The 113639-nt window shown below is 47.7% G+C and overlaps 3 protein-coding genes across 9 annotated transcripts in view; 2 read left to right on the plus strand and 1 right to left on the minus strand.

Annotated features, from left to right (window-relative positions):
- Positions 1-12142, minus strand: part of LIMA1 (LIM domain and actin binding 1) — a 20179-nt gene extending 8037 nt beyond the window's left edge. The window contains exons 1-7 of the mRNA XM_066337635.1: positions 11999-12142; positions 10062-10107; positions 7744-8136; positions 3749-3757; positions 3484-3586; positions 2321-2481; positions 1-82 (exon numbers count right to left, since the gene is read on the minus strand). The exon at positions 1-82 is cut by the window's left edge and continues 23 nt beyond it. Of these exons, the coding sequence (XP_066193732.1) occupies positions 1-82; positions 2321-2481; positions 3484-3586; positions 3749-3757; positions 7744-8136; positions 10062-10107; positions 11999-12117 (913 nt within the window). The 5' untranslated portion in view covers positions 12118-12142. The remainder of the gene's footprint in view (positions 83-2320; positions 2482-3483; positions 3587-3748; positions 3758-7743; positions 8137-10061; positions 10108-11998) is intronic.
- Positions 12143-24678: 12536 nt separating this feature from the next.
- LARP4 (La ribonucleoprotein 4) lies at positions 24679-45832 on the plus strand. Of its 5 annotated transcripts, none has more exons than XM_066337697.1 (17): positions 24683-24785; positions 29371-29545; positions 29770-29917; positions 31037-31195; positions 31515-31590; positions 32094-32230; positions 32470-32573; positions 33536-33646; positions 34022-34075; positions 34668-34877; positions 35315-35418; positions 39153-39377; positions 39697-39745; positions 39911-40069; positions 40596-40717; positions 41536-41704; positions 41872-45832. In XM_066337697.1, the coding sequence occupies exons 2-17, from the start codon at positions 29495-29497 to the stop codon at positions 42235-42237; spliced, it is 2244 nt and encodes a 747-aa protein (XP_066193794.1). In that variant the 5' UTR covers positions 24683-24785; positions 29371-29494; the 3' UTR covers positions 42238-45832. The 5 variants fall into 5 exon arrangements, with proteins under 5 accessions (XP_066193796.1, XP_066193797.1, XP_066193798.1 ...); XM_066337698.1 differs by having other exon boundaries at positions 29773-29917; XM_066337699.1 differs by lacking the exon at positions 29371-29545 and having other exon boundaries at positions 24679-24785.
- A 3198-nt stretch (positions 45833-49030) lies between these two features.
- On the plus strand, positions 49031-109902 carry DIP2B (disco interacting protein 2 homolog B). 3 transcript variants are annotated; one of them, XM_066337694.1, is made up of 38 exons: positions 49031-49161; positions 74673-74744; positions 78882-79025; positions 80715-80840; positions 82375-82587; positions 84897-85040; positions 85340-85459; positions 86094-86291; positions 86497-86588; positions 88020-88130; positions 89283-89406; positions 89876-89985; positions 90715-90817; positions 91792-91856; positions 92348-92441; positions 93142-93261; positions 94418-94532; positions 95077-95216; positions 95422-95558; positions 95862-95942; positions 96045-96172; positions 96888-97002; positions 98709-98910; positions 99242-99351; positions 99459-99539; positions 100093-100216; positions 100557-100678; positions 101465-101576; positions 102005-102114; positions 102832-102962; positions 103502-103670; positions 104589-104759; positions 105209-105270; positions 105428-105485; positions 106045-106119; positions 107026-107203; positions 108902-109025; positions 109563-109902. In XM_066337694.1, the coding sequence occupies exons 1-38, from the start codon at positions 49080-49082 to the stop codon at positions 109813-109815; spliced, it is 4716 nt and encodes a 1571-aa protein (XP_066193791.1). In that variant the 5' UTR covers positions 49031-49079; the 3' UTR covers positions 109816-109902. The 3 variants fall into 3 exon arrangements, with proteins under 3 accessions (XP_066193791.1, XP_066193792.1, XP_066193793.1); XM_066337695.1 differs by having other exon boundaries at positions 88020-88112; XM_066337696.1 differs by lacking the exon at positions 82375-82587.
- The last annotated feature ends 3737 nt before the right edge of the window (positions 109903-113639 follow it).

Genomic DNA, 113639 nt, shown 5'->3' on the forward strand with positions numbered 1-113639 from the left:
TGGAGTCCTCAATTGGTGCCATATTCTCCTTCTGCCCAGATTTGTAATTCTGGAGTTCACTCTCACTGGCTTGAATCTCACTCTATAGGACAAAGCACTGGAAAGTTGACAGGTTCTTTTCCCCTAAGAAAATGCTTGCTATTTTTCTTAAAACCTTTTTTAAAAACTGGGTTTTTTCCAGTATGTGGAGTGGTAATTGAAGGAAGGGCCATAAGAATGTGCAGACACTTGTTAAGTGACATATTCTAATGAGGGAACAGGATTGGGCTGTAGAATTTTACTGTGCTCTAAGGAGATAACACCAGTGTTTTCTGAGCAGCCCTTTTCTTCCAAACTCCTGTTTTAAATCCAAACTCCTAAATATTCCCTGCTCAATCCACATCTTCCTTTTCAAGGAAGGTTAACTTTTCACTTGGAATGACAAATATTTCCAGACAAGCACTGCCTAAAGTACAGTGTAACTGCTAAAAAACAAATTGACATAAAAGCAAATCCCATATTTGCTTCAATTCTAGTCAAAACCCTGACTGTTCCCCTGAGGTTTTTGTTTGTGATAGACTGACTTCAGACTGTCACAGAAGGATCTTTCAGACTTTAAAGCCAATAAAAACCCAGCAAAACCTCGTGTTTCACTGCCACAGGACACAAGATCATTGGAAGCCTCGTGCTTTTCACGAGGCATCTTCTCTGTGACATGAAAGAAGAGGAGCCACATTCCAGCACCAGCCTCTTCCTGCACTTGGAACCAAATCTCCACAAAAACCAACCACATCCAAGAGGTTTGTACTGAATGTTGGAATTTTAATGCTTAGATCCCAATGTCTGCTGTTCAGCACCTTTCCAACACACAGAACTGATTGTTCCTCACCCCTACTCAAACCAAGTGTCCAGCAGGTTTAACCCAGGCCTAATGACACCACAATGCCCTAAAAACAGTTGTTCCCAAGAGAGATTCTGCCTTTCCTTTGCAGCCCAGGTGTGAGAAAGGCAGCACAAACTTCCATAGCAAAAAAAAAAAAAAAGCCCTGGATGCTTTGGCAGCAGGGAAGGAGAAGAAGATCCCAAGGGTAGGGCTGCTGTTGAAACAGAGGCCTCAGGAATCCCTATGTGCTCCATCTCACACATGCCAGGTCAAAATGGGAAGAGATTGTGCCCAAATGGGGTATCCTGAGGGCATCAGGATGGACTGACACCAAACCAGGAGCAGTGGAGGGGTGCTGCAAACAGGAGCCTCTGGAGAAACGGCAAATCTCTTGCCATCAGGACAGAATTTAGTCAATCAGCCACCCCTCTGAGCCCCAAACTGGAAAAGGCATCAGGAAATGAGCCCAGGAAAGGCACAGGAGGCAGAAATGGGCAATTAGGTTAATCAGATTTGTTGCAGTGGCTGCAAGGACTTTCCATTCATGCAGGAAAGGTTTTACTGTCCCTCCTCCCACAGCTGGAGAATCTGACCCACGTGCAGATGAAATTCAGGAATCATTTGAGCTAGAAAGAAGCCTTTGGATCTCCACAGAGAGCCCTGGGAAGCAGACTCCCCTCTGAGGGAGAGCCAGCACTTGGGGCTCTCATTTCCATTTCAGTTTCCCAACTTCAAAAGGCCTTTCCTCTTCAAATCTATTACTCTGGTTAATAAAAGTAATACTTGAGCAATACAAGTTCCCATCATTCAGCAGAAGTATCAGAAACTTCCAGCAAATGTACCTAAGCAGTTTTTAACAAAAGCTGAGATTCCTGAAACCTCCTCAGCTGTAACACTTCATTAACTGTTCAATTCCTGGTCAAATATTTGCAAAACAGGCAGAGGTTCGTGCACTGCAAGAATCTAATTGGATTCAGAGAGTGGTGAGAAATCCTGAAGGGAGGTGAAAAGAAAAGTCAGGAAAACTGCCTGGAAATCCCAAAGCTGCAGGCCAAGAGATCCAAGTTCTGAGCACTGTGTGACACGAAGTCACTTCATCTCCCTGTGCCTCAGTTTCCCACAGCTTGGAGCTGATGAACAACATGGAATTGAGTTTTCTTTTTTAAACAAAAACAACAAACATGTAGAGAGCTACAGACACTCAGAAAGAAAAAGAATGTCAACTTTGCTTCAGAAGGATCTCGGTCAGGGTGCCAGCAATTAATTCCTCGGAAAACTTTAAACATTATTCCAGGAAGGTGCAAATATACTTATTTCTTCCTGCAGTATACAGAGGTAACTCTACATCAGAAATTACTCCTCTGGGCACAGTTATTTTCCAAAACCCTCAAGCAGCCATAAAATCTTTCCAGTCTCAGGCTGGGACTGAAATTCACTTCCAGACAAAGCAAGACTTACCACGGGGCTGATGGCTGAGGAAGTGCCCTGCTTGGACACAGCTGCCTGGTACTTGGCCAGCCTGTCCTTTATTGATGTCTCTGATAAACGGGGCATGTCCAGGTTCTTCCTGCTCTCTGCCTTCTCTGGGCTGAGTCCTGGACTGGTCTCTACAAGATACCCTGGGTAAAAAAACAGCCAAACATGAGTAACAGATAACTCTCAGGACACTCACCAAGATCCTTCTCAGGGAGACTAAACACATTCTGCCATTCTCACCAGGATCATGCCAGCAAGGACAAAAGGTGTGTCACTGAGACCCAAGGGAACAGCTGCAGCTGTGTCAGGGTGGACACCAGGAAAAAGCTCTTCTCCCTGAGAGGGGTCAGGCACTGGACAGTCTCCCCAGGAATGGGCACAGCCCCAAGGAGCTCCAGAGCTCCAGCAGCACTTGGACAAAGCTCTCAGGCACAGGGTGGGGTTGTTGGGGTGTCTGTGCAGGGCCAGGATGATCCCTGTGGGTCCTTTCCAACTTAGGATGTTGTATGAGTATTTATACCAGTCATTGCTGGAAAGACCAGAAAACTGCAATTGGTTTGCTAGAAAAAGGTCTCCAAACAGATAAAAATATATAATTTTGTTTAAATCAAAGCTCTCAGTAGCTCCCTGTGTCTGGCCAGGACAGGAGGGATGAGAATTGAAGCAAGGAGGCAGAAGGATCATGGACTGTCTGTTCACTGCTCTCTAAATTACCCTGACTATTAAAATTAGTTCTAGGATTGAGATGCAGGAAAGGATTGGTTGCATTCCCTAATTTGTTGGTTATTCCCTGTGCCTTGGTTTCCCATGCTTAAGGGAGGAATGGTTCAAAACCCCCAGCAAGGCTTCACTAATTAAACAGGATGCTGATGAACTTGGCAGCTGGACAGTGGCTGTGCCTCTTTGCATTTTGGAAAGGCAAAATTTATTTCACAGAATCCTTGAGACTGGAAAAACCCTCCAAGAGCAGCGAGTCCCACCTCTGCCTGACCCCCACCTTTTCACCCAGACCAGAGCCCTGAGTGCCACATCCAGCCTTTCCTCAGACACCTCCAGGGAAATTCCTACTGGACTGTACAAAGTCGATTTACATCCCGAACAAAACCCAAACCAAACCCACCCAAAAGCCCTGAGGGTTTCCTGACCTGCTGTGCCGTGGCTCCTCTCTCCTTGGGCGGCATCGCAGTCCTCCAGGGAGAGGCTGTTCTCTGAAATCCTCCTGCCCACGGCCGTCCTGCGTGGCTCCTGCTGGGGACAGACCCTCCCATCAGCTGCCTGGACACACAGGGATTGCTCTGGCTAATCCCTTCAAGAGGCACAGGTGTCACTAGCAAATCTGCTTGACCGGAATAAACAAGTCTAGCGGGTGACATCTTATTTAAAGCAATATCAAGTTTGATCACAGAGTACCTGACCCTGCTGTCACCTGGGGAACACTTTCTTGAAGAGGTCAGTCAGTGCCCCTTTGGAAGTTCTCTTGGTTGAAAAGGACCACAAAAAAAAAAAAAATCAGATTTTTACGTCATTCCCACCACATATACAAAACTACAGTCTAGATTTTTGCATTTCAAGCAATTTCTGTTGAAACCAATAGTCATGGTCGTTGTATGAAGATTGAACATCAGAAAAAGGATGCAGGGAAGCACTTATCAAAAATCTGCATTCATTTTCAGGCACAGAAAAAAGGAATTAATAGTATTGTAATACAAATTATCTAGAGTTATTTGTTTTGATTTGGATGGTTCATGCATTTGGTACCAAATAATTCCCTAACTAGATCTGATAATGCTGAAGCTTAAGCAGGAGAGTGTTAGAGATAAATATTCTCAGATCTCCAGGATAATCACTCTCTGCTGCAGAGCTGGACAGGGTATCCTGCAGCACCACACAGATGCTCTGGCTGCCTCAATCAGATTTTATTCTTATTTGTTGAGACCAACTCCTCAGAATCTAAATCTCAACAAAAGCACAGAAAGAAATTTCTGCAGCTTTGATAAAAGTTAGTGAGCACAGAGTTCAACTGGACTCCCTCAAGGTGGGATGTATTCACAGCCAGAAGTCAGCCTATAAAACCCTAGAAGGTGCTGGACCTTTGTTCCTTCACTAGGAAGAGTTAAATCCCAGTTGGAAATTCAGATTGAGGCTAATGTAGAGAAAAAGGCAGGTTTGGCAAGATGCTCCAACCACATGTTCCCCCCTCAGTTCCAACAAGTTTCTTATTTGCTGGTCACCAAACTGAAGGAAATTCCAAAGTTTTATTTTCACAGAACTGCAGTGTAAGACAATCACTGTGAAAAATCAGGCTGCTTTCCATGCAAACAGCAACTTCACCAGGAAAGGAAAACGCAGCTGGAAAACCTCTTTTTCCATCAGCATGGGAAATAGTTTCTGTTTCTGTGGTTTAAGGACTTTGGTAACTTTTCTTAGTGGAAAAGAGCTTTAGCTCTGACAAGTCTTGCACTGACCAATAGGCTCAGGTCTGGGAGTGCCTGCACACTTGTAAAGACTTGCAGGTCCTTCATTCCATGAAAACTATTCTTAGCTGATTTTTATTCAGTCCATTTTAGTCAATCCCCTTTAACATCCACCCCAAGCTCACAAGTCTGGGGTTCTTACAGCTCAGAAATTTGGGCTCCAAAGGATCCATCAGAAGTTCAATCAGAAGCAGTTAAAGAGTGTTCCACTCCAGAGCCCTGCCACTCCTCCTCCTGCCCTTTGCCACCTCTGCAGGTGATACAACTTCACCTGAAGAGCTTTTCTGTGGGTGAGCTGCAGAGCACAGAGTAAAAATCCCAACCACCAGAATACAAACACTTTAGAGGTCAGGGATATTTTCAGTAAACCTACAAATATGTGTAGGTTTTACATCAACAGTTTTATCTTGGAGAAAAACCAAAAAAAAGCAGAGTAAAAGGAAAAAAGGTGTTCAACAGAGGGAAGATGGGGGACTTTCCCCATCACAACTGATGGGCTGACCAACTGCAGGGAATCAGCTCATGGAAAGTAACTCCTGTTTCATGGTGGAAACCCCCTTAGGGATTTGTCACTCTGTGGCTGGGCCACAATTCCCAGGGCACAGCTTCTGCTGCTTTGGAAAGGAGATGAAACATTCCTCGTGTGTGGAAGTTGTCAGACTTGGGCAAGTGCAGAAGCACCGTGAGCACAGGTAAAGCTTCGCCTGGGGCACAGAGTTGGGCAAAAACCCAGATCAAAGTCACACCTATTTCACTACAAACCACCTGTGTCAGACATGACCCTGCCACAAGGTCGCCTACACACCACAGGCAGGTTTTGCCCTAAAGGGAAAAACACAAACCAGCCTGGAGACAACTTTTTCAGAAATGTTGCAGATCTGATCCTCCTCCTCCTCCCCCCTGGGCGTGCTTTCACTATCACTTACAGGAAGAATCCTTTGAACATCAGGTCTTTTATCAGTTCCAATCTTTGCTTAGTGCTGAACCAATCCAGGCTGCTGTGCCTGCCCCTAATGGGATTAGAGCAGTTTGTTTCCATGAAAATGCAATAAAAGAAGACCTGCCTCCTAGCTGTTGTAGAGGCCAGAGCAAGATCTGAGTGAATAAATGATGAGATTTTACTTATAATCCTGAAAATGAGAGTAGGTTTGTTTAGAGCGGGAGAGGGAATCAGGAAATCCAGGCTCTAACCCAAATCCCTGCCCAGCAACCATGGAAGTTGATTTATGAGCACTGCCACGAGCCTCCAGCCTTGGTGCTGCTCAGTTCACACACAGGTTTTGTCAGCAAAGCTCTGACAGCACCAACACCATCAAGTCTTCAGTAAAGGCCAAGGAAAGCTGCCACCTCTCAGCTGAATTTACAGTTGGACTCAACGATAGAAAGGAATTTTCCACCAAAACGGTTCCATGAAGCCTCACTTAGGAAAAAGCACAGGAAATAAGTGGGAGAGGCAACTGCAGAGCTGCAGTGCTGTCGTGGCTTCCACATCCCTGAGCCACACCTGGGTCCCCAGAGCACCCAGCTCCCTTCTCTGTGCTGACTGACCCAAGCCTCCCATCCACACATCAATTCCCAAAGGAATCCAATCCCAATCTAAACTTCAGAACGCTCCTTTTCCCTTCTGCCGTCACAGATTAACTTGGAACAAGGGTTTGGAACTGAACCCGACCAGTTTTGTGCCTCCTGGATGGTATTTACTGGATTCAGTTGGTTTTCAACAAGGTTCAAATTGCTAAACTTGACAAACTATCAGTTTCAGATTCACTCAGCTCCAAAACAATTTATTCCCCAGGCTGAGATAAGGTTACACGAAGCACATCTGCAGAATTCCTGGGGAATTCTCAGTGATTAATCCTACAGCAAGAGTTCAGGGAAGGTCTCTCATGGGCAGCTCTCATAGCATGACAAAGACTCCAAAAATTCAAGTTGTGAAATGACTTCACACAGACCCAAAATTCCCTTTAACACCCAGTCGCTCCTCTGAGTCCTCAACTGTTACATATCGAAACAACTTTTGTCCAAAACGTGTTTGTTTTAGTCGATACTTCAAGAAAACCACCGGCAGTAAAACAAAGCCAGGAGGAGAGGAAATGATGAGAAAACTGGAAAATCCACCAGCATCGAGGCCTCGGGACTGTGTTGCAAGTCTCCAGCATATGCAACTCATTTTGGAGTTCAGCAATTCCCCGCGGGACACGCCGGCTGCAGTCCACATGTGGGATCAGATTTCATGAGCAGTTGGAAGAAAAATGCGAGCCCTGAACATTTGCAAGTCAAAACTAGTGAGGGCAGGAGCTGCTCTGGCCATCTCGGCTTCGTTTTCCCTCAGCGAGGATTTTTTTTTTTTTTTCCCCCGATAAGAAATATTTTAAGACACAAAGCTGAGGGAAGAGCGAGGAAAGGATTAGATTATCTCAGTGTATGTGTGTGTGTGTCTGAGTCTGGGCGACTCACACTGATACAGACCAAAAACACTCACTCAGCTTCATTTTGACTGCAACAGTTCTCATTGCTGAGCTCACTTCAAACAGTTCCTTAATTTTTCATGTATTTAAAAAAAAAAACCATAAATCCCTAATATATGCATCTTATCCCATTCACATTCGCATAACTCACTGCAATCTGCACACGAGACACAAACAACCCAGCTTACTTTACAAAACTTAATCAATTCCATACTTATTTTCTCCTCTCCCACTGAACCCTACGCGAAAAGCAAATTCACTTTACTCCAATGGACAATCACGAGCTGCCACAACTCCGAGCACCCCGTAACTTGTGCGACTCGAGCGAGTTCCTAACACCACGAAGTTCTGTTTTCACTCAAACAATGAGCACAATATTTGCGGAGTCAACAGTCGGAGCCACTCCCTCCCGGGGATTTTCGCGGCTTTAGTTCCTCCGGGACTCAGAGGGACGGATCCTTACCTTGGGCTGAGCAGCTTCGCCCTTCTCGAACATCATCTTGAGCTTGCTCAGGGGCACGTTGTACTTCTCGATCCTCCCCGGAGACTCCGACCTCTCGCTGGCTTCGGGTTTTTCCATTTCACGGGGTTCTCTCGCACAGTTTTCCACGCTGCCACCGGCCCGGGAGTGGCTTTGAGGCTCCGTGCTGTCACCAGCGGGACTCTGCTGCTGCTGGCCAGAGGCAGCTCCAGCCCCGGGGGATGGAGAAGGGGCGCGGCCGCTCCCGACTTTGTGCCTCACCTCAGCGCGGATCGTTTCCTTCCCAGCCTCCGCTCTCAGCACCGGATTCTCCCACTTCTTCTTCAGCACGCTCAGATTCCCCCTGGTCAAGTGAGCGGGCAGGTTTTCTGGGTTCTGCAAAGGACAAGGAGTTTAATTTCCAGCTCTCCAAAGCACTTCTTTTCCATGCGGGAGGAAGCTCAGCAGCGAGCCCCGCTCCCGGCCAGCTGTGGATCCTTCCAGCTGTGCCACATGGAGAAAGCATCCAGGAGAGGGAAGGAAGGAGGGGGGAGAAAAGTCAGGAGTAAGGCAGGAAGTGAGCAAACAGGAATGGCCTTATAAGGCAAAAGGGACGAAAAATCCCAGGAGTTAAACGGCACACAAAAGACCCGAATCCACATATGAAGGAAACGGGACTCGAATCCACACACGGAGGGTCTCCAGTCCCAGAAGAAGGACACAGGAGCACAAGAAGCCACAGGAGATGGCTGATGTGCCAAATGCTGCAGTGTCTTCAGAAGACGACAGCTATCAGGCCTCCCAAAAGATGCAAATTAGCTCTCAGAAACCACTAAATCCTTGGAGTTACCTGCTTCTCCTCGCAGATAACAGCAACACTTCAGTCCCCAGAGACCTGCCCAGGATTTTACACCACAAAGCTCAAGCCAAGCACCCACAACAAACATCCTTCTGGTCCAGTTTAAAAACAACCAGTAACTCGCTGGGATTTTTTTTTGTTCGATTTCACTCAACCCATTGAAAGCATTTCTAGGGACACACGAACACACAAGTCACTGGTGCTGCCTGAGCCCCAGGGGAACACCCAGAGCAGCATCACCTCACACCCAGCTGCTTCCCAGCACTTCCCTGTCCCCAGAGCAACATCCCACCCCAGTCTGAGCCGTTCCAATCCAATACCTGCCACCATTGCATGATTCCTGTCTCTCCCTTACACAGACCACTCCAAACTCATTGCAAGTGGAGCAGAACTGCCGGGCTTACAGGAATTAACCGGCATTAGTGGCTATATTAGGATTTAAGTCTCTCACCCTATTACTCTTCTGGTCACATTTTGAACGCTGCTTTGCAAATTGACTTGAATCCATTTACACTTCAAAAAATAAAAAAAAAAAATTGTTGCGTTTGCTGACTGTATTGAAAAAAAAGTATTAAAATTATAAGGGAAGTGTTGCAATGGAACAGAAATATTGAAAATTGTGCGGCAGGTTTCTACGGGAACATCTCTGGAATCCCAGCATGCTTCCCAACAGAAAATCCCTCCTGCTTGAGACTTGCCTGTTCCCTGATCACAGGAAGACTGACAGACGCAAGCAACGTAAAAAGTTTAAGACTGAAAAGTAATTTTTAGAATGCTTATTTCATCCCACACAGCAAAGAGTGGCTCCTCAGCCATTAGAGAAATCAAGGCAGCAACTTTCCTATAGATCTGAAAATACTGGCTTTAAAATACAAATTACCCTGAGGACCAGGACAAAGTTCTGCAACCTTCATCAGCCAAGGTTCCCCAACTCCTGAATTCAATGGAGGTTACAGGAAGGAATGTGGGGCTGTCACAGAGCCAAGAAGGTTGGTGCTGCCTCATCCTGGGGCATTTGCAGCCCTGGAAGTCACTTCAGCAAAGATCCCACAGCTCTCAAAGACACGTGCTGGATTTCAGGGAGGCTTGGAGGCTCCTTTTAAGCACTTTTAAATATACTTAAGAAAGGAAAAGGCACCACACACAAGTGCCTGCAGCTAAGAACAGGGGCTGGGTATTCCTGGCTTGTGGTTAACTCATTTTGCCTTTTGCTTAGGAGAGAATTGGTGATTCAACACAGCTTTGGGCAAGAAAATTCATTTCCTTTCCTCCACGCTGGGAAAAAGCATGGAGCATGAAGCGAAAGCAAACCCTGTGTCTAAGCCAGGTTTTCTGCAGGACACACAGCAGCAATTTTGATATTCCAAGAATCAACTGTCACAGGAATATTGGTGCAGGTGATCCATCCTGACTGCAGCTCTCCTTATTCCCAAGGAAACAAACACTTGTACAAAACACTTACACTTCTCTTCTTCTCAGCAGTGGCTTCTTCAGCAGCTTTCTGATACCTTTGAGAGAGTGAAAAAAAACAAACAAAACCTAAGTTTTAACCAGAATACTGAATACTCCTGAAGACAGCTGAGATTTTTCTTCCCCCACCAAGGGTTCTGTGCACCCCCTGGATCAACTAAAACAAGAGTCTGGACAAAGAGCAGCAAATAACACAAAGCCAAGTGACAGACACATTTTCAGTCATCCAGTTTACAATAATAACATCCATTAATACTTTTCATTCCCTAAGCACTCTGATTCCCAAATAGAGACAGTTTACCTTGGAATAGCTGAATTGTTTCCGTCACCCAGCTGTCTGCTGTGCCCCCTTGCAGGAATAACTCAGCTCTTTATACAGCAGCTGCTGAACCAGAACAAATTCCAGCTTGGCACATGCCAAAAATCTCCCTAAGTGCCAGTGGATTTTACTCCCTGGGCTGGGAACTGCCCCCATTCAGCACTTGCCTCCTGAGCAGCTGAGCCATCGCGGCCCTTTGGAGATAAGCCACCCTGGATCATGAATCAAAGTCCTTTAAGGAGCTGTAGGAAACTCTCAGCAGCCTGCACTCCGCTGTGTGTCCCTCCAGTGTCCTCACTGGTCACCACACTGCTCAAGGTGATGGCACATGGCCTTTGAAACGTGAAAATTAGTGACCAATTCTGCCTTTTTAATCAGAGTTCTGCCTTTCAGAGAGGAGGAACTCAGCGTCTGCTTGGGCAAAGGGTGTTTCTGTTCTCCTTATCTGTGGAATTCTGCTTTTGACACAACAGGGAGTGTGTTACAGGCAGTTACTCCTCTTTAACACAATAACCCACATCTCTGCACCATAAAAATTCCAAATTGGAATACAACGTGCTGAGAAAGTGATGCTGGAGGAAGAGGGATCAATACTGGGAAAAGAAACAAAGAGGAACACAGATAAAAGTCAAGCAGCACCTGGAAAACAGACGACTGAGGAGTCTCAGCCCTCACTCTGTGAGTCAGCCCAGCACAGGGCACTTTTTGAATCTCTGCTGTTGCCTTTTGTGTCTCTGACCTGACAAAACTGATTATATGGGATGGAGAGAAAATGTTTTTGCATACAAATATTTAATTAACAGCACTCCTCCCTGCGGGCACCAGGGTGAGCAAAGCCAGAGAGCAGGACTGTGTTTTTCCAAGGCACTGACTCCACCTGTGCAGAGGGACACTACTTGATTAAGGAATAGCAGTTTGGATTACTCCCAGTAAGCCTTTTTCAAGGGATTATCAACATTTAGCAAGATGACCAGGTTCTGTAGTCAAGCTTCAGCGAGGGAATAAATTACCTTAACAAGGTGGTGACAGCAAACAGCTTCTCCCTGGGCCAGAGATCCACAGAGGAGCTGTGGGTGTGTAACTGTCCCTCTCCTGTAAAGTTTGCCCCACGTCCAAGATCCAAATACTCCTAAACTTTGTCACACTATTAATGGAAGAGCCTTGAAGACTCAGTTCCCCAAATCCCACTGAAAACCCCAAATCATACAGAAATAAAAGCGTTCCCAGGGAATGAATTCGTTACTACCACTCAGCTTTCTCAGGGTATACAATATTTATGGCTTGAATGTAACCCTTTATCCATCTCTCAGAGAAAGAGGAAGCTTAAAATTACATTTCTACCTAAGTCAGGAGAAGTTTAGGCTGGATTATCAGGAAAAGGTTCTTCCCCCAAAGAGTGGGCAGGCACTGAAAAGCCTCCTCAAAGAAAGGTCACAATCCCAAGGCTCCCAGAGCTCCAGGAGCATTTGGACAACACTCTCAGGCACAGGGTGAGATTGTTGGGGTGTCTGTGCAGGGCACAGCAACTGTGAGAGCAGCAGTCCCTTCCCAAGGTGCCAGCTGTCACCTTCACACAGCTGGTGCTCCCCAGCCCCACAGACAGCACTTACTTGGAGAACCTCTCTGCCAGGGCCGAGGACTTGTTCTTGTTCACCAGGGAAAGCTCTTTTGCAGTGATTTTCAAAGACTGGGAGGTCCATTGCCTTCTATTGAATGGGGAAGGCTCCATCTTATCTCCCCAAAGCCCTGCTCAGGAGGAAGGAACAGCGTCAGCAATAAGAATTATAAGCAGAAAAGTTCCACAGTGTGATTTGCTCCTCCTGCAGCCCTATTCAGGTGCTCCCAGCATCCCACTGCCACCAATCCTAACCCCTGAGGATCTCGTCCATCAACTCACTCTAAAAAGGCAGCAGATGACAGTTGTAATTTCCTCTGCAGATGCCATTGAGATGGTGCCCTGATAAAGCCACGGGCACAATGGCGAGCTGTGGATACAGAGCTGTGAGCAGAGTGACACTCCTGTGTCACAAACACACACACAGAGGAGCTCCAGGAAGCCCCAAAGTGCCCTCTCTTGTTCCGGTTTCAAACCAAAAGCGCTGGCATTTATGTAACAGGGTTTGAGTTACGAAACTAAGAGGATGTAATTACTACACAAACATTTTTTCATTCACTCTTGTGTTCACTGTCAGCACAGCAGCGTTTCCTCTGTGAGCTCAAACAAGTCTCGTGTTCAGAGAGGCAGCTGTAGCCCTCCTGTTGCAGTTAGTTACCACAATATCAGCTAAATAGTATTAATTACCCAAAGAGCTGCTCCAACGACCCCATCTTGCTGAAAATGGGAAGAGATTCTGTCCAGCTTTTCACCAGAAAAAGCCAACAAGAGTATATATCAGATTTATTTTTACATAGTTTTCTTTTGTGGAGGAGGAAAGGAGGGGACATTAATTTCAAGAGTTCTCCGATAAGACAAAAATAAAGCCTGTAGGGCAACGCCTTTCCTTTTTCTCCTCTTTTCTTTTATCCCTAGTCCCATGTCACACAATGCCTGTGGCAAGGGCATGAACTGCACGACCCTGCAATGCCAACTCCAGGCAGGCTGAGCTCTTCCTTGTATTTTCCATTAATTCCTTTAAAGGATTTGCACAGTCACGGAACTCTGGATCCAGTGTGAGTCCAGGTCTGCCGGACAAATGGTCACACAGAAACAGAAACACCTGCAGACAACGTGGCATAAACAGTCAGTGGAAAGGAGGAAAGACAAGGTTTCTAAAGTCCTCACAGGAATGGAATGCACCTGCTCAGGAATGACAGAGATGTGGGATTCTGCAGCACCTCAGCTCAGGAGAATTCAAGGACACAGGTAGAGTCTGGCAGCTCCCAGGGCTGGAATGGGAGCAGAGAAGCCTCTGCAGTGCTGCTCCCTGCCTGGAGACAGAAAAGGTGGCAGGTGGACACATCTGTGTCCCGGGAGATGCAGTCAGGAAGAATGGGCCTTCCTCTCACATTCCATAATTCCCCTGATGTCCTGGAGAGAACAGCCATCACAGGACGTGTTTTATCAGAGCAGCGATTTAGAAGGAGTTTTCAGACATTCAGGTTGAACTATCGCCACAAACAAGTGATGCTGGTTTTGTGGGGATGTTGAAACACGCTGAAACCACTTATCAATGTTGCCTTTCCAGGTGTAGCTACTTGAAGTCTCAGCCTCTGAGAGGCACATAGAGCAGCAAGAGAAACCCAAACTGGAGTTACTTTCTGAAATTCCTGCCTTTTTGAACATTTCCTGCATCACCAAGTCCCCTGTAAACCCCCAGCCAGGCTGCACTGAGAGTGCTCTGCATTTGACTGGCCTGTGACAACAGCAGCAATCACCACCCACAAAGACAGAGGATCTCATCGCCATCTCTTCCCTTTTAAAAAATCATATTGCATGCACAAATAAACCCAGTATTTCTGTGGCTGCAGGATGCAACCCCCAGGAGCCTCAGAATACACACAGAGAGATTACAGAGAGAATTTACTGCTGGAAAAAAATCCCACAAAAAGAATTCTGTCCATGTTAAAGAGCAACGCTGAATGAGCCGTGTCATGCCACGGTTTGAACTTTGTTTTATGACTAATCTTGAGCCAAAGGGAGCTCACCTGAGGCCCCGCTGCAGTTTAAATGGCCTTTCACAGAGCAGAGTCAGCTGTGGCCAGGAAACAGGAGCAGGGCATTCATCAGAACTCCCCTGGCACAGGGAACAGGTGCTCATTGACACACGGAAGAAATACTTCAATAAAACACCGAGAAACAAAAGTGAATGTAATTGTTCAGAAAAATAACCCTGCTCTGGATGCCTGAGCATCCCACTGCATCTCCAACCAGCCCTGTTCAGGGCTGCAGCTTCTCCCCGTTGAGTTTTTCTGCTTCCCTGCCATTCTCCACCAAAGCCACAGGTACACTGAGTTATCGGGCCTCTTTAGGCAACAGTCTCTCTATAAAATAAAGTCAGTACCTGCTGCTGGGACATTCAGCTGGAAAGAGAAGCAGCCTATCTGGAGTCTCAGTCACTAGAAATGACATGAAACAGAACTCTGGCATGCCTTGAAACTTGCGCTCCCACATTTTTATGCCATTCCACATTCTTAGCCCTTTCTCATTCATTAACACTTTTGGCGTGTTCAAGTATCTCGGAGCTTTCTTTACTGCTCCTTCTGAATGGTTTATTCAGAATAATTTCAGACAAAATATATTAGGAGTTAAACAAGTCTATGAGTGCTCTGCCTGCTGCAATGGAGGCAGGTTCTGTGGAAGCTCCAGAGTCCAGAGGAGATGGAAAGGGAGACAGAGATGCCAGAGGTGCACCAGATGTTAGGGAAGGGAAAGAACTACGAGCCACGAACTAGCACAACGCATCAAATCAACCTCCAATTCTTTACCCAAGAACTGAACAACAGAACAGAAACCCCTCTATGTGGAAAAACCCCTGAAAGAAAAACGCTTTCCCAAGGTGCAAGCGGCGCATTCATTACAAGCGGCCGCAGGAACGAGCCGCCCGCGGGCACCAAGCCGCCGAGAGCCGGAGGCTGCGGGCAGCAGAGGGCGCGGCCCCTCGCCCCTCACTGCCCCGGGAGCCACAGACTCCCGGTTTATCCCATCACCAGCCCCAAGCCGGGCAGAGCTCTACCGCTGACCGCCCACCGCAAAGGCCGAGCCGCGATGTCCCGGGTTCACTCTGCACAACTCGGACTCACCCACGGCGGGTTCGGCTCGGGGTAGCTCCGCTATCAGAGGAGAAATCCCAACAATCTCAACCCCTGCCCCACGCTCTTATCTTCTCCCGGCCGAACCGGGTGGCAGAGGTCCCGCCGCACCTGTCCCGGCCCATCCGGCACATCCTACCGCACCTGGGTGTCGTCTGCCCGCCCCGCCCCACGTACCTGTCTCGGCGGAACCAAGGAGACCCCCCACGGCACCTGACGCAGCTGAAACAACGGGTCTCAACGCACCTGTCCCGGCCGAACCGGCGACTGCACCTCCGCGCCCGCCGCGGCAACGGGCAGCGGCTCGGGCCACGCCCCGGCCACGCCCCCGGCCCCATTGGCCCTGGCCCCGACCGCGAGGCCACGCCCCCGGACACGCCCAGGGGCCGCGGGACACGCCCCTGGCTTGGCCCTGTCCCCCTCGCTTGATTCTGTGATGTCCCTCTCTCTTGGCTTTGTCCCCCTTGGTTCTGTCCTCCTCTTGGTTCTGTCCTCCTTGGCTTGGTTCTGTCCCTGTCTCCCTTGCCTGGCTCTGTCCCCCTCTCTTGGCTCTGTCCCTGTCCCCCTCGCGTGGTTCTGTCCCCCCTCGCTTGGCTCTGTCCCCCTGGCTTGGTTCTGTCCCTGTCCCCCTCTCCTGGCTCTGTCCCCCCTCACTTGGCTCTGTCTCCCTTGCCTGGCTCTGTCCCCCTCGCTTGATTCTGTCCCTGTCCCCCTGTCTTGGCTCTGTCCCTGTCCCCCTCGCTTGGCTCTGTCCCCCTGGCTTGATTCTGTCGATGTCCCTCTCTCTTGGTTTTGTCCCCCTCGCGTGGCTCTGTCCCCCTCACGTGGCTCTGTCCCCCTGGCTTGGTTCTGTCCCTGTCCCCCTCTCTTGGCTCTGTCCCCCTCTCTTGGCTCTGTCCCCGCTCGCCTTTGGCCGCAGGTGCTCCCCAAACCCGGCAAAGTGAGAGTGGAACGAGGGGTCTCAGAGCTGGGGCTCGACCCCCCCGAGGGCTCAGGAGAGGCTGTGCTGGGAGGAGCTGTGCCCGTACCAGGTGTTGGGGTCTCCTGCAGCCTTGATTTGTTTGGAAACAAGAAAAAATTGCCTTCAGCAGCCAAATGAGACACCCGGCATTCCGGAGATTTAGAACATCCCCGTGTTCCTTAGCAGGACACCAGTGCTGCTCCTTGGCCAGCCTTGCAGCTCCTCGAGAGCTAATTAATTGTGTTTCTTTAGGTGTTTCTATTTCTTTCCTCTTTATTTTTTCCTAATGTGCCAAGTACCAAATTCCTGAGTTAAAAAACCCAAACCAAAACAAAAAAACTGTATATATTTGGTGCTCCAGCTCCTTTCCCAGCTGCAGGTCTTGGATGTTGACGTTGCCCCAAATTCTGAGCTGTCCCAAATTCCTTGGAAGCTGCTTGCAGAGCAGTGGCCATTAAGACAGGAAGTGACTAATTAAATTAATATGTTGGTGTTATTTTTATGACAGTCTCAGCACTAACATGTGAAATTTAATCATTCCAGTAAAAAGTCTGAATTACAGCCCAGAAAATCCACACACTATAAATTACAGCTCCCACGGCTGGATCCTGGTGGGATGGGGGCAGGTCCATCCAACCTGGCCTTGGAGCAACCTGGGAGAGTGGAAGGTGTCCCTGCCATGGCAGGGCTGGGATCAGGATGAGGTCCTGGCTTTAAGGACCTTTCCAACCCAAACCATTCCAGGATTCAATGGACCAGTACAGCACAGGAACATTTGCACCTTCTGGATTGGCATCCCCCCTTTTTCTGGTGACAGGAACACCGCAGAGCACCTCAAATGACACCAGATACCAACACTGAGGCACTTTTGGCAAAACCATCCCTGATTTTCCAATGTGCAGCCTCATCCAGAATGCTGCAGTGACGTGCTTTGACTCAGGGTTTTATGGAAAACTTCAGGATTCCAACAGACTTACAGATTTTCAAAAGGAGAAATGGATATGTACAGAGGGAGAATTTTTAGGTTACATAGGATGGAGTAGTCCTTTGAAAATATTGGGAATACAGGATACACTGCAGTAGGGCCTGGAAGTTTAATCACCCAAATATAAAGGAGAAAAGAACGGATCTCGCTGATTGCATCAGAGCAGCCCACGGATTGCTGATTGGAATCAGGGAGGAAGAATAACACAGATAAAAAGTTCGACTGTGCATCAAAGACAGTGTGAAGCCTCAGCCCCTGTGCCAATGCTGGCTCTGGGAGAGCTCCGTGTGCCAGAGGGATCTGCTGAGGGATTAGTGTCCAAATGAGGCCACGCCAGAACATGAGGCACCTCACCGAGCCACGAGGAGGAAGCACTTAGGAGACGCTGCCTTGCCTTAATTAATTGTGTGTGAGGTTTTTAAGGTTTAATTTGAGGCCTTACAAACATCCTCCTGGGTCGGACCACAACATCTCCAGCACAGGGACCCACCTCAGGTGGCAGCAGGAGATGCTGTTTGGGCAAGTGATGAGCAGGGAACTTGTCACAGAGTCATGGAATAATGGAACCTCCTGTGCTGGAAGAGACCCACCAGCCCGCGGCTGCAGAGAACTGGCAGTGACAGTGCTGTGATCTCATTCCTGAGGTGCAGCTGAGGCCTCTGAGCTCTGATCTCATTCCCCAGTTGCAGCTGAGGGCTCTGAGCTCAGCATTGATCTAAAATGGGGTTTCTGGTGCTTTGGTGAGAGGTGGTGAATTGCAGGTTGATGAGTCAATGAGATACAAACACTTCTCCTCCTGGGAAACAACCCCAAGTGCAATTATTGTTCTGTTGGTAATGCCTCTTGCTTTCCAGGGACATCTTTCCTGAGTCCCTCTTGGAGCTGCAGAATGGGACCACTCTGGTAGGTTTATAGCAGCGGGGAGAATCCAAAGGAACATTTTCTGTCTTCACCCTTTCCTTTCTGTTTCCCCTGAGTCTCACTAGGGGCATCGCAGCATTTCCTAAGGAGCTGGAACTGACTCCGAGTGTTTGGGCTCCTGAACTTCCCACAGCCCAGCCCCAGCAGCAGCAGACAGGGTGAGGCAGCAGCTGAAGGAACCCCCAGGAAAGCCTGGGACACCCTCATGGCATTTTTTTGGTTTTGGTTTTGAGGTCCCCACCCAATCCGTAAACTCCGAGTGACCCCTCCCAACAGCACCACCGGTTTGTTTAATCAGTGATTAACCTGGAATTTTATTTCCATTTCCAAACACACTCTGTCAGTTTGTACATTCCCTTTTTGCTTTGTGATAAAACCAAGGTAACAGAAAAACACCATCGTGAAACTCGTGTGGCACAGCTTTGCTTAAGGCAGGGCTGCACACCTTTGGTTCTGATGGGACAGCCTGAGCTCTTCCCTGAGCTCTCCCCTTTCTGCCTGCAGGTAACTTTAGCCAGGAGCTGCTCACTGAGACTCTTTTATTCCTGGACATTCAGAGCCGCTGCTTCTTCTTGGGTTACAGAATCCTTTCTTCCTCAGCCTTGGGGACTGGGAGAGACATTGGATCCACCTGCTGAACGCGACTGATTCCTTCCCTCTCCATGTCAGGTTATTGCAGAGGCCACAGAGGAGCAGGATGGATGGATTCCCTGCAGGATGTGTGTTCCCTGCGGGACAGAGGCAGAACTGCTGTGCCCTTTCCTGGCAGCTCCTACCTGTCATTGGCATCCTGGCTGGAGGAGAATCTGAGTTCCTGGTCCTCAGCAAGGGAGCGTCTCACAGCCACTCCTCCAGTATTTTTGGATCCTCCTAATTAGCCCTCAGATATGACTCTGGCAGCGTTGGGAATTCAGGAAGCACCATTCCTATTTTACAAGGGTGAAGTGAGGAACAGGAATCCAAAATTGCTGTTGAGTAAGCTGAGCTGGGATTACCGTCTGGGGTCCTGCCCTGCCCTCGGGGCACTACGTGCTCCTTTTCAGTCCAGACTGTCACGCTTGGATTTAAATGCCCTTGGGAAGAGGAATGAGAGATAGAGAAGGAAGGGAGAACAGAAAGTCGTGCGGCTTTGCCGAGATCGTTGGTAACAACAAATCACAAACAACTCACGAGCTTTTCCTTATTGATGGTGTGGGAACTGGTGCAGATGGACTCATTAAGGCCATTATCTTTATCCATCTCTTTTCTAGCACTTACTGAACGTTGGGAGGCCCTTTGGACTTTTTTGCCTTTTGACTTACCTACCTTTAAGGCACAAGTGCAGCCCTGAGGGACCGTCCCAGCACAGCTCCTGGCCAAGCAGGATTTCTCTGGTGTCTCCAGGGCCTTTTGCTGAGCCGAAGCCTTCAGAAGGGTTAAACTTTAACTCCTGGCCAGCTCCATCTGTCCAAGGTCCAGGAGGAGCCATGCTGGGTGAGCCTGGCACCTGCTCCTGCCTTTTCCTGGTGATTCTCTCGCTCCTCCTCCCTGCCAGGAAGCCTTTGACCTGGATAGAGCAGGGAGAAGGTGGAACAGGGATACCTGAGCTCTCCTGAATTTACCACTGGAGATGGGCTCCTGATGGCTGGATGCCCTGGAGGGTTTCCTGGCTGGAATACACTGTACCAAGAAGGGAAAATCCTGGGTAACAAAAGACAAATCTGAGCTATAGAGAAATCTCCTCACCCTGTGTAGCAGCACCAGCTCCACCAGCTCCTGGCAGGCAGCTGTGAATCCACACGAGCCTGCTGTTGTCCTCCTGTCCCCTGCATGGATTCTTTTATTTGATCACGTTAAATAAAAAGGTAAAACCCTTTCCTTGAGGCCATTTGAAGAGTGTGGCCCAGCAGCAGGGCAGGAGGCAGATGGGAAAAGCTGGTTTATTTGAAATTATAGCACAGTTTCTACACACTCCAGCCCTGCCAAGGCTTTGGGTGTTGCCAGAGTCTGCCACAGGAGATGGATTGCTCAGGGCTGGCTGCCCCTGGAACTGGAGCTCCGTGGGTTTGACTGGTGTGTTGGGATCAGACCCCGTGATGGCTCTGAGCTGCCCAAGGCACTCCTACCCTGGGGCTCAGTTTTGCCTGAAAAAGCCAATCAGTTACTTCAGCACCGATGGAAGTTTGTGAAAATACAGTGGCACAATCTCTGCTGAGCTCAGAAGTAGAGCCAAGAGTCTCCCTGGCTTTGGATAAAACTTTGCTGTGGTTACGGCATCATGTGATGGCAGCTGATCTCTCCAACCTCCAACGTTCTCACTCCAGGCCTCTTCTGCTGCACAAAAACACTCCGAGTGTTCAAAACATCGTCTCCCTGCTCGGGTAATCATTTATTGATAGCAGAATTATCAGCCAAGTGTTGTTGAAGAAACTGCCACTGCTGCTGTTTCTGATCCTGCCAGGCCTTTTCCCAGCCCTCTTCCCAGCCTGCCAGCCCAGCCACAAAACCTTCAGCACTCTCAGTTAGAACAATTCCCAAACAGACACAGTTTCTCCCTCCAGCCCAAGGACACACTTTGGCTGGCTCAGCACAACATGCCACATCTGTTGATTCTTCAAGTTTGGGTTCTCAGCCCGGGGAATTAAGGGGCAATTAAGTCTAAGCAGGACTCTGAGCCCCTTTGAACCATGCTGATGGAGAAATGCGTGTCTCAAAATGACTTTAAAGGAACTCTAGAGAGAGAGAAGAGCAGGAACATGTCAGCTGGGAGCTGCTGCCCTCTCCAAGATCTCTCCCCTGTGAGGAGCACAGCCCTGGATTTTCTGGGACCTTCTTCCTGCAGGATAATGCAGGGTAAGGACAGGCTCTGCCACAGGGTTGGTCCTCTGGAGAGATGAAAGGGAAGTGGTTTGGTGGCCAAATGAAAGTCGTGGCTTTAAGGAAGAATTAAAGCCAGATGTTTCCAGCAGCTGCTGAGCCCAGCCTTTTGTGTCGGAGGCACCAAGGAGGCCTTGGCAGCATCAGCACAGCTCCGTGGTGGGAACACCCTGTAATCCTGAAGGCTCCACCACAGTGCTGCAGGCTCCCTGCTCGTCTGGGAGGAGGCAACAAGAGCTGAGGCAGAGATAGCGAAGCCATCTCAATATTTATTCCATGTCTAAAAAGATTTATTCCTTGCCGATAGCGGTGATGGCAGCAGAGGTGTGGTGACCAAATTTAGCACCTTTGGACAAAACACTGGGGCAAGAGGTGGTTGAGCCATGCTGGCATCAGCTCTGCAGGCACAGGGCAAGATGTGGGGAACAGGGACAGAACATCCCCCCTGTCTGGGGACTGGCCTTGGAGCCCTCAGACAAGTTGATGCCCAGGTAAGCGACAGATAAATCTGTGCAGGGACCTCGTCACAGTCAGGGACAATAAACAATCCCTGCTTTTCTTGGGTTTGTATTCGGCTGGGACTGAAGCAAGCACCCATTCCAGAGAGGATGCAACGTGGGTGAAATATCAGGAAAAGGGAAGCTAACTCCTTGTTTCAGCACAATTGTGGAGGGAGCAGCACTTTGCACTGCAAGGGAGAGTCCAGACCTCGGGGCTGCCAGTGGGAGGTCCCAGCTCACACCCAGGAGCCATAAATCTTTTCCCAGCACTGCTCCTAGTGCTCCTTCACTGTGTCTCGTGGTTGTAGCATTCACTCCTGGCTTCCTAAGGCCAAATTCCTGGTGCCCTCGGCGCTACCCTGAGGTGGAGTTTCCTCTTGCGAAATCAGAATCCTGTTGGCTCTGAGGGCTGGGAAAGGCTCTGCTCACTGTTCAGGTCTCCGTGTCATGGTCCTCACCTTCCTCCTGCCCCATCCTGAGTGTTGGGCTGCCCCAGCTCTAGAGGAGCAGGGGAGATGCCCTTGAATCCAGCTGGATCCTTTCCGCTGGGAAATGAGGAATAAATCCATAAGGTGCGCCCGAAGCAAGGAAAAGTCAATAGAGCAGAGGGAGGTTGGTGACAGGAAATCCCAGTTTTTACTGGCATCGGCTCACATCAGATAATCTGACTATAACAAGGAAGAACTGGCTCCGTATTCTGATTCCATGGAGCTAGGTGAGGGACTGCTGTAGGAAAGGAGCTTCTTGCCTTGCCCTTTGCTTGTTCTCAGACTGGGATGTCTCATTTGTGCGTCCATCAGTTCACTCTGCTCTGCCCTGGGCAGGAGGAACAACTGTTTGTGCCGTAATTCCAGTGCCAGCTGTTGGGAGAAGCCTTTGGGAGCTCCTGGACTGCCCTGCACGGGGCTCAAGGGGAACTACCCGTGCCTCAGTCACAGCTGGTGACTAACAGGAAAGAACCCTCCCAGGTGTCAACAGAGAACTGGTTGTTTCACCTCCCAACAGGTGACAACGAGACCTGGTCGTGTCCTGGCTCGAGTGGTGTCACTCCTGCACTTCTGCCTTGGGTGACACGGAGTTGTTGTCACCCAGCAGGAATTCTTTGCTCACTCTTTGGTCTTTTTTTCCACCCCAGCCAGCGAGGCTGGGAGTGTTCCCAAGCTGGAAGCGTCCTGGTGACACTGAGCCCTTTGCCAGCCAGGCATTTCCATGGAACGGGCAGAACCAACCACTGGGAAATGCTCTAATCTGAGCATTAGTGGTGATTTACGTCCCACCAAAGCCTGGATTCAGGAGTCCTCAGCTCCGTGGGATCTCAGCAGCTCTGGAAACGGGGCTAAGAACCGTTCCATTGCTTTGGGAGCTCCATTTGGGCACATTCGAAATTAAAAAACAGCTTTGGAGTTCAGGAGGTTTGTGAGCCAGGGTGATGCTTACCCTTCCCGGGGCTGTGAGGATTAAGGAGTTAATGGTTGCAAAGTGCTTTAGAGATGACAAGTGCTCAGTCTGATGGCTTCTTATCAGGGAAGGGGATGAGAAGGAAGAAGTTCTCACTCCCTCAATGGACCTATAAGATCTCACTTCATCACAGAATTATGGAATATCCTGAACTGGAAAGGACCCACAGGGATCATCAGTCTGCCTCCTGGCCCTGCACAGACACCCCAACAATCTCACCTCGTGCCTGAGAGTGTTGTTCAAACGCTCCTGGAGCTCTGGCTGCCTTGGGGCCGTGCCCATTCCTGGGGAGCCTTTTCAGTGCCTGACACCCCTCGAGGGAAGAATGTTTCCCTGATATCCAACCTGACCCTCTCCTGACAGCTCCAGCTGTTCCCTTAGCTCCTGTCCCTGGTCCCAGCCAGCAGAGACCAGTGCCAAACACAAATCTGACAGGGGTTTGCTCCTGTGCTGTCCTTGTGAGCTGAGGTCAAGCAGCTCTTGGCAGTGAGAGGATTCCAAGAATGGGTTCTGCAGCGTGTGAACAGTCCCTTCCCATTTATCCTGCTCCAACTTATTTATTTGACATCTACGCTTTCTGTTTCTTTTTCTTTCACTCCTCCACGTCTTGGAGCCGCTACCCACAGAACACCCAGGGATCTGCCAGCTGGGCCGTGTTTGCTGGGCAGCTTGTGCTCCTTGTCTAATCTCCTCAATGGACCCTGATTATTCCCTGCCTCCGACTTATCCACACGGATCTGCCCAGCCCTAATTGCAGGTGATGGCATTGGTGGGGTCCCTCGCAGGGCACTGATCCAGGGCAGGGCACTTGAGGGCTGGAATCTCCATCCTCCACTCTTACCAGAGCGGTTTAATTCTCTAACCAAAACCAACAAGTTGCCCCTCAATGCGCCGTGATAAATTTTGTGGCATCTTTCTCTAAAGCGAAGTGGTTCCAAGGTGTGTTTTCCTGGCAGGAATCCCCCTGGTGGGAACACCCAAGTTGGGGTGTATGACAGGATTTTGTGCTTTTGATTTTGAGTGAGGCAGTTTGTTCAGCCCTTCTGATGCCTGAGCTCAGGTGTGTCATCCCCGCAGTGGGAACATCACCTCGGCAAGGCACAAAATGGACAATTTAGGCTCCAGTGGACTCAGCCAAACCCTTCCCGAAAAGATGAGCCCGAACCAAGGCCTGACTCCTCCAGGACAGCAGCGGTGGGTTCGTGCCCTGTGTATATCGGTGCCGTCTGGAGGAAATCCTGATCCTGTGACATTCCCACCGGAGCCACGGCTCCTTCCCAGCACTTCCCCACCCGTTCCTGGCCGGGGCGAGCGCTGGCAGCCGCTCCGGTGCCTTCCCCATCTGCGGCCGGGATCCCGGGGAGGATGGACACGGGACTGCCGGGGCAGAATCGGGAAGGACAATCCCTCAGCACCGGTGTCACCGGTGTCACCGGGCACAGGGCAGCGGGGACGGCGACATCGCAGTGCCCCTGCGGGCCCCGCGGGGCTTGGCCCGAAAACTGGGAAAACGGGGGAAAAAAAGGGCGATGGGGTCGGAGCAGTGGCGGTGCGTGCGGCAGTTGGAAGCATAAAGGATTTTGACTTCTGTAATTAGAAAAAACAAAAACAAAAAACCCCTCCAAAACCCCAAATCCGAGAATTTTCCACAGCGCGGCTCTGGCTCCTTCCATTCCCTTGGCGGGGGACGCCGCTTCCCCCGCGCGGGGCGCTGCAGCCACCGCGCCCCCTGGCGGAGGCTGGCGGAGCTGCCGCCCCCCCTCCGCCGGGGAATGGGCCGCGCCGGCCGTGCCCCGGAAGCGCTCGGGGCGCCCGGAAGAGGCGGCGGCGGCGGGCGGGGACCGGGCGGGACGGGCCGGGCCGGGCGGCGCGGCCGGAGGCGGAGCCCGCGTGTCCCGATCGCCGCTCCGGGCACCGGGGAGCGCGGGCCCGCCGGCCGCGGCGGCGCGATGTTGCTGTTCGTGGAGGTGAGGTGACGGCGCCCGTGGCCATGTGGCGGGAGGCGGCGGCGGGAGGCCGCGCACGCCGCGCCGGGGGAGGGGACGGGGCTGACACAGCAGATCCGGGGGCGGCGGCCGCTGGGCGGGTGAAGGGAGGGGGGGGGGGATCGGTGGGCGATCTGGAAGGTTCCGCCGGGGCACGGGGCGGGGGAGGCGCCGCCGTGACCTTCGGGTGCCGCCGCGGCCCGGCCGTGAAGGTGACGCGGGACACGCGGGGCCTCCCCGAGGCCTCCCGGCAGCGGGCCCGGCGCGGCCTCGCCACACGCGGAGCGGCCCCGCGGGGCCGGCCCCGAGCTCGGCGCCTCGTTAATTGCCTTAATGAACCGCTGGGGGTGGTTTAATGCGCGGGAAGGCGATGGTTCTGCCGTTCCCCGGCGGGACGAGGAGCGCGGCCCAGCCCGGCCCTGGAGGTCACCGGGGCGAGCGGGCGCCGTGTCCGCTGGGGCCCGGAACGCGGCTTTCACCCGCTCACGGCGTTTCACGGGTTCGGTGAAGCGGTTTCAGCGTTTGCTGAACGAACCCCGGCTGGCCGCTATAAACTTTGTACCGAGTTTTGTCCCAAAAACGTGCGCGGAGCAAAGAGCTGCCGGGGCCCGGGGGAGTAACGGGGGGAGGAACGGAGGGAAGCGGGCGGGCGCTGGGTTGTGTCTGCCCGGGAGGGTTCGGCTCCGGGGGGTTCTGCCCCGGGGTTTTGTTCGGCTAACGGGTGAGGTGGTGCTGTTGGGCTCACACGCAAAACCACCACCACCACCATGTGCTCCGTGGTTAGGAACCTCTAAATAAAGCAGTTTAGGAAACAACGTTCTCTTTCTTAAGCGAACCACCTCAGCTCCTCGGCTTCGCAGAGAGGAAGAAAAGTTGTCCTGAAGGCGGTGACAGGTCTGGAGAATTCGGGGTTGGAATTAGGCTGGAAGAGGAACTGGTGGGGCTGATGGGTGAGCAACCCGGGCTGAGCGTGGTGAGAGGCCCGAGGCAGGTTCTGGAATGCAGAGATGGGGATGTGGATGGACCTGGAGCTCATCAGCACTTCAGGGGTTTTAAAGGAGTCCTAAAGTACAAACTTGACTCTGATCTTCCTCTTAGAGTGTTGGGAGTTTCTGTGATCTTCGTTTTGGAAGCCTCAATAATATTTAATTTTGAGTTCTTGAGCACCATCTGGACTTTTTGAAGGGTTTTTTTTTCACTGCAGGACAGAGAACTGGAGTTCAGAGCTAGGTGTCCTGCAATGCTGTAGTTGGATGCTTGGGAGCAGACAACAGTAATATCTTTGGAGATCTTTGGGGATGCCTGGAAAATAAGGCACAGGATGGGTAGGAGTCCCGAGGTTTTCTGGAGGATTGACTGAGTTGCTGTAGCTGTCAGTGTAGGTTTTAGACCTTCTTGAGGTGTAAATGTGGTGATTGTGCTGAGCCCTTCACAATGTGTGTGGAGGAATTGGGTTTCCTTCAACATCCTTTAATTCCAAATCTCTGCAGTGATGGCTGTGTCAGGGCTGTACGAGGCTCATGCTGTTTCATACATTTATGTTTGGGGCAGCCTTTTGTTTCTCTCTAAGCCAGAATCTGTGTGCTGTTAACAATTAATAATTAGGTGCATTGGGAATATTAATAAATGCATTGAGAGAAATAGAATTGATGATGGCTGCTGGGCTCCACTCAGATGGTGCTCCTAATTCCATATAGTTGTAAATTTTTTGGGGGGAAATGAGAGTCTGTATTTCAGGTGGGTGAAATGCTGCCCATGATATTTCCTAGTTAAAAACCCAGGACTGGGGGAAGCCCTGAGTGTTGTTTGCCCTCTCAGGCAGGTGAGGCTTCCTGTGAGCCCACACTGCTGCTGTTCACACTCCTCTGACACCTTCAGACAGCACAACCGTGCCTTGGCTTTTCCAAGGGGTGGCAGAGGCTGCTCTGGGCACTGGAGAGCTCCTGTCACTGACAGAAAACCCTGCAGCTCCTGGTGGGAGCAGTGCTTCCATGAAATCCCTGTGAGACACTGAGAGCGCCTGAAAGCTGCCAGCAGCTCTGAAGAAGTTCTGTGTGTTGCTTTTGACACCGACTTCTCCTTATCCAGCCTCTGGGTGAGGTCTGAGACAGTGACTGCCCTCAGAGAAGGTGGTCACACAGTGTCTGAGCCCCTCAGGGTCCCTGCCTGTCCCCCAGCCAGCTTCTCTTGGCTTCTCTTGGCTGCCTCCCGTCGCTTTGCTGACCTTGGGGTTTTTCCATCTGCTTACGTTTCCATTTCTGGAAAAGGGTGAGCTTCTCCCCTCGCAAGTTTGGTTAAATTCTCTTCTGGATTTTTTTTGCTTTGATCGTGTTTCAGAGAGTTTGTCTACTCCAGGAAATCTGTCACAGGCTCTGGGTTAGGGTTTTGGTCGCAGAATAAGTTGAGTTTATACTAAAATTGAATGCTTTAAAACTCTTGACTGCCTGCATTTTTGTTAGCTTAATTGACTCTGGTTAAATGTAATTTAGATGTAATTACAACAAGAAAAACATCCTTTGCCATGCCTCAGAATGAGAATTTTCTTCAACAGCCAATTTTTAAGAGTTGCTGGAGGAGAATCTTTCATCCACATTTGGTAGAAAACTGTGCTGAGGAGGAGAGCTTTGTCAGCTCGTGGATCCCAGCGAGTGTTCCCAACCTTTGTCACTCTGTAAAGCTTTAACCTCGTCATGAAAGTTCCCGATAGCAGCTGGGAGGATCGAGCTGCAGCCAATCCCACGGGCTGGGCGTTTGCAGCCTCAGTTAAATAAGCAAGGATTGATATTTTGGCCTTCTCTTCTGAAGAGCCGCTGGCCAGGACGGAGCGGTTTTGCTCACGGAGCACAGCGTGGATTTCCCAGAAGCTGATGTAAATCAGGGGCTTTTTAGCCTCTCCAGTCAGTCCGTGGGGTTTTGCTGTTCAATGAGTGAGAGCAGGGCTGGGTCCTGCTGGGTTGTTACACCTCTCTGTTTCTAGCACACGCTCTGTTCCAGGTGTGTGTCCCAGCCATTGTGTTCATGAGCCATTCATCACTTCCTCAGAGCTGCTTTTAGTCCCAATCACCTCCAGAAATGCAGTAACCACCCCGAAGTGTTTCAGTTTCACTTCATCACGTTTATTCCTTCAAATCACTTTAGGCCTGAGCTCAGTGCTACTCTCAGGGATGTAGGTAGTGAGGCATAGTTTATTTTTAGAAAAGAATGAATCATCTCTTGGATGTGTCTTGTCACTTTTTGCTTTGTTGAAAAGTAAATTCAAGGGACTGGGACCTGCTGGCTCTGTGAGCAGGAGCCCACGTGGGCAGGTGATGCTGCTCCAGGAGTGACCAGAAGCTGAGCAGAACTTCCCTTGGAACTGCTGAACTGCAGTGACAGAGCCTGTGGGTGCAGCAGGTTACTGGTTTTTGCTTTGCAGGTTGTTTTGTTGGGGAACAACTACTCTGAAATCTGCAAAGAGAAACGCACGTGTGTCCTTTCACCCTGAACTCTTTCCAATTTCCAGCTCTGCTCCTGGGCAAAGATTAACGGGAGGGGAAGACTGTTGCTATGTGGATTAAAATCAGTTGTGCATGGGAGGGGGTTGAAACTCAGAGCTTTGCAAAACCCATGGTCTTTGTTTTGCTTCTCACATGGTTGTCTTGAACCTCTCCAGTGTTTGAAGGCTTCTTGTTACTGAGCTGGAGCTTGTCCTTGCAGCAAACAGCTCTGGCACGAGGTGTGACCTTGGCAGAGGAATTATCTCTAAAGCTATTGCAACTGCTTCCTTATCCTTGTGCTGTGTGTTTGAGGCCTGGTAGTGAGCCACTCCTTAACTTCAGGATCCAGGGGCTTGGCCTCCAACATATCCAACTTGCTTATCTGTGTCTTTTGTGGATATGAGCCTGATGAATGGCTTTCACCTTTTAAAGTCCAGCAAATTGCAGCAGTGAAGTGGAGCATCGTGCAGTGGCTGGAGGAGCTGTTTTAGCTGCCTGAGGGGTGTTGGGATATCTTGGGGGGGGGGGGAGAATTTTTGCAAAAGAGGAGTTTTTTATTCCCTACCCTATAACTACAGTTATTATTTCACTACGTGAAAGGAGCAAAATCCGCGTTTTTCCTCCGTGCTGCTGCTGGATTGTTGAATTCCTCACCCAAATGCAGCTTTGGGAGAGGGGCCTTGAAGGACTGACTGTCTCATGCTGTGGGAATGGGTGTTTCTCTGTCAGGTGCCAGGCTGGAGTCTTGCAGTTCTTGTCTGTCTCATTGGTAACCCTCTCGCTCTAATTATGGTCCTTGTTGCCCAGACCCAAAGTGAGAAGATCCTGTTCCCTCCCCAGCAGGCTGGGACGGTGTGTAAGTTTGTCTTGGCAATTCAAAACCTTTAATCTCCTTGGTTACGAGTTTTAAGAGAATCATTAGTGTCTGTTGATGTGTGTAAGATTCCTGGGGGAATGGGGTAGGACTCGGGTAAGTTCAGGAGGAATCCTGGCACAGCCCAGGTGACGCTTGGTTAGTACAGATGTCACTAATTCCGTTAAGTTATACAGTTTCTTCTCCTTGACATATGTTTTTTTACCTTCCTTTCTAGGAAGGGGTCTGGAGGAGGGAAAATTTCCCTTTCTGGTGAAAGGGGACTGGAGCATTATGACAGTCAAGTCTTTAAAAGCTTATGAGTTCCCAGAGTCCTTGCCGAGTAGCCGCTGCCTCCGCTGATGTTGTCGGATGTCAATAAAGAGAGGTTGAAGGCAACACTTCTAATGGAGGTAGAAACGAAATACTTGGAAAATACCAAGGATTTTCCTGTTTTCATTCATAAAAAAAAAAAAAAAAAATTAAAAAAAAAATCACATAGGTGCTTAATAGCTGGGTAGACACTTGAGATGTGGAACTCTAGAGACAATCACTAAATTCACCTGTATTTTCTGCCTTGAATTCTGAGGCTTCTCTGCGTTGCTCTAACTAAAGCCAAGTGTTCTGATCTCTTCAGCAGGTAACATCCAAAGGTGCTGGCTTGAACCCCAACGCCAAAGTGTGGCAAGAAGTGCCCCAGGGCACTGGGGAGGCCGTGGCCCCCACCAATGGCACAGAGCACACGTGGCAGGAGACAGCAGCAGCCCAGGGGACTCCAGCTGAGGGTGAGATTTTGGGACAGGGGTCGTGATCTGGCCCTTCCTGGGGGGAAGCTCAGCTGTGAGGAGCAACCTCTGGCTCTTGCCTTTGAGGTTGTCAGTGCTGATGGAGCAACATGTACGAAAGGAAGATGGGGAAAGCAGCAGGTGGTTTAGAAGGGTGGTGGGTCTCAGTAGTGGGGTTTGGTTCAGGTAGGTGTCTGAGCTGTGCTGGAACAGGATTCAAGGGGCCTGGTGATGACCTTGTAACGCGCTAAGAGGGCAGCAGGGTGCTCAAGGTGTGGAAATTCATGACTTTGCTGCACTTGAGCATCCGCTGGACCCTGTGAACAGTACAGTGAGATCTGAGGGCCACCTGCAATCCTGGAGCACCGAGGTGCTGCTGAGAGCTGTCAGGAACATTTGTTGTGGAGCGGACCCTGGGCAGTATCCATGGCTCATTCCTTCCCATTCAGGCTGTTCCACTGCATCCCATTCCCATCCTTTTACCCCAAGGGCAGTGTCCAGAGCTGAGGATTCACCTGGTTTCACTTGCTTGGCTCACACTTGATCCGAGGGGTAGCTGAGGTGACCCAAAGCATGGCAGAGGATGCAGAAGATTCCCTGCAAAATGATTTAGTAAAAGTTAGGGATAAAGAAGGGAACATTCAGCTCGTGTGGCCTTGTCAAAGGTTTCTGGTAAGTCAGCAGAAGTTGAGGAGAGAGCGCTGGGTTTGTGCTTTGCCTGACAGAAACTCATTTGTCTCTTCATCACAAAGTGAAGCAATTGAGGCAGTGTAAGCAATTTTCGTGCCTTGTTTTTTAGGAACCTCGCTTAAATATTTTAAATTTCACGTGGAAAGGCTGGCTTTTAGATTCTCTGCTGCTTTGGGGATCGATTTCAGGATCCTTTATTTACCTTTATTTACTTTTCCCTGAGAGCCTAGTGCAAACCAGATCTTCCTGAAAGTGGAGAAGTATAAGTTCTATCCAACACAAAGTCTAAGAAATACAGGCTAAGGTTAGACCCTCTCAGGTACAGCTTTCTTGACTATTTGTTTTAATGTTGGTAGCCAGAATTTTTCCAATGGGAAATATGCTGAGGCTGACAGGAGTTTTCCTGCTGTTGGTGTGTTCCTTTGCCAGGTAACATAGAGATCTCAGAGGACAGCTGCAAGCAGTATGAAGTGATATATTCCCCATCCTGTGAAGCCACAAGGAATGGCACAGGAGTTGATGAGGCCTCAGCAAATGGAATTGTCCTGGCGACGGAAGATCTGGGGTACCAAATTTATGAAGTGTCTGGTGAGTGTTGAAGTTCAGATGCTGCTGTCTGTGTCTGTAACCCCCCTGGAGCTGCTCTGAGTGTGGTGTGACCAAGTTGGAGCTCTGACTTGTCTGTGTGTATCCCAGAAGCTCCACTATGGCCTCAACATGTAGCCAAAAAGTGAGATCAGAGTAACTTTGAGAGGATGTGATCTGGGGGTTTTTAAGCATCTGGGATGAGCTTTTCCTCTTGGTCCTACCCAGAGGGGTTCATTCTTGTATTCTGCAATGAGCTGTGTCCTTGCCTGGTCTTGTTGCCATGAAAGTGAGAGCTGAGGGTGGATGTGATCCCTTTCAGGTGATGGCAGCTCCACTGTGTCCACAGAAGACATCAGAGAATGTTTGAGAAAACAACTCGAATTCTGCTTCTCGCGGTAGGTGCGGTTACCTCACCTTGGTAGAAAACCTTTATTGCTATAAAATCCTTGGCAAATATCCCTCTTCATGGCTTGATATGTGCAATCATCTTGATGAAAACACCAACCAGGATTTGCTGATGTGCTGTAGAAGCCCCGTGGCACCTTCCAGCTGTTTCAGTCCTGTCTGTGCAGCCGTGTCCTTGGATGAGGATGACTTCTGTGCTCCACAGTCATAAGACATTGAGATCATTTACTGTGTGGCACCAGGAGTCTTTTTGGCAGATCCTTTTTGCAGACCGACATGTAGGGCACTGGAATTTCATTCAGTGTGTTAAATTATCTTATTCTGCTTTGTATTGATTTGCTGAGGTTTGTTCCAGGAGAGAAAATCTGAGGGTGTTTTGGTTGTGGATGGTCCTGGTGAATATTTATTTAAGCCTGTAGTTAGCCTCTTGTTTTGAGTTTTCTCTAAGTCAAGTTCAGCATTTTTAATAAATAATAATTTTATGTCTTTTTAGAGAGAATCTTTCAAAGGATCTCTACTTGATGTCTCAGATGGACAGTGATCAGTTTGTTCCAATATGGACAATTGCCAATATGGAAGGGATTAAGAAGCTGACAACGGATATGGACCTTATTCTTGAAGTTTTGAGATGTAAGTCTGTGATTTTGGTGTCTGTATCAGTAGCACAAAGAATCCTTCCATGCTTCAGAGGGATGTTGGAGTCTCTGAGCTGGTTATGGTTTGTTGTTCTAGTAAATTTTGACAGGAACTTTACTGAGTAAGAGGCTCTTCCAATTCTCCTGAATTCTCATTCTTTGTTCTGAGTTCCATGAGAGAGTTTGCTGCTGCTGAGATGTGCACGATGTCCAAATTTTCTCCTTCATTTTCAGCTTCTCCTATGGTACAAGTGGATGAAAGGGGAGAGAAAGTCAGACCAAACCACAAGCGATGTATTATCATTCTCCGTGAGATCCCTGAAACAACACCTATAGAGGTAAACGAAGTAAAAGGAAATAAACAACTCTGTTACTGCTTTTGGAAGGTGTCTTCAAGAGGGCTTCAAACAGCACCAGGAAAAGCTGGTGTTTAATTAGATTAAGCATGGATATTTTCCTCCTAGACCACATCAGTAACTTTTTCCGCCTGGGTGCCTTGTCAAAATAGCCAAAACAAAAACTTACTGCCATTGTCCCTTCACATTATTTACTACTATATTTAAACCTTCTTAAGTAAATATTTTTCCACCAAAGCTGAGCTAGCTTGGCTTTTCTGGAAGGAAGTTTGAACTGGTTTCTTTTCAGATCCAAAAATAAATCAGTCCAGGGCATAGCTCGGAATTTAGGCTGAATTTTTGTCACAGCAATAACTTTACTTGCAGTCAGACGGTTGTTTTGGCAGCAAGAAATGTTACTAAACATTTCTCATTCATTGAGCCCCAGCATGAGCTGAGCTCATTATGCCCAAGGAGGGAGGATAATAAAATTCCTCCTGATACTTGGTGAACAGAATGATTTAGTTCTTTGTTTTTTTTGTTTTTTTTTTTTTAAGTTGTAACACAGGGTGTTTGTCTACCAGCATTTTTAATGAGTTGTTTTAATGCAAACACTGAGCAGCTGCTTGTCCCTCTCTTTGCAATCTGATTATTGCAAAGCTGTCAGGTTGCCTTGACTTAGAAATATTTCATGGAATCATTGTCTCCGTGACTCTGCCGATCTAAAGCCACACTTTTCCTACCTGTTCCATATGAAAATATCCCCAGGTCTGCACACATCTTGATTTTCTTACCAGCTGGGTCTGCTCTCTTTGATCTTGGAAGCCCAGGAGGCTGAAGTAGGATTTGTGGTCAGGGGAATAAAAACACCCCTGGTCACGGGAGAGCAGCAGCTGAGGAGCTGGAGCATAAACTTGAGTCCCTTTAGTATTCACTGTACAAGGGCCCTGAATTTCTCTCCCCAGGAGGTGAAGGCTCTGTTCAAGAACGAGAACTGCCCCAAGGTGATAAGCTGTGAGTTTGCTCACAACAACAACTGGTACGTTACATTCCAGTCCGACACAGACGCGCAACAGGTGAGGCTGCCTTCCTCTGACACCCCAGCTTAAATCCTGCCCCTGCTCAAGGAAAGTGCACATGTGTTTCCTCTAGCTAAAAGAAATATTTACTGATCCCCCTTTTTTGTTGTTTTAAGAGATTACTGGCAGATTCTGGTTAATAAGACCAAAGTTGAGAGATTGTGGGGTTGTAATTCCCCATTCCTGGCTCTTGCCTCAGTGCTCACTGGCCATGGCTGGCACTAGAATCCTGCATTTCAAGTGTTAATGAATTTAGCTGGGCTGACAGGGAAGCACATGACTGCACATTTCTGTTAAATCATGGAACATCCTTTGGGAAGTACAACTTCATCAAGATATTCTAACGTTGATCTTTTTTTTTTGTATCTACAGGCATTCAAATACTTAAGGGAAGAAGTGAAAACCTTTCAGGGCAAGCCAGTAATGGTGAGGCTGCTTTAGCTGCTCTTTCTGTAGGGATTGAATTGTGTTGTTTCTGTTTGGGTGATAGGACTCAGTGATAGGATAGTCCATAACTCTGGCTCTGGAGGCTGGAAACGTGAACGAGGTCATGGGGAGCTCTGACAAATTACAGTTCAGTGGCTGCTGCTGGTTACTCACAGCACTGCTTCCCAGGGGGGGTGAAATACATTCCTGTGCTGACTTCCCTTCTCCACTTGCCCCAGAATCTGGATTTGCAGAGCTTTAGGAGAGGGATTCCTGCCACTGTGAGTCTTGAGTTGACTGCTGCACAAAGCAGCTGGAGCAAAGTGCGTGTACAGTGAGAGGAGCTGTCATGATTGGAGTCTGGACAGTTCCTGCTGTAGAAAGCAGCATTTATCTTTAGTTTTACAGATCACCCAGCTAAAGCAACATGTGTCCTTCCCCTTATCATGCTGTGGTAATACGAGCTGAACTGATTTAATCAGTTTTTATTCATAAGCAGTAATCAACCTTCACATCCCTCCAAGCAGGCAAGAAAGATTCCACACTCCCCTTTTCTCCCAGCTAACTCACAATGTGATTTTCTGTCTTGCAGGCCAGGATAAAAGCCATCAACACGTTCTTTGCTAAGAATGGTTACAGGGTGGTGGATTCCAGTGTGTATCCCCAGCCCGTGCAGACCCAAGCCCAGTTTGCCTCCCCCCTGTTTATGCAGCCTGTATATAGCCCTCAGCAGTACTCCATTTACAGCATCGTGCCTCAGACGTGGTCTCCAAATCCTGCACCTTACTTTGAGACACCACTGGTGAGTAACAGCTGCTGAGAAGGAGAGCAGGAGCTCAGCCCATCAGGGAAAATAATAATAATCACTAGGATGAGTGGGTGTTTTCTAAGTTTCTTGGTCAGATCCTTCTGGTTTATGACGCTTCTGTCGTGGCCCTGGTAAAGCAACGCTTGTCAGAGGAGCTGCCAGTCTCACGTATTTCAAGGAATTTTGGTGTGAAATTCCATTATCCTGCAGCTTGTGTTACTGGAAGAGCCCAAAGCCTTTCCAGGAATGGGGGAACTCTGCTAAAAGCAGATGTGAGCCTGTGGGGATTTGGCTGGAGTAGTGAGTTCACACCACAGTAGAAGCTGTAGCCCAGTGTGAAATTACAGCCATGAGTAACTGCTGAAGCTGATCATTAATCTGCAGACGTTTTCTTTGTAGCTCAGGCACTGAGACTGTTGTGTCTGTTGCAGGCCCCGTTTCCCAATGGTGGATTTGTGAATGGCTTTAATACACCAGGATCATACAAAACAAATGCTGCTTCTCTGAGTATAGGTCGCCCATTCCACAGGAATCGGTAAGAGAATTCTGCCACGTGTTTGCTCCTGCAAAACTGACAGCACTGACATCCTCGAAGTGTTCCTTGCATGTCACATGCAGTGCTTTCTGCTGGGACCACGTTATTTGTTTTGTTTCATCAAATACATGATGTTTTTCAACTTAATTTAAAAAAATGAAATCGAAGGCGGCAGCTTAAGATCCTAAAATAATGGACAGAGTGCTGCAGAGAGGAAAGGTAACTCCTTTCAAAGCCTCAGAGGAATTTTTGCAGACAAATAAATGACTTCCTCCTAAGGTCATACTTGTAATTATGTTTGTTATACACAGATTATAAACTCCTGCAGCACAACATAAGCCTTTCCTGCTGGGATCAGGCTTGTGGAGCTGCTGATTCCTGCAGTGGGAGTTGCTTGTCCTGACTGCTCCATTCTGGGGCTATTCCTGTCATTTATTTGCTTTATCCCCATTTTTCCTGAGAGCTGTAAGGACTTAGCTCAGATCTAAACACTGGGGAGGAGGAAACACTTTGTATTGCTGGAGCAATTGCTCTGTGCATACAATGGAGTGGTAACCCGTGTGTGGGGGTGGGAGTTGTTTGTGTGCAGCACAGGGCTGGGATCATGGGAATTGCTGGTGGTATTGTTGGAGAAATCAGTTGATGACTGCCGGGGCTCTGAGTGGGTTTGTGGTGCAGTTCAGGTCTGGGGCTGTTGGCAAAAAGGGAACTTCAGCCTTTGGTCTGTGGTGACTCAGCAGAGTCTTAACCCAGACGGTGGAACTGAGAGCGTGACTCTGCCTGAAAGATGGAGCAGCTGCTCAGCTCCCTCCTCACATCTTCACAAAGGTGGTTTGGCTTTTTTTTAAACTTTAAATCATGCACAATCTTAAAACCTGTAAAGTTCTCAGGTATATGGACCCTCGTGCAAGTCCAGATGCTGCAACTGTGCAGTTGTATCCGAGTTTGTATCCAAGTACTAGCACCTTGAACTGCCTCCTTGTACATCACATCTGCATAACCCTAAGCTTTTAAAATCCTGGTTATGTAGACTTGAATCTGTGAAACCTGAGGGCTTTAGGGTCAGTCTGTGCAGGTCCTGTGCTGGCCCAGTGATGATCCAGTATCGCGCTAAGAGAGAACAGGTCACAGTTGGAGGCTGGGCAGCCTGTGCTCCCTGCTTATCCTTCCTCCTGCTCTTCTTTCTTTCTGCTCTCACATCATTTCTCCTTCTCTCTGCTCTTTTTTTTTCCCCTCCTTTTATCTTTCTTGTCTTTTCTGCTTTGCTCTTCTGCCCAGCCGAGACTGTGGCCTTCTCGATGACGGGTAAGATTATGAGATCTGAGGGCTGAACAGTGACTTGAGAAAATGCCATTTGGAGAACAGCTCGGAAAAAATGGAAGAATTGAGTTGATTTTGCCCCACCTTCTCCCTATGGTTTTTGCTGATGGGAAACTTAAACTTTATTGGGCCCTTAAAACTGGTTCTTGGTATGTCTTGAAGCTGGGAAGTGTGAATTAATCTCTCTTCAGCAAATCTCTTGAGCTGCAAAACAGCTTGTTTGGAGAGTTCATCCAGCTGCTGCTTTTGGGTTTCTGTCCTGGACTGTTAAACCTGACTTGTTTTGTGGTACAGACAGTTAATAGTTAAGTGCTGGAGTTTTCTCTGTAGCCAAACATTTGTTTAAGCCACTCGTATTTATTTTGTGCTGATTTGTTGCAACATCCCTTGTGGGGAAAGGGAGATGGAGGAATCATACTTTGGCTGGCACTAGGACAGTTTCTCTGATTTCATGGAATGTTAGAATGAAATTGTTTAAAAATAGTGAGTGTGCAAATCCTGCTGCTGTCCTTAAATTATGAGATGTGCAGAGTTTACCAAAGGAGAGAGAATTTAAGGTTCTTATCTTTGATCAGTGCTGCATAGAAAACCAGTGAGGGGCAAAAGTAGAAAATAGTTGAAGACACCTAAATGCTGCTCCAGAAAAGAGTTCCATATTGTGCTGGATCTGAGGTTTTCTGGAGAATTCTGCATTTAAGACCCTGAGCCTGAACTTGCAGCAGCACTGATTGTGCAGAGCTGTACCCAAAGGAGCCCCAGCTTTAACGCTGAATAATCAATAACAGGGTGAAATGTTTGAGGGCTGGGATCTGCAGAGTTGGTGCTGGGGTTTTGGGAATGGGAACAGGCAGGCTGGACATGGTGGGGCTCAACTGCCCTGGCCTGATCTGCCACGTTCAGTTCCTCCTGGCCTCGTGTCTCAGTTCAGTTTGTTTGCCTGTGGCCAGATCAGTCTGTTCCTTGGCCTTGGCTTATTTCTCCAGCTCCATTTCCGATGCCCTGTGCCAGTGCTGCCGACCCAGACAAAGGAAAAACTCTTCTTTGGGTTCTTCTGGCTCTCCCACAACCCCTGGGATTTTTTTTTTTTTTTTTTTTTTAGTTGTTTGACGTTTTGGGGGTGGTTTTTTCCCCTCCTGAGTATCTTTTGGGCAGCGATCTCAAACAGGAGTTGTGGTGCTTGCTGAGCTGCTTTTCTTATCAGCTGGTGGTGGTGGTTCTGGTGTGGTTCCTCAGCAGCTGCTGGTGGTTCTGGTGTGGTTCCTCAGCAGCTGGTGGTGGTTCTGGTGTGGTTCCCCAGCAGCTGGTGGTGGTTCTGCTGTGGTTCCTCAGCAGCTGGTGGTGGTCCTGGTGTGGTTCCTCAGCAGCTGGTGGTTCTGGTGTGGTTCCTCAGCAGCTGCTAGTGGTTCTGGCGTGGTTCCTCAGCAGCTGCTGCTGGTTCTGCTGTGGTTCCTCAGCAGCTGGTGGTGGTGGTTCTGCTGTGGTTCCTCAGCAGCTGGTGGTGGTGGTTCTGGTGTGGTTCCCCAGCAGCTGGTGGTGGTTGTGGTGTGGTTCCTCAGCAGCTGGTGGTGGTTCTGCTGTGGTTCCCCAGCAGCTGCTGGTGGTTCTGCTGTGGTTCCTCAGCAGCTGGTGGTGGTTGTGGTGTGGTTCCCCAGCAGCTGGTGCTGGTGGTTCTGCTGTGGTTCCTCAGCAGCTGGTGGTGGTTGTGCTGTGGTTCCCCAGCAGCTGGTGCTGGTGGTTCTGGTGTGGTTCCTCAGCAGCTGGTGCTGGTGGTTCTGCTGTGGTTCCTCAGCCCTGGTGGTGGTGGTTCTGCTGTGGTTCCCCAGCAGCTGGTGGTTCTGGTGTGGTTCCTCAGCCCTGGTGGTGGTGGTGGTTCTGCTGTGGTTTCTCAGCAGCTGCTGGTGGTGGTTCTGGTGTGGTTCCTCAGCAGCTGGTGGTGGTCCTGGTGTGGTTCCCCAGCAGCTGGTGGTGGTTGTGGTGTGGTTCCTCCTCAGCAGCTGGTGGTGGTCCTGGTGTGGTTCCCCAGCAGCTGGTGGTGGTTCTGCTGTGGTTCCTCAGCAGCTGGTGGTGGTTGTGGTGTGGTTCCTCAGCAGCTGGTGGTGGTTGTGGTGTGGTTCCTCAGCTGGTGGTGGTGGTTCTGCTGTGGTTCCTCAGCAGCTGCTGGTGGTTCTGGTGTGGTTCCTCAGCAGCTGGTGGTGGTTCTGGTGTGGTTCCACAGCAGCTGGTGGTGGTTCTGGTGTGGTTCCTCAGCAGCTGCAGGTGGTTCTGCCGTGGTTCCTCAGCAGCTGGTGCTGGTTCTGGTGTGGTTCCCCAGCAGCTGGTGGTGGTTGTGGTGTGGTTCCTCCTCAGCAGCTGGTGGTGGTTCTGCTGTGGTTCCCCAGCACAGGGGTCCCACAGCTCCTGCTCTGTGTCTGCAGGGTGAAGCCCCATTTCCGCTCGTCCAGCAGCTCTGAGCACCCAGAGGGGCCACCCGGCGCCGGGGCCCTGCCCGTGGGAGACCTGAGCAGAACCAGCTCCAGGAATTTTGTCATGGAGAGACACAACAGCTCTTTAAGTGGGCACCAAGACCAAGGGTATTCCCAGAAGGATTCTCCCGCGGCGCCGCTGGAGCAGAACGGCGATTACGGCGTCGGCAGGGGCAGGTAAAGGGCTGTGTCCTGTCTTTGCTGTCACACAGCAGCTGGGACTTGTGTGAGCCAAAGACAGCAGCCATCAGCAAAAAAATATATTTCTGTAAGGAGCAGCCACAAGAAAACTGAGTGAAAAGAGAAGACTGATGCTTAAGTAAATCAGGAGCAGTAATTGCTGACCTGGGAGTAGGAACGGTTCCAGCTTCACTCTCTAGCTGGTGGTTACTCTGATAAACAGCTGGCAGGAAGACAGTGAGGTGTCTTTAATTTAAAGCAACTGATTTGTCCCCAGAATTAAAACATGCACTGACTGGTATTCTTGTCTTTAAAGGAGGAACGTGTTCAGAGGTCGCAGGAGACGGGAGGACGACCGAGTTTCAGTAAGTTCTGCTTCTCTTTTTGCAGGGGGTCACCCAGAGTGCAGAGTTTTGGCTTCCCAAAGGAGTGGCAGAGTCCTTAAATCCTCAGATTCCATTTGGGTTTACAGTTTTTCTAGGAAGTTGCCTGACACTTCGACTCCAGTAACTTGTGTTTTCCCTCTCCAGAGACCTCAGCCTTCAGCAGAAACAAAGACTCAGACACCAAAGTTTGACTTGCTTGCATCCAATTTCCCACCTTTGCCTGGCAGCACAGCAAAAATTCTGGGAGAGCCTGTGCTGGAGAGCAGGATGTCTGACATTGTTAAAGGAGTCTGCAAAGAGAAGGTGCCTGATCTTGTCTCCATACACACACACGGGTGTATCTGGGTGCTGTGACTCGCTTTTCCCTGTTAAAGGGTTGGTTGGTTAGTGCTTTAATCCCAGACTTCATACTGGTTTGTTCCCAGAATAGTGCACTTTCCCGGGTTTTTTGTGGGAATGCAGTTATGCTGTTGTAAACTCTGATGTTTAGGAATAAAGCAGGCAAAGGAGGAATGGTGGCTGTTGGAGTAGGAACAGTTTGGTGGGGTGTGGGCAAGGGATCTTTCCAGATGAATTTGTTCTTTGAGCTGATGGGACTTAGCCCTGATATTCTGGGTGATCCAAAACCTAATTCTGGTTTTACCCACTGCTTGTTTTGCCTATATAAAGAGTTATTCCTCTAGAGGTGATGGTCCAAAAGAAGTAAAATTCCTGTCAGGACTTCAGCAGCCTTTGGGACTACCCCACTTCTCAGGTGTCTTGCACTGCTGATTGTGGAGCATTTTGAGGATTGTTCTGTATTTTTGCAACTTTTGCTCTGTGTGTGCAGGAAAGCAAAGACTCCCTGTCCCCGGGCTCAGCTCCTGCTCCAGAGGAACAAACACCCAGCGCTGCCCCACCGCCCGTGCCCAGCGTGAGCTCCCCGAGCCAGACTGAGCCTGTGGTGCTGAGGTATGCACACAACACATCCTACCATGGAGTCATGGAGTGTCCTGAGCTGGATGTCCACAGGGATCAGCCAGTTCAACCCCTGGCCCTGCACAGACACCCCAAAAATCCCACCCTGGGAATCTATGGGAGTGGAATCCAAATGCGTCTGGAGCTGTGGCAGCCTCGGGGCTGTGCCCATTCCCTGGGGAGCCTGGGCAGTGCCTGAACCCTCTGGGAGAAGAATCTTTTCCTGATATCCCTCCCCTGACACAGCTCCAGCCATTCCCCCGTGTCCTGTCCCTGTCACAGGGAGCAGAGATTGGAGCTGTCCCTCGGGATGAAGCTGCAGCCGCCACGGAGTCACCCTCAGTGTGTTCTCCATCTGAACACACCCAGAGCCCTCAGCCACTCCTCCAGACCTTCCCTCATCCCCTTGTCCCTGCTTTGGACCCTCTCCAACAGCTTCAGATGTTTTTCATATTGTGGTACACCCAAACTGCCCCTAGGACTGGAGGTGAGGCCACCCCAGTGCCCAAGAGTGGGACAATCCTCTCTGTCACCTCTCTGGCAGTGCTGGACCTGATGTCCCCAGAACCTGGCGACCCTTTGGGCTGCCAAGGTGCTGCTGACTCATTTGCACGTTCTGGCAAAGTCTCTCCCCAGAGTCTGGCACTAATATTGGGTGGTGTCTTCTCCAGAGGCCACCAGATGGAAAGAACAGATTGTGGTGGGAATGGCTGTGCTGTTCTGTTCTGCACTTATGACTTCAAAAAAAAGGAAATAATCTCTGAAACATGAGTGTCGGTAGGTTTTAATTTGAATTATTGTTGGTTTATCAGCATTGTTCAGCCAGAGAGCAAACCAGAAGAAGTGTCTGCTCCAAAGGACGTGGCCAGCCCAGCTTCTCCACCGGCATCCATCAGTCCCGTCAGTGCTGCAAAGCCACCGAGGACAAACACCTCCTCACCTTCTGCTCAAGCCAGTGCAGCTCCTGCCCTGACAACACAGGTAAGGCCCAGAGCAGGGAATGGGAATAACACAGGGAGCTTTCTCCAGGAATAACACCTGGGAGCTTCCCTGGGCTCGCCGTGCGTGTTGTGCCATCACTTCATACCTGGGGTAAGCTGGGAGGCGATCGTGGTGTGTCAACCTGGCTCTTCTCCTTGCTCCCCAAGGAGCCTCGCAAGCTCAGTTACGCTGAAGTTTGCCAGAAACCCCCAAAGGAGCCACCTCCAGCCCCTGTCCAACCTCTGAGGGAGCACCGCGCCAACATCGTTCCCCCTGCCAAAACCGAGGAGAACGCTCCGCCGGAGAAAGCTCCGGACAAGGCTCCGGAGAAGGTTCTGGAGAAAGCTCCTCCTCACGAGAGGCCCGAAGGTCGAATGAAGGATTTCTCCGGGTTCCGTGGCAGCGGAGCTCCCAGGGGAGCTGCTGGCAAAATCAGGGAACAGAGGCGCCAGTTTGGACGCAGATCTTCGCCTCAGGGAGCGCCGCGCCGCCTCGGCAAGGAGCAGTACGTGCCACCCCGCTCACCAAAGTAACGCTGGGCCAGCCAATGATTGAGTCTCTGTTTCACTCGAGCTGTGGACTTAAAGAGCAGCAGAGAGACTGAGGAGGGAAGGATTCGGGGAAAGAGGAGAGATGCTGAACTGGAGCGTGGCTTTTTTGCGTGGAGAGGTTTTGTGGAGGGTCCCTAAAAATTCATCTCGAAAAGTGATTTCACAAATGCTGGAGGATTCCAATCACTATAAATAGAGAGATTATAATTTTTGTATTTTTTTTTGTTTTGTTTTTAATTTGCAGAGGGTTTTTCCTGCTTGAAATCAGCTTTGGGATTGTGAAAGTAGTGTTTTGACAAAGTGAGAGAATACGAGTTGACAAATGAACCTGTCTCTCAGTGTAGGCGAAAAAGGATAAGAGAAGATTATTTTTGGAAAATGAGCGTTTCTGTAAAATTAGAACTTTTTTTAACCTATTTAACGTTTGGCTTGTGGGCTGGTGTGTCTGCCATGGATGGCCTGGCATTGCAGAGGCCTCTGCAGCAGCATGAGCAGAGCGAGTGCAGCCAGAACTGTTGTCATCACTTAGTCACTGATGATGAAAACTGAATGTACTACTGTAGTAACCCATGTGTTTCCAGCTTGAAGTAGAGTCTCTTGACCTTACTAATACTTCATTCAGCAAGCTTTTTAAGGTAGAAGTTTTGCAGGATACTGGATTGTAGCTGAGAGTGCGTGGACAGCAGAAATTGTCTCGTAGACGCAGTGGCAGGAGGCAAAAGGAGCATGTGAGAATTTTTATTATGCCCTTTCTCCTCGCCTCCTTTTGAGGGCAGCTCCTTAGGTTTGGGGTTGGTTTGTTTGCTTTTTTTTTTTTTTTTCCCCTCTCTTGTTACTTTCTCTAATTTCTTTATTACAGGCTTCAGTGCATTTTTCTCGGTGTGTTTTCCTGAGGCAGCCCCAGGGCTGCACAGGTAAAGAGCCTGGAATTCCAGCTGCAGATGTGGAATTCTGCCTTGCAGGTGGGAACTCTGGGCGCTCACTGTCATCTCTGCTGGATGACTGGGCAGCAAACCAGAGCTGTGGCTGGCTTTTCTCTGTGCTGACTCTGGAACAGGCTGTTGGCTGCTGTATTGCCAGAAATCAGGGTTTAGACTCCTGGGAACTCGTTTACAGCTGATGTCATAGCAACTGACTCCTTTTTAACCATTTCAAGTGGAACTAAAGATGCAGAGTTCAAGAAAATCCCCTGGTGTTCAGAGAAGCTACTGGAGTAGTGGCTCCTTGCCAGCTGTGTGCTAACTGAATTAATTTGCAACACTATTGTGCAGTAAGTGGTTAAGTTTCAGGGTGATTAATGAGCGAAATAGGAACATTCAGCGCATTAATCTGCCAAAATCAGCATACCAGGGTTCAAAGTTCTGTATGAAGTGTTAGGGAAAAGTAGCTTCCAGCAGTAACAATCACATCTTTATTTTTTCCTATTTTCTTTTTTTTTTTTTTTTTTTTTTTTTTTTTAGTGAATAGCAAGTGTACAAATTTAAAGTTGTAAGTTGTGAACACTGGAAAAACTCAATTGTGATATATTCCGTAACCATCTTAGTAATATATGCTCGTGTTGCCATAGAATGAATGTAAGTGGCAGTTAAAATAACTGTGAAATTTTTCATCTTCTGATTTCTTAGCCAGATAACCCTGGGCGACTTGGGCCTCAGTAGGAATTCTCTATCAACTGCTTGGAGAACACTCATATCTATTTTTATAAATATATATATAAAGCCAGAGTTGTCATTTCTCTAACTTATTATTCAGCTTGGCAATTGCTTTGAGTTGATTCATGACACAAGACAATGTATTTATGCAGTTAACTGTTCATTTCTACGCATGTCATAAAGAGAGAGAGTCAGAGAATGGGCTGAGTTGGAAGGGAACCCATCAGGATCATGGAGTCCCAACATCCCACCCTGTGCCTAAGAGCATTGTCCAAATGCTTCTTGAAATCAGACAGGCTTGGAGCTGTGAGTCCTTCCCTCTGGGAATGGATCTTTTCCTGATCTCCCACCTCAACCTCCCCCAAACTCAGCTTCCTGCCATTTCCTTGGGTCCTGAAGTATGGAGACATATATATATTTATATATATAAATATATATAGGTATATATATATATATAAAAACCCCAAAATCACTATTCCCTTTGAAACTACCTGTACTGGGTTTGGGAGTTGTTTTTTTTTTTTTTAAATTTAGTAAAAAAAAATCGTTGATCACATCCACAATTTTAGGGATTCTTCCAAACCCTTCTCCGTTGATTTTGAGAACGCTACTCTCGTTGGAATGATAGGGAAATTAAAATATTTCAGTGTCCAAGTCCTGAAATGCAACGAGTGCAAAGTTTTAATTCGTTTTAAAAGGCTCTAAAGAATTCCTGCAGCCCAACTGCAACAAAAGGAGCCTGTAGGATGGTTCATGGGTGTTCAGGGGAGACGTGTTCTGGGGCGTTGAGGAAGCGTCGGGATGCAGACAGCTCTGGGCTGTTTGGAGGAGGAATTGGGAGGGAATTGGGCTGGTGCAGATGCTGCTCAGAATTTTCCCTGATCCAGCCTCAGTGACTTGATTGTGCTGTGAGGACCTGAGTGGTGAAAAGGAGCTTTGTCATGGATCAGATGTGGGAAAACCCAACCAACTGTGGCTCCGTCTTCCTTGTGGGGTGATGGCCAAGGGATGCTCTGTGAGTCCTGGGAGGTGGCCCTTGTGCCCTGGATGGAGGTCAGGCTCTAACTGCTGGCTTTTCCCACCATGTCCAGACTTCTCTCAGCTTAGGGCACTTGGGATGATTTATTTCACACCTTTGTGCGAGGATTTCACAGGAGCATTTCCCTTCCACCGTTTCCACCTGTGGTTTGGGGTTTGGTTTTGTGTGTTTTTTTTTTTTTTTCTTTTTGTCTTTCTATTCTGTGCAGGGGGAAATTCCCAGTTGGACACAGAGGCTGTGGAACTGTCCTGGGGTGGGAGTTCTCCTCAGCACTGGGACCTGGATTTGCCTTTTCCTCCTTGTGCTGAGCTGGGGAAGGATTTTGTGTCTGTCCCCACCAGTTGATCCATTGGGCAGACTGGAGAAACTGGGACAGAGGGATGGTTTGGAGGCAGACCCACGGCTGGGACAGCTGCTGGATTCATGGATTTCTGTGTCAGCTGGAACTGTCCCTGTCCCTGAGCTCCAGGTGACCACAGCTCTGGTGGTTCCCTCTGGGTGTTCCCTCACGGGATAAAAACTCTCCTGCTCTGCTGATATTAAAATACCAGGAGGTGCAAATCACACCTAACTTTCAGTTTTAGGAACTGTGACTTGTTTTCAGAGAAAAAAACACTTCCCAGTTCAGTTCTTTTCCAAATTACTGCGTGTGGAAAAGATTGGGGCACTCTCTCGTGCTTCTGCTGGGGAGTAAAAAAAGAAGAAATTCTTTGCATGTGATAGTGAAATTAAAAGTGCAACAAGTTTTGTTTCTTTTGATTTCTAACATTAAGTTAGTTTTATAGTATCTTACATTCCTGCTCTTGTTTTGTTGGTTTGTTATTTTTTTTTTTTTAAATTAGCCTGGCACAGTATGATGGTGCAGTTTTAGCTGTAGAAAAATAAATTAAAAAAAAAAAAAAAAGAAAAAAAAAAGAAAAAAAAGTAACCCACTATTAACCAGAAGAGAAAGATGATACTGTGGCAGATCAGTAGCAAATAAGTGACTTAATCAATGCTTTACTGTAGTTAAATAGCTATGGCCTTACTACTTTGTCAATATCAGCTTAATTGTCTTGAAAGTGTCTGCGATTTTTACTGTTCCCAGGGGAGTTGACCTGGGCTGAGATATCTGGTATGTACAGATGATATTTTAAATTTGTAAAATGCACCATTGTATTACAGACGATGCAACAGAAATGCACTTCGGGGGGAAAACGGCTTCTGATGAGTTTTTTTGTAAATCCTTGATTACTACAGATATGCAATAGAGGTTTTTTTTTTTTGTTTGTTTGTTTCTAATTTTGATATTTCCTTCTGAAACGTAAGATTGTTGCCATTAATCTGAATGATTTATCATGCTCTTCTTTGCGTGTATATATTCCATATAGTCTGAGCTTCCTTTTAGGATGGTACATAATTTTGGGTTGTTGTAGTTTTTGAGTTGGCTCTTCTCTTTCAGTGCCTTTAGCACAGGCACTTCAAGAGGTTCATTGAGTCTGTTTTTAATGTACAGTTGGGAGGACTTGAAATGGAGTGAAAGCAACTTATTTCTGAAAAAAAAAAAAAAAAATCCATCTGCAAACTAACCTGTAACAACTTTAAAATTTTATATTTAAGAACCAGATGTTTATTTTTATGGAACTTCAGTTATGGATACAGTTTCCAAAAAAAAAAAAAAAAAAGATGCAACTTCAAAATGTAAACAGACTGTGCATAAATGGGTTTTGTTCTAATTTTTATAGAATACAAAATATTCAGATAATATATTGAGCTCGAGTTACTACAGACATCTTGTTCCTCCCGGATGAATCCAGCTTCCCCTTGGCATTGATGATCTCTCTTCAAAGTGGTAGGAAAGGAGAAAAAAAAAAGCGACTTATCTGGCTTTTAGACTGTCTGTTCTGGTTTATTCCTGTTGTCGAAATGTCCAAAACAAAATTTGTGTAAAGTAGGTTCATGCTTTAAGTGTTCAAATGATAATACATGTATTTGTATTTGTTTTTGACATTGCCAAGGTGCTATGGGAAATTGAAATAACAGTTAGAAAAATAAAGCTGATTTAAAAGAGAAAAAATACAAAACACAAAAAAAAAAAAAAAAAAAAAAAAGAAAAAAAAAAGAAAAAGAAAACAAAATAAAAAGAAAAAAAAAAAAGAAAAAAACCCTTTAAACCACAACTCCCTGAGCTCTTATTTGTTTCTTTGGAGGTTGAAATGTTTTTAGTGCAGGGGGCTGAAGGCAGAACCCTGCAGGTCAGGGTTTTGTGCCACAATTCCAGACTGGAGGGCACACGGCGGGTCCCACGGGTGACAATCCCTGCTCCAGCGGTGTCACCCCAGGGCCCGGGACACACGAATGTGTCCGGAATGTGCCGGGGAAGGAGACCTCGGCCCCAGGGCTCAGAGTCCTTCCCGCTGCTGGGGTGGACCCGGCCCGGGTCGCTCCCTGTCCCTCTGTCCCCGTGTCGCTCCCTGTCCCTCGTGTTTGTCCCGGGGTCGGTCCCTGTCCCTCGTGTTTGTCCCCGGGGTCGCTCCCTGTCCCTCGTGTCCCGGGGTTTGTCCCTGTCCCTCGTGTTTGTCCCGGGTCGGTCCCTGTCCCTCGTGTTTGTCCCCAGGTCGCTCCCTGTCCCTCTTGTCCCGGGGTTTGTCCCTGTCCCTCGTGTTTGTCCCCGGGTCGGTCCCGGTCCCTCTGTCCTGTCCCCGGGTCGGTCCCTGTCCCTCGTGTTTGTCCCGGGCTCGTTCCCTGTCCCTCTTGTCCCGGGGTTTGTCCCTGTCCCTTGTGTTTGTCCCCGGGGTCGCTCCCTGTCCCTCGTGTCCCGGGGTTTGTCCCTGTCCCTCGTGTTTGTCCCAGGGTTTGTCCCTGTCCCTCGTGTTTGTCCCGGGTCGGTCCCTGTCCCTCGTGTTTGTCCCGGGGTTTGTCCCTGTCCCTCGTGTTTGTCCCAGGGTTTGTCCCTGTCCCTCGTGTTTGTCCTCGGGTCGGTCCCGGTCCCTCGTGTTTGTCCCGGGCTCGGTCCCTGTCCCTGTCCCCGTGCTGGCCCGGTGCTGGCCCGCTCCGTCCTCTCGGTGCCCGCTGCGGGGATTTGACACTCGGCTCCGGTCCCGTCTCTGCTCTTGGCTCTTTCCCCAGGAGATGCTCCGGGAGCACGGGGACGGGCCCGGGACAGAACCGGGATGGGAACGGGACCCGGGACGGAACCGGGATTGGGAACGGGGCGCGGAAGCAGGGTCGGGAGTGGGACCGGGGACGGGGCCTGGGGACAGAAGCGGGCCAAGGCAGGCGAGAGGAACTTGGACCAGGACCGGGGGATCTGGAGCGGAACCAGGACTGGGGACGGGGATCGGGAGCAGAACCGGGATCAGGAACAGAATCGAGATCGGGACCAGAACCAGGATCAGGAGCAGTACGGGATCAGAAACAGAACCGGGAGCAGTACCGGGCTTAGTCCCGGGCTCAATACCGGGCTCAGGAACAGAACCGGGCTCAGCACCGTGCGCAGTCCCAGCACCGTGCGCAGTCCCGTGCTCAGCCCCAGCCCCGCGCGCAGTCCCGGGCTCAGTCCCGGGCTCAGCAGCAGTACCGGGCTCATTCCCGGGCTCAGGAGCAGTCCCGGGGCTCAGTCCCAGCCCCGTGCGCAGTCCCGGGATCAGAAGCAGCACCGGGCTCATTCCCGGGCTCAGCCCCGTGCTCAGCCCCAGCACCGCGCGCAGTCCCGGGCTCAGGAGCAGCACCGGGCTCAGTCCCGGGCTCAGAAGCAGTCCCGGGCTCAGTCCCGGGCTCAGGAGCAGCACCGGGCTCAGTCCCGGGCTCAGTCCCGGGCTCAGTCCCGGGCTCAGTCCCGGGCTCAGAAGCAGTCCCGGGCTCAGTCCCGGGCTCAGGAGCAGTCCCGGGCTCAGGAGCAGTCCCGGGCTCAGTCCCGTGCTCAGTCCCAGCCCCGTGCGCAGTCCCGGGCTCAGTCACAGCACCGGGCTCAGAAGCAGCACCGGGCTCAGCCCCATGCGCAGTCCCGGGGCGTGGCCGCGCGGGGGCGCGGCGGGGCGCGCTCACGGCGCTGTCACGTGCCCGCGCAGCGCCGGGCTCAGCCATGGCGGAGGCCGCTGCCGTTCCCCCCGCGCCCCGCGGCCGCTGAGCGCAGCCCGCCGCCGCCCGCCGCCATGGCCGAGCCCGCGGCCGTGCCCGCGCTGCCCCGAGAGGTCCGCGAGCAGCTGGCCGAGCTGGAGCTGGAGCTCTCGGAAGGTGAGTCGAGGAGAGAAGCCCCCGGAGGCCGGCCCTGCCCGCGGGGCGCCGCCGAAGCTCCCGTGTGGGAGGCCGGGGGCCGTGGGCTGCCGGAGCGGGGCCGCGGTGAACGGAGCTCCGGGGTTTTTCTGAGGGGACCGCGGGAGGAGGGAAAGGCCCGGGCCCGGCTCGGGTTGGGTCTGAGGGGGAGAAGCGCCGGGAGCATCATCGGTGTGGGGACCCCCCGATGGAGGCCGGGGACATCCCCCCGAGGATTCACCTGGCGGGTGAGGATCACCTTCACCTCCTCTCCTCCCTGGGGAATGTTGGGTTTTTATTCCTCTTTTCCGTGGCTCCCGAGGGTCCGGAGAGACCCCGGCACGCCGCTCTGAGGCGGGGGACTCGCAGGAACTTTGGGCACAACAACGAAGGCAAACCCTGTGTTTTCCCCACTTTCTCAATAAGTTCTTTTGCCATAATCGCTTCAGAGCATGCGCTTTCTGCTGGGTTTGGTGTTGTTTTTTTTTTTTTCTTCTTGTTTTTTTTTTTTTTTTTTTTTTCTTTTTTTTTTTTTTTTATTTTTTTTCCTGGGTTTGTCTTTGTTCCCCAGCGTTTAAAAGGCAGCTTTGTTGTGAATCTCTCTTGTGGAGCCGCAGGGATGAAGCTGAGGAGGAGGAGGAGGAAGGTTGCAGAGCAGGTAGCTCAGATTTGCATCATTTTCATTCTCCTGCCTCCATTCGGGGTACGGAACCTGACGCCGAAATCCGGAGCAGGGTTATTCACTCTCATAGCTGCAATACCCAGAAAATCCGAGTTGTAAGGGACTCTCCAAACCCCATCGATGTCTCTCTTAGCATTAAAAATGAAGAAAAAAACCCAACTTTCAGGCACGTCATTTCTCTCTCTCCTTATCCCAGAGCGCATAAAAGAGACTTATTGACTCTTGGGGGATGAGGAATTCGCTCCCAGGGCTGAGCTGGGGGCTGTCAGCTGCCCACACTGGTCTTTGCCAGCAGAGAAAAGGCCGTGGCACTGCTTTCCTAACACAGGAAAGTTGGTTAAACCCCTGGTGTTGGCTGCTTGGGCCTTTTGTTCGCTCTTTTCCACATAAAACTTTCCTCGGACGTTTAACTAAAGCGATAAAAACTTGATCCGGGGTTTGGTTGTGGGGACTCGGTGACAACAAAGAATGAGGATTGGTGGTTTTGTGGCTCGAAATGTAACGTTAAATAGGCTTTTGAAAGATTTTGTCGAATGTTTTAAGCGTTTTCTTGGGTTTTCTGAAGTTTGTTTCTTGTGGCACTGAAAAAAAGCCCGTTATGACTCGACCCTGTGATGGACTGTGCTGCAAACTTAAAAATAAATGAATTCTGCTGCTGTGACATCCCACTTTAATCTTTACCAAGCTGCTCCAACTTCGGTGCTGCACCATGAAGTTTTGTGGGTTATGTAAGTAATTCTCTGAATATAAAATCCACTGCCCCTTTGGTGGGTTTAATGCTTGGCTTTCTTAATATGCATTTCAAGGATTTGTTTGTGCAAATCACTTTTTTTCTGTCAAAAAAACCCCACGAGTACAGAGAATTTTGGGTGACTGTGTGCCCGGACTCTGGGGAACATATTTCAGGGGATGTTGTTGCTGAGATAAGTGAGCTGTGGGAAGGGGGAGTGAGGTAATGTCATTGTGGAGTTCTTGAAAAACACGCCCTAGTTTGAGGCTTAAGCTGAGGGATTTTGAGGCCTGTGTGTGCATTGTTCAGCCGAATATAACCATGGGCTGTTGACAGTAAACAATATTGAATGGAAGCATTTTATTAAAAATGGCAGCAGGGCTCCATGTGCAACTGCTCACTTGCTGCTCAGATAAGAACACTTGATTTTTTTTTTTTTTTGTTTTGTCCCACCCCCTTGGTACAGCTTTGATTGTTTGGCTGTTGACTGCGTGTGAATATTTCTGTTGGGTTTTTTATTTTTTTTTTTTTGCGTAGGAACGCCTCGTTTTTGGGAGAGGAGAGGAACTGCAGCTGCTGGGGAGTAGCCCAGGGTCCCTGAGAGCTGGAGGTGACTCTGTCTTTGATGGACAAAGTGACACTGGGGCTGGGAGCACAGACATTTATGTGCTGAGCCTTGCATTAAGTTTCATCCAGGCATTTGCTACTATTAACCAGCACAGAGTAGAGAATTTAACAACAAAAAGTGAAATATAGTATTAAAACCTTATCTGACGTTGTGGTTGGGAAAGGTGCTGTGTCAGCAAGCAGGATGCAAAGTGGAGCAGGATTACTTTTAATGCGTGCTGGAAATAGAAATCAAGAGTTTGCAGTGATGAGCCCTGAGAGTTTCTTAAAGGAACAATCTGTGCAGACAGAGCAACAGGACTAATTATACCTCTGGATTATTCCTTTGCTGAGCCTTGTGGTCAGCAGGGAAGGAACAGTCAGGGAAAATGGCTGAGCAAAGGTGCGGGTCTTTCAGGAAACATTAATTGTTCTTTAATCAACAGAAATCGCGTCTCGCTCTGTGTCTTGGGCCTCGGGGATGGGTCTGAGACCAGCTCATTCATTTCTGAGTGTGCAGGGGAGTTTGTTGTCTCCTGGCAATGTGAGGAGCATTTCTAGCTGCAGCTGGACTTGGGGAGCCCTTCCATTCCCTCCCAGGAGGGATCAGTGTTGGTGCCTCTGAGGAGGAATGTTCAAGTAACAAAACATGGATCAGCTGAGAATTGGGTCATGGAGCTGTGGGAGACCTGGAACCTGCTCATTACTCGTGGTTTTCCTTCTTTTCTCACTTTTGGGGTATTTTTCTATCTGGTGCTTTTTCTTCATCTGTCAGTAACACCCACATTATGCATCGCTAATGATGGGAAGGGCTGCTTTTGTATTTACATCTGTTTCTGTTTGATGAGTGAAAGTGCTGGGGATATTAACTTTCAAGAAAGCTTTTCCCCCCTGTTTTCACACGTCTGTGAGTGTGGGAGCTCAGCCTCACCTTGGGGCTGAGCTGCAGCACTCAGTGAAGGTGATTTCAGACCCATCACATCGTGCTGTTCCTCAGAATATTCCCAGCGTGTGCTGAAGGCCGCACAGAACCAGCTGAAAGTCTGAATTCATCCCGTACTCGGTGGAAAAATGTTAATATTAAAGCACTTCACCACTGGGGCTTGGCTGTTTTTACACCTTGGGTGCAACTTTCCAGCAGCTCCTCTCACATCAACCTCATCCCAGCTGTTCATGGAGCTGGGAAACTCTGGAATATCCAGACTCAAAGGCTCTAATTAGGCACGTTCAGAGGATTTGTTTCATCCAGGGCACTGCCTTTTGTGGGGAAATGTGTTCTCCTGGAGGTGAGAGCAGCAGCACAGCCCCACTGCAGGGATTCAACACCCACAGAAAAAGCTGATTTGGCTGCTGGGGTTTGTGTCCCTGCACTCTGCCTGATGTTCCTAACTAGTAAAAGGCCGTCAGTGGAGAGACACCTGAACATCCAGGGGGATGGAGGAGCTCCTGTGAGTAACTCAGACCTTGGACATCATTTCAGCCACTTGTGACAGGGTGAGCACGTCCTCCCTCCTGCCTGGTGGGCAGAAGGAGCTGGTTTCTGTTGACTCTCCTTGGAAAACACACATTTGCCGTCTGGTTTGTGATGCTGGCTGGGTGTTGCTGTGAATGGCTCCCCGTGCACCTGGGTTTGCTCCTTTTCGAGCTGGTTTTTGTCTCAGTGGAGAGCTGAGGCTCTGTCTGCAGGGCAGAGGATTTCCAGGAGCCGAGGAAACAGAAGGATGGTGGCACGCACGGAAAAAGGAGTATCAGCAAAACGGTGGAAAGTCAGGGCTGAAGGCCAGCCAAGTAGGATAGAACCTTACTGGAAGAAAACATGTTGACTCAAGCTAAGTGGGTAGAGCCTTTATTTTGTTTGGCTGGAAAATTCCTGATGGAATCAGGGCAATTTCTGTGATCTTTTAAAAACCGTGTGTTTCAGGTTGCAATCTCTGATTGCCAGGCGCCTGTCAAAGTAGGTGAGGGCCTTTTTTTTTTTTTTATAGATTAAGCAGCTGAAGCACAGAATTGAAATTACAGAGTCAAAGGAAGTAATTGTCTGAGCAGGGACTGGCTGTGTGGATTGTGCTGAGTGAGCAGAAAGGTTTCACTTCAGCTTCTTCCCCCACTCAGAGGGGAACTGTGGGCAAAGCACAGAAAAGCTTGAAGAAGAGCCTTACAAACATAAGCAAGTTGGATCTGATCAGCCTGTAGCTAACAGGACTTACAGGTGGTTTTTGTGCATTTATGCAGCATCTCACCCACAAGTCTTGCATTAGGCAAAACCAGCACTGGGAAAGCTTTAATGTTGCTTCCTTAATTTACCTGCAGGACTGGCAGCAGATGGGTCCCAAATCTGCTGAGAAATCTGTGCAGGGCTTTGACGCAGTCTCAGTGTGCAGCCAGTGCAGGTCGAGTTGGAGAGCTTTGAAATGCCTAAAACCCTCCTCTGGAGCTGCCTGTGCTCAGCCAGGGATCATCCAGCCTTGCTTGGCTCGACAAAGATCCCCGTAAAGATCCCCTCATTTGCTTTCTTTGGGGGTGAAATTATATTTTCTTGAGCTTCACAGCCCAGAAAAAAAAGAAAGAGAGAAAAAAAAAAAGCGATGTGAGCACATGGATTCTGTGCAGTGTGTGTGTGTTACAGGAAAAGGAAATCCAGCTCTGACCAGGAGGAGCAAAGTACCACCTCTGTCACCACTGCAGCAAACAGAAGGGCCACAGGATGATCACAGACTTGTGCTCTGCAGATGGTCAAAGCAGAATGATTGAAGTGATGAATGGTTTGGAGAGAGGGAGTTAAACGCAAATACTGGAAGAAATATTTTGGCTCCTGCGAGTGGGAGTGGGGTTTAGTTGGTACATGATTGAGGCATGTGAAACGTGGGGAAGAGGAGGAAGGTTTTTGGAGCATCCAGACTGGAATAATAATAAAAAAAAAACCCAACCAGGAAGGTTAAAGAATGTGCATATTTTTGTGTTGTCCCTTTTATTCTTAGGAAATGAGCAGCGAGTTTTGGGGCTCTTTTTAAAAGCTGTAGCTCTGACCCTTTTGCCTTGGGGACAGGAGGAAATTAGAGGCTTTAGGAGAGTCCTGCACCTCCTCCCTGGTTGCTTCTGTGAGGCTTTGCTGGAGTTAGAACCAGTTTCCTCAGCTGGGTGGAGGGGACATCTGGCAGCAGAGATTCCCAGTGTGGATTTTTCTGGCTGCTGGTCCTTCCAGGCTGGGTGATATTGGCCATTCCAGCTGGATGCTCAGCCTGGGAATGTTCCCCCAGACCTGTTGGCCCTGGCACAGCTTCCTTTGGAGCTGGCTGTGGTGTCCTACATAACCCATCTCCAGTTTGCTATTTTAAATTCTCCAGCATGAAATATTGAGGAGGGAACGTGATGGGCGGCAGAGGAGCTGCAAGGAGCTGCTCTCTCCCCAGCAGGCAGCAATCCTTGGAGCTCTGCAGGGAAGTGCAAAACAGAGCCCCCCCTCGTGTTTCTGGTTCATCAGTGGCGTTGTGGAAAAGGTGATGGCTCCTTCCTGACTCCCCTCTCTCTGATTAGTGGTTTGTCATGAAGTTTTCTCTTCACTGGATTTATCGTGTTTATTCAGCGGCGAGTTTCAGGAGCCGGAGTGAACTCACTCGTGGTGAGCATTCCCCAGGGATGGGCAGAAGCTGGAGAGTTCCTGTTTGCATTTCTTCCAAATACAATGTGCAGATCGTTTCTTTGGGGTGGTTTTCTTTAAACCATGTGTCTCAGTTATAAAAAGCATTTCCTGAATCTCTCGGTGAGTTGCTCAGTTGCTTTTTTGGACATGAATTCATAGAGAGAGAGAGAGAGGAATCGAAGCATTTCTCTCTGTTGAGGCTGATTCAATCCAAAATTTTTTTTTTTTTTTTGGGAGAGCTTGTGAAATCAGGGCCGAGTCATCAGGCCAGGATGTCTCCTCCTATTAATTAGAATGGAAGAGTCTTGCATTTGCACCACGTCTGAGGAAACAGTGATTTATAGCTAACGGATGCTCTGCAGGCAGCAGCGTTCCATCTGCTACACGAATTTCTCCCATTTTTACATTTCATGAAAAGCCCTGGGAAAAGCCTCACACCTGTATTTCTCATCTCAAATCCCATACTGGCTTGTTGCTCTCTGCTGATATTTGGAGTAAAAGGGCCTGTTTCCATCAGTTTGTGTTCTTTTCAAACTTCAAAGCCGAGAGTTTGTGAAACACCGCTTGAAGTAAACATGAGCAGGACCTAAGTTTAAATTACACTGTTTTAATGCCAAAGAGAGTCGTGTAATAGTAACATAACTTTCCTTGCTGTGAGCAATCACCTCCTTTTATTTAGTGTAACTTAAAGCTGATAAGGAGAAAAAGGAAAGAAAAAAAAAACCAAGTCAAAGTTTTATAGCGCTTCTCTGCCAACATAAACTCTTTTTAATTCTTGTCGACTTGAGAATTGCTGATGCAAACTGGGTCTTCCTGGCCTCTGAATTCCACAGGGATGGGAACCCACAGAGCCTACAGGGCATCCATTAATACATTTTGTGGGCCCAGGATTCCAATTCCTGCCTGAATTGTTCCCCAGCAGTCAGGCAACCTGCTGTCACCAGCTCCATGTCCCTTAGGGAGCAAAAACAACCGGGAGAATTGTATCCCTGCCTGATAAAATTAGGTCTTCTGTAATCTCCCCTCGGAACAGGCGGATGGCTGGCTGCCTTGAAAAACATATGTTTTCATGCAGGAATAATGCAGTCCATTTGGGATGGCTGCAGCCCTGGGAGCTGGGTGACTGAGTGCATGGAGCACTCCCATTTTGCCTCTGGGATCAGGACTAATGTCAAAACAGCAGGTCTAAAGTGCAGCGGTGGAAAAGAAGTGTTTGGGGATGTTTTTCCCTGTCTTTTGCTCTTAGGGAGGGGGGGATGTTGTTCCTGTGGTTTAGGGCTAAAGGGGTTGGACCAGAGAGGCTTTTTCTTGGAGATAAAGCAGAAACTGCAAAGCTGAGTCAGGGTTTGAATTCCTGGATTTTTAGCTTGCTGCATTAAGAAATTTGCTTGGGAATAGAAACTCTGGTGTTCCTCTAATAGAGGTTGATAATTAATTTCTCTGAGAGCAGCACAGGTGACTTTTGGAGGAAGTTTTGCTTTATCCCCTCCTGCACAGAGGGGAGCACCCACCACACACCCAATGCTGCGTGTGAAAGGGAGATTTTTGGAAGCGTGAGGTTTGGAATTGGATGAGCAAAGGAAGTTCTGATGGGACACTTGGCTGGCCAGAAATTGCAAGGATGAGATCAAACCTTGAGTGATACAGCAGAAAAGGTCGAGGGCTGAAAGATTTGAGTTCAGGCCCCGTCTCTGTGTGTGATTCCAGAAAGGACGTGCTCGAAGGAGGTTTTGTGTTTCCTCCCCACACCTTTAAAGCCTCAGCTCTTTATTTTGGGTGCTGTTTAACCAAAAAAGGAGCCATTTCAGTCTGAAGCCCCTTTTCTGGAGGTGCTGTGATTTGGGAGCAGAGCACCCCAAGGATACTCCTGCTTCCTTCGCCTGGTGCTTGCACCTCTATCATCAACTCCCCCTGTAATTGTCAGTGTGCACTTCTCTGGAAACGGTGATCCAGCCAAAAAGAAGCCTCGAGGAGGAGGAGGAGGAGGAAGGCTTTGAAGTTTTGTGCTCCTTTTCTAGGGAGAGGTAAGGGCAGAGTTAACAGTTCCAAGGTCACTGTGGGCGGTGAGGAAGGCGAGTGCTGGTCATCCCTGCTCTGACATTCCTGCTCACAATTGTCACTGAGGTGAGGACAAGGAGAGCTCCTCCAAGTGACAGGGCAGATTCCAGGCTGTGATTATTCACCCTGTGATGGAGACTGGGGTCAGGGAGATGAAAGTCCCCGATCCTGGGCGCTGCTGCTGGAGAATAAACAGATCTGCAGTTATTAAACCCTGCTGCCTTTTTTTTTTTTTCCCCTCCCTTAATTGAATACAAGCGGAAAATGCCTATTAAAGGTGCTCCATTTCTGGCATCCAGGAGATTGCTGTGTGTCCCACGGGGTGTTGGAACAAGGTCCTTGATGGCATTTGCAGGGCCTTGATGAGGAAGGAGAGAAATTTGCTTTTTTTTACAGCTCTGTGGTGCATCTCCAGGCTGGAGGAGAGCAAAATCTTTCTGGCTCTTTAGTTCTTACAGAGAGATGAAGAAGAGGTGGTTTGACCAATCTACCTGAGGAAATCCTTTAAATAAACTTCTACCTGAGGAAATCCTTTAAATAAACTTTAAACAGAGATAGCAGGACGAGGTCTGATGCTGTATGATCCACAGTGAGCACGTTCTCGTGTCTGCTGTGAGAGAAGAATCAACCAGAGCACTGATAGCACCTCTGTGCTGTCTTTTTTTTCCTATTGTGTGTCCTCAGGAGCTGCAGCCCAGGTTTCATAACAAAGCCCTTGGCAGCAGCTTTGGCTCAGGCTCACCTCTTGGCACCTCACTTTTTCCATCTCGGGGAGCTCAGGTGCCACAAAAGCCGTGAACTTTGGCCAAGCAGAGAGGGCACAGGATGAAACTTTGAGGAATCTAAGCTGTCTTCAACCTTCCACTGCGTTTGGGTTCCACCAGCAGTGAAAGAACCAAATGATAAATTATTTTGAGACAGTTTTTTTTGGGCCTTTCGTGTCAAATCCTGACAAAATACTGAACGTGAGACCGAAGCCTCTTGTGCTACAAAAAGGAGATCTCCAAATGGCCAAATGCTCGTGTAAATATTTTTTTTGAGGCTGAGACCTGTGTTTATTCTTAGGGCAGAAACTTTTAAGTGATCCCTTGTGGATTTAAAAAAAAAAAAAAAAAAAAAAAGAACAATTCTTATTGTAACTGGAACGAAACCCTCCATTCTTACGCAATTTGGGGATGGAAGTTGGCGCAGTGAAAAGGGGGAAGTTTTGTTATTTTGAGTTCCCAAGCAGGAAAGAGGGGGAGATGCACAGGGGTGAGGTGAGCAGGACACCAGAGCAGGGGACATCAGACCCTCCTGGTCCAGGGGACGTTTGTCACTCACACTGTGACACGTGCCATCTGATGACCAACGAGTGGAGGTTTGTCTCATTGTGCTGCTTTTCCATGATGGTGATGGTCAGGTTTAGTTGAACATTGTACAAACCCGTTGTATTTGTGGGATTTCTCCTCCCTGCTTTATATTTTCAGGTCCTCCCTGGAAATGTCCTGATTTGAAAAAGTCGTGTGGTGCAGAAAGGAGTCATTTACTGAATCCCAAATAGGGAGAATTGTGGATGAAGGCGAAGCAAATGACTCAGATATAAATAATCCTATTATGTCTTGGCTGCAGCCACACCTAGAAACCTTGAGCAAACATTTCTGTGTAGTTATTCCTGTGTTTGATACACTTTAACTTGTTAAGTCCTGTTTTAAAATTGCAGCATGTAAAAATTTGTGCGGGGCCAGTTGCCATTAGTGCCAAGGACTTGGGAACATTTTTTTAGTATTTTTGACCAGAAGCACAGAGACCTGAGTTAATTTGCTCTCATATTCCTCCAAAATCAGAAAAATCTATAACCCTGGAGCTTGGAGGGCTTTCAAGGCAGTTCTTTTTGCAGTAGGCCTTCAAAAAAACAAAAAAATAAAGAAATCTCTGGCGAGAAGAGCAAACAGGAAGATGTAATTACCCTTTTCCTTTTGTGCATCAAATCCTTCTTCACTGGACAGAGCTTTGGTAAAACACTTTTAGAAGTAGCTGCTTGTAGCATGGAAGCACCAAAGGTGATGTTTTCTCTTTGTCACCTTGCAAATACTTAATTTGATCTTAATTTGCTATTTTAATTTTAATTGATTCAGCGAAGCACAAGGGAGAGAGAGACACAAAATAAAGGGATGATGGTCGTAAAAGTTCTCCAGGATGCCAGAACTTGGCCTCTTCTCCTAGAAAAGTAGTTCCTAGTTGATGTTCTCTTGTTGAAAAGGACAGGAGACCTTCCTGGGAGTGTTTAAAATGACAGACCAAGTGAAGTGATGTGAACACAGGGAAATTCACAGTATTGCAGTGGAATCCTTCACAACCTGAGAGGAGCCTGTCAAACAAGAAAGGGAGGAGGAAAGGAAATAATGAACTGGAGAGACCTGGGAAACGTCAGAGCTGCTTTTTCTCTAGTTCTGCTGTCAGGAGGAGCTATTTCAGAATAATTTTCTGTGGGTGAAGTGTGACAAGAAGTCCCCAAGAGGTGCTGTCACATCGGGGTAAGCTTTGGAATTGTTGGATTGTTCCCACCATTCAAAGAGATTGTTCCCACCGTTCAAAGAGATTATTCGAAGCTGTTTCATGGATTCTTTAGTTGAAAGGTGCATTTCTGCTCCCTTCAGCACATTTCTGCCCCGAGCAGCTGCAGACAGATCCGTGTCTTAACTCACTAAACCAGTTGATGGTGGAGCTCTGAGCACATTGTCTGCTCTCTCCTGTGACATCGCGTTGGGCACGTCAACGAAACTTGTGCTTGGCTCTTCCAGGGAGTTCCCTGAGCGGGGGGAAAAAGCTGACTTGGGTTTCCTGTGCTCTCTCCTTTCCCTCTGATGGTGCAGGGTGTGAATTCAAAGCTGTCTGGAGATGGAGGCACAGCTGAAGAGGAAGAAGGCAGCAAAAAGGCCAGGCAAGGAGCCAATTGCTCCGAGCTTTTGTTAAGAGGCTGAAGGAAATTTGGTCTCTTTAGGCACTGCTGCATCCCCAGGGCCTCTCTGGGAAAGGAGGTGAAGGCACTTTTTGGAAGTGATCACACACCTTTTTCATTAGCTCTCAAGACCCTTGTTGAGGTTTGGGTTTGAAGATTTTGTGTTGAATCATCAGGTTTTTCCTCCAGCAGAGGAGAACACTGACCCTGTCTATTGAAACCAGACCATGGGGAAGGATGTTGTGTGTGGAGCTGGTCCTTTACAGAACATCTGGAGCTCGTGGGTGACTTCCCTCTGCTCCCAGAGCAGGACTTGTCTCTGGTGCTCAGGCTGCCTTAGCTCTGGGGAAGGTTCCTCTGGGCTGGACTGGTTCCTCCATGTGCTAAATTCCCCAATTTTAACTTGGCTGCGTGCAGAAAGAAAAAGGAAAGACAAGCTCAAGTATCAAAACAAACGTCAGTTTTAAACAAGTGCAACCGAGCAGATTAAAAATGGGCAGGTTTTCATGCTCAGATCTTTACTGTTCCTTCTTCCTCTGCATGAAAAGAAGATTTTGGAGTGATTTCTGGCTGTCATGCCAGGCTTCTCAGCACTGTAGGGTACAGCACTGTCTGTCAGATGAGGGGTTGATTTTGACAGGCTGCACTTCTGGGCCAGGGCTTTTTTTTTTAATTTTTTTTTTGTTTTGTTCCTTCTTTTGGAGCTTTTAACATGAAATATTCAATCCTGCCTGTTCTCAGCACAGCTGATTGAGATATCACACTTCAGAGAACCCTGACCACAGGGTTGGTTTGTGAGCACATCCTGCATTTGTGGCTTCTGCCTGGGTGTGTGTTTTCCTGGAGTTGGGGGCCACTCACCTGCGTTTTGTTGTGTCTTCTCCAGCAGAATTAGGGCCAGAGAAAGCAGCTCTCCAGAGTTTTCTGGGGACATCTGAGGTGCTACAGGCTGCAGGAGTTTTTATGGCTGCTCAGACTGGTTGTCACTGCAGGTCAGCGCTGTATCTCAGCTGGAATTCTCCAAGGAATTTATTTTATTCCTGTGGGGTTTTTTTTTATACAATTGTTGTGCCTGTAGAATCCCAATGCTAAGAAGGAATTAATCCTGTTTGTGCAAGAGATGTTGGAGAGAGGTGATTGTTTTATTTCCCAAACATCATCATTTCTCTTGGAAATGTCTCTCATTGAGTTACGTGGCGTGGCATGAATTTTATCCCTGTCAAACACACCGAGTCAGCAGAGGAGTCTTGGAGAACAAATTGGAGGGCAATGATCCAACCCAGAGCTGTGTCCACACTCCTTCTCTTCCAGAGGTTTGGGGTTTTTTTTTTTTTTTTTTTTTTTGCTTAATTGCAGATTTTCTATTTGGATGTTCATCTTTCAGTTTCTTCTTCTTGGCAGAATCTCTCATCTTAAATTATTACTGTCAACACGTCCTTAGCCCTTCCACCCCCTAATTGTGAGTGCTGTCTGTGGAGCTTTGCTCTGCTGTTTGCAGCTGAAAGCAAAACCAGCTCTGAATATATCATATTTTATCCAAAAGACACGAGCAGCTCCCCATTAATATTATTACATCGACACTCTGGTTTTATAAACAGTGGAATGTTCTGTTGGAATGGTTGTTATCCAGTGATTATGGCTCCATTAGGCACAGGAACAGATGGTTCCTGTCCAAGTGCTTTTTGTGTTGTCATTTCTAGCTGGAATAAAAGGGAAATGTTGAATTTTCATCTCTTCAGTGGCGAGGCTGCAAAGGTCACACAGGCTCTGATGGAGGAATTCATATTAAAGTGAGTAGGAAGTGAAATAATCTATAAAATCATGGAATGGTTTGGGTTGGAAGGGGCTTTAAAACTCATCTCACACCACCCTGATGCCATGAACACCTTCCACTGTCCCCTGGCTGCTCCAAGCCTTGCCTTGACCACTTCCAGTGTAGTAGAGTTTTTGAGAGATGGAGGATTTGATTTGTATTTGGAGTGAAGTGTGAGTAGTTTTAGACTGGGTTTTTTGGTTTGCAGAACCTGTAGGACTTTGTGGCACAGCAAAAATACACCTTTCTCCCCCCTAAGGTGTTCCAAGTTCTAACAAGTGTTCATGTGTAGTTTTATAGTGTTAATACAGAAGCCTCCTTAAGGCAACAAATGTGTACATTCTTTAAATGTCTTGTAAAGTTGCAAAAAAAAAAAAAAAAATGGATGTACAAACAATAAACGTCAGAACGGCATAAAACACTGCGTCGGTGTAAATGTCCTAACTCAGCCCAACCTCTCAAAAAAAAAAAAAACCCAACTTTCTCCAGGGATGAGGAATGATGTGGAATGGGTTGGAGCAGGAGATGCTGGCGTGGGCTCTGAGGTCAGGGGCTGCAATTTGGGTGATGCTCCCGTGGGCAAACCACAGCGTGGTGTAGGATTTGCGGGCTGAGGAGAGGTGGAGCTTCTGCAGTGATGGAGAAGGAGTGACCCGGGGAGTCTGTGCCTTCCTTAGCAGCCTGAACAGGGCTGGAATGAGGCCACAGATGTCCAGGAACTCTGCCAGGGTCACTCTGTGCAGCTGCAGCAGCAGCTTTGCCCAGTGTCCATCCCTGACCTCCATCCTGCCTTTTTCATCAGGAGTGATGTGCACCTGAAGACACCTTGGGCTCCCCAAGGTCTTGACAAATTTAATTTCACACCCTCTTGCAATTCTTTGCTTTTTCAAGTCATGCCTTTCTTTTGTCTCTCTTTTTTATTTTATTTTTTTTTTTTGGTAAGTTGGGTTTTTTTTCATGGACATTTTCGAGTTGTGGATTAAATTCTGCTCTGTCCATGCCTGGAGGGAATTTAGGTGGCAGGATTTTTTTTTTTTTTTTCTTGTTGTGAGAACCAGAGAGTTCAAAGTTGGGCTTCTCTTTTCAGTGAGTAAGTTGGAAAATTGACCTGTCTTTTTTGCATAGTAATAAACCCAAGCTAATTCTGTCGAATTAAGTGCTAATGAGAAATAAGGCAATAAAGTTTAGTTTGTTATTGAAAGTAATTCTGCTTCCACCTTGGAGGGACATTGGCTATTGCTGAGAGAAACTGCACAGTCACCCTTGCTTGAAATTGAATGCAGAAAGCAAAATTAAAATATGATCTCACTCCCATTAAAATTAAGTAATTGATGTCATCATTCAATTATGAGACTTTTTTTTTTTTTTAGGAGCTTCCTACAAACCATTTTCAGGTTGTTATTAAAACCTGCCCAATTTCAGAGATCCTGAAAATTGGAGGAAATGGAGGTAGCTCTCTGTAAAGAGGTAAAGGAGCATCTCAGGAAAATCCCCAAGTGGCAAACTCCAGAAGGCAGAACTCCCAGTGTCCTTCTCCTTGGTGGAAATTCCAGCTCAGCATCACCCACTGCAGGAAATCTTTCATCTCTTTGTGGCCTCCACAGAGCTGCAGTGCTGAAGGAAACTCAGGGTTTTGTGCTGGCTTCATCATTCTCAGAGTATGAATATTTAATTTAGGCTTCTTAAGGCTTTTAGCAGATTTAGCAGGCTGCTTCCTGTGGCAGTGTACGTGAGGACAACTGGAAAGAGCATTTGGATTCGCTGTGCAAGTAAAGGTTTATTTGTTTTGATTTATTGCTGAAATACTTCTCAGAAGCTCATCTTGGTCTGTGAGTAACTTGCTTGTGATCTGAACCAGAAAACAAAACCAGCAGCTCTTATTTCTCCAGTGCCAAGCAGTGTTTTGGTGACAGTGTCCAGCTTTTGCTTGGTTAGGGCTGAAATCTGCTCCTGCTGCTGTTGTGTGGTTAGGAGTTTATATAAATATTTCGTCATTTTGGACCCGTTTTTTACAACAAGTTTGATCTTGGAGAGATTGCACCTTCTTGGTGCGTGGAATTGTTGCCTGTTATTAAACATAAAGTTCCTTTTTTCCCCTAATTTCAGACATTCTGCTCAAGTGAACAGTGCAGGACACGAGGGCAGGTCCAGTTGCCTTTCAGCACATGAGAACCCTCTTTTGTTTTCTTTTGGTTTTTGTCGAGTTGCTGACTGTGTGCTCTTAAATAATCCTGCTGATTTCTCCATACTTCCTTCCCTCTGCAAGCAAGACATGTGAGAAACCAGTTTATTTAAATTGGAAGAAGAGATGTTGCACCCTGAGAGAGGCCACGGGAGGAAAATTCTCTGTCAGAAGTAGTTGTGGATTTGGAGACTGGCTGGTGAAAAAGATCTTTTTTACTTTTAGGTCTGTTTATTTTGGTTTCAAGGTCCACTGGTGTCAGGGTGGAAGGGATAAATGTCCTTCCAGTTTTGTGAAAATCCATTTTGATGGTGACACACTGATAGAAGGCAAGAAAATTCCCTGTGTGAGGCTGTTATTGTTATAATATCATTATCATTATTATTATTATTATAATGAATGGAACAACAAAAAATCCTGGGGTGATATCACAATATCCTGCATAACAAGGGCAGTAAATGGACTTTTCCTTCTCTTTAGGGTAAAAGGATTTTTTTTTTTCTATTTAAAAAGCCCACTTGGCACCAAAACCATCATTCTTTTTAAAGAACCATTAATGTGCTTTATTAATTCAGAGGAATGGATGCGCTGGGAGAAAATTCTGTTTTTCTCCCCTGAAGCAGCCGAGTTCAGTGACTTTGGGGTGAGTTTGTAAAATGCAGCTGAGCTTGTTGAGTTCTCCTCTTTGCTGCCGAGTTTGACTCATTATTTTGATCTTCTACTCAGCTTTAAAGGCGTTTTTTTTTTTGTCAGACGAGAAGGATCTTTGCCACATCCTGCTCTGCAGCAGGAACAAAGAGCTGCTGGAGCAGACCTTGACTCTGCCCAAAGAGCCCCTGAACAGAAATTGTTCCTCTCGTGATCCTTCTTGTCAAGAGCCTTGCAGCTGACAGGATAATGGGGTTTCTCAAACCTGCTGGTGACCAGCCAAAACCAGGCTTTTCCTCAGCAGTGCCATTCTTTAAGGAGTTGTGGATGCTGATGTAAACACAACTGAAAGCTTCACACACAGAGAGCACAAGGCTTGGAATCTGCTGTTCCTGCCATGCTGGGCTGGACATTTTTCTTCTGCTCTTGTCTAGTTCAATCTGCTTTCCCAGCCTTTGGAGCTGCCTTGAATGAGTTGTGCTTTTTCCAAAGCAGGAAAGCTTTGGCTTGGTGTCATCTCCTGCTCCGTGTTGCAGCCTCCTCTTCCCAGCATAGAGAAATTTTTTTTTGGAGGGGGATGAGGCTGTGCAGAGCAGGTTTAGTGGTATTGAAGAAGGTGTTTTGGTTCCCAGACTTGGAAGGGAAGGAGTAGGAAAATCCTCTGTGCTGCTCCTGGAGCTGCTGCTGCTGCTTCCTCCGTGGGGAATTGGGTGGGAGTCTCCGCCAGCCAAATTACAGGTGTCGTGCACTAATTGGAGGCTGGTAAAAGTTTAATAATTGTATTGCTTTGCCTTTAAGTAGTGGGATCCTGCTCTGGTGACTAATCCTGTTTAATAGTGGCTGTCCTCGAGTGAGCACCTGGGAGTGCAGTGACTCGGGGTTCTGTTCCAGATTTCAGTGCTTTGGATAAAAAGGAGATATTATGCTCTCTTGAGCAGCCACCACTTTCTCTGCTGCTTTTTCTGCAGAAAATGGGAGTAACATCCTTAGGAATACACTTGGTACTGGCTTCTAAGGAAAAGCAGGGCAGGAAGGGTGTGGGATGTGTGTCTCACCTCTTGCTTTTTGAAAAGATTCATTCTTGCGGTTGATTGATCACTGCCCTCGTTCTGGTTTTTTTTTTTTAGTTGGGTTTTGTTCGAGGAGGAGGGCTCTTCTAAGTATTAATACCTCCAACAAGTTCTCTTTTCTTTGTTTCATCATGCATGATCATTGGCCTCGTGGCTGTGACTTGGAATAGCACTCTCCCATCTGGAAATCCATAATTACTGTGCAGGGTGAGGTGCCAACTGGGTTAGGCTCTGTGCTGTGTTTAAGGGCAGGTCAGAGTTGCTGAACACTTTTGTTTGAGCAGCTGTGTTTGATCACTAGATAGGGCAATAATTGCTCCTAATTTCATTCTTCTCCCCTTCTTGCATCTTACTCAAGATTTGCTTAGAAGAAGTAACAGGTCCAGCAGCACTGAAGGAATCTGTGTGTCCAAACTTTGGCTTTTTGGTCTGGTTGGATGAGGTGTGGAGTCAGGATGGGAGGAGAGTTACCTGCAAGGAATCCCTTTGGCATTTGGTTTATGTTAAAAATTGAAGCCAGGAGAATTATTAGTTATTAAATATTGATACCTGGGAGCCAAGAAAAGGAGCTGTGCACAGGATTAAAACCCACAGTAACTTCTAATCTCTTTGGGTGCCAGCGTGGAGAAATCTTTAATTCCTGGGTTAAAATCAGGCTTGATTTGGAAAATCATCTTGTAGAAAGTGCAGAGTGCCAGAAGAGGCAGAGTCTGTGTGTGATCTCCTGTCCTTGGGCTGGACAGGTAACTCCTGGCTGAGCATTATCAGCGCTCACAGCTCAAATAATTCAGTGTGTACCTGGAGGGTGACAATGCTCTACCTGCCTGAATCAAGTGCTGAATCACAGGGGCTGTCACAGTTTAGTCATTTCCTGGGAAACTTTGTTTTTCAGTCTGCTGGGAGAGCGTGAGGTCTGCACTTGTGCCAGGCACTGAATAATTGGGAATTTCTGCTGCTGTCTGTGAGCAGGAGGTTAGTCAGCAAAAAGGAATTATTCAGAATTATTTAATGCTCTGGGAGTTGTCTTGGGTACTTGTGTGACACTGTTGGTGTCCCCTCCTGCAGATTGTTCTGGTGCAGGGCTGGTGTTAAGACCCTGCCTTTCAACTCACATGGTTCTCACTGACTGTGTGTTAAAAATAGATGAAAAAACATTTCTCCCTGAACAGATTTTTTGTAAAATCCTGCTTGTGACAAAGCCTTGGGTTTGTTGCATTCAGGATGGAAAATGCCTTTTTTTTTCCTTCAATGACAAGTTGTAGCTATTTAAAGGTTTTTACTTTTTATTCCCTAAGATGGGGCTTACATGCAAAAATTTTTTATTTGTATATGGGAATCAACTGTTTATGTGCGTGTGCTGCTCATAAATTTTATGGGTAATGTCAAATTTATACGGCTGCACTTCTCATATAAAATTGATTTTGGTGATTGGATTTTTCAGGTGCTGGTCAGAGGCAGTTGAGCAGAGCCTGTGTTTTGGGTTATCAAGGCCAACACAATTAACTGATGGAATTGAAGGTTTTATCTTCCAGAATCTTTGGAGCCTTTTTAAAAAAGATTTTACCTTTTAGAAAGATAGATGTTAGCTGTGCATTGGCAGCGTGATTTGTGTTGGCTGAGCACAGAATTTTTAAGACTGGAAAATTCAACATGTGACTGATCCCCACCTTGTCATCAGCCCAGAGCACTGAGTGCCACATCCAGTCATTTTTTGGATATTTCCAGGGATGGGGACTCCACCAGCTCCCTTTCAATATTTAACTGCCCTTTCCATGAAGAAATTCCTCCTGATTGAGTGCATTTTGCATCCCTTTGTCCCCTCTGAGGATCTGAAAAGCAAAATCTCTCTGGCTCTTTAGTTCTTACAAAGAGATGAAGAAGAGGTGATTTGACCAATCTACCTGAGGAAATCCTTTAAATAAACTTTAAACAGAGATAGCAGGATGAGGTCTGATGCTGTATGATCCACAGTGAGCACGTTCTCGTGTCTGCTGCGAGAGAAGAATCAACCAGAGCACAGATACACCCACGAGAGACTCTTTGATTCCCACTCCCACCTCCTAAAAACTCATTTTGCTGACCCTGGCAGTGCCATTTTCAGCAGAAATGCTCACGGTAAATCACCAGGCGTGTCTTTGTGTGAAGAGAGGAGGTGAGTTGGTGACACCTCCTTGTCACTGATGTCCCCAGCCCAGGTGTTACATGGAGAGGGGACTGAGCCCTGTCCTTAGCTCACCCACTTGCTGATGCATCACATATGGCCTCAAAGATTACAGCTGGAAATACAGAGCCCAGACGGGTGAATCGAGGACACTGCATCTGCTGCCGCTCAGAAACGCTGCTGCGAGAGAACAGGATTCTTTGGTAGAGTTTCCAGGAGTTGGATTTACTGCTTAAAGTTAAAACAACCCCAAAAAAAACCCTATTTAAGGTTTATGGCAGGCAGTGAGTGACCCAGGGTGAGGAGCACCTTGTGACCTGGGATGACCCAGACCTTGAGCAGCCACGCCACAAAAAAAAAAAAAACAAACCCTCATCTTGAATGGAATTCTTTCTAAATAAATAAACGTGGAGATTAAAATAGTTTTAATTTGGTCAAACAACACTCCTAAGCCTTTTAAGAAGAAGGTTTTGGAGCTGTAGAACAGAGCCCTCACAGTGCCCTGGCCAAGTCAGCTTGTGTTCTGTGTGTGTAAATTAATCTGGAGCTGATCTGTCTGTGCAACTTTGAACGCCGAAGCTGGAGCAGTTTAATGCTTGTGCCCAACAAACAACATCTTTGTGGGTTTTCAGTGCCCTATTCATGCTTCTGGTGGGAGGACAATGGTGCTGTTAAAAGCAAACTGCAGAGCCCAAACCTGTGCTGGGTGGTTGGTGACAAGTACAGCGAGCAAAGTGTTATTTCTCTCAAGAAATCAGAGTTTTTCTAGAAGGCTGTTAGTTCGTGGACGTTGCTGTTATATCCAAGAAGGAAACCTGATATACAGCTTCACCCGAAAGGAGGAGGAGGGAATCTTTGAAGCTGCATCATCATTTGGCCTCAGACAGAAGGAGGCAATTGTCTAAACTTGTTTCAAATGTAGTTTTTGTGCTGCAGTTGTAGCTCAAGAGCGGTGGGAGGAGTTTAAGGCCACTGCACAGTCTATTTGAGCACACAGCTTTAGAGAAAAAAAAAAAAAAGGTTTAAATATTGTGTTTTGGCTTGCTGAAGCCTGGGACTGAGGATGTCTCAGTTTTAACCCTTGGAGAGAATGTGGGATGTCAAGAAGTTGCCATTTCTCCAGGAAAATCCAACCTGGCCTTGGACACTTCAGGGATGGAGCTACCACAGCTCCTTTGGGCAATCCATGCCAAGTCCTCCCCACCCTCACAGGGAGGAATTATTTTTTATTTTACAAAGGTGGGGACCAGCTCTAAGCACATAAACGAGTGGTGACAGCATTTTTTACTAAGTGCTGGCCTGATGTTGTGCCCATTTTTTTGCCCAGGCCACGAGTGCACTCAGTCCTCACTTTGGGTTTCTGAAATGTGCTTTTCTGCCACTCCAGTCACACTTGAAAGGCCTTATCTGGAGGCAGCAAAAGAACATTTTGGGACTTTCAGCAGCACTTCTGATCTTCGTTATCTCGATGTTGGTGCTCCAGACTGGAGCCCTGCAGCCCCAGAATCTGTGTTCTGCTCTTTCAGAGCAGGTTCAGGATGATAAAACCACGGGGAGATGTTGTCTGTCCTGTGCCTGGACATCAGCAAAGGGAGCAGACCAGAAAGGCCAAGTCATCAGGTCGTGTTCAGTGGTGAGAGCTGAAATCCAGATGCATCAGTGATAATAGAACGATTTAATTATTTTTTATTATAAGCTTATTGTCTTGTCTGCTCTCTTTTAGTCTGTGTTTTTTTGGTGGGGGGGCTAATGAAAATACCAGAAGCACCACCAGGATTCCCTGATAGCACAAAATCTGTTGGAAACATCAACAGGTGGTTTTTTTCTTTTTTTTTGGGGTTTTTTTGGGGGGGAGACGGTTGGGTTTTTTTTTTTGTTTGGTTTTTGGTTTTTGGTTTTTTTTTGGGTGGGGGGTTGTTTTTTGGTTTTTTGGGGGGTTTTTTTGGGTGTTTTTTTGTTTTTTTGTGGGTTTTTTTTGGGGTTTTTTGAGCATACAAACTTTTTTTTTTTTTTTTTTACTTTAAAACTCACACAAAACTACTCCCCAACTGGAAACCTTTTCCTTGCTGCAGCCCAGCCTTTAGAAGCTTTGTCGGGGAGATGCTGTGGCCCTACGTGAGCCTTTTCCTTCATTTCTCCCACTGCAGTAATTACGGTTTTGTTGGCCAGTCAATGATTCAGTGTTCTCCAGGGGGGAAGGGGAGCAGGGCTGCTGAAAGAGGAGCATTGTGTGAGGCAGCAGGATGAGCTGGTGTTACCACCTCGCACTGATGGAGCGCCACTGGTTAGAGCACATCATCAGTGCTAATTGCTGAAGAGCTGCCTGGCGTCACTGAGGCTCCTGGGTTTTCTCTGGGGCAGGATTTGAATACAGGTGGGACATCCAGGCTGCTCAGGTGTCCTTCCCTGAGCTTCCCTGAGCTTCTCTGGCATTGCAAGTTCATCCTTTTTTTCTCTTGCACTCCCAATGGCCAAGGACGTTCCAGTTTGGGTTTGCGTGATGAGGATCCCTTCTGTGTCTTCTCTCCGAGAAATTAGGAGAAATTAGGAGAAATTAGGTGCTGGGGAGGCTGTTTTTAATTACACCTGCTCTTTTCCAGGCCACTGCTTACCTGTGCAAGGTGAAGATGTCATTGCACTGGAGTTTTGGCTGCAGGAAGGAAGAAGAGCCTCTTCCTCCAGCCCAGCAGCAGCTCAGCTCATGCTCCTCTCTCCTCTAAAACCCCAAAAAGCTGCTTCCCTTTGAGCAGAACCCCATTTCCTGGGCAGGGCCCCAGCTCACTGCGGATATGGATGAACACAGAGTGAACAGAACAAATGGGTGGTGGCTGGGAGGGAGCCAGCAGAGTCTCACCACTGGTTGTGTTTTCATTTCTTCCTTGGGAATCAACAAAACCCGTTTCAGAGCTCAGTTATCAGCTCTCATTTGCTTTGTTCATATTTCTTTGTGGTGCTCTGTCTTGAGTCTGCCCAGAGAGGGGTTGTGGTTCTCAGGGTGGGTTTTGAGCTCTCTCTTGGGAGAATTGAGCTCCCAAAGTGTCACAGAGTGTTTTATTTATGGCAGGGGGTTAATGATTGACCAGGTTTATGTCAGAGGAGTGAATGGTTCCAGAGTTTGCAGCCCTGGTCGTCCTGGTGCTCTTCCTGTGGCTGTAATTTATGATATTCCACGAGGAAGTCCGTGTTTGTGTCCAGATCTCACCATTTCCAGTTCCTGGAGATCAACAGAAAAGGAAGAGGGGGAAAGAAAATTTCTCCCTTAGCGATTCTTTTGTCCTGTGTCGGTAGATTGGTACCAAATTTTCTGCATGACCAGAAAAGAGGTTTTTATTCAGTCAGTTCATTCCACTTGTGCCACGTGTGCATTTTCTAAGCCTGTGCAGGTGTTGGACACTGTCAATGTATTTGTCAAAATAATAGTGGATCGATTTGTTTTATGTTATAACCACATAAAAATGCAGATATAATTGGAAATTCAGCGCTAGGAGGACAGAGCACTGCCAGGGAAATCTGTCAGCTTTATTATATTTATTGCTTGAATTTTTCTCCTTGGAGCCTTCCCTGCTTTTGCCAAATAGCATTAGGCTTTTGGTTTTTTTTTTATTGGCTTATGGTCAGAAAATCCTTTTTACAACAATAACATCAACAATGTGCACCACATGGCAGTTGAGGTTGTGAGTGGTGTTGTGGCCTGAGTTACCTCCTTGTTTCTCAGTAATATTTCACCTTGGCTTCAGATTTCCTAATGGGAGCCCCAACTGCTTCCATTGCAGTGTGGATGGGTTTGTTTTATTGGTGGGTTATTAGTGTGGAAACAAGTCATTAGAATTCTCTGCTTCCCAGTATGTGAGGCAGAATGAGGTGCTGCTACTACTTAAAATCCTGGTATTTGTTCATAATGTATTTACATTATTTGTGTGTGTTGTATTCCTTAGTAATTCCAGCAATTTTCTGTGGCAAATGTTTCATTATATGTAGTGTGTAACCACCAATGTCAAGAGCACAATTAAATCATGTGGAGAAATTAATCACAGAGTAACAAGCTCTGAGCAAACCTGTGGCTTGGCTTTTTAGGAGAAATTCCCTCCCCTTTCTGCGTTTTGCTGCAGTGTGTCCATCCCCTGGCTCTGTGTGCCTCCCCAATGGACATTGAGTGTTCTGGCAGCCCAAAGGGTCACCTTGTCCTGGCTCCAGTGTCACTGGGCAGGTCACAGGCTGCCAAAACTCCAGAAGCATTTGGATTCTACTCCCAGAGATGCCCCAGGGTGGGATTTTTGGGGTGTCTGTGCAGAGCCAAGGGTTGAACTGGATGATTTTTGTCGGTTCCTTCCAACTCAGGACAACTCCATGATTCCAGTGAGGATGAGTAATCCCAACCAGGAACCCTGGGCAAGCTGCTTGAGGAGCAGAGACACTTAAACCACATTTTACCCCTCTGCAGCTTTGTCTCCCTATCTCTCTCTTTGTTTTTTCAATGCCAATTGAAATGATCCTTGTGGATCTCTTCCAACTCAGGACATTCCACAAATCTCTGCAGAATGCCTCAGAAAGTGGAGGCAGACCTGGGTTGTGAAGCTCCTGCAGTCACTCAGGACATCGTCCTTGGCCACTCAGCAGCTCAGTTTGATGTGAAGCTCCTGCAGTCACTCAGGACATCATCCTTGGCCACTCAGGAGCTCAGTTTGATGTGGCTGGAGGGTTGTGAAGCTCCTGCCAGGAGCTCAGTTTGATGTGAAGCTCCTGCAGTCACTCAGGACATCATCCTTGGCCACTCAGCAGCTCAGTTTGATGTGGCTGGAGGGTTTTGAAGCTCCTGCAGTCACTCAGGACATCGTCCTTGGCCACTCAGCAGCTCAGTTTGAGTGTCCCTCTCCCTGCAGCACGTAGCTGCCCTGCAGTGAGCAGGGTGAGTGCCACCTGAGCTCTGCATTGCAACCAGCCACTGAAATTACTGCTTTGCTCGGCGTTTCAGTGCGTCCTGGACACTCTCCTTTGCAGCTGCTGCCTTTGTCTGGACTTGTTGAGCCCTGACTCAAATGCAGTGTTAGAGGAATGAGATAAAAATTCTGTGTGTGGATGCACACCCTGCCCTGAGCAGCACCAGTCAGACAAGGATGGGATCATGGAATGCTTTGGGTTGGAAGAGACCTTGAACCTTCATCCTGTTCCACTCCTTGCCGTGGGCAGGGGCATCTTCTGTTATCCAAGAATCTATCTGTTATCCTGGTTGCTCCAAGCCCCATCCAGCCTGACCTTGGACACATCCCCAGCTTCTCTGGGTGACCTGTGCCATGGCTTCAGCACCCCCAAAGAGAGGAATTTCTTCTCTTTATCTTACCTAAACCTTTGTCAATCTGAAGTTTGAGTCCCACTCCAGCTCTGAAACTCCTGCTCTCAGAGTGTTTCTCAGTTTTTCAAGTGCCACTGGTATTTGAGTGCCCAGCAGCAAGGAATTCTCTTCCCAGGCATTTCACTAATCACCTTTGGGGCCAAGCTGGGCACTTAGCAGGAATGTTTTAGCAGAAATTCTGGTGGTGTTGGGAGGCTTAGAACCTGAAGCCTGTAATCCCCTTTCGTGGTGTGGCCCCTGGCAGGAGGATCCTGTTCAGAAAAACCCTGCAGCCCAGAGCTGCTTTGGAGCTGAGGCTGTTCCCTCTCAGTTTATGCTCACAGCAAAGAAAAACATCCTGTTTTGTGATCACTCACTTCTAACTGTGGCTTGATTTTCAGCTTGATAGCAAATAATTCTGTTTTCTTAGTGCTGTGTGTCTCATCACTCCCCATCTCCAGGAGATGGGAGGTTGGAAGTGCCAGGCAGGCTACCAAGAGGCTTGAAATGCTGCAGGGCTGTTTGTTTTAAATCCCTCCAAGGTTCCAGTCTTTCTTGTGGTTCTGATGTAATGTGAGAAATTAAAACAAAAGACAGCAGCCAGATGGTGCATCTCCAGGATCAGACAGATTAGGTTTTTTTTTTTTAAAAGAGGGAAAAGTTTACAAATGCTTATTCTGATCTCTGGAGTAATCACTCTAATAATAATCACTCCAGAGGGGATTCTCCCCCTCTGCTCTGCTCTTGTGACCACCTGGAGTCCTCTGTCCAGTTCTGGGATGGAAGAATTCCATAAGAAGGATGGAAGAATTCCATAAGAAGGATTTGGAGCTGTTGGAGCAAGTCCAGAAGTTGATAAAGGGACTGGAGCACCTCCCTTATGGAGACAGGCTGGGAGAACTGGGAATGTTCAGCATGGAGAAAGTTGTGTGGAGACTTCTCAGCACCTTCCAGTGTCTGAAAGGGCTACAGGGAAGCTGGAGAAGGACAATTCATCAGGAGCTGCAGTGACAGGGTAGGGGGAATGAGTTCAGACTGAAAAAGGGGAAGTTTAAGTCACATATGTGGAAGAAATTCCTCCCTGGCACCTGGATCATGAGCTGTGCTAGCTGGACAGGAGTCTGGAAATTGATTGTCCATCCTTGTCTCAGTGTTTGGAGACCCCCAAAGCAGCTGCTGGAATGGACTCACTTTGCTGTTGGATTAATTGAAGATGAGGCTTTGAATTTGCCCTTCCCCTTCACCCTTTTGGTTGGGAATTATCCCACTTCGTTCACCTAAGTTGTTTTGTGGTTACAGAATATTTTCCTGCGCTCCCAGTTTCCCTTTTTAGTTTTTTCACTGCTTTGATGTTCCATTTAGATAGCTGCTGTGATCCCAGTTATTGCATTTAAATAGTGGATAGTGTAGGTCTCTGATCCCAAGGGAAACTGCCAAAGTTCTGTAATATGGAGCTTTGAAATCCTAATGTGCTTGGATTTATTGAGTTTCAGGTTTTCTGCAGCTGTGTTCAGGTGAAACCTTCATGGCACTGGAAAAAAAAAAACAAAACCAAAAAAACAACCCCAAGCAGACTTCAAATTGCAAAATTCAGATGTGACTAAATGAATTTTTTTTCTTTGCTTGTTTTTAGGGGACATCACACAGAAGGGGTATGAGAAGAAGAGAGCGAAGCTGCTGGCTCCCTATGTTCCACAAACCCAAGGTAGGTCCTTGTTTTGGCTGGAATCAGGATTTTGTAGAGCTGAGCCATTAAAGGCATCTGTGGCAATGGAGCCCTGAGATCCCATTTGCCAGCTCTGGATTATTCTGCTCCACGTGTGTTTCCTGAGCTGATCAGGTTGTGTGTGGGTTGGGTCTCTAGCTCTGGGCTTGTGTTGAGCTCCAGGAATTCCTGCCAGCTCCAGAGCTCCTTGGTGACTGTCCCTGGATCCCTGACAGTGTCCAAGGCCAGGCTGGATGGGGCTTGGAACACCCTGGGACAGTGGGAAATGTCATTACCATGGCAGGGGTGGCACAGGATGGGCTTTAAGGCATCCTGTGCTCTCCCACATCCATCACATCCCTTGATTCTTGAGAGCTCAAAGGCTCTGGATCAATCATCAAAGTCCTGGAGAACCATTCTGGAAACACTCTCAAAAAGGTCTGAACTTCAGTGTTGGTCTGGGCTGTGTCCTTCAGCCACCTTAATTCCTTGTTGGAAAAACATTAGGATTTTTTTCTGATTTGTTGCTTTATTTTGCCAGAGTAGCTGAAATCACGTCCTTTGGGTACAATTGTTTCTTTTTGGTTCAGAGATCCAAATGTTGTATGTGGGATAATTACAGATAATTGTGAACTGAAGGAAATGGCTGAATGTGTGTCTAATCATTATTTTGGGGCTTACCCGGAATAATTGTTACTGATATGCTGAGGGATGTTCAGCCACTAAAAACTGATGTGTTTGCTTCTGATTTTGGGCAGTGACTGGTTATGACAGGGAGTCCTGAATGGATCTGCTGGAATTTACTGAGTTGGTCTACTGCCAAAAAAAAAAAAAAAAAAAAAAAAAATTGATAAAGATTAAAAGCTCCAAGTGCATTTATTGCCCATCAACACCACGGGACTGGGGGGGAAATGACAGCAGCTCCCTTCAGGCACTCGATGAGGGAACACAAAATTGTCATGTGGCAAATTCCAGATTCTCCCATCCCAAACCACTGCCCAGTTCCTGCTCTCCAGCTGGTTCTCAGGTTGGATTTGGTGGTTTGTTCATTTTGAGGTGGGGCTCATTCCCCTGTTGGAGATTGGGTTTTACACCTGCTGAAGGCAGCAAGGCAAGCAAAAACTCATTAATTTATAAGTAATTTAGCCTTCAAAAGGGAGATTCTGTTACAAACAGCTCTCCCTGGAGCAGGATATGATGGGAACCTCAGCCACTTGGCTGCTGCCTATTTATCAAACTTATTTCTGTTACTTAAAAACCCCAAAAACTAATATACACATGACTAATCCCTCTTGATGAAGTAGGTATTTTGCTGAGCAGGTTTGACAGTCCTCAGGCTAGCATTTGTGCCAGTGGAGATCTCGAGCCTGAGGAGGAAATGGGGAATCCTTGGGTGGTTCAGGAACTCTTGGCAGCCCTCCTTTTGTCCCTTCTGAAGTCTGAAGATGATACAATCCTGGCCCCAAACCCTGGCACTGTGCACGTGTTTGATTTATCTCAGAAAATGTTTAATTAGGAGGGGAGGGAATAAAAAGGGTTTGGCAAGGCTGGGCTCTGCTCTGTTAATTGTGGGGCTTTTGAGAGCTGCCAATGGAGCTGAAGTCCAGGCAGAGGCCTGAGATGATGGAGGTCACCAATTAACCCAGAGGTTTAATTGCCCTTCCGGCCCAGCTCTCCAGTTCATTATCCATCTTTTTTTTAATTTTTGTTTTATATCCATCTCACACCCAGCTGCCCCAGTGTCTGGGAAGCTCCTGTTGTAAAAAACCCCGTGGAAGTCATGCGTGAGGGATTGGGAATGGGGTCACCTTGGTAATGAGAAGAAAACTTCATTTAGTCCACAACAACAACAAAAATACTTAGTGGTGGCATTTTGTGCTGTTTGTTTGAGCCCTGGCCCAGTGTTGGCTGATGGAGTGTCTGCACTCCATGGATGTGAAATGAGAGGAAAGGAGGGAAGGTGACAAGTCAAGGCACGCCAGCAGGATAATTCAGGAGATTCTTACTGCTCCAATCTCTGCTCCATTCACTGGGAGCTTGCCTCCTTATTCAGGAGTTAAGGCAGCACTGTTAATTACCTAAAAATGCATTTTTTTTTTAATTTTTTTTTTCTGGTGCAGTATCCATTAAGCTCCATCTAGCTGCTAACTCCTGACAAGTCTCTGCAACCTGCAGATCCCAAAATCTCCAGTCCCAAATTCCAGGGAGTTGTCTCCATGGTGGGGGTCAGCAGCAAGGACAGCCCATGGAGCTGTGCCTGGAGCTGGGCAGGTGTCCCTAAGTTCTGGGAGTGTGTTCAGGCTGGTTATTTCCATGTTTTTATGGGTATGTAGCTTGGAAAAAAAATAAAAATCCTCAAGGAGCAGGCAGTGCAGGCCCAGCACTGCTGTTCCTTTCTGTTTGCAGGCAGTGGAGTGACAGGTTTGCAGCTGCTTCCTTGTGCGTGTGGCACTTGCTCTCCTTGTTATTCATGCCAACATTTATCCCCGTTGATCTTCTAAATGGTTCAGTCTCTGGATCTTTAAATCGTTGGCCCTTCACCGAAACGCAGGAATCACAAAGGAGTCAATTCTCATTAGAACCTAAAGGCAGGCAACAAATCCACGGCGCCCTTCAGAGCCAAGCCAAAATAATTCATTTTTCATCTCTCTGTGTCACATTTGTCATGTTTCTGCCAGCAGAAGGTGCAGCTGCAGCGGGATCTTTCTGAAGGGAGCTCTGAATAAATCACCTGTCACCTGCCAGCCTTGGCTGCCTTGTGCTGCTTTTGTTGTGTAACCATCAGTGATTTACACTCTGCCCCTCCTCTGCGTCTGAAGGCACTTTGGTGAGGCCACTGGAACGTGTCACTGTGTCAGAGCAAAAATCCTGAAGCAAAGAGCTTGTTCTCTGTGTGCCACCTCTGATCTTCTCCTAACTGGAATGTCACGTTTGCCCTGATGAGAGGCTTTTACGAGAGAGCTGAATATGAATTTAATAATTCATTTAAAATAGCGTTAAATCTGCTGCTGACATCTAGTGGGTGCCTGAATTTATAAATACTGGAGTGATCAGAAAACATGAAGCTTTTCTGTTTGGTTTATGAAGTCGTGTTGTCTTTGGATCAAAATATGACTGTGCTGAGTTTGGTGAAGGCAAATAAATGCTACAAAGATGTTAAACTGGTTATCAATGGAATGTGTCCCACAGTGACAGGAGGGGACACAAATTGATGCTTTTTTTTGGTCGTGGATGAGCTGAGATTTTGAATCCATCATCTCTGTCTGGAGCCCAGGTGTTGCACCTGAAGCACAGAAATCTCTCTTTCCTTTTCCATTTAGTTTTTTGTGCCACTCTCACATTTGCACAGGGGATGATGAGTGTGTTTTCATAAGCAAATACAGGACTCTGATATGTGTTCCTGTAGCCAAAAAAACACCAGTGGAAAGGGGGAATGATTGTCCCCTTAATGTGGTCTGAGGATTTCTGGTTAGCAGAAAATCTCCTCTTTGACTAGAAGTAAAGGTTCTCAGCTTTTGGCATGGTAGTTTAAAGAATAATTAATAATCCACAACTAAGTGGATTTGCTCTAACAAATTTGCTCTGTTACTTTGCTCTTACAATCAGTAATATCCCAATAATATTTTGCTCTTTGGGATTTTAGAAGGGACAGGAGATGGATGAAGGAAGATGAGGAATTAAAAAAAAAATAAAATCTTTCTATGAGAGAGATACTGAGGGGCTGGAGTGTGTCCAGAGACAACCCCTCCAGGGTTTTAACGAGAATTGAACTTCCAGTAGCAACAATTCTGAGTTGCTCTTGTTCAATTATGTAAATTGATAATGTTTATCAGATGATCTGGTTTGCTTCCTGTTTTAATGGGAAAAACAAACGTTTTTTGGGTGATAAATCCACTCACTGGACATGCTGAAAGCCAGAACTGGACAGAACTGGAGTTCTCCTTGGGTTTGTGATTAATGGGAGCAGCAGAGGCTCTTGCTGCTGCTTTATTATTGGTTTTGCAGTCAATAACAAGCGTTGGTCACTGGGACACTGAGTGACAAACCAACTCCATGACATCCACAACCCTGTCCAAAAAAAAAAAAACAAAACAAAACAAAAAAAGCTCCTTTTATTTCCCACTCTTTGTTTTCCAGGGGTTGATCCAGCATTACAGAAGGAATCCAGACCTCAGATGCCCGTCCCAACTGCAACTCCAGCCTCAGCTTCATCCTCCTCATCCTCATCCAAATTCCACCGAGCTCGTTCAGGGGGAGCCAGAGATGAACGTTATCGATCTGGTAAGGGCAAGGACCAGAGTTCCCCTCCCCAGGAATGTGCTGTGCCCTCTGAAGGAATCAAAATTATTATTACATCTGCCTCGGTGGTTCTCTGTAAGGAAACATCAGATTGTGGGGTGCTGGATCAAAACCACTTATAAGTAGAAAAAAAACCTAAATAATGCCACCTCGATTTTCCGGCTCGTTGGAAATTGTTGGGTGCAAATTGTTCACAGAATGGGAGAAAAAAAAAAAAAAACAAAACCAAACCCAAAAATCTTCTTTAACCACATCTGTAGGTGATCATAGTCAGTGAGGTGACAGGTAATAGCAGTTCCTGGAGCTTGGAGCAGCAGGAAAGGACTGCCCAGCACCTGCTGAGCTCCTGCTTCACTTCAGGAGAGGAGAAGCTGTTGACACCTATTTTTTGTTCCCAGGTTTTGTCTTTCACTTTGCAATAACAAGAATTAAGTTTCCTTCTCAAGGCAGGCAGATGAGGTTTATTAAAATCTTCCTTCTGCAGTGACACTGTCGTATCCCACCGTTTCATGGAGCATGAGGAGAGCCTGGTTTGGGTTTTGCAAAAGCAGGATTCAAAGACATTAATCTGAGAAGTGAATTTGGATATGGAAATGAATGCTCTCCCTGGTTTTTGTTCAGTTGATTTCTCCTCACCAGTGATGTGTCTTCCTTCAAAGAGCTCTGGGGGTTGCAGAGGGATGGAAACCTCTCATCCCAGCCTGTTTCAGCTCCTAATCAGCCTGCATTTACAGCCACAGTTAAACTTCCAAGATTTACATGTAATCTGCATCCATTTGGGAGCAGAAGGTTTTTCCTAAATCAGACAACTGTCACTTCATAGACCCGAGTTGCACCTGAGGCTGCACACACTTCTGTTCATATTTAAACTCTCCACAGGCAGATTTTAGGATAATCTTTGGTTGTGGGGAACAATCTGCCAGATTTCTTGTAAAAATTGCCAGAGACACGAGGATATAATGAGTTTAATCCAGAAATTTCCAGAGTAACAAACCTGGGCCCTTCATTCAGCTGGCTAACTTCAATTAGTTTCCTTGTTTAAAAAAAAAAAAAAAAGAGAATAAAAGGTGATGCTGCTCCTGGGATGGCAGAGGAGGGTCGTTGGGAAGGGATGAAAACAGGGATGTCATGAACAGGCAGATGGAGATGGTTGGAGGTGTGAGAGCCCCGTGTGTCCTCCTTCCTTTGATGCCTTGGAGTGTTGACCTGGAACAAAGAGTACACAAAGTTAAGGGAATAATGTGGATTTTTATTAAAGTCTTTCAATAGATACACCTTGGGCTGTCAGAAGCCTCCCAGTGGCTGCACCCAAAACAGATTGATGGTCAAGTTTTTCAGACGATTATAAATTCACTCTTATTTGCATATCGGGGTTAATTCTCCAATTCCAGCTTCAGGGAATGAAGTCATCTTCTCCCCTAGTTTGCTCCCCTCCAATTCACTTTTGTTGATACTTTTTGGGAGGCCTGAGGCTGTCTTTGGATCACAAACCTAGAGGAGGGGTTATTTTATAACTAAAACACGACGGCGGTTAACTAAACACTTCACCCGGAGTTCCCAGCCGCGCGCTGACGCAGCGCGGGCTTTGAAAACCAGAAAAATCTGAGTTCTTAAGGCATGCCCTCCCTGCTGTGCTGGTGCTGAAGGCAGCTGTGCCCTTCCCTCTGGCAGACATCCACACGGAAGCTGTGCAGGCGGCGTTGGCCAAGCACAAGGAGCAGAAGATGGCCCTGCCCATGCCCACCAAGCGCCGCTCCACCTTCGTCCAGTCCCCAGCTGATGCCTGCACTCCTCCAGGTGAGGCTGGGCCAGACTCTGCAGGGATCACACCTGACAAACAGCGCTCCTGCTGTTCTGGGAGGTGACCTCTCTTCCAGGAGTTTTGAAAGAACCGCGTGGTGGGAGTTTTGGGATGTCCTGGGTGAGGAGTTTGGACGTGGATGGTCCTTGTGGGTGCAACTCGGGGTGTTCTGTGGTTCAAAGTGGCAGGACTGAGGCCACTTCTCCTGTTTTTTGATGGATAACTCATGTCTTGATGTCATTAACGTTTGTTGCTCAGCACACCAGAGGAGGGGTTGCAGTGATGTTTGGTTTTGGGCAAGGAGCTCGGAGGGGTCCAGTGGAATTGCAGGACTTCTCTCACCCCTGGATGACATGGTGTCTGTCACGGTGCATGTGCAGCAGATATCAATAACCCTCTGTTTGCCAGCAGCTGGATGCACTGACTGACCGATGAGTCCATGTGGTTTTTGGCAGTGAACTTGTGTGTGGTGTCTCTTTGTGCAGAAGCATCGCAGCCATTTGGATTGACGGAAGTTCATCCGAATGTTATGAATCCACATCTCCTGCTGGATTCATAGCTCTGAAACTGCTCTGCTCCTCCTCCTCCTCCTCATTTCCTGTTTTACCACATTTCCTTTGTCCCTTCCTTTTCCCCCGGGGGGCTGATGCATGTTCCTGGTGTCTGCTTGGGTCTCAGCTCTGTGCTCACTCGTCCAGGACTGCAGCACATCCTGTGCTGGGGGAGTCACACAAAAACCCAGGTCAGCACTTCCAGCGTGGCTGGAGTCAGTCCTTTGCCTCAGCTCGTGTCTCTGGTCCACTCTGCCAAGTGGGTAGAACATGAATTTTGTAGTTTGATTTACCACTCGAGTGTAGACAGAAAATCACTTCGAAGAACACCTAAATTTTAGGCCAAAGCCACCTGGATGTTTGTATTTAGCACGGTACAACTCAACGTCTCAAGAGCCGAGTGCTTGCTTCACGGTAATTAAATCATTAGTTCACAATTTGGGGACAGCTGAGGTATCTGTGCTCTGGGACACACAGGAAGCAGTTCCTTGCTGTAGATTTCTCTGTTTTGTTTTGGGGTTGGGCCTTTTTGTTTGTTTTCTGCCAATTGAAAGGGCTCCATTTAGAGCCCCAGACAAAAGCATTTTCTGCTGTGGCCTTGGCACAGTTGTTTCCTGCGTTTTCTTTGTTCCTGGGACTTTGCAGTTTGACAACGACCCTGACCCCTCACTTTCCAGTTCAGAATGACCAGAGTTAAAGCAAAACAGCATCTGATACTCTGGAATGTGAATGGAAAAGTAATGAGAGTTAAGTTCTGGGCTTGGAGACCCCGGGGGAAGGCTGTTATCTGAGGAGGTGAATCAAACAGGGGGTGAGTGCGTTCCCACCGAACGATTCCGTCGCTTTAACCTCCGATTTGGCCTGTGGAAAACAGATCTCCCCGTGAAAGCCCGCGCTGTTGATATGTGATTGGAAAGAGCATGTTCAGTGCCATGTGCTTTTCCCTAAGCAGCTAGATTTTCTTTCTGCTTCCACACAGACACGTCTTCCGCCTCCGAGGACGAGGGCTCGCTCAGGCGCCAGGCTGCTCTCTCTGCTGCATTGCACCAGAGCTTACAGAATGCTGAGTCTTGGATCAACCGATCTGTTCAGGGGTCATCCACATCCTCATCAGCATCCTCTACACTTTCCCATGGAGAAGGCAAAGGGACCAGTGGGTCACTAGCTGATGTATTTGCCAATACTCGAATAGGTAGGAGCTGGGGTACGCACGAGAAACGATCGCTTCGAGTTCAGACCGTTGTTGATAAAGCTGCGAGTTTGTCCTTTGCAGAAGGGAAATTTGGAGCCAGAGGTTTGAGCTGGTGTCGATGGAACTTGGCTAGGGTTGGTTGGAGTTGTTCCCCTGAAGAATTTCAGAAGGTTTGAGGTGGTTGTAAAAAGGGAGAGTGGGGAGCAGGAGCTCGTGGAAGCGAGGGAAGACTCCAGGGACAGTGTGGACAGAGCAGGAGGCACAAATCTCTGTGTCCTGTGTTGCTTTTATGTCTCCAGCTCTTGAGAGCTCCCACGGGCACAAAGCTGCCCCGGTGCAAGTGGCATTTTCATCTGTGTCCTGCCCAATCCCTTAGGGGGTGTCTGTGCCTGTGGAGTGGGGAAATGCTGTGTTGAACATCCTCATTTTGCTCTGAGCCCCGATGGTTTATTGTCTGCCTTAGATCAGGGAAGAAAACGAACCAAACCCAGCCGTGTGTGTGCACAAATGAGCCTGTCATTAAAAAAAAAAACAGGGTTAGAGGAGTGCAGCTTTAGCCCCAGCTCTTCCATGACTGTCTGAGGAATAACCAGAGCATCCAGGTACTGAGGAGACGGAGCAAAATCTACAGATCTGGATACCCTGGGCTCAGTTTTCTGAGGCTCTGAGGTGCTCCTTGCTGCTGATGCTTCTGTATGAAATGGCCAAGTTTGTTTTTTGCTCTGTGTATGTTTGTCCTTTTTAGCTGCTGGTGAGGAAATTCCTGCACAGTAGGACATTGTCTGTATTTCATGTGCTCTCTGCTTCTGCTTAACTGGGTTGGGGCAAGCAGTGCATAGAAGTGCTGGTGATTTTATCTTTCACTTACTTACCTTCTGATTGCTGTGATTTTTCTTTGTTTATTTGCTGGGATGCAAATTGTTTCCTGAAATGGAAAACTGAGGAGATTGCCCATAAAATGCAGCCAATATAATTAATGTCTTTGAAGCAGAGGGGCTGTTTTTAATTGGAGCATGCAGAAGGCCACATTACCTTTTGCAGTGAATTAAAGGTAACATAGCTTTTTATCTCCAGAATCTCTACTGTCTGATCTAATTAGTGTCTCATGCAAAAAAAGAGAAGCTTTGAATCTTTGTCAGAATTATATTTGCCACATTCATCCCTTGTTAACACTGGTTTAAATGAATAGAACTCTCACATGCACAGTTCTGTACATCTCTCTCCTGAGAGCAGTAAAAAGTCCTGCAGATGTTTGGATTGTACAAATCCATGTCCTTTCCAGTGATTTTAAGAAGTTCAGTGCATAAGAAATATTCCTTGCTGCTGTGTCTCCGAAGGGATGCAGAAATGAGTCATTTTTTTTCTCCTTAGAAAGAGGGAAATCAACACAGAATCAATCCCAAAACCCTGTCAGTGGGAATTATTTGGGATTTGACTTCAGACTCTCTGTAAAACCCAACCTATAGTTTCAGATTGTTGGGTTTTTCCTTTGTGAGCAACAGTTGCTGCTGCTGTTGAGCCAGAATAGAATATTCTTGCCCTATCAGATGATTGAACCTGCTGGGTTGTGTAAAGAAACCCCACATAAGCAAAAATCCCTTGTTGAGGAGACAGCTCACTGCAGAATTCCTGCAGGATGCAGTTGCAGCCTGAAAGGCAGGACAGTGTCTTGCAGCTTGAAAAGAAGTAAGACCCAGCTCCCATTATTCATTGGATTTATTCTGTAGCTGCTGGACAAGCTCTGTAACCAGCCAGCTGGAAGGGATTGAAACCCAGCACAACTTTTGCTGATCTGCTTCGGTCAAATGCCCGCGTGTTTTGTTTTCAAAAGCCCTCACTCACAAAAAAAAGCTAAATAGTAGAATTCTAGCAAGAGAGATCAGTGCATAGGTGAGGGAGGGATTTGTTCTGGACTTTGGATGTTTCAGAGCTCATGTGAATCTCAAACTTGGAGAAAAAAAAAAAACAAAACTATTTATTTCCTTTTTTTTTTTTTTACAGTACTGAATGTCAAGAGAATGAGCTTCAAGGTTAGAAACCAAGAACAGAAATTATATTTTGCTGAAGCACTTTCCTGACACGGACAAAACCTTGTGCCTTTGGTTTTTTTTGGTTTCCAGGACAGATACTGTGCCTGTCCTAGAGCTGCTGAACCTTTAGGAATCAGCGTCTTTAGCCTTAATGAGAGTTCCCATACATCCAGCCCCTTCAACCCTTAGGATTATTGGTAACACTGACACTTTACCTAGCTGGGGGATGATAAAAGGTGCATTTAGCAGCTTTCTTCTTTTTTTTTTTTTTTTGTTTAGAAAGTTTCTCAGTCCCCCCAGATGTCACAGCAACTACCTCCACGCCGTCGGCGCGGCCGGCAGCCATCGACCTCCCTCCCTCTGGAATTGTGAAGGGGATGCACAAGGGATCCAACCGCTCCAGCCTCATGGACACTGCAGATGGTAGGAAACCTTTGGGGCCCCCAGGAGCTGCAGCAGTGTTCAGAGAGAGCCTTGGATTGATGGATTTGTCATTTATTCTTCCGACTCCCGTCGATCCCGTCGAAAGCGCTCCGCCAAGTCGGGAGCGGTTTTTTGGTTTTAAGGTGTTGCTGTGCTGCTGTGGTGGTGTTGGAATTCCTTCCTAAGACAGGGTGGGCAGGCATTTGGGAGTGCCCAGGGAGGTGGTGGAGTCCCAAATCCCTGGAGAATTCCAGGCAATGAGTGGATGTGGCACTGAGCTCTTGGGTCTTTCCCTCCAGGTGTTCCCGTGAGCAGCAGAGTGTCCACAAAAATTCAGCAGTTGCTGAACACCTTGAAAAGACCTAAAAGACCACCCCTGAAAGAATTCTTTGTGGATGACTTTGAAGAAATCGTGGAAGGTAATGGCACAAATGATGGTTTTATTGCACATTTGGTACAATTAGATACTCGGGGAGCTGAGTTCTTTGTGCTGTTGTTCTCAAGGTTGACTCAGATTCACTATTTGCAGCAGCTTCCATGAACAGTCTGACCCAAACCCAATGTTTGAAGTAATTTGCTGATCTGTTGAGCTTTCCTCAATACTAAACTTCTTAAATATTTAAATAGATTTTTCAACCCCCTTTGTTTGCCTGGGCCACTTTAATTAATTTCCCAAAGGGGATTGTCCTCACTAGTAATTTCATTCCAGCGTTCTTTTCTTTTCTGCAGTTCTGTGCTCCTTTCCTTACTGATGTGTTGAACACCTTTGAACAACAATCCTGGGGGAGGACTCTGTTGCTGATGTCTTGTTTTATGCAAGACTTCCTAGGAAATGGGATGGAATAGGTTGTTCAGTCCTTTTCCCTCATTTCCTTTAGGTTTGCTTTCAGCTCGTTTCAACCTGAACTGTCGGGTGACGAAGACAGAAAATATCATTTTCCTTGGATTGTGTCAAATAATCCTGTATCTCAATATTATGTAAAAGAATGTATCTCAATACATAGAATAATCTGTATCTCAGTAGATACTGGAAATATTATTGGATTTTCTCAGTTCCTCAGCCTGACCCGAACCAGCCCAAGCCCGAGGGCCGCCAGATGACCCCAGTGAAGGGAGAGCCCCTGGGGGTGGTCTGCAATTGGCCTCCTGCCTTGGAAGCAGCTCTGCAACGCTGGGGAACCACTCAGGCCAAATGTCCCTGTCTGACAGCCCTGGATGTGACAGGAAAACCAGTTTATACCCTCACTTATGGTGAGTTGAGCCTCCACTCTGCCTTCTGCTGCTCAGCTGCTCCCGAGAGCACAGAGCTCATGGGTTTAGACCAAAAAACCTTTCCTGGTTTTATGAGTGTTGTGGACAGAGCAGTGTGTCACTGGAGGTGGTAAAAAAAGGTGGGAGCTGTTCTCTCGTGCTGCTCCATCCTGAGCAAGGCTCTGTTCTGTTCTCTGTGTTCCAGGCAAACTGTGGAGCAGAAGTCTCAAGCTGGCCTACACCCTGCTTAATAAACTGGGGACCAAAAACGAGCCTGTGTTAAAACCTGGAGACAGGGTAATTAATGATTTGGGGGCTCTCTGCTTATTCTTCTGGAGGGAAATGAGGTGTTTTGGGGCTGGAACTTAGCACAGACACCATGGTCAGACTGACCCCAGGGACAGGGCTGCTTGGGACAGAAATTGGTGGGATTTTTCAGAGATCCTGACAGAAATTATTGGAATTTTTTCAGGGATCCTGACAGAAATTAGTGGGATTTTTTCAGGGGTCCTGACAGAAATTAGTGGGATTTTTCAGGGGTCCTGACAGAAATTGGTGAAATTTTTCAGAGGTCCTGACAGAAATTAGTGGGATTTTTTCAGAGGTCCTGACAGAAATTAGTGGGATTTTTTTCAGAGGTCCTGACAGAAATTAGTGGGATTTTTTCAGGAGTCCTGACAGAAATTACTGGGATTTTTTCAGGGATCCTGACAGAAATCGGTGAAATTTTTCAGGGATCCTGACAGAAATTATTGTGATTTTTTCAGGGATCCTGACAGAAATTATTGGGATTTTTTCAGGGGTCCTGACAGAAATAGGTGGGATTTTTCAGGGATCCTGACAGAAATTATTGTGATTTTTTTCAGGGATCCTGACAGAAATTATTGTGATTTTTTCAGGGATCCTGACAGAAATTAGTGGGATTTTTCAGGGGTCCTGCCAGAAATTGGTGAGATTTTTTTCAGGGATCCTGACAGAAATTGGTGGGATTTTTCAGGGATCCTGACCTAAATTGGTGGGATTTTTTCAGGGATCCTGACAGAAATTGGTGAAATTTTTCAGAGGTCCTGACAGGAATTATTGGGATTTTTTCAGGGGTCCTGACAGAAATTGGTGGGATTTTTTCAGGGGTCCTGACATAAATTGGTGGGATTTTTCAGGGGTCCTGACAGAAATTGGTGAAATTTTTCAGAGATCCTGACAGAAATTAGTGGGATTTTTTCAGGGGTCCTGACAGAAATTAGTGGGATTTTTTCAGGGGTCCTGACAGAAATTAGTGGGATTTTTTTCAGGGGTCCTGACAGAAATTGGTAGGATTTTTTCAGGGGGTCCTGCCAGAAATTAGTGGGATTTTTCAGAGATCCTGACAGAAATTATTGGAATTTTTTCAGGGATCCTGACCTAAATTGGTGGGATTTTTCAGGGGTCCTGACAGAAATTGGTAGGATTTTTTCAGGGATCCTGACAGAAATTGGTGGGATTTTTTCAGGGATCCTGACCTAAATTGGTGGGATTTTTCAGGGGTCCTGACAGAAATTGGTGGGATTTTTTCAGGGATCCTGACTCCTCTGTGAGCAACTTCTCTGGTCTTTGAAATCCATCAGCAGCTCTGAGGGAAATGCACAGTTTGATCTCTGTGGGAGGAAAAATGTGAAAACACCACCAAGTTTTATGACTTTTAGCCACTCTAGATTGTGGACTTTGCCATTTTGCACTTGTGGCTTGCAGGTTGCCCTTGTGTATCCCAACAACGACCCCGTGATGTTCATGGTGGCATTTTATGGCTGTCTGCTGGCAGAAGTGATCCCAGTGCCTATAGAGGTACCTCTTACCAGAAAGGTAACGTTGATGGAACTTGGAGGAGCCCTGTGGGATGGAAACCAAGTCAGGCTCAGCCTCTGACAACCTTTTCACAGCCTCCAGCTGCTGCCTGAGCTGCTCTCTACCAACCAGGACCTTTGGGAGCCTGAAATAGCATTGAAAAATGGAAAAACTTATTGACCAGAGCTGGGCTGAGCAGCTGGAGATGGTCAATTCTCCTAAATGATGCAGTTTTCACTTCCTTATTGCAAATAATTTATACAGAGCGGATTTTAGTGTGGAGCTGCCCCCCTGACTGATGGGAGGGGGCTCAATCCAGCCTTGCTGAGCTCTGCCAGGCTCTGATTTTGCTGGAGATGGAGGTGCTTAGTATTCCTGAAGACTTTGAGGCACTTTTTTTGGTAAATTATTTGCTCCACAAAGTGCTTTCTTTACCTTTAGCAGAACTTTTGCACTGTTATTGCTGTGTCAAGAGCTGTGTGAAGCTCCAGGATTTTACAAGAGGAAACAAAAACCAAAAAAATAAACAAAAAAATGGCAAAGTTAAGGCAGGAGAGGTGGCAATGAGCTGGGAACACTCAGGGACACCCAGAGCTTTGGTTTCATTCTCTGCTCTGTGACAGACTGCTATAGCAACCAAATGCAAAATTAAAACTTCCCCAGTGTTTGCCCAATCAGTTTCTCCTCATTTGATCATTGTGCAACAGCAATTGGCTCCAGGGGATAGAGAGGTCTCGTTATTCCACTGTAATTACATGTTTGGCTTTTTTTTTTTGGCCTCTCAATTCCTCTTTGCAGCATCTGGGTTTCCATTAATGCCAGGAGATGATGGGTGCTGGGCAAGGAGCTCTTGTTTTCCCTGGATTTCACATCCAGTGCCTTTTAACCTTGCCAGTGCTGCATTTCATGGGGTCACAGGATGGTTTGAGTTGGAAGGGGCTGTAGACACCATCCAGTTCCATCCTTTGCCATGGGCAGGGACACCTTCCAGTAGCCCCAGTCACTCCAGTTGTGATTCTAAATGTGTGTGGGGATGGGTTATTTCCTTCTTTTCCTTGCCATTCCTCCCCCCCAAGTCCTCAGAGCATTATCAAACCTTGGCTTTTGGGAAGGGAAAGGTGACTTTTGTCATTTTGGAACAGGAGTGACTTTTCCCCCCTCTTCCCTCAGGATGCTGGTGGGCAGCAGATTGGTTTCCTGCTGGGGAGCTGTGGGATTGCTCTGGCCCTCACCACTGAAGTGTGTCTGAAAGGGCTCCCAAAAACCCAGAACGGAGAGATTGTGCAGTTTAAAGGTGAGCTGGTTATAGATTGGCTTTAAATCGTATTTCTGCTGCAGCTGAACCATCTGAAAGGAGCCCTCTGAAGGCATTTAGTGGGTGAGCTAAAGGATCAACTGCTGATCCACCACCAAATTGTTGTGGTTGTGGTGAGATCCACCCCTGTGTCTGACTCAGCTGCTCTGATATTCTGGGGGTCACCTCCCAAGGCAGGGCTGAGCTCAGGCCCCTTCATTTGGCAGCTTCTAAGGCACTTTTATTCCCAAGCTTTATTTAGGAATGCTGCAGGGATCTTCCCTGAGGAGAGGAAGAACCTTGTTGCCCACTGAAACTCCCTGATGAGAAAAGAGATGAACCTTCTGGCCTTGGCTTGGAATTTTGCTGGTGGAACTGAACAAATGATGGGCTTTATTGTGTTCTTGCCGAATATAAACCCCTCAATAAATAAACTGACATTAATGTCCCGTTTTCATTTTGGCTCCAGGTTGGCCCAGACTCAAATGGGTTGTGACAGATTCAAAATATCTCTCCAAATCTCCCAAGGACTGGCAGCCCAACATCTCAGCAGCAGGAACTGAGCCAGCATATATTGAGGTAAGTGGTGAATGGGGAATAGAAAAGACCGTGCCTGAGCTGAATTTAATGTTCTAATCACCAGAGAGAGAATAGTTTCACCTCACTCCTTTAAACTTCCCACTCTCCTGCCACTGAAACGAGTCTTTCACTGGGGACATCCTGCTGTGAAGCTCAGTTTAGGTTTGAATCCCTTTGTGGCTTTGAGCACTGCTTGGAATAAGCTGGAGATGTTTTTTTTTTTTTTCTTTTTTTGTTCCAAAAAAGTGAGAGCTGGAGGCAGCTGAGCTCTGAGGTGGTGTTTGATACCACCCATTTCTGACAGTGCTTGAGGCAGCAGCAGTTGGAATTCTCTGGCCTTGCTGATTTTTGTTGGTGCTCCAGAAGGCGACTTGTAGTGACTGCAGCCGTTTTCAGTGGTGGTTCAGCCATCCTGAAATCCCAGTTTGGCTTCCCAGTTTGTTCCAGGAGCAGCAGTGACAGTGAGATAAACACAAACACATTCATTTTATTCTATTTTCCCCCTCCCATCTCCATGGAGATTTCCTGTGTGTGTGTTTGTGTGCCACCACAATAACCATCTCCTCGGCTCGGAGCTTTCACACAGATGGGGTTTTTTTTTTTTTTTTTTTGGGTTGATCTCAACAGCTTTAAGAGACAACTTTCATTTTCACAGTGGATTCTGTGATTTAACTTCCTTCCTAAGTGGGATCCAGAGCTCTCCCTGATTCTCTTTTTCCTCCTGTGCAGTACAAGACCAGCAAAGAGGGCAGTGTCATGGGTGTCACCGTGTCCCGTGTGGCCATGCTGGCCCACTGCCAAGCCTTGTCTCAGGCCTGCAACTACTCTGAAGGTGGGTGAGGCCACAGAACATCAAAGGAATTAAAAGCTGACAACATTGTTTTAAGGGGTTTCTCATATCTTGAGCAGCTTGTCTCTGAGTAACCAATATTTACTGCGAAAAAGAAAAGTGGAAAAGTGCGGATTAATTCTCCCCCTAAAAGTGAAAATCAGCTGTGAGGTTTTTTCCCATTCAAAACTGCAGCATTTTCGCTGCCATGATGAAGAGGAATAAAAAGTGGGATTTATTTCATGTCTGTGAAGTTGTGGAGTTTGTTCTGGTGAACCAAAAATAGGAGCAAATGACTGAAAAATGTAACATTTTCCAACGAGCTCAAGTCCCCTCTCAGTGCACTGATGGCCCATGGAAATGTCTTCCCCAACTTTCATTGCTGACAGTGTGTAAATGCCAAAGTTTCTGGGGCTGTGAGGTTTTTTGGGTAACCCAGAAGTGGAGGTTGGAAGGTGCTGGTGGTATTCCAGAGGGGTTTTGCTGTAGGTGCTGATTTATTCTGGTCTGCTTTTTAAATCCAGCGAATTCCTACATCCACGAGCGAAACTATTTATAGAGCTGTAGGTCACAGAGCTTTAAAATGCAAAATTTGCCTTTTAGGATCCATCTCTTGAGCTCTCAGCAGTGCTGAGAGTCAGGGCTTCAATGATGTTCTCTGGCTCCCCTTCCCTCCACTGCTGCTGCATAATGAGCTTCAGCCCCTTGCTGTCCTCCTGATGGACATTTCAGGCTGAAATGTGATTTCCTTGCAGCTTTCTGGATATGTTCCTGCTCAGGAATGGACAAAAAAAAAATTTTTTTTTTGTTTTTGCATGACAGAGAGCTCTGATCAGTAACACAAAGCAATCAGACAGAGCCCTGGGCTTGCCCTGTGGAGCAGCTCTGACACATCACTGACAGGTTTATCCCTGTGCAGATCCCAGCAGAAATGATGGGCACAGTTGCACTTGACAGCTTCACCTTTCTTTCCCCAGGTGAAACGATCGTGAACGTGTTGGATTTTAAGAAGGATGCAGGGCTGTGGCACGGCATTCTGACGGTGAGTTGAGGCTTGCCAGAGCTCTCTGTAATGAGAGATTAATGATTAGATGGGATATTAACTAAAATTTCTTCCCTGGGAGGGTGGGCAGGGTGCCCAGAGGAGCTAGAGCTGCCTCTGGATCCCTGGAAGTGTCCAAGGCCACGTTGGATGGGGCTTGGAGCCACCTGGGACAGTGGAAAGTGTCCCTGCCCATGGCAGGGGTGGGATGAGATGAGCTTTCAAATCCCTCCCAACCCATTTCAGAATTCCACGATTCTGTGACAACAGTCACATTTTAGTCCATGGCTGAGGACCATGACCTGTTAAAAACAACCATTTCTCTCCCTGCCAGAGCTGCAGTTCTCTGGGGGAACGACAGAATCATCCTGACTAAACCTCTGAATTCATGATGGGGTGGAAGTTGATGGGAACTGAAGGTGATTTATTTCTGATAACTCGATGAAAGGTTTGTGATCCCTTTCCAAACAATCTTTTTGCCTGCTTTTCAGAATGTAATGAACAAGCTGCACACTATCAGCGTGCCCTATTCTGTGATGAAAACCTGTCCTCTCTCCTGGGTGCAGAGAGTTCACGCCCACAAAGGTAAATCAGAAGGATCCAGAACTTCAGCTTGGAGTTCTCAGGATCCACGAGGGAGGGGCATTAAAAATCTCAAATGCCTTAAATCTTTCTTGCTCTAACGTGCCAAATCTCGAGGGCCAAGAGTTTCACTGATGTCTAAAGATAGCTGATTTTTATTTTGTGATGTGATTTTCTCGATCCTCAGGCAGAGCTGGAGCTCATCTCTCTTAAGACTCAACGAGAGATTTTTTAAGCCCCATGTTGTGTAGATACTTGTCAAACTCCTTGCCTTGGTCACTTGCCAGAGGCTGGAACAGGAATGTGACAGCTTGGGGAGGACAGGGGACTTTGCCATTTATTTCTGTGCACAAACCCCTGATGCCATTTCAGTGGTGGGGACTTGGTGACCTGGAGCCAGTTCCTTTTGGGAAACCAAGAAAAGGGTAGAGTGCAGCAGGAGCCCTTGATCCCTGGCCTCTTTGGGGGCCTTCAGAGGGTGATAATGATTTATGGCCGTGATGATGACAGACCCTGGCTCAGGTGGTGGCAGTGCCACAGCAGATGCCATTGTTGTGTTGGCTTTGCTGTCACTGCACTCTCAGTATTTAAGGCTTAAGTGAGAATTCCTTCATTTGGGGGGTCTCAAACTGTGCATCCATGTAAAAAACAACAACGGGAAGCTTTGATTTGTCCTGAGGTGTTGCTCCTGTGCCTGTTGCAGCAAAAGTGGCTCTGGTGAAGTGTCGGGACTTGCACTGGGCCATGATGGCCCATCGGGACCAAAGGGACGTGAGCCTGAGCTCCCTGAGGATGCTGATTGTCACCGACGGCGCCAACCCCTGTGAGTGTCCCCAGCCCCTGGGAGTGAGTGTCCCCAGCCCCTGGGAGTGTCCCCAACCCCTGGGAGTGTCCCCAGCCCCTGGGAGTGTCCCCAGCCCGTGTCCCCAGCCCCTGGGACTGAGTGTCCCCAGCCCCTGGGAGTGTCCCCAAACCCTGTGAGGGAGTGTCCCCAGCCCCTGGGAGTGTCCCCAGCCCCTGGGAGTGTCCCCAGCCCCTGGGAGTGTCCCCAGCCTCTGTGAGTGTCCCCAGCCCCTGAGACTGAGTGTCCCCAGCCTCTGAGTGTCCCCAGCCCCTGGGAGTGTCCCCAGCCCCTGGGAGTGTCCCCAAACCCTGAGTGTCCCCAGCCCCTGGGAGTGTCCCCAGCCCCTGGGAGTGTCCCCAGCCCCTGGGAGTGTCCCCAGCCCCTGGGAGTGAGTGTCCCCAACCCCTGTGACTGAGTGTCCCCAGCCCCTGGGAGTGTCCCCAGCCCCTGGGAGTGTCCCCAGCCCCTGGGGTGGTCCCCAGCCCCTGGGAGTGAGTGTCCCTAGCCCCTGGGAGTGAGTGTCCCCAGCCCCTGGGAGTGTCCCCAACCCCTGGGAGTGTCCCCAGCCCCTGGGAGTGAGTGTCCCCAACCCCTGTGACTGAGTGTCCCCAGCCCCTGGGAGTGTCCCCAGCCCCTGGGAGTGTCCCCAGCCCCTGAGACTGTCCCCAGCCCCTGTGAGAGATCCTGCAAAGCAGGAAAAGGGTGAGTTGGATGGGGACAGTGTTGATAAAATTTTATCAGTGTTGATAAAATCAGTGTTGATAAAATCAGTTGTTCAGGCTGGAAAAGACCTTTAAGACCATTGAATCCAACCCTTAACCTCACACTGTGTTCGCCACTAAACCCTGTCCCCAAGTGCCACATCCACCAATCCTTTAAATCCCTCCAGGGACTGTGATTCCACCCCTGCTCTGGGTGGAATCCAGTGTCTGAACATCCAGTCTGGGCTTGTTCCAGTGCCTCACCATCTTTTGAGAGAGGAGATTTTCCTTAATACCCAACCTAAAACCTCCCCAGCACGACTCGAGGCCACTTCTCCTGTAGTCTCCCAAATCCTCCTCCTGCCCCTTCCTGTCTAGATGGGCATGAAATCCAATTGTGTGAAGTCCTAGTGGCATCTTTTCTTTCTTCCTAGGGTCTGTTTCCTCCTGTGATGCCTTCCTGAGCTTGTTTCAGAGCCACGGGCTCAAACCAGAGGCCATTTGTCCCTGTGCCACCTCCCCCGAAGCGATGACCGTGGCCATCCGGAGGTAACAGATTGAGTCCTCCAGGCTGGGCTTTGCTCACCCTTGGGTTGCTCTTGGAGTTGATTTAAGCATGTGATAAACTCCTCTGACATTTACTGTGTGTGCTCAGCTCCTGAAGTGGCTGAGCTGTTAAAGCTCTCTGCTGAGATCTCAGTGATTCCTGAGCTGTGTGACAGCTCAGCAGTGTCCTGAGTGCTGCTTTTCCTCCCTGATTCCCACAGCCTGGAGTTGAGATCCTTTGGACATTCTCATACTTTTTTTCTGTCCATTCTGTAAGGAGCAGCCTTGCCATCACGTTGTCTTGGAGTTTGGGGTTTGCCATGGGCTGAGATAAGGAGCTGGCAGAGGAGCTGCAGTGCCCAGGAACATAATTCCTTAGGGATTGAAAAAACGTGGCTCCTTTGGGTGGAGATCCTTATTGCCATCGAAGTTTGAAACGATTCTGCAGAGCAGAGACACTGAATACACCTTTTTGTGTTTCTGTGCCATCTGACACCGAGCCCAAATGCCTGACTGAGTGTATTTATTGATTTTGTGTCCTTCCCAGGCCTGGAGTCCCCGGGGCTCCTTTGCCAGGCAGAGCAATCCTGTCCATGAACGGGCTGAGTTTCGGTGTGATTCGGGTCAACACTGAAGATAAAAACTCTGCTCTCACTGTCCAGGACGTCGGGCACGTGATGCCAGGAGGTAAAAAACAGGCAGGAGGCTCATGTGAGATGTTTTTTGGGGAAGTTTTAGGAGCAAAACTGATCAATGTTCTCTCCCATATCAGCCTCGATGTGGGAGAGGTGGGGCAGGGCCAAACTCAGTCATTTCTGTCACCATTAAATGTGTCAGTTCTCACTCAGGGCAAAGTTGGGGAGCTGTTTTAACAAAACCTCATTTGTCCTAGGCATGATGTGTATAGTGAAACCAGATGGGCCACCCCAGCTCTGTAAAACAGACGAGATTGGTGAAATCTGTGTGAGCTCCAGAGCAGGAGGGATGATGTACTACGGGCTGGCAGGGGTGACAAAGAATACTTTCGAGGTATGTCTAACAGAATGCATCTTTCCTGCCTCATTTTCCATATAAAACTGGAGCTCTTGGCTTTGTAACTGAAGTGTTCATGTTATTTTTTTTTTAAACACACAATGGAAAACTGCTTGCACTTAGAGATACTCAGAATCCCTCCCACAAACATCTCCCACCCTGCCAAAACAAGGGCTGTACGAAGGATTCCCTTCTCTTCTCCTCTTCCCTTCACTGACTTTAAGCACAATTCTTGAAATGGGGAAAGTTTTTTTCTCTCCTGAGGCTGCTTTACCTCCAGTGTCTTCCCTTGTGTTGCAGGTGATCCCTGTGAACTCCTCTGGCTCTCCAGTGGGCGAAGTTCCCTTCGTGCGTTCCGGCTTGCTGGGATTTGTTGGACCTGTACGTGAGGCACTTGCATTGCTCTGACCCCTCAGCTTTCTGCAGCAAAGCTTTTGGGGGAAGGAAGAGCTCTCTCTGAGCTCCTCCTCGCTTGTCTTGCAGGGCAGTTTGGTGTTTGTGGTAGGGAAGATGGACGGGTTGCTGACGGTGAGCGGGAGAAGGCACAACGCCGATGACATCGTGGCCACTGGGCTGGCTGTGGAGTCCATCAAAACAGTTTACAGAGGAAGGTGAGCACAACAAACTCCCCAGACACTGCTGCATGTAATAAACTGGATCAGAAGCTTTGGTTTTTTTTTTTTTTTTTTTTTTTTTTATTTCTCTTTGGGTAGCTCAGTTAAAGTAAACGTATTTTTTTGATTTAGGTAGTAATTGCCCTGATTCTGCCCAGCACAGATCTTTTTTCTCCACTATCCAGCCTGGCTTTTCATCAAGTCTGTGCTTTAGGGAAAGCAATCAAGGAACAAGATACAGCCACATGGAGAAATTAATTCTCTGTCTCTGCAGAGTTGCAGTCGTTAGCTGCTGGCTGATGCAGCAAAGAAGAGTTTCATTAATGTCCAGAGATACTTGATTTTTATTTAGCAGTTGTGGATCTAATTTTCTAGTTCTTCAGCTCATATCTCTGAGACTTAGTGAGAGATTTGAAACCATCCTGTAGGTGCCTTTAAATCTCCTTCCATTTGTGCTTTGCCAGAAGCTGGAACAGGGATGTGACAGCAGGTTGGGAGACTGTGCCATATGGAAATTTCCTCAGAAAGTGCAATTAACCCCTCCAATACACCCCAGTCTTTCCTTTTGACTCATGGCTAATTAATTCCTTGATTCTTTTTTTTTTTTGTTTTGCCCCGTGGTTATTTTACACAAACTCTGTCTTTCACCTCTCCTTTGGCTTCCTGTTTCCAAGGAGTGAAACTGGAGCTTGGCTCTGCCCTTTTCCTTTAGGATTGCTGTGTTCTCTGTGTCTGTGTTCTACGACGAGAGGATCGTGGTGGTGGCAGAGCAGAGGCCAGATGCTTCTGAGGAGGACAGCTTCCAGTGGATGAGCAGAGTGCTGCAGGTACAACCAGCCTTGGGCAGGCTGAGCTGGAGCAGAGACTGGGGCAGAGCTGAGGGAATAAAGTAGATTTTTATTAAAAGGTCTTTAGGGTACGCTTTGGGCAATATACAAGAGCCTGGTCAGGGCTAAGAGAATAAAGTAGATTTTTATTTTTTTTTAAAAAAGGTCTTTAAGGGTATGCCTTGAGGGGGATAATGCCTTGGGAAGGTTGAGCTGGAACAGACTGGGCAGAGCTGAGAGAATAAAGTAGATTTTTATTAAAAGGCCTTAAAGGTACACCTTGGGCAGGGCAAGAGCCTGGTCAGGGCTATGCCCAAGGTGGGCACAAAATGGGCACAAAATGGGCACAAAATGGGCATAAAATGGGCATAAAATGGACCCACAATGGGCACAAAATGGACCCAAAATGGGCACAAAATGGGCACAAAATGGACCCAAAATGGACCTAAAATGGGCACAAAACAGTCACAAAATGCACAAGTCAGTCACGAGGTCTCACCCTTTTATAAGTTTTGGTCCATTTGCATCTTGGGGTTTAATTGTGCAATTACAGCTTCAGATTATGAGGTCCCATCCTTCTTGTTTTCTCACTTCAGTCCACTGTTATTTATGCTTTTGGGTCTGAAAACTTGGAATAGTTGTGCTTGGTCTTCAGCAGGAAAAGGATTTGTTTTGTGTCCCTGCTCTGTGCAGAGCTGAGTGACACTGACTGCACCCCTGGGCAGCACAGAATGTGAAAATCATGAAAACTAAAACTTAAATCCTGCTGGTTTTGGGGTGTGGGCAGAGCAGAGGCCAGTGGCATGGCCCAGGGCTGGAGGTACCACAAACTTTGCATCCCTCTTGGCACAAGGTGTTTGTGCAGGGTCACAGGCTGTGTCCAGGCTGTTCTGGTGTGTCCTGAGGGAAAACTGGAGTGACAGGACAAGGGGGATGGCTTCAAACTGAAAGAAGAGAAATTGAAGTGAAATTTTGGGAAGAAATTGCTCAGCCAGTCTGGGATTCCATGAAAGTCCTGGGAGAGCAGAGGAGCTCTGGCAGCCACCTCTCAGAACTGTGCTCAAGCTTTGGAGTTGTGCTTTTAGTCTGGATCATGTGCAGCTCAGAGCTTGGCTTTAAAGCCACTCTTCTCTTTGGAGATGCATTTTTCATCAGGGAAAATGAGCAGGGAAAGGCCAGAACAGCTGAATGAGCGTGGTCCTAAAAGAATGAGTAGCAAATCCTTCCTTTGAGAGCTGCCTTGCACTGCATGTGTGTCATTCCAGGAATGACATTCAGGGAGTGAAGTGTGCAAGCTGGGGTGGAAAATCAGGGAAGTACCTGGTGCTCTGAATAATGGATCAGATGTCTGAATGCTGAGGTGGGCAGGAGGGAACAGAATGTGACGGTTCACAGGAGACAGATGGATACAATCCCGAGATCAGAATCGTGTGATTCATCAGGCAGCCGTGGATATTTTGGGATTTTGGTCATGAAAGATTTAAAAATGGATTTGGTGTCTGTGAAATGGGCTGTAAAGGCAGGGATGTACCCAGCACTTCAGACTCGCTGGTGGCACAGAAATCAAAATGGGACGTCAGTGCTCCACTCACTCCTCCTGCACCTCACAAGTCTGGGGATTTCTTTGCAGTGTTTCAGTGCATCAGCAGCAGCAGATTGTGTCCAGCAGTGCCAGGAATGCCAGTGACCATCTCTCTTTTCTCCAGGCAATCGACAGCATTCACCAAGTGGGTGTTTACTGCCTCGCTCTGGTGCCAGCCAACACATTGCCAAAAACTCCGCTGGGAGGGATCCACATCTCCCAAACCAAACAGCACTTTCTGGAGGGCTCTCTGCACCCCTGCAACATCCTCATGTGCCCACACACTTGTGTGACAAACTTGCCAAAGCCCAGGCAGAAACAGCCAGGTAACCTTGAACCCTTTTTGGTGGTGTTAAACTGAGGGGCTCAGTGTCTCAGCCCCAGGAGCCCGGGTGATGTGTCCTACTCCCTGTCCCACCTGCTGGGGACCAGAACCTGCCTTGTGCCCCGTGGCTGGGACCTGTTCCAGACCTCTCTTTTGCATAGATTAATCAGGAATTTTGATTCCCACCTTTGAACTCGCTGAGATTCTCCCTGCTGATGAATAGAGAGACCAGCAATGCCTGCTGAGCTCCCATCAGCCTGGGGCTGGTGGCGTCCTGCAGGGACTCTCTGGACCTTTTTGCTCCTTCCCAAAGTGCTGCTGTCTCTGTGCAGGTGTGGGCCCTGCCTCTGTGATGGTGGGGAACCTGGTCGCTGGGAAGAGAATCGCTCAAGCCTCTGGGAGAGATCTGGGTCAAATAGAAGACAACGATTTGGTTAAAAAGGTAAATCGGTGTTTGGGACAGCTGCAGAATTGGGGAAGGAGTTTTCCCCTGCTGGGGGGAAGCACTGAAGGAGAAGCTGGTGTTGAATTCCTGCCTGTCTCTTCCAGCACCAGTTCCTGACTGAAGTGTTGCAGTGGAGAGCTCAAGCCACTCCTGACCACCCACTCTTCCTTTTATTGAATGCCAAGGTACAGCCAGTGCTGAGCTGTTGGGTTTTTTAAGGTCCATGTGTTACGCAGTGCCAGTTGGAGAGTCTTTAAAATCTTTTGCCCTCTGCAGTGCCTCTCTTCAGCCTCTGTATCAGAATTTGCCCATAGATTTGTAACTTTAAACTTGACTCTTTGACCCTCTAGGTCCCTTCAGCAAATGGCTGTCATGGTTTGGACCCTTCATTTTAAAACTGAGCGTGTTTGTAGGTCCCTCTGGCTCCTGTATCAGTTAATGGTGTATCCCTTGGTGCCACCATCCCTATCAATGGTGTTGAGTATATTCTGGCAAGGTTCTGGTGCGAGAAGACCTGAACTGACTCCCTGGAAGGTAGAATTTTCTCGAGCAGATCTAACTCCATCTCTGTCCTTTGATACTGTAGTGGATGAGTGGCTCACTGGGTGCCAGCAGCCTTTAGGTAGAGATAACTCATAGCTGTAGCCTCCTGCTAGCCAGCAAGCTTGGGTTTATTTCACAGCAGCCAGTTTGTGTTGTGCCAGGCCCTGTTCAGAGCATTTTTGTGTCCTTTTCAAGGGAACCACTGTGTGCACGGCCACCTGCCTTCAGCTGCACAAAAAGGCTGAGAGAATTGCATCAGTGCTGTGTGACAAAGGCCATCTCAACGCAGGAGACAATGTGGTGCTTCTTTATCCTCCTGGTGAGTGAGTCCCACTGGGGCAATACGGCCTGGGCTTTCTTTGGAACCTCACTGGGATCTGGGAATACAGCAAAGGCACTCAGTGCTAGTGAGGGGCTGCTCACTGCTGTGTCCTGCCTGACTTCTGAGTCGTGTGACACTCAGGATGTGATGGAGATGGTTTCCTTTGTGCTTCCTTTCCTTTCCCCATTCCCTCTCCCGACCTCCTCGCGCCGGGCTGCCGTGGAAGTGTCTCCCTTAACCCCACTGCCCTGAGCAGCACTGCCCTGCTCTGCCTCCTTCCCCAGTGTCCCCCAGTGTCCCCCAGTGTCCCCCAGTGCAGCCGTGGTGTCCTTTGCAGGCATTGAGCTCATCACAGCCTTCTATGGCTGCCTGTACTCGGGCTGTGTCCCTGTCACCGTGCGCCCGCCCCACGCCCAGAGTTTGGTGGCCACGCTGCCCACAGTGAGGATGATCGTGGAGGTGAGTGACAGGGGCAGAGCCTGGGGCTCCAGGGGTGACATGTGTGTCACAGGGAGCAGGGCTGGGCTGGTCACGGGCTCCAGAGGTGACACAGGAGTCACACTGAGAATCGTTGCTCCAGGGGGGTGACACAAATTGACCAACCTCGTGCTGCGTGAGAGGGGCTGAGGTATGTGGGAGTACATAAGTTTGAAAGTAAGATAGATTTAATTAGTATAATTAGTTTGGTGATTAGGATGTTGTGGTAAGGATAAATAGAATTTTGAGTTTATGAGAAGGTGAGATTAAAATTGGTTTGAGGGGAAAGATTTAATTAATTTTTTATGATAAAGATGTTGTATAATGTATGAGTTGTTGCCTTACAAATGACTTCAGAGGTACATCTTGGAGCTGAGGGACAGTGTTCTTACAAAATGTCAGAGCCCCCTCCTCACAGACAGAGTGCAGGTGCTTCCTGAGGGCACCAACATGGGTGTTGCCACCCAAAATCTCACCTTGATGCTCCTTATTGCGGGGGAAAGTCCAAATCCTGCAGTGAAGTCACTTCCCAAGCCCAGTAACCAGGAGGTACCGTGGGGGAGAAAGTTGGATCTTGCTGTGACACCTTTTCACCTGCTCTAGAGGTTCTGACAGGGGATTTAGTGGAGGGCAAGCAGAAACCAGAGGAAAGAATTCAGCTTTGCTAAAAGAAACTGGCTACAGACAATAAAAGAGTCTCTGAACATCAGCTCTCGAAGTGGCAGTGCTGCTGGGACTCTCTGTTTCAGTAAATGTTCATCTCTGCAGGTCAGCAAAGCTGCCTGTATCCTCACAACCCAGACCTTGATGAGACTGCTCAAGTCCAGAGAGGCAGCTGGTGCTGTGGATGTGAAAACCTGGCCAACCATCATCGACACAGGTGAGCTCCCTGGGCCAGGAGGCTCCTTGAAGGTCCCTGCACAGGTGACTGGTGACCTCCAAAGGGGCTGTCCCCTGTTGAGTGGCCCTTGAAAATTTATTTGAATGTGTACAAAAGCTGTCCAAGGTGTGTCCTTGTTCACTGAGACTTCCTCTGCTTTGAGCTGTGCATGGGAAATGATTGCAGTGGAGACAACTTTATTCTGCTTAAGACCAGGGCGAGTTGGTCTTTTGTCCCTTTTCCTGAGAATAAAGAATTTTCTGTGTTTGAGCTTTGGCAGGAGTTTTGCCATGGACTAGCCTGTCTCCTCTGTAAAGAGAATTAATAGAAAGCTTTGTCTTCCATCTCTGGTGTTTTGAAAGTTGTGTTCTCCTTCCAAATCCCAGTCAAGTCACCAAAACGAACTCCTTTGTTTCTCTCTTGCACAGATGACTTGCCCAGGAAGCGACTGGCCCAGATCTATAAGCCACCCACACCTGAAATGCTGGCATATCTGGATTTTAGTGTGTCTACAACAGGCATGCTCACAGGAGTAAAGGTAGAGTAATGGCTTAGGAGATGGGCACTTGGGTCTTGTCTTTGCCTGACCTCCACCTCGTAGCTTAAACAAAGACCCTGATTTTTTTTTTCTAACAAAGTTGTGGGCTTCACTTCATTGAGTTCTGCCATGGAGGAAAACAGATTCTCCACAGTGGGGTCAGGAATTCTGCTGCTGCCTCCCACTGCAGAGCTGCCCTGGGAGAGCAGAAGAGCTCTGAGCTCTGCTGGCCTCCAGCAAGAGCAGAATAGGGGTGCAGTCAGAAAAAAAAGAGGATTAGAAACTGAAAAGGGATTAGAAACTGAAAAGGGAAGCTTTAGACTTGTTATTGCTCATGTGGGTTTGGAGTTGGAATCACAGGACAGTCAGGGTGGGAAGGGAACCCTGTGGAGATCCCCCAGTCCAAGGCAGGGTCACCCAGAGCAGGTGACATGTCCAGGTGGGTTTGGAATGTCTCCAGAGCACTGTCCCAGTGCTCTGCCACCTCCATGGAAAGTTCTTCCTCCTGTTGAGGTGGAACTCCAACAACTGCAGCTTCAAGTTCAACTGGTAGTGTCAGAGTTCTGCAGTCTCTGCATCTGCTGTGGAAGCTCAGGAACCAAACCATGGCTTTGCCCTCACACCAGCTCTCCATAAACTCCCTTTGCTGTCACCTGCCCGTGCTGGGGAGTGTCTGGGTGGTGTCCTGGGCTTCCAGCAGTGTCCCCTGTGTTGCAGATGTCCCATGCTGCTGTCAGTGGCCTGTGCAGGGCCATCAAGCTCCAGTGTGAGCTCTACTCCTCGCGGCAGATTGCCATTTGTCTGGACCCCTACTGCGGGCTGGGATTTGTGCTCTGGTGCCTTTGCAGGTAGGCAAAGTGTGGGGAAAGGGGCAAATTAACTCTTGGCTGGTTGTTAAGTGGGGAAATGGAACCTTCTGGATGTGATTACAGACGTGTTGGCATTAGGGAATGACTTAATTTACAGTAAGGGAGGGGGAATTTGTCTTGGAACTGACAACAACATGTTCCCTTTTGCTGCAGATTAGCAGGATGTTATCCCATCTCCATGATGTGTGTTTGTGCTGCCAAATATTCCTGGCTTCAGAATGTTTCTCTTCCCTTTCTTCCCTTGATTACATGTTGCACTAAGGGAGTTTTTGTTTTGTGTGGGGTTGAGCCAGTTCTCTTCCTTCACTGTCAGCGTGTGTTTGTGTGGGGATAAATTGTTATTCATTTACAGTTAAGTTGCATTTTTAAAATGCTGCTGCTCCAGTTTGCCTCAGCTGCAGTCCCACAACCTGCCTGTGGACTAGCAGGAATGTAACGTGCAAATGCAGTAAATATTAATTTAAAGATGACTGCAAGCTTCACTAAAAATGTTTTCTCCCCCCTAATGTTCTTCACAGTGTGTATTCTGGACATCAGTCAATTTTAATTCCTCCTATGGAGCTGGAATCCAATCTTTTTCTCTGGTTATCTACTGTCAGCCAGTATAAAATAAGGGACACTTTCTGTTCCTATTCAGTCATGGAACTGTGTACAAAGGGACTTGGAAACCAAGTTGAAATGTTAAAGGTAAGAAACGTTTCCTGAGTGTAACGTTACATCAATTAAGAAAACTCTGGTACTAAAGCAAAGTGACACAATCCTTAAACACAAATTTTCCCGGGGCACAAATCTCCAGGCCAGAGGTGCTCCAAAAGCAAATCTCCAAAAAAAAAAAGCTGCAGCCCTGGGAGAGGAGAGGATTGGGAAAGGAGCAGGGGCTCTGGCAGTGCAGGGAGCACCTGCCAGGGAATGTCAGGACAGCCCTGAGCAGGGAGGATCCCAGTGCTGCTCTGCAGCAGATTCCTTATGTAACAGTCTGCAGTGGAGGCTCAGACCAGCACATGATGGAAAGCACATGTCAGGAGAGCTGCTCAATGGAGGTGTGTTCTCCTTGGAGATGAGAAAAGGGGGAAAAAAAAATAGCTCCATGCCCTGCCTGAGGTGGCTTTTCCCCTGGGATTTCCTGGCTCAGCCTTGTTTTTTGGGTGGTGCAGAGCTCTGCAGGTGCCTGGGCTGTGTCACCAGGTGAGCAGCACACGGGGAGCTCCTGCCTGGTCCTGCTCACAGCATTCACCAGAGAAATAAGAATGGATTCAACGTTGTTGAAGAGTCAGTGCAATCCCAGTGGATGACTTTATTGTGCCTGGGTTTAGTTTCCATCTGTATAAGCAGTGAATCAGAGGTGTAATCTCAGCTGAGGGCTGGGGCACAGGAGGGAGCACTGTCAGTCCAGGTCTTGCTCTGGCTGCATTTCCAGGTTTTGCTCAGGCAGGATTTATAATTCCAAACAGCATCAGAAAAAAAAAAAAGAAAAAAAAAAAAGTAACTTAGACCACAAGGACCGAAGTTTGTCCTGCATTTCAAGGGATGAGAAACAAACCTTAACTTCTTGAGAGGGGAGAGGTGAACACCTCTGCAGCCCTTTGCCTGATGTTCTGTGTGCAGGCCCGAGGCATTAACCTGTCCTGTGTCCGCACCTGCGTGGTGGTGGCCGAGGAACGGCCGCGAGTTTCCCTCACTCATTCCTTCTCCAAACTCTTCAAGGACATTGGGCTCTCCTCCCGAGCTGTGAGCACCACCTTTGGCTCACGGGTCAACGTGGCCATCTGTTTACAGGTAAGGCTTCTCAGGGCTCTTCTGTGGGCACTGGCAGCAGATTGCAGATGTTGTGTTCCACGCTCCCCATCTGTACACGCTCTTAAAAGCCCAACATCTGCCCCGTAGGGAACAGCTGGCAGCAAGATTTAAGCAGCTTCTCTCGTTTTCAGCTGCCAAAATCGTGTCACAGATGCTCAAAAGGAGTGAAACATGAATCTGAGCTGTTGATTCCCACGTAAACAGTGCCTCATTGCTCAGAGGCTTTGGGGTGTCTCCCCCTTCTCCTTCCTACACAGTTCCAAAAAGTCACCTGCTTCCTGAAGGGTTTCCCTTAGTGCAGCTGCAAAGGTGGGGGAATAGCAGTAGGAATTCTGCTGCAAGAAACCCCTGGGAACATTTCTGGGCTCAGGCAGAAGTTACCCTGACTGCTCTAAATAAATGGGTTTTTTTAATTATTAACTCCTCAGGGAACATCAGGGCCCGATCCCACCACGGTGTATGTAGACCTGAAATCCTTGAGACATGACAGGTACTGTAAGTTCACTTAAACCAATTTATTAACTGTATAAAAACCCTGGAGTGGTGCTGAGTTTTCACACCACTCCAGACACTTCAGCTTTTTTTTTTTTTTTCTTTTTTTTCTTTTTCTCCCTGACAATGTGTTTTTTTTTTTTTTTTACCTTCAGAGTCCGTCTGGTGGAACGAGGAGCTCCACAGAGCCTGCTGCTTTCTGAGTCTGGGAAGGTAATTCTGTGTCTCCCCACTTGCCCCAGCCCTTGAGCTGGGAGGGACAATCCTGTGGCATGAGAGGAGGTGGCACTTGGTGGCACTTGGAATTATAAATTCCCTCTGCAAAGTCAGTTTGATTTATAAGGAATTACCTGTTGATTTAGGAGTGTGTTTTCTTGGAAATCTTGGGGGGATTTGGTCCCTTTTTGCAGTAGATGAACCATGTCAGAAGTGTGGGCTCTGGTATTCTTGAAATCAGCCTGGATTTGGGATTTACTGTACCTCTTACTCCCTCTTAAGAGAAAGAGGTTTTCTTGGAGTTTTTTTAGCTGAATTCTTCAAAATCAAGGTCTAGCAACATGTACAGGCCCCAGAATATCTTACCTGAGTGGCCCTGGAGCCATGGAATGATTCCATAACCTGATCTTGCCTTGCTGTACCTGTCCTGGCCCTTTTTATCCCTTTTTGTGATGTCCATGGGTGAAATTCTGCCCTGATTGAGCAGCCTGGGTGTGTTTTATTCTGCTGAAGATAATCCAGCAGGGATTGAACATTTTCTTCTTGTGCTCTTTAGATCCTGCCTGGAGTCAAAGTGGTCATTGTCAATCCAGAGACAAAAGGGCCTCTGGGAGATTCTCACCTTGGGGAGGTAAGTGCAGGTTTTGCTCCTTGGGGACCTTTTCCTGTTGCTCCTTGGGATTTTCCCTGCACAGGGACAGTTTGGAGCTGTGATACAGGCCTTGGTAAGATGAATTATTGCCGGAACATTCAGAATTTGGGTATTACTTCCCTGTCAAGTTTAAAGAAAACCCACTTGAAAAGAAACTTGTTCCACCCTAAATCTCACAAATTTTCTCCCAAATAGTATAATTTACATTTGGCTTTTCTTACTTCGATTACACACCAGTATATTGATCTATGTTGATGGATTATTATCCAGTTTTGGACTTGATATGTTAAAAATCTTAAACATGATTTATTTACTCAGTGAATCCTCAGTTACAGTTACTGCAAGAGTACATCTCAAGGGGCATCTTTAGGATCCTGCAGGGTGTTTGGAAATTTGAGCTGAATTTTTTTAGATCTGAAAAAATCACAGATAAAACCAGAACCTGTCGCTGTAGGACATGAAAAACTCCAAATATTACAGAATGCAGAGAGCATAGAAAAGGAAGGCTTTATTGTCTAAATTCATATTATTTTATAATATAATATGCGTTTTATTATATAAAACACGTAATATAATATGTGTTTTCTGATACAGACTTACCATGATTTGTAAATAGGAACGACACCTTTCTAATACCATTGGTTAAATCAGAGAAACAGCAAACACCAGGTGGACAAAATTTTTTTTTTGAGAAAGGATAATTGTTTACTAAGATTCTTTTGAGAAAAAAAAAAAAAACCTTTTTTGAGAACTTCTTCCTCGGGGTGGGGGGAAAGAAAAAGCAGCTGCCAGCAGGCTGGAATAAAAAACCCTCTCAGAACCTTCTTGCCGCAATTCCAGGTGCGCGACGCCGGGATTTAAACCTTTTTATCCCTCCCTGCACAGATTTGGGTGAACAGCCCTCACACAGCCAGTGGCTATTACACCATTTACGACAACGAGACCCTTCAGGCTGACCACTTCAACACCCGCCTGAGCTTCGGGGACGCGGCGCAGACGCTCTGGGCGCGCACCGGGTACCTGGGCTTCGTGCGGCGCACCGAGCTGACAGCAGCCAGTGGAGGTGAGCCTGGAGGACACCACAGATGTGAGAATCCCCAGTGTTTCAGAAGGCAAAGAGCGTTGAGAAAAGAAGGGTTTTGTTGTCTGGTTCTTGCTGCTTTTCGTAAGGTGTTCTGATATTAAGAGTTAAGTGACGCGGTTTTGCGATGCGGACTCCGAGGTTCAGAGGGATGAAAGTGACTCCCCTTTAGTTTTGGGGTGTGTCTGCCTGTTGTGGTTTGAGAGGCTCCAAGTCAGAAATACAATTTAATGAGAAGAAAAGGGGGGAAAAAAAAACCCACAAAAATAAATGCAATAATACAAAAAAGCCCCACTGACAGAGTCAAAATACAACCTGATCAGGGTGAAGGAAGCAGTCCAGGTGAGGTGGTCTTCCTGAAGCAGTGATCCCGTAGAAAGTTCTGGTAGCTCTGGTCCTCTGGGAATCCCTTGTATTGTCCCAAATCCCAGTTTATATCCAGGTGAGAACGCTTGGCTCCTCCCCCTGGGCGGAGCATCTCACAGTGGGATGATGAGTTATCTATTAATTAGGTCCTTGATGGCCCATTAAAGAGAGATAACGCCCGGGGAGAGTTATCTGTGAATCATGCACAAGGCATTGATGGGCCATTAACTGAAGATGGTGATAGAATAAATCCTAAACTCCAACCCAGGACACTGCCTTTTATGCTGTTTTACACAGACCAATGGGATTGGTGACACAAAGGCAAAACCTCTTCACTCCCATTGGTCAGAGCAGAGGGAGATCAAGGAGAAGTCGCTCCTAGGAAAAGGAATGAATAACAAAATTACAGTTACAGAAACATCCCTCCTGTTTGCAGAAAATTCCCTGGGAAAAGAATTTCAGAAAATCAAAATATCTCAGGCACGGGACCAGGACTACACTTAACATCATTGGTGAATAGGAGTGACACTTCTTTAATCCAATTAATTAACTAAAGAAACAGCAAAACACCACCTGGAGAAAGGTTGTTTTGACAAAGGAGAGTTGTTTCTCAAGATTGTTTTGAGAAGAAGCTTTCTTGAGAAATTTTTTCCTTGGGGAAAAGTTAGCAGCTGCCAGCAGGTTGAAAACTCTCAGACCCAGAAATCTCAGGCCCACAGCTGGGCACAGCTCACAGGGACACAGCAGCATGGACATTCCCATGGGAATCTCATGGTTTAACCAAGGGTTGTACCTGGGTTAATCCACGCTGGAGATGAGCAAAAGGAGCAGCTCTGGGGTGAAGGGGTTGAGGTGCTGGAGATGCCCCAGGAGCCCCCCAAACCTGGGCTGAGCCTCAAGGTGAGAGCCCACCTGCAGAGCTGCCTTCAGGCTGGAGAGGAGAAGCGTTGGGTGATCTGATTGTGGCCTTCCAGCGCCTGAAGGAGCTGCAGGAAGGATGGAGAGAGAGCTGAAATGCCAGGACGAGGGGCAATGGCCTCAAACTGCCAGAGGGCAGGGTTACAGGGGATATTGGGAAGGAATTCCTCCCTGGAAGGGTGGGGAGATGCCCAGAGGAGCTGTGACTGCTCCTGGATCTCTGGAAGTGTCCAAGGCCAGGTTTGGAGCACCCTGGGACAGTGGAAGGTGACCCTGTCCCTGTCAGGGCATTAAGATCCCTTCCAACACAAACCACTCTGGGATTCTTTAGCTTACACAAGACACAATGTTTTATCAAAAAAGCCTTTTGTTCCACGTGCTCTCCTGTGTCCCCAGAGCGCCACGATGCCCTGTACGTGGTGGGAGCCCTGGATGAGACTCTGGAGCTGCGGGGGCTGCGCTACCACCCCATCGACATCGAGACCTCGGTGTCCCGCACCCACAGGAGCATTGCTGAATGGTAAAACAGTCCTGAGGAGTGCAGCCAGCCCCAGCCCAGCTGAAATGGAGCAGTTTAGGCAAAGATGCATGGGTTTAGCTGAAAAAAAAAAAATTAAAAATAGGGAAATTCAGGGGGTTTTTTTGTGTCGCCATCAGCAAGTCATAGACGCCTCGTCTGAAATCTCAGATTTCTCATCTGCGGATGAGAACAGACTCAGTGTTTTCTCACAAGCCTTAGTTCAACACAGAAATGATGATTTCCTGCTCTGGGGTCAAAAGAGCCATTTCTGAGTCAGTGGCTGCAGCTTTGGGTTCCTGTCTCATACGGGTAGTGCTGAGATAGATCTGATTTTTATCACATTATGCCCAAATCAGGGTGGAGTTGGGTTGGAAATGCATCCCAAAGCAGGTGGGAACCTCCATCTAAGGATAAAGGGTTGGAAATGCATCCCAAAGCAGGTGGGAACCTCCATCTAAGGATAAAGACCCGGAAACTTCAGATCTTTGTGGTAATAACCAGGATTTCATTTTTTTTTTTTTCCCTTTGTCATTCCAGCGCCGTGTTCACCTGGACCAACCTGCTGGTGGTGGTGGTGGAGCTGTGTGGCTGCGAGCAGGAAGCTCTGGATTTGGTTCCTCTGGTCACCAACGTGGTCCTGGAGGAACATTACTTGATCGTGGGGGTGGTGGTGGTGGTGGATCCTGGAGTCATCCCCATCAATTCCCGAGGCGAGAAACAACGGATGCACCTCCGGGACAGTTTCCTGGCGGATCAGCTGGACCCCATTTACGTGGCCTACAACATGTGATGGGACCACAGAGAGAGAGAGAGAGAGAGAGAGAGAGGAGTGGTTATGGAAGTGAAGCTGGTGAAAATTACTAATACTTGACCTAAAGTTTGAGGTTGCTGCCACATTCTCTCCGTCCTGCCCCTGAGGGGGGTTTCAGTCCCGCTGGGGGAGAAGGAAATGTGGGGAGCAGCAGCAAACGTTTGTAACAGTTTACTGAACCATGAGCTTTAGAGAACTGCAGAGTGGGGAAGTGTGTGAGCAACCGAATCCCCAAGGCCTTTACAGTAGTGTTACTTTTTCACCCGTTGTACATATTTGTATTTTTATCTAATCCCGCGTTAGGATTCTCTAAAGGGGAGGGTTTATTTAGTTAAGATAATAAACTATTAAGAAAAGGGTCATCAGGAGTTCTGCAGTTCCCTACTCCATGATCTCCTTTGCATCTGGAGCTGTTCATACCACGGGATCACACGACTTATTGACAATTGTGCCATGACCAAATCAATAACTTACAGAATCAAGAGTTACTTATTCCTATAGAGATTTCTGGAATTTAAAAAGAATTTTGCCTATATTTTAAATATGTAAATATTATTATACATAATTCACTTAGATAGAAAATTAACTTGGCTAGCGAGGACAGCTGAAGGTTGATGTTTTTAAGGACAGGTGACTTTTGTGGTCCTCAGCATCCTGGCATTGGCTTAGACACAATGTGAGATGCTCCCACCTTCCCCAGGTTTCTGATTTCGTTTGTATCTTTATTCTGGCCAGAAGTGTGGAGAACCCTTTGGCTTTAAGGCACATCTTTCTCCAAGAGGCTGAATTCAGCCTAATTGAATTAATTGGGTAGAAATGGCAGAGAAAGTCCCCAAAAGGAACTTTTGAGGGACAGCCCCTGCCTCATCCCTGGTGTGGAAAGGAGAAACATTCCTCAGGCTGACACACAAGTGAATTCCCTGCTTGTGCCATTCAGCTGGGATTTATTCAGCTCCCTGCAGACAGAGCAAGAACTGCTGTGAAGAGGCTTTAATGGAAACTGGGAGCAAACAAAAATGTTCTCCTCAAAAGCATTCCCTGGGAGAACTCCGGGTTTAAGTCAGATGCAGTTTTTCTTTTCCAGGAGGAGACAGCAATTCTGGCAACACACATTGACAAATGATGTGAAAATTGCTCTCCCAGCCTTCCCCATCCTGTGTCAGCTCCAACCTTAGGGAAATGGGGAGAAAGAGAAGCCTTAAAGCAGCAGGTACAAGCTCTTCCTGCTGGGAAGCAGTTCCACACACACTGGGGGAGAGCTGGTGGTTGAGCTTTGACTCAAAGTTATCTCTTTTTTTTTTTAATTTTTATTTTTTAATTCTTCATCTTTTAACAATTACACTTCTCTGGGTGCTAATATATGATTTTGGAAGCCTTGGGAGCTGCTACCAGATCCTGCAACAGGGTTTTTTTGGTTTTTTTTTTTTTTTTTTTTGAGTCAGATGTGGTATACAGTGTAAATAAACTTTTCAAATTGTTCCAGATTACCTCACGCAAAGTTTTTAGGCAGTTTTTAAAAGGTTTATGGTGTGGACTTGGAAGATCCTGTGGCAGTTACTGGAACAGAGTCCAGTGGATCCACAAGCTGTGTCCTTGAAAAGCTCCTGCTGCGTCCTGGTGGTTCCTCACTGAAAACAGGAGCTTTAAAAGTCAAGATAAGAAGTTTCAAATGATATTTTTGGAAAAAAAATACTTGGTTGGGGGGGAGTAGGAACTGGAAGTTTTGTGGCAGGTCTGGACTTAAGGTTCTTTGCAAACACTTTGGGTTTCAGGGGCACACTTTGGAACCTTGCCTGTGTTTTCCACAGCATCAGCCAACACTGCAGAATATGCACAAAATCTTTAATATATTTAGTTTTAACAAATTGAACACAAAGTGGGGACAGTGGCAGGTCAAACTGTGACTAAAACAGTTGGTCCTGCAGCTTATTTCGGGTGTAAAGTGCACAAAGGGTGTTTGTCCCCTTTCAGCCAGAAAATTCCTGTTATTCCATGTTCTTTGTCACCATTTTTGTGTTTCCTGCACAGCCCAAGCAGCTTCACTCCAGTGTGACCTTCCCAGGGAAAACTGGTGGTCTTGAACCTTTTTCTTTACTCAAAGCTTTAGAGAAATTGTTCCAACAAATGCCTTTTTTTTTTTTTGTCCATTGAAGTAGATTTCAAGTCCAATTCCAGGATTGTCTTTTCTTTTTATCCGTGATTTTTCACCAATAAAACAATGGGGGGGTGAATTCCATCAGATGGGGCAGATGGAATTCCTGATATGGCATTTTTGAATGTGACTGGATTGATTTTTTTTTTTTTTTCCTCTTTTTTTTTTTTTTTTTTTATTTTTGGTTTGGATAGGTACTGGTAGCTTCCTGTGGCTTGGAGGGTTTTTACCTTGCAAGTTTTTCCTGCGTGCTCCAAATCTCCCAGCACATTCCATTTCTGTGTGCTGGAGAACTGCAAGGATTCAGCTCTGCCCATGGGATGAGAGAAACCTTCCAGGGACAAGGAGAAGCTGCTCACTTTGGCTTCCCTGAATTCTCTGAATTCCCTGAGTGCTTTGTCCATCTTTTGGCACACTGCTGGAGAAGGAGGAAGGATGGAATCCCCAAATTCCACCCCCAGCTCTGCTCAGGACTTTTTTCCCTGAGCCTCCCACAGGTTATTCCACTCTTTCCTCTGTAGCTGGGGATGATATTTTCATTTTTTTTTGGGGGGAGCAAAGCAAAATCCTTCAGACATTGGCAGGTGAGCAGGGCTGGGTGCTTTTTCCCAAAGAAACAGCTCTGACTCTGCTGGGGTTGCACAGGGCACATTATTATTCCCTTCTCCTGCCCCTCAGCTTCCAACTTTAAAACAGCAGTGAAACTGAAAATCGGGGAGTTCTTCCCACTGGATTAAAGTTCTGTGTGTGTGTCTCACTGTTTCTGAATTTTCTCTGAGCAAAACGCTGTGGGAACAGGGCACTTTTGTCCCCTTTTGTTAGAATTTGCACTTCGTTTCTGGTGTAAATCAGTTCAGCTGTGTCCTACTAACTGTCCTAAAAATAAGGTTATAAAAACCAGATCAATTTTAGCCCTAGATGCATTTTTTTCTGTGGTTTTTTTTTTTTTTTTTTTTTGGTTTTTTTTTTGCCTTTGCTTTTATTTCTGTCAACCTCTTTCCCATTGTCCAATCCAGACTCCGGCGTTCTGTAATTATGTATAAAGGTTTTATTTATTTAAAATTAGATTAGTTACATTTTTAAATTTAACACCTGGCTGGACAGTGTCCCATTAACGCATTGATTGTGTTTCCTTTGTCTTGTGTTAATAAATATTGATGCCTGGTTCCTTGTTTAGTCCTTCCAGCGCTGTTTCCATGAAGGAATTTTATTTATTTTTTTTTTTTTAAGGAAGAAAAACGCGGGTTAAAATTGATGCTGGGCAGAGGGAGAACTTGTAAGTATGTTCTATTTTAAGTTGTTTGGAGAAGTGTTGGAGCTGTGAGGGGTTGAAGGAGCTGTGCCTTGTACCTGTAACTTTGGGAATCTTGAGTTTTTGGGGTTCAGAGCAGGGAATGGAGCTAAGGAAAAGGGCAGGAGAAGGGGCTCAACCTGGAGAAAAGGGGAATTTGGGGGAATCTTTTGGCTCTGCACAATTCCCTGCCAGCAGGGATTTCTCCCAGGGAATAGGGACAGCAGGAATTTCTCCATGGAAAAAGGGAGCTCAGGAAAAAGGGAGCTGCCCGGGGAGGTTTGGATCCCCATCCCTGGAGGTGTCCGAGGATGGATGGATGGATGTGACACTCGGTGCTCTCGGAGGGGTTTTTCCACC

This window comes from Sylvia atricapilla, chromosome 29, assembly GCF_009819655.1.
Source record: "Sylvia atricapilla isolate bSylAtr1 chromosome 29, bSylAtr1.pri, whole genome shotgun sequence".
NCBI classification, from domain to species: domain Eukaryota; kingdom Metazoa; phylum Chordata; class Aves; order Passeriformes; family Sylviidae; genus Sylvia; species Sylvia atricapilla.

Excerpts from the sequence above, each read along its gene's own strand:
- LARP4 (XM_066337697.1), top strand. The coding sequence starts at position 29,495 with ATGTTGTCGGATGTCAATAAAGAGAGGTTGAAGGCAACACTTCTAATG. Across the intron at positions 29,546-29,769 it reads AGGCAACACTTCTAATGGAG|CAGGTAACATCCAAAGGTGC; the intron begins GTAGAAACGAAA and ends TGATCTCTTCAG. Across the intron at positions 29,918-31,036 it reads CCAGGGGACTCCAGCTGAGG|GTAACATAGAGATCTCAGAG; the intron begins GTGAGATTTTGG and ends TTCCTTTGCCAG.
- DIP2B (XM_066337694.1), top strand. The coding sequence starts at position 49,080 with ATGGCCGAGCCCGCGGCCGTGCCCGCGCTGCCCCGAGAGGTCCGCGAG. Across the intron at positions 93,262-94,417 it reads CACCGACGGCGCCAACCCCT|GGTCTGTTTCCTCCTGTGAT; the intron begins GTGAGTGTCCCC and ends CTTTCTTCCTAG. Across the intron at positions 102,963-103,501 it reads GTGCTCTGGTGCCTTTGCAG|TGTGTATTCTGGACATCAGT; the intron begins GTAGGCAAAGTG and ends TGTTCTTCACAG.